We start from the raw sequence: 144,179 nt of genomic DNA on the forward strand, positions 1-144,179 counted from the left end.
TGGCTGTCACCAATCACCTCCTTGTTTTCTATGTGCCTTAGCATAGTCACCAGGAGGATCTGCTCCATGATCTTGCCAGGCACAGAGGTGAGACTGACTGGCCTGTAGTTCCCTGGGTCTTCTTTTTTCCCCTTTTTAAAGATGGGGGCTATGTTTCCCCTTTTTCTTTTTTTTTGGGGGGGAAGAAAATACCAAATTTGCCTGGTTCCTGCTGTTTCAAGCCTTGCTGACAGCAGGAAAGTTCTGTCCATAAACCTATATATGTATAATTGTACTAGCAAGAGCTATTACTGTGACAACAGACACAGCAGTGTGATAGCACAGCCAGTGGAAATCCCCTGCGACATGATAAACCATCACGGAAAAATTGTGCTGGGGTAGCTCCCGTGCACTGCTGGGTCCTACTGCCATGGTCTTGTTGGGTTGAAAAATTATAAAGATCATCGCATCCCTTCCATCGCTGTGCTGGGGAAACTTCAAAAGGAAGAGCACAACTTAAGCAAGGACTATGGTTTTCTCTGTGTTGTTGTGGTGGTGGGGATTTTGGGTGTGAGGAGGTGCGGTCGCTGATTGACAGGACGTGGCTGGTAAAAGCCTCAAGCATAGATACAGTTATACCAGCCAAACCTGTGGATTTTGGTTGTGGGGCAAGGTGGGGCTGAAACAGACTCCACTGGTGAAATCTCAGTTTTAGCAATACCCTCTGCATCCCTATTAGAAATGCTTCTGCAGTGCAGCTGTCTCAGCCAAACGCTTACGAGACAGAGATGGCTTTGCTCAGGTAGCAGCAGAAGGGAGTTTTTTGGTACACTGAATGTTTTGTTAGAGTAATGTCTCTCTTCTTTCTTTTTAATTTCCCCAGGCTGTTGCTGAAAGGTTGTTGTAAGTCACAGCTGGGCAGGTAACCATCTGTTAATGAGTAATTCTTATGCCTGATATCGGCATTGATCTGGTCCATATTTTGCAATGTAATGTCATCTCCTGAGTGGGCTTGCTTGAGGCTCCCCGTTATTGCTATACCATGCTTTTAATTAGGTCCTGAAAGGAAAGAGATAGGAAATGTCTGGATGGTAAATTGTCTCTGATTACAAGCAGTATCGTATTATCTCCTCTGGAGGTGCTCTTAAACCCTTACTGAGTACATGGGCGATCATCTCCGAGGGTCAGGCACTTTGTAAACTCTTCACTCCCTGTGGTTTAGAGAGAGTATCTCGCTACATGGCATTCCCATCTACCCACAAAGACATTAATGATTAACAACGATAACAGCTCTGCTTACATAGAAAACTAAAATACCCTAAAGTCAAGTAAATCGTAGTCCCTTGTGAAAGCTCATTGCTGATTCACCCTCCTGCTTCAGCCCAGCCCTGGAAGTTTCCTTCTGCCAGGCAAATCCTTGGTGAAAGGAGAGCAAAGATGAAAGTCTGTGCTCCTTTCACTGTTGTCTTGGCTCTGACTCTGAGCAGTGACTGTGCGAGGATGGTAAGTCAGATTCTTCTGTTTTGGAGTGGTGGATCACCTACGTGCTGGCTGGCAGGACAATGTTGCCTTGGGGTTGAACGAGTGGACCAGACTGAAAGGAAGAGCACTTCAAATGAAAAAGAAAAGGAATTTGCTAGATGAAGGATCACAGCAATGCTGACTAGGCAGGGGGCCTGTAGGATAGCTAGTCCCATACGTATCTGTATTTAAAGAAATTGCTTACATCCATGCCCTGCTAGGCAGGAAGAATGAGAGGGGAGGAAGGACCACAAAAATCAAAATACTTAGAAAATGCATCTTAGAAATGTGTTGACACAAGCAGGTACCTGCAGTAGCATGGAAGGAGAGTGCTATCGCACCAGCCTTTGCTGCTACTTGGTAACTGAACACACCAGCTTAGGTAACCATCTCCTCCTTTTCAAACCTCTCCCTGTTTTCATGCCATGCCTTTCAGTGTTTTCCTCATGTGCTTTGTGTCTTTTTTTTTGGGCATGCCTGCAAGGCAGCTACAGCACTGCTGGGCATGGCCATGACGGTTTGACTTGCAGTTTGTGTAAACCCCACCATGGCCTGGCATCCACCATGGACTAGCAGTGCAGCTGATAGCCTGGCCCCAAAGTTGTATGGCTTTATGATCAGTCTTATTTCACTAGCTAATTTAAAACTAGCTCAGGTATACTTCAACGATGCTATAATACTAACTGTCGCAGTGAAGTACAGAAGTATCGCCTTAGACGTTGCAGGTGGGAGCAGAGAGGAATATTCATGGTGCCTAGGAAAAGATCAGCCCCGGCTGAAGCTGTTGGAGCCTCCTCAGTACTGACAGAGTCAGCGTAGAGCACGAAACCTGTTTTTTCCTCAGAACTGTTCAAGCTGTCCCTATATATCTTAGCAACAGCTTTGTCTTATCTCTTACTTGTTATGTCCTATATCCAGGTCTGTGATCGTGATGTGCTACTCCCTTGACTGCTTTTGTGATATTTTTATTTTGCTGTAGTTGAGCTCTCAGCACCTTTGGTGGCCGCAGCACTTTCTGTGTATCACCATTTTTTATTTCCTGTGGCTCAAAATCAGCTCAGCCTAGTGCTCTTCACTTGCTGATCGGCGAACCCCAATAAAGCAGAGGTTGCTTTTTTAACTAACACCCCAGGGGATACAGCTAAATGGCAGGAAAAGTCAAATGCTGGGATATTATTTGTAAGTGTGAACTGGCCACAGAGTGCATAAATGCTCCCTGCTGAGAGAAATAGACGTGTCCCTTGGCAATCGAATGATATAATAGAGCAGAGCTTTGGCCATTTGTGCTGGGTTTTTCTAGTTTAAGAGAGACTTCACGAGCCAGTATTTGTCTACTATCTTTCACCAGCCTGTGCCCCAGCAAAAAATCACACACAAATAATGAGATCTTCGCAGAAACACTGAGAGAAACACAATTTCAGGACACCCTGGAAAGCACGTTTGTCTCTAAAGGATGGTTCCCAGAGTGAATTTGTGTCTCCAATCCACATTCTTTTTTTCTCTTTGTAGCACTACAAATCTGGGGCAGGAAGAGGCTCAAAACATGAGTTCACTCACCCACAAGGTACAAAGTCAAATCCAATAGGTTTCATGACAGTAAGAATGATCTGCCTGTCTGTATCCATGCTGTGCAAGTCAGTAGTAAGCCTGTCTTTGTTTCAACATGAATAAGGATTATGGAATGGTTATGCTGATGTTAATTTCTGTGTAGAGGGGAATTTGGGATTAGCTCAGGAATCTCAGGTAATTTTCCTTCAAGTGCAGATTAATGGGAAGGTGCTGATGGGATTTAAGCTTGTCTGAGCTGGCGTGGCTTATATTCACTCATAACATGTTGTGGCTGTAGATGTGCGACTCCCTTTATTTTAATCAGAGCTGTGTCTGCCCTGTGCCTTTAAAGTATGTAAGCTCTTTGTACATGTAGGTCCAATTTCTGCCACAGCCCTTGATCTCTCTGTGGGAGAAGGTTTTGAGTCCCATGCAATTTGCTGGGTTGCATTTGTTTGGATGGCACCTGAACAATCAGACACCCTGGCTGTTTGTGGGTATCGTGGACTTCCATTTTTAAAACTTTTGTTGTCCTGTGCTTTTGCTGTTAAGGATTACATGAATTGGGCCATCAGTGATGCCTTTACAGCTTAGAACAGTCTTTAATGGCCTTTGGGATGCAATACATCTTCTGAATGAGGATGTATTTTCACAACTCTCCTAACTGCTTATAGCGGGAGGTATCAGACAGAGAAGGAAAATACCTGAACATTTGCTTATTTGTTTCAGACAATGAAAACCCGGCTTGAAAAGGGGATAGCAGAGGGGCTGGCAGCAGCTATTTCACATTGACAGATAAGGGGTAGTTAGGGCAGATGGAGCGACCATAATTTCAACTGGTTAGGAAGAGTTTGGACCACAGGGATGTGTTATTTTTTCCGTAATGCTAAAAGCTGGCCTCAGCAGCCCTTTGAGATGATGATTCTGGGCTTATGAGGGTTAACAGACATTGCAAGCGTGTGCAGGAGCCCCAGCCGTGACGGAAGGGGTAAACTTAGGACAAGGAGCAGTCGTACATCATCACTGAGAAATGGAAATGCGCTGTGCTGCCAACTCGATTGTATGCCCCATTTCTCTCCTACGGCAGTGGTTGGCTTCCCATTCACACTCCCGTCTCTCAAAAGTGATTGCTTTTAGTTTAATGGTTAAATGAGCTCTGACAGTTTTTCATTGTCTTTTTTTATCTTCAGTCTTCTTCATTCTCAAGACTCACTAGACTCCCACTAGTCTTCCTTAGACTCCCACCACCCTTCTTCAGACTCCCATCACTGATGTTGTAAACATAAAACTTGCCCTTTTGAGACACCAGGCCCATTCATTTCTCCCCATTTGTAAGGTATCTACTTTTCCCAAACCGAAGGTGGTATGATCAAAATTATCTGTCGTCTCCCCCAACCTTTAAAACCTTTTTTCTCCTGACTGTTTCTGTTTCAGTTTGTACCGTCTGGTGCCTTAATTGTTTTAAACAGATGTTAAAAAGTGATATGGAGCCTGAGAGGATTCTACTTCAGAAATCAATTTAATATGCCATTACAATACTACATAATTAGAAATTATAATTGCAATTAATGAATATAATTGGCATTTGCTGTACCAGAAATTGCAATATATTTTGAGCTGAAATGATCTGAGATCTTTATTCTACTGCAGAGACCATTAATCTTTGTTGATTCGGTCATTACGTAGGATTTTAAGTCTCTTGTTACGCATTAGAAGTTGCAGAGGCACAGAGTCCAAAGTATAGCTGAAAAATTTGAAGATATCTATCTTCATAATTTCATATAATAACATATATATATACCTGTGGGTTGGATTTCAGCTGCATGATGAGGTTTTTATTCTTGTATTTCAGTGTTTACGGAGGATGGAAATTTATGCAAATTTCCTTTCCGGTTCGGTGGAAGGCTTTATCACTCGTGTTTATCAAATCTATTTTCCCCAAAGAAATGGTAAGTTAACATTGCTTATAAATGAAACCAGCATTCAAATGGAAATGTCATCCTTTTAGTGATTTAATCTTGTTTTTAGAATAATTATCTTGAGTTTGCCCAAGGAGAGCCATGCAATTCTCCTGCTTATAGTCATGGCCCTCAGGTTGAGACTCGTGTTCAGAGGGGAGGGAGCCCAGGTGCAGGGTCTCCAGGGCCAAGGAAAGCTCAAGAGCTGCAGAAATGTTTCCTCCTTGGCCTTCATAGTGGTATTTCAACTTATATGAGTAGCAAGAGCTTATACAGAAAGGGCAGGACTGATGAAATTACCTGTTAGAAACCGTCTGTTGAGGGAGAAAGGAGAGATACAGACATCTGTAAGAGACAACACTCGGTTAAGGAATTGTTTGGTTTGTGTGGGCCATACTTGTCCTGCAGCAGAGACCATCTGATTTTTGAGGAAAGTTGCTTTTTTTCTCCCCATATCACTAATTTCTATCTACGCCCCTTTTGGTCAGTGCAGTGCTAAGAGATGAGGTATTAATTCAGCTTGTTGAGTAATCATTTATTCTACTAGTGTGTTTAAGGCCAAGTCTCCTTATTTTGGGCTAAAATTATTCTTTTTACACTTGCAGAAGTTGTTAAAAGTATTCATTATTCATTTTGGGGTAAGGGCAGTCAGGTGGGATCCCTAGTGCATGCAGCAAGCGCTGAATAAGCAAGACTAACTTTGCAGACGAACCAATGTAATGGGCATATATTAACAGAAATCAAAGGCAACAAAGCGGGGAATACGTGGGCACCAGTAATGTGAAGACACACGTGCAGATGAGCTGTTTGAAAGGCACATATTTGCATTTTTTCATGGTGGAGATAATATTTTATGGAGTTTATTTTACTTGCCCATACAGGGCAGAACTCTCATTTTTTGTACTAGACTAATTTTTTTCATGATCTGTGTCATCTTTCTGATGGCACATCTGTTTTAAGTGTAAACGCTGGTGTAATGTAAACAACACAACACATACCTTCTTACACAAATAAACATAGACCTTCAAGCTAAGAGATCACTTCTGAATTTCCCCAACATCCATAGATACAATCCAGATATGAAAACCCTCAAGGAAACAAGAATTTGAGAATATCTTAACTAAAGGAAGGGAACTGGAATAATATTGCAGTTTCAACCCTGTCTTTGATGACCTGTAGCCACAAAGAGTGTGACCTTTGGACCCACTTAATTTCCTGCAATGATTAGGATGGATCTTGTTAATACATGACACTCTGTGTGTTTGTTTTTAGCCAGTTAGGCCACAGAAATGGAAAAAAAATGGAAAAACTCATGAATGGATGGGATCCAAGGTTAGAGCACGCTTTAGAGATGACCTTGGACAACTTCCTCTAATTCTTCTGACTTTTAATAAGTCATTTACAAGTGGAGAGACAAGGAGGAGGACAGCTGGAGCTGTTTGATTTTGACAGACCATTTCAGCCCATGGCTCACCTTCTGGCCAGTGTTTACTCTTCTCTCATAAGCTAAAAGCATCCTAATGTGAGACTTCAGGTACAGAGAAGCCAGGCAAAAAAGCCCTGAATAGCCGTTGGGAAACCTGCTCAGTGCATTTTTGTGTGACTTGGCCAGACTGATGCTGAATAACAGATTCCAGGGGACCTGGCAGGCAGCAGGTAAGGGCAAGGCTTGTGTCCTTCCTGCTCCTGCCTGCCTGTGAGCTGCTAGTAAGGATAGAGATGATGGGAGGCTGGATGCAACCTGCCACTTTGTGGGCAAATGCAAGGAGGCCAGATCAGGAGAGTGATGGATTATGCACCTGATGAGTCCATGTCCTTAGTCCTCAGATCATACTTTAAGTCAGGACTACAGGCAGGACTCCATAGCGTGAGCCAAAACCTGCTCAAATTGGCTTTAATCTTATTGTATGTATTCTCACACAACATATGACACAGATACTGCATGCTAGCCCATCATATTAAGTTCAATAAAAAGATAGTCCTCCTGCAAAAGGCATTTAAAAATAGCATCTATCTTAATACAAATCTGGATACCTCATTTATGAAAGCTACTGTGTTGATTCGAAGGGCTAAATGAGGAAAGCAATCAGACATGGCCTTGTCCGTTTGTAACATTAAATGTTTCAACATAAATCAGAGTCCTGACCACAGAAACCTCTCCCTGTTTACTCTGAGAGCAACAAACAAGTTGTATCTTTTAAATATTTATCAAAAATACAGGAAAACAGACAAAATAATTGCCGTATTCAAATAACAAACTTCCTTTAACAGCATCCTGTATTGCATTTCCCTTTAATTATAATCTGTTTTCACAGATAAATTCATATTTAGAGGCCTCTTAGCAGGTACTAAAGATGTCATGTAAATTTGCCTTTTGTGTTGAAGAGAAAAAATTAGCTGGAACTGTTACTAAAGTTCATTGGTACCTCCAGAGAGACAAAACAGCATAGGGACAGACAAAATGGGAGTACAACAAACACCCATGAGAGCAAATGGGGAAGGTGGTCTGAATTGCAGCTAAGCAGTGGCTGCAGGGATGCTGCCAGCACCCTGACCCGGTGTCCCATGGTGGGATGGGTTGCCTCAAGATCCTGCTCAAGAGGAACGGTGGGAGCAGATTTGGGCTCAGATTTTGGCTGTGACTTGGGAGGTGTTGACTCATACCCTGGAGAATCCTTATCATCCTGTGCTGGATATGTGGGTCTCTCTTGCGCCAGGTTGCAAGAGTGGGCTTAGGTCTGTATAGGAAGGGCATGATCTTACCATCTTCTCTGGAAACAGGAAGATTTGATGCTTTGGTCACAGACTGAAAACAGTGCAAAGGAGGGCTTTTTGGCCAGCTGGATTAGAAGCTGGAGAGTTTATGCTAGTCCTGGAAAGAAGGACATGTACAGTGAGCCAGGAGACACCCAGCAGCAGGCTCTGGATTTTGCTGGTGCTGGTGGTGATTGCTCTGGTGCTGTCAGGCCAAGTCTGGCCATCTCTCTTGGTCAGGACAACACCTGACAAGGTCTGAAGGAACCTCGAACATGGTGACAGCACCAGGCATGATGGCACAGATCTTTCCTTCCACTAGTCTGGCTCTGGTCCAAGGCTGTGCTTGCTTTCCAAAACGTCCTGTTGTTAAGGCTCCCAATGCTCCTGATGGGTAAAGTAGCCCGCTTTCCATTTATCCTGCCCACCAGTTAGGCCTCCTCTGTGATACACCATTTTGTCTGTCCATTCCCATGTTGTTTACCATGCATAGATTTAAAATGTTGTTTAAATCAGTCCCTAGTAGTTGGATTTTCTGGTGTAGTTAATTCAGTATCCATGTCTTTAAGTTTTCACTTTTTTTATTAACAACTTTATGTGACAGGCTGACGTAAAGACATTTGTTATCTCATAAATTTAGAGAGCCGGTCCATTTAGAACCAACACACAGAAATAATAAGCTTGTTTGGTTGGTGTGGCTGCTGGAGGTGACATCCCATGAGACCAAAATGTCATGATGTTTTTGGTAAGCCTCCCAGCACAAAAAGGATTTTAAAAAGAAAAGGAGAGAGACTAGTGAAGGAGCTTTAAGGATGTCTTGAGCTTCTCCCAGACAGTGAGAGATACGTGGCGGAAAATACAAAAGGATTATGTGAATGTGCAGGAAGCCAGGCAGTGAGGAGCAGCCTGGCGCCACGGAGGAGCACCAACCTCTTCGTAGCCTCTGCGAGGCCACAGGGAAGGAGGGGACTGGTTGGGAAGAGCACTGGGGGGGAGGAACAGTGGGTTGTGGAAAGCTGGTGGAAGAAGCCTCTGTCAGGGACTCTGATGAAAACAAAAACATTTAAGAGTAGAAAAATTGAATTCTCTGTTTGCTTAGAACTTGGCTGCTACTGGACAGACTCCAGAGAATATTAATTTGCATATAAGTTGATTTTTTTCCCCCTAATGATCACAGTTTGCTTGAATTCTTTAGATGTATATGGGGCCTTTTCCATTTGCCTCTCCCATGCTGCTCAGTATCACGTCACTCTGCTAAATCAATAATTAGTCAGAAGAGTTTGGATTCTCCCTCCCGTCACAGCTGGCACAGACGAAGTGTTCAGTCAGAGATGGTTTTACCGACAATGACACAAGCAGTGCATGGCTGAGAACCACTTTTAACTTACTCCTCACCTTAATCCTCACGCGTTAACAGCTCATCCTCTAAAAAAGCATGATCCTCTTCCCACCGAAGAAGCACAGAGAAATTTCCATTAACTCCCAGCAGAGTCGCGCGGGCCTTAATGCCTGTGAGAAAACAGCCTCTTTAAGACCGTGTCAAGTTAATCTGCACTAGACTACCAAGCACCTTTCTTTTTGTTCACCTTATGTAATTGAGGTCACCAAACTTAATATGTGTGGCCTATTCAGATGCTCCATAGGAATGAAAGCATTTTAAATACCACATAGCATCTAATTAAGAATCAAAGTAGGGCAGTTAAAATGGTAGACATGCTCTACAATAAAATTTCAGTCTAGTTTGTGAAAAAATATTTGATAACGTAACTGTTCAATGCATGATAAAACCACACATAAAAAAAACCCAGATTATCAGGCATGTTCAATAAAGCAAATTCTTATTTCTTCCAATGCCGTGTAGCTACTCATTTTCCTGTGTAGTGGCAGCTGATATTTATTATGCTGCATTAGAACTGGTTAGGGAGTATGTTTTGGTGGACAGTACATTGGGACGGAATAGCAGCTTAATGGTCCTTGGAGTGCCTTGGAGACAACAGGCTGATGAGGGCAAGGAAAGTGTGTGGAAAAAAGAGTTGCTAAAGTTTGCCTGGGTAGGATTCCTACGGGCGGCATGGCATGCAGGATTCAGCCCACTGCTCCGCAAAAGGGAGAATTTTGATCGGTGCATTTGGAAACCACCTCTGTGTCAGTTATTTCCTCATTTGGTCTAGCAAGTTAAAAAATAGAAATACTTTAAAGGAACTGAGTGCAAAACATGCTTGCTGCTGAAAGCCAGAAAAAAGTCCCTCTGTGGACAGTCTCCTGCCTCCACAGATTATTGAAGTAACTGACAGGCATAGAAAATGGGTTGGGTCCTGTTTTGCTTGTTTTGTAATGAATAAAGGAGACATAATTTATTTGCTTTGGTTTTAGTTTTTATTTCTGTCTTTCATTTTCTAATATTAGAAGTAGAAAGAAGGTTAGGTTTTTCTGGAGGATTCACTGGAGATCTCAGATCCTGCTTCCACATCTCATTCTTGATCTGTATTTAATTTGAAAGAAATGAGGGAGAGCATCTTTAACAAAAGAAAGCATATTATTCCTCTGGTGTTAAGAGAGTTGGAATGGAACGTGTGCTAATTAGAAAAAAAAGTATGAATTTCTAAGTTGTCAAAGCATGAAGGCCATGTAGTTTCAGTGCAAACATCCAGGTTGTTTAACGTGGCACTAAACTGCACCTTTAATTCTTTTCAGGTGTTCAACAACACATAACTATGACCGGGACAGGAGATGGGGACACTGCGTGCTGTTGCCCAGAGATCACACAGGTAAGGCGAGCCATTCTTGAGTTGCTCTAGATACCTGGCTCCCACTTTGCCACCTGCAGTAAGGAGGGATGGTGCATTCAGTGCTACTCGTATTTGTTGTACAGAGAATGAGTCTTCACATCAGCTGTCTCTGAGATCTCTCTGTGACTCTGCACAACCATAGCATTAGACTGTGAATATCACACAGTCTTTAATTCACTCTCTGTTGACTAACTTGAAGTCATGGAGAGAAATTATGGTAACACCAACACTGAAATCTGAACTCCTGCTGGACCTGAGCACAGAGGCGATCATTTCTCCTTCCTCGTGGCTTGGAAGTGCCTTTTAGTTTTCCCTTCATGTAATGAGCTACATTTTCTGTCTCTTCAACTAGTTAATTTTTTAGAATGTACAAAAACATTTCACACTCTGTGAAACACACAACCATTGCTTCCAGCTGTCCTTCCTCAAGATCTCAAGGTAAAGGGCAGGCCTTCAAAACCAGACTTCCCAGGTCTTCGGGCTGCCTCAGGGAAGACAAGAGGACAGACACATTCATTGCAGGAGTACTGAGGGACAATGAAAGGGTTACTTAGTTGAGTAATGCTAGGGCTTCACGTGGATCACCACACTCCAGTGCTGCAACTACCTCATTGTGAAAGTCTGTCTAAAATGGGAAGCCAAGGTCTGCGGCAAGCTCTCCTTTCTATATAAATCACTTTTAATCGACACATTGGGAGGAAGCACCGTGTCCCATGCAGTTCAGTGGGGAGCATGCATCCCTCTCCCCAGCATTACCTCCATGGCTGGCCCTCGCTTGTCTCTGTCTCCCCAGCTCCATGTTTCATGAGCTGGATGCTGGAGGATCTCATTTTATAAGGAATGTCTCTAATTTTCCATTTGTACAGCAACAGACCAGCATTGAAGAATCAGGTGTTGCACTCATCAGACTTGATGCCCGTGAGATTTTTTTGGATCTGTATCTAAATGCTGATCATGTTCCTCTTTTCTTCTTTGCACTACTTTCAAACACAACCTGTCCTGTTTAGTCTGCGGGATATGACCAGATGCTCTTAGATGTCCGCTTCTCACTTTCAGATGAAGGGGAAATGCATTTTGCACCATCTCCTGGCAGGGAATTCTCCACCTTGTCAGGAGCCTTATTGCCAAGCTGATTACAATCTACCAGAGCACTTGAAAAGCCAACGTTAGCTGAATCATGCCAAGAGTCTAGAATTAAGCAGTGAGCAGCAGCATCATTTTAAACTTAACAACTTTAAATTATTTTCCAGTCTGGCTTTAAAACAGATTAACAGTAGATCAGAGACAAATGCCCTAACCCCAAACCAAGCAGCAACGCATGTGTCTTTGTAATGTAAGTATGTCAAACGCAAACGTAGACTTTATATGACAGTTCACGCTAACAAGAGTCAGGTTATGAGGGCTGCACGTGCTTATTCATGAGTGCCCTCCCAGAGCTTAAAATGTTGGAAGTGGTAACTCATGACTTCTTTAATCCTCCACTGAAATGCTGACCGTCGCGACAGTGGCTGGCTGAGTCAAGGAGACTCGTCGGTAGCTGAAGAAGGAGCTCTCCAAACCTAGCATTGCATTTCTTGGGGTGCCTTTTGCCACCTCTATCCTTCCCTCAGCCCATCACCATGGCCCTGTCAGCCCCCCATGCAGTCGGTAGCTGAAGAAGGAGCTCTCCAAACCTAGCATTGCATTTCTTGGGGTGCCTTTTGCCACCTCTATCCTTCCTTCAGCCCATCACCATGGCCCTGTCAGCCCCCCATGCAGCCACCTCCGTGGTGAGCTGGCTGCCCACAAGCCTTTTTGGGCTTTCTGGCTCTGTTTTGCCTGTTATCCACCACAGCATTGGATAGGGTGGTTTGCAACAGGGAAGCCACCCCATCTGCCTGCCCCTCACTGAGGGGTATCACTGCCAATATACCCTAGTGCCAGTGAGAGCTTGCCCTGTGTACTGTTTTATCTCCAGAACAAAAAGAATTATATATGTGAGAGAGGGAAGGAAACAGAAGAATAGATGGGGTAGCTGGAAGAGATCACTGCTGGCAGTTACAAAGAAAAGACTATTTCTGAAAGCATTAAGAACTTTCTAAAAGTAAATGAAGAAGTCTTTAGCTGTTTGTTTATTTATTTATAAACATAAGCCTAATTATTTTTTTAAGCAGCAAGCAGAGTGTGTGGACTTGGAAAAAGTTTAACAGACCACCAGCCATAATTTAAAGAGAAAAGGTTTATGGTGAGGTTGAAAGGAAGGAGTGGAGTAATGGCCGAAGGGAATTTCAAGCAAACGAGAGGAAAGTTTGCCTGTTGGGAAAGATAGCTAGGAAGAAAGAAGCAGCCAAAATGAATAATGCTCATCTTTAAACTCTGAAAAATATATGACTTTGTTGTGAAAAGAATCACTAAAATATTAAATCTTTGGAGGAATCTCAACCACTTTGTAGGCACTTGAAAACCAAGAAAAAAATGACATTTTGGGGAGAGAGGGTATCCTTTGGCCATGAGAGACTAGTGAGGAGTGTGTGAACTGGGATGGGGAAGGAGCTGCTTGAAAGCAGAGGCTGAAGCATGAACCCTCCAGGCCAAGAATACCATGTGTACCTGGGGAGTTGACTTGAAATCATTGGAGCTGCTTGCAAATTAGCATCAAGAAAGTGTTGGAGGCATTGATCTAGAAAAATACATCTGCCATCTTCAAGAGAAAGTTTAACCAGAAAGTGTTTAGCTTCAGGATGAAGAGAAGCTCAGGTATGAAGGGTCTGCTGGAGAGAGACATTAGTACTGCACTGTACAGAGCCAGAGCTCACCATAACAGCACCCAAGGTGCTTGTTCAACCCCCCCTGAAATCAATGTGAGCTTTATTGCTGCCTTCAGGTTTCCAGAGGATCTGCCACTCCTGCCCAGGAGATGTCTGCAGAGACCGTGTGTAGTATTTGACCAGCGTGACCCATTCATACACATGGGCCAACTGGGCTGTGAATGTGAAGTTTTGTATATATATATATGTACATATATTATGAATAAAAGTGCAAGACCCCTTAGTGTGAGGCTTCCAGATCTTGGGCAGTCTGTCAGGACTACTCTTCTGAATATTTGGAAATCTTGGGCAAATGGCCAAAACCCCAGAGAGGCCCAGACTTGGGAGAAAAGTGTCAGACAGTGAGGTTTTTCAAGAGATGTCTGGACTGATATGGAAAGAAGAAGTAGAGCGGTGTGGGCTGCACGGGCAGGAGGAAGAGGCATCATCCCTGTGAGGGGCTCTGAGGAAGTGGAGTCCCAGTTCTGGGAAAGGTGGGTGGGAGAAACAGGAGGTTTTTTTGGGAAGATATGATTAGAAAGGCAAGGCAAGGCTACTGCTCGCTCAGCAGAAGTGAAGCTAAAGTCAAGGTGATTGCTAGCAAGCACAGCAGTGTTTTTCCTGTGAGGATGAGGAGGTGCTGTTGGGTGGCTTTAGACATCGTCTGAGCTTTCAGGGACTTGACACTCGCTAGTTAATGGTGACCAGGATTCCCTGCAGGGAACTGTGATGTGTCCATGTACTTCTGAGTATAAGTTGTTCCTGGACTCCATGGAAGGTGAGGAGAGATGCAGAATACCCAGGGGAAGTCAGGCTGGAGAGGTGGGTGGGATGCAGGGAGGGACTCCGACTGGAAAAGAAATGGAGGACTGAAAGTTATGTTTGCAGATTTAATGAGGGCTCAAAAAATGATTTGAGCACCACTGTACCAGAAGATGGGCTGGAGATCAAGTCATGGTTTGGATGTGACGGGAATAGGAAATATAGGATTTTTCTCTGAGGAAAGATTACACCACTAAAAGTTTCATAACTATCAAATGGCAGGAATGTCACTGCCTTTACTTGCTTTCCCTCGATGTTATCCTGGAGTGAAACTGCCAGTGAATACACCCAGGCCTGCTATCTGGTATCAGTTACACCACTCCATTCTGAAGTAAATACTTTGATCTGTTCAGGGGAACCTTCACATTTACACCACTCCAGCAAAGCTCGGGATGTGCCTTTCGTGCTTCGTTTCAGCCCTAGATGTGTGTGCCTGTGTTTCTATATGTTGCATCCTATGCTTAGGCCCACATGCTCCAGGCGAAGGAGCACCGGGGTTCAATAACACTACAGTTGCCGTCGCAGAATTTGGGTAGTAAAAAAGAGGATTTGAAGGCAGACATCTGTTGGGACAACTCTGCAGCAGATGTAAAATACAACGTTGATTGACTTCAGGGCAGATATGCCCCTCGACACAGCCTGAAATGAGGAACAATGGCTGGCCAGCAAGACTCTTACAACTTTTGCGTTGCATGTTGCCAAGTAAAGCTTCCAACGCAGGGATGAGGGATGGGGCATGTCCTTACACATCCCCTCCTCTCCCACCTTATTCTCCCATGATTTAGAAAATTTCTTAAAAAGCAGAGATACGTTAGACTGGTCCAGTTTAGTCTTGCTTGACCTGATTTACTTGGATGTGCCCTTGTTTTGCTTCAAAATTTTTTCCTTCATTCCATGCTTCAGATTTTTTTCCTCTGTTCCAGCTGTCCATTCGTTTTAGACAGAATTCAAAAATCCATAGCAAATTCTTCTGCCGAGGGTTGTCCTTTGTGTGATTTGAAGGAGAGCTGCCTAACCCCGACCGTTGACGCTGGAATGTGGAGCGGGCGGGCAGCGTCCGGGCAGAGGCAGAGCGTAAAGGCACAGCTCCATCTGGTGGGCAATTGTCCCATCTTCTTCCTCACCACAGTGGCAGCTCTGGCAACTTCGTGCATCCCTAGACCTACCACATTCGGATAAGTTACTCTGACGAACAAGGTTCAGCTCAGTGACTTACTATACGGTTTTTAAAAGCTGGATAAATATAGGTGCTGTACAGCTGGAAACAAAACCAGTATAAATTGGTTGGGTAAACACTGCTTTAGATTAATAGGTGTTACTGAAACCACCATGTATGGAACTGAGATGGTTCATGCAACCAAGTGACGCGTAACACAACAAAGCATGGCTTATCTGGCACCTATGAACAGCAACTTCTTATGTGGCCTGTCTAGATCACTGTGCAAACAACCCTTGCCAAAACGGAGGGACCTGTTTTTTCGCTCATGGCCCTAGGATGTACCACTGTACCTGTCCTGAGGAATTCACGGGCAAGGACTGTCAGATGAGTAAGTATCTTCTTCCATGAGTGTTACAACATGAAACACGAGCAGTAAGTAGAGCTCATCAATGTTTGCTTAATGAAAAGGTAATGCTGTTGTGATGGGGGAGACCATTGCAGCATGAATGTTTGCGTAGGCGGATTTCCAAATGGTTATGACAGACAATCCATTACTGACAGGACAGCTGAAAATAGCTTGATTATACAGTTATAAATCCAAGCATACTCTGAGCCAGTGAGGTATTAAGCTATAGGAAACACAAAGAGCCTCTTCTCCTCCCTTTGCAGTTTTTAAGATTTAAATATCACTTACGTGGTTGGAAATGACTAATAACATCACCCAGCAAGTAGGACAGGGAGACATGAAAAAACAACAGAACTTCAGATGACGCCTGATCTTTATGTATATGCACACATGGATTCATTACAGCTTTTCCTGTGATGTCAGCTTTACACCTGGGCAGCTACTCCACCTTCAGGCGAATCATTTCCAAAGGAAGAGAGGCCAAAACGCTTTGCTTGGGTTATTTTCCAGTTGTATGGTGGTGTCACTCCCAATTTACTGCACGTCAAGTGAGGAATTAAGCTTTTACACTGAGAGTGTTCTGTTGGGCTTGCTTTTCCCTGCAGCTCTAGACTTCTCTCCCAACATAAGCAAAGAAGCCTTTTTCAGTCCTAGTGCTTCACTGCCTCTAACACAGCCCATCATCTGTGCATGGTACAGCAAAGTGGGACAGACACAAGTATATACCACTGATTTTTAATGTTTGCGTTTGCTGAATGAACTTTTGGAAGGGCTTAAGCAATGGTGATGCTGTCACTCTCACAGGGCTTTAGGAGAAAGCCACCTCTGCCTCCAGGTCCTTGGAGCCATTGTTATAGTGGCTTAAGGACCTCCACACTGTGGAGGCTGGCTTGCATGAGAAGCACCAACTGTCAACAAACATATATCTGCTCAACAGGAAAAAAGAGATGAGCTGGGAATGATGGAGACTATGGTCCCATGCATCACAAGAAATAACCTCCGAAAGCTTGTGTTGTTTTTTAAACTGTCTTTTAGAGAAATGTTTTGACGACAGTCTCTACGAGTTCTTTGATATGGACATGAGCTGGTCAAGAGTCCGAGAAGGAGCTGTGGAGCAGTGCGTGTGTGTGAATGGCGAGATCGAGTGCGAGAGCGTCGAACATAAAAGTAAGGCGCTATTTGCGATTACAGATATCGGCTTCCATGGAGCAGGGATAAAGGACAGTAAGGATATCAAAGCCCAAGCGATGTTATACATGGTAATGCTGCTCTCGCAGCTCATGTGCCCTCTCCTTAACTTCCCATGTGTGAGCAGTAATGCTGACCCAGGAAATCACTTCAACTTGTCCACCCTTATTTGAGGAAGCAATTATAAGCATTAAGCTGAATTTTAAGGACACGTCTCAGGGCTTTCTTCACCGGGGATGCAATCCTGAACTGCAGCATGCAAGACTATGCAACAGATTATATAGTAGTGGTAAAAGTTTTGACCTTATGAGCTCTCTTCCAAAACTGTAACCTGCCTGAGAGGCACACCCTCCTCTACTCGTCCCCTGCACACCTACAATCGCTTCATATTCCTATTTGACATCAGGGATTTCTTCCCAAGCCTATCCCACTCTTGAGTTGCCAGCATGTAAACTCTACTTGCCTTCAGGATCCCATTTGCCCTGTGCCGACCCCAGAGTCCCTAAGATTTTTGGCCTGACTTACCCATTCCTGGCTGGGGTAATGTTTATGTTTTGAAGCCTCTTCCTTGTTTTGGTGGTCCCTGCTAGCTGCAGGGCTTGTGCTTCGCGTTGTCACTTATCTGATGAAGCCAGCACAGTGCCTCCTTTTTGGAAGGAGAGATGGTGGGAAGCAAACCATGTGCCTCACCTATACATGTGCTCTGGTATGTATGTTCTGTTATTCAGGCTGACTGACTTTTACCCTGCCCGCTCCCAAATAACTTACAGTACAGAGTTAAGAGCCCTTTGAAATTTGTAGGTGCTTTTATTCTCACCTTATAGAACTGGCAACTAAAGTATGGAGAGAGTCAGTGGCTTTCTAGGACATTGGGAGTCCATGAGAGAGTTGGGAAATGTGGTAGGACTTAATATTTCCCTGTCACAAATCCGAAATATTTAGCTGAGCTCCCTGCTAGATATGCTGTTATAAATTTTAATGCAGCCCAGTGGCAAATTTGGAATTGGCAGAACGCTCTGTACAGAAAGAAATGCGAATGTCACCACCATCCCCACTCATAATAATAATCACCACTCCCGTTTTACCTGTCGTTCATCGGTAATATTTTTCAATAGCTAGGCTGACATTATCCAATACGAGTAAAAACAATGAGACAAACCTCACCAGGCACAAATCAGCACACTTTCCTTTTCTTCCGTTTATATCGTGTAGATCTGAAAACAGTGAAAAAGGAAAAGTTTCCCCAAACTGTATATATGCACGGAGAAGGCGTACTAAAGTAAATTAAAATGGACTGATTCTCTTGAATAATTTGTACCTTTGATTTGATCTTTGGTTTTTGCTTGTAGGTTGTTTTCATGATCCTTGCATGAATGGTGGAGAATGTAAAATGGTTACCTTCAGTGGGAAAACAGTATGTGATTGCAAAGGAAATTATGCAGGAAAGTATTGCAATATTGGTAAGTGTAACAACCTCCTGGTGGGCAGAGCATTTGGAGTTTTTATCTGAGTGCGAAACTGGTGGGTTTTGCCCCTGTGCTGTATTCTGCCTTTGCAGATATTTCTTCTAATAACTGAAGAGTCACACAGAACAAGTGTTTAATGTATTCCTCCAGTGTCAAACATAACACACTTTTCACCACCAAGACCCTGATTCTAAAAATATTTGTTCGTGTCCTTAACTCCATGGAAAATCAAGCACAGAGATTTTAATCCAATTACTCATGCCCATAAAAAGAGAGCACGCTTCCACTTTGCAGGATCAGTCGCAGAGTTGTACTCTAGCGCGGAGGCTCCCCCACAGGTCCACGCATCTTATGCTGTCCCCTTGTAAAGTAGGGATTTATGCTCTGACAAAATCTAGCAGCTGACTGTATTTGGTAACACTAGAGTACTGTGGGAAGAAGGCAAAGATAAAATGCACACTCTTTGTTTGAGTTACCTCATGCTTTAAATTAATAGCACGTTTATCCCAGTTCAGCTTACCTAAAAATCCTTACTTGCACCGGTGGATCAGGGCAGAGGAATCTGCTTTTTGGTGCCTATGTATTAGTTCTACGTTGCTTCCTATTAGATGCTGCATGGTTTTTGATATAATTTTCCTCCAGAAGATTTAACATTTCTCACTGCAGGTGTTTAATCTACTTGTAAAGCTTACCTGCATGCTAAATCCTCAAGTTATATCAGTGGCTACTTTTAAAATACAGCAGGTTTTAGGCGTGAACTGTAACAGACCTTCAGTCATACCAGCCTGTGATCCCATCAACTCGCTGGCTATGCCTTTCTGAGCACATAAATCCCAGGGCTCACCAAAATTGAAGACAAGGCTTCCGGTAGCTATGATGAGCACCTAGTTGGTCCGAATGGGTGGTGGGGTAAAAAACCATGGTAGTGAACGCTAGAATTGGTGTCCGGTGTTCTTTTTTGTTATTCTGATGGTTAACAAATGGTGTAGCCATCTATTCATGCTGGGAAAAAAAAAAAAAATCCATTTGGGAGACCAGCAGTGAAGCTAGAATAACAAATAGCAGGAGTGAATTGGCAAATTGAATGGTGTATGAATGGGTTCCTGAACCTTCATTCACCAGGAACCCAATGAATTGTGCAAACCGGGCTTGTGACTCTTTTAAGTCCCTCCTAAGGTACAATATTGTAGCTCTGTTTTTTTTGTCCTTTAGCTGCCCTAGCAAGGTTTGTCCCAGGCTTTGTGAATGCAGCTGCAATGATTTGGGCGACAGGCTGCATGTGCACGGTGCACATGCGACCTGGCATCCTGGGGAGGAATGCGCGCTGCTCGTCTCCAAATAAAACTGCTTTTCAGATTCCTATTTCCTTATCAGCTTCCCCTGCCCACAGCAGCAACGCTGTGCTCAAACATCCATCCACCCAGCACAGCCTGGGTTATAAATATCAAGATGACAGTGTTATAGCTGTAATACTGGTTTCTGTCTCACTAGTTTAGAACAAGAAATAAGCAGGTGCTCTTTGATTACTTGAAAATAATAAAGCAAACATTTGGTTTGCTAAACAAATGGCCTTAGATTCTTATACTCCATCTGCATTTGGTTGCATAACACCTCCACACAAAATGGGAACTGAAGGATTATGTTTACGCATCAGGGCCTTGTAAACAAGTTTAAAAATGTAAAAAACCTCTCTTCCAGGGTTTAGTCATTCTAAATTAATGCAAATAAGTCAGTGCTGGGGTCTATAGATCTGGTAGTATCATCACACGAGTGCAACGACATTCTGGTGAAAGCACTACGAGCTTTTTCTCTCGGAGCACATAGAACTGTTTTTTAAATATACGTTGGATTCATTTTTTTTTTCAAACCTTCAATTTTATGCTGTGAGCACAGCTGGATTTTTTTCTTTGTTTTCCTTTTTGCTGTCTTGTACAGTCTCCCTTGTCTGACAGGACTGAATAGTGAGGTTACCCTTTAGTCTGATTAGCTTATGGTTATAATGCTTGATTCAGAGAAAGTCACAGTGGCTCCAAAATGTACTTTATTATAAATTATTCATTTATAGAGACAACCTTAAACTCAAGTTGTGATGTAAAAATGTGTTCTTTTTTTTTTTTTTTAAAAAAGAAAAAAATCAATTTAATAAACAGTAAGTACCCCAAAACATTATTGGACTATGATGTGTTTGAGGTCTCTGATGATGTCTTCTGTCCTTGACTTCTACAAAGAATAACCAATTGCCATATATTTCTAATGGAAAACCAGCTAGTATATCTTGATGTCACAAATAATTGATAAACCAAGTGCCATCCTGGGTCAGACCACAAGTCTAAGTACTATTGTGAGTCCGAGCATCAGCAAAGTTGAGGCTGAGTGAGGAGTAATGTAAGCAGCAGGAAGTTACTGAGAAATACTTCTAGTTGAGGATTTTCTCTGCAGGTGGCTGGAACATCATATTCAATAGACCTTTACCTGTTTTCTGTGAATTTGTCTAAACTCTTTAGAACTCCTTTATGCTTTTGCCTTTCACAGCATGCTGTGTCAAGAAGTTCTGGAATTTAAATAGATGTGATGAGAAACAGTATTTTCTATTGTTAGCTTAAAACCTTCTGCCTGATAATTTCATTTCCCCCCCCTTTGAACAGTGAGCAACAGAGAAAAATCATAACTTTTGTCATTTTAAAGATGTTCATTTCTGTGTCCATTAATTGTTTCTTTTTTCAGACTATGAGGTCCCTGTCAGTACTCAGAAATCACCTTTTCACTCTTCTTCAAATTCTCTTGCAAACAATCATTATATATATGTATATATATATTGTCAAGCTATTATCATCACGGTCATGCAGTTACTGGCAAATTAGGAGCTGACTTAAAATAATGTGGGAGGTGATAAACGTAACATAGGAGATATCTGCAACAAAGGAGATCAATATACAAAAGACATTTTCTAATATAGATTTCTATGCTTTGTGGCAATACATTATTTTCTAGGCCTTAAAGAAGAAACCTTCAGTAATAAAGAAGGAACTGCCACTACAAAAAAATGTTTTAACACAGTTATACGCATAAGATTTCGGTGGTTTAGTTTCGAGGGAAATTAGATACATCACCAACAAATCCCTCCCCAAACAGATGCTGTTTAATATTATTCGAGGATCCATTTTTAATTAAATTTAATTCATAATAATTACACTTCAATATGCACTTATTTTCAGAAATAAGAATTTTATGGTAAGACAATAGCTGCATTCACTTTGGAGACAGAGTTCTTGCTGAGAGAGTTCTGCATCTGGGCTTTAGGTGAAAATTCAGAATTAATTATCCAACCATGAATAGAAATAGTTGTCTTATTGTACAGAGAAAGTTACCAAAAAGGCCCAGACTCAGCCATTTTGGCAGTGATAAATGTGAGGAAGAAGTGGAAACTAAGTAGGATGTGAGGGTGATATTTTATCTCTGGCCCAAGTTAGTAAAGAGAGTGGGGAGCAAACTGTGAAGATTTTTTGGTACATGTTTAACTTCAGAAACATTTAACCTCATTGGAGGTGATCACTTATGACTAACAGTAAATAAACATGTAATTGTAAAATTACTTTGACATTTTATGCTTCTTTGAACGGATAGGAGCCATTTTAGAGATGTTGGACGAATACAGAGGGACACACAGCTAAAGAAAGAGAATGAGATACTTGGCCAGAGGACAGATACTCCATTATAATAAGCATTTATGCAGATGTTAAAGGGAATTAGAAGGAGACGTGGAATTTTTTTTTAAGTGATCAGTGCCTTTAGGTTTCTGTAGTTGAAAACCCACCATTGCATTCACGCTATCGGTCTTAGTTGACATACAAGTGGAAACAAATATATTTTTCCCCATTTCCTGATTAAAAGCACTTCCTTCTCCTTACCATTGATTTGTAACTGGTTTTAGGTGTGGGTTGTTAGCAAATTTGGGGGTTTATTCTTGATTTATTGGAAGGTGTGTTATTGGGATATCTTTATTCTCTTTAGTTAGCTGCCAAACCTTTTCATGAAACATTCAGTCTATATAGGTGGCGTTGTTGTGTTACTGTTGATCAGAGGAACAGCTGGTAGTCATAATGTGGGTCACTGAGGAGGGATTTAACACTATGTATTTGAATGGTTTGTCAGCTTTCAAGTGGATTTTTAAGGTGTAGAATTACCTTCATCACTGGGTGCTGCAATGTTCTCGATGGCTAGCTGGGGTTTATTTCTGGTCCGTTTGTTGTATTAGGACTCAGCAACAGCTCAGGGTCTGTCAACTATTAGGTTGCCCAGAGAAGTTGTAGATGCCCCATCCCTGGAAGTGTTCAAGGCCAGGTTGGATGAGGCTTTGGGCAACCTGATGTAGTGGAGGGTTTCCCTGCCCATGGCAGGGGGGTTGGAACTAGACGATCTTTGAGGTCCCTTCCAACCCAAACCATTCTATGATTCTATTCTATGATTCCATTTGTAAATTATATGTATTTGTAAAAATAAGGTAGCCATGTAATAAAGTAAATCAGTGAGATGGATGAGTTGTGGCAGGTTTTGGTGCTTTTCGTGATTAAACTAACAAAGAGGTAGGAAGTGGAAAGTATATTTGGATTTGTGTTACTGTGGTTATGGATTACAGTAGATGATGGTATGTTTAAGACTATTGGGAGGACTGCACAGAGGATTATGTATTTTGAGTTTTCTTTGATTTAAGGTTTAAATAGCAATAATGTTTTTGCCAGTATTTTGGTCATGATGCATTATGAAGTTGTTGAAGTTATTTTTGAAAACTCTTTATGTTTTCTAGTGTGGGGTTTTTTTTTTTTTTTTTCCTAGTTAGGCTATGGGTAATGGATTAGAGGGGTGCCATAGCTTTAAAGAAAGTATGAGTTGGAATGCTAATTGTGGAAGGTTTATGGTTATATAAGGAGATGTGTTGTTGTATGTCAGAAGTAGGCTGAAGATTTTTAGAAAAGAAAGATGACAGAACAGCTGAATATATAATTACATACAGGAAAAAAACTTCTTGGCCACATCTTTGGGGGTTAAACTGGGGGAGTTTGTGGTAATAAAAGAAGTAAAAAAGGCAGCAAACCCACATTTTTAGTGGTTCTTTTACTGAAATAAGGTATTTGCAGTTTCCTACCAAAAAAGGTTCTTTAGTAAAGGAAATTCAGCTCTAGAGGCTGGAGGGAAAGTTTTAAATCTTTTCTTCTGAAGAAGACAGTGAGAAGAAGATAAGAAGTCTTAACTTTTTGGTTTATGCTTACCAATGTTATTTTATAATCTGTGAGAATGCTTTTGAATTAGTGTTTAATTTTTTATTTTCTGGGATTCCAGGGGGAGAAAAAAAGAAATAAGGTGAAGTATGCTAACAAGGTCAGTTGGCTAACAATGATAAGAGAGTATTCAACGAGTCAGTCCCCCACCGAGCTTAGACAAGTAGGTATGCTAATAAGAGTTGAAGAGGATTTGTAAGTGAGATTGAGATGCTGCTTGTTGTTTGCATGTACAGAGTTACAAAACTAGGATGGAAAAGAATAAGGTTAGTATTCCTCCACGGCTGTGTAAGAACAGATGGAATAGCAGATAAAAAAAGCATCATTATGGTTTGATATGGCTTGGAGATGTGATCACATGGCTTGCAGGGCTAAAGTTTTATAGGTCCCCTGCGAGGTTACATGAGGGCAAGGGAAGTGCTAATGAGGCAAGGTTAATAGAGAGGAAGCCTAGGGCACTGTTGCAGAAATAGTGAGGGGAGGTTGGGTTTTTATCAGATTTTGAATTGTTTTAAAATAATTGAAATAATACTGAAGTTCCATTGAGAGAAACTAGGTCTAGTAGACTATCACCTGCAATGATAAGTGGTAGGAGGAATTGGAAAATGGAGTGAGCGAGCATGGCATTATCAACTGAGAATCCACCTGTGATTCATTCTGCTAAGATAGGGTCAATTTAGGGGATGTTGGACAGGAGGCTAGTGATAGCTATGACTTCACAAAATGATAATTATAAGGTATCATTTATGGAGGTGATAGATGTGAGCAATAATAGAGATGCTACTCTGATCTCCCAGGTTTCTTTATAGAGTTAGGAAGTATAATAAAAAATTTGGCTCTTAGAGAGAAAAATGCAAATGAAGAAGGAGCACTATATGCATGGAGGTTATGGACTAGTCCTTTACACTTTACATCTTGGCAAATGTGGGCTAGAGAGGAGAAAGTTAATGAGCTATACTGTCAGCAGTATAGCATATAGCAAGGATCAACTCTATAAGGACTGAGTGATGAGGCAAATACCAAGGAACAGGCAAAAACTTCTCCAGTCAGAGATAGGAGTAGGTCAGAGATCGACAAAGGACTTAATTTTTACGAAAAAGGTGCTTTTTCTTTTTTTCAGATATTGGTGAGCACTAAGGTTTCTGTGATCCCTTTTGTGTTCCTACAGTGGTGCCTTTTGAGATGACGAGTCTTTGTTGTAATCCTAGTATAAAATAATACAATTAATATTAGCAGCTGCTAATATGGAGCAGCTGCTTAGTCCTTAGTCTTACAATAGGATGCCTGACTTGGCAGCAGTGTTAGTTATTGGATCCTGGTTAATTCAAGGTCATAAAGGTGTTTTTAATCCTATTTTTGATTTATTTGAGACATGACAGTGATATCAGTTAATTATGTTTTATAGAGGGCACATCTCTTGAAATGTGAAGGGACTGACATCTTTTAGTCCATGCAAACTGTTTTGCTGTATAACTGCCAGTTAGGAAGGCGGCTGAAAGGAAGATGTGGTAGACATGGTACAGCAGCTCACGGGCTTTCAGCTCACCCCTTGGATTACTGCAGAAATCTCCATTGCATCATTTGTCTCTCCCATCACCTGCTTCCTGTCACCAGCCCGTGCTGGGGACTTCGAGTGCTCCAGAGACCCTTCTCTCATTACCAGCTCTCTACAGAGCAGCTGCTCATCCACTGACCATCATTAATTGCTATATAGTCTGTTTCTTTTCCTGTCCAGAGGCTTATCTTCGGTCATACTCTTAACACATGAGGACCTACAGGTATATTCAGATGCATGAAAGCCTTCACTATGAATTAGGCACTCGGATACTCTTGAAAATCTCAGAAGTTAGTCCATGCAACAGGTTATTTCCCAGTCAAAGTATACATAACAGTAAGATTTGCTTGTTGCTGGTGGAACTTCTTTCCCTTATCGATCAACAACCCATTTCCTATATGCATTGCTCCTTTTAGCTCTATATACTTACTTATTTGATTGCATTTGTGTCTCTGTAAATCACAACTATTGTGCTAGAATTGAAGATAACAGAAAAATTAAATCGAAAAAGAGCCAGTCCTTCCTCTTATCTAGGATATTACTTTTCTAAGCTATAATATTGGCAAAGTTTAGAGATTTCTATATTTGGACCTTTATAAGAAAGAATTCAACTTACAAGATTTGTACATTAGCTTTTATAACAAACATAAATCTCTTGAGTTTTAGCTCAGTTGATCTAAGCATTTGCAAGCACGAAGGTACAAACATACTTTGAAGAAGAAATATGTTAAAAAATAAGTCTAGTTTCAGTGAAAGGAGTGTGCCATCCTTATGTTAGGGTGCAACTTAAAGAGATCTTTTGTGTTATATAAGTCACTTTGTTTTCCCAGACTTAAATCTATCCTTGTTTTACATGGTAAGTCTCTGTTAGGTTTAATTCATTACAAAAAGATGCCAATTTTTCTACATTTCTGCCCAGTTTGTGGCTCAGACAGATTGTATGTTTCATAATCAGGCTACAGTTTCAGCAGAGATTTATTTCAGTATTAGGTGCTGTCATTCCAGAGGTTTTATTGCTATTCAACAAATAGAAAACAGCACAACTATTAGAATCAACTATTTGTTACAAATTAGTGACATACATTATCTACTTTTGCATTAAATCATAAGACAAAAGAGAACTATTGACATTCACATAAATATTATAAGTGTATGGTTGAATTGCATAGAAATATAGCTATATAGATATATAACTTCCCTTATACTTCAGTTGTGGTTTACGTTCGTTAATTTAAGCAAACTCTGAAAGCTACAGTGGGCGCTGTTATTTTCACTTTCACAGAACAGGTATAGCACGTGAAAAAGTGAAGCAATTTGCTTCAAGCAAGGAACAGTCCAGGCCTGGGGCTGCTGCCATGCAGTCTCCTTCCCCTATGCATTAGACTTCACATTCTCATCATTAAAGAGCGAAAGAGATGGCAACTGCTCTCTCCAGTGCAGTCCATGCCCACCTGGTCGCTTTCCTGGATATTTACAGAGATTTTCAGCAGCACAGAGAGCCACTGAAAGATGAACCAAATCTTCTCTGGGAGCAGTGTTAGGTTAACATGGATGTCCTTCAAAGCTCTCTGCATGGTGTGTGTTTCGTTTTGCCCAGGAATATTTGCCTTATTGCTTTCAGAATATCCGGGGTTTTTTTTCAGGGCTTTATGTGATGAAGTGAGATGCCTGTAAGAGCGATCTCTGTGAATACTGGAGGCTTCTTTCTGTCACTAGTTCCTTGCCCGCTCAGAGTAGTGGTTATCTGTACTTGCAGCGGGGGAAGCACAGCTCCCTGAAATCAAAGACTTTCACTCCTTTCATCTCCGAGGGGATCTCACGGCTATTCATGAAAGATCAGGGAACTTCTAGGTGAATCAAAGAGATGGACTCTCCTGCAAGCATCTGATGAATCTGAATTCATGTAGGAAGGAAACTTGATTATACTCTTCTAAAGGTTGCCTTGGAGAGCAACCAATCCCGCAGCGCTAAGGCAGTGTAATGCCAAGGCACAAAATATCGTTGATCATTGCTATTCACCTTCATCATTAACAGATGAAGCAGAATCAAGTGGAAATATACATCGACAGATGTATTAGAAAAGCTTCAGAGAGATATGAATGCCCGGTCTAACAAACCAGCTGCTATCTGGTGAGCGTTGATGTGCTCTCTCTGACCAGCGTGGAGGACGTAGGGCAGGTGCTCAAGCCTTTGGCTCTGGAGCTTTCCGAGGCACTGCAACAAGAGTGTTCAGGGAAGCTCTGAATGGAGATGTTCTCCTAATTCCACCAAGGTTTTGCTTTAGTTTATGATTTTCTAAAGAACTCTTCCATCTGGATAGCTGACAATTAAGACAATGGAGAAGACATCTTGTAAAGGCAATTGTAAGCAGAGAGGGGACTTTTGTCCTTCTCTTCCCTCCTGTCCCTTCCTGCAATCAGCCGATATAGAAATTCATCTAACATTGTATTTAATAGAAGCATTACAGGTTGGTCAGTGATAAAACAAACCATTACTAAATGAAAGGATGACTTAAAAGTGTCCTGTTCCAGTATTAGGACCATCAGGGGAAAAAGGTATTTTTATTAACAGAATGAAACAGCTTATACATATCTGGGAGGAAAATACAACCAAAGCTCAAAAACATTAGGAAAATTGCTGATGAGATGTTTGGAAAGAAAGAAAATCTAAAAGATACATTGTTTTCTACAGAAAGACATCCAAAAAAACCTTATAAAACCTTTCAGGTATGTAACTACGGAACCTGAAACAAGATCTAGTTACAAAAAGTCTTGTGAAATGTTTTCAGGAAGTCAGCAATTAGTATTGGTTGGATAACAGCTATTTCAGGTTGCTTTTTGTTTTAAGACCTGAAACTACTTTTTACTGAAAAATTAAGAGACAAAGAATTGGTGTGACATGCTGATAAAATATGCCATCCTAACACAACTATACTGTTTAATGTGAGCTATTTAAACCTCTTGGATTTAAAAACTAAATCGTAACAAGAAATTATTTCTAGTTTTAAATTTTAATGTTGTGGATTTGTTTGGTGGGGTTTTTTTCTGAAAAGAAACAAATAGTGATGATAGTGGCATAGGTCTGCAGAGTAACTAGAATCTGCATTTGCGTCAAAACTTTCATCATCTGAAAGTTTAGGCTATTTCTATTCTTAACACAGTGATTGGCAGTACCTCAGGGAAGTGAATGAACAAGAAAAAAACACATATTTTGTCCTCCATTGCTTTCTTCCACATAAGAAAATAAATATATTTCAGAGTTATGAGAAGTTGCAGACACTATAAAGAATTGAGAATGAACAATTCCCAGTCAGAGCAATCCATTAAGAACTGCTGTAAGCAGACCACCTACACATCGTTTCTGACAAAGTGGGAAAAAGATTTTTCAGTGCTGTAATAGCTCAAAAAAGAGAATTAGAAGCGAAAGATCTATATGACTGCAATAGTTTCAGAGATTTTTTTTGAAAATTTTTTGTCTTGAATGTCATAAAATGTATTATACTTTGCGTATATTTCTTAATGGCCTTAGATATACATAATGAAGTGCCCTTTATATACATATATAAAGGGTATAGATTATACCATAGATATACATAATGAAGAGCTGTGATGTGGGTAGTGTGGCGCTACTGCACGGTAGTCAAATAGGGGTGGAGAACAGACCGATGGAAAGCTATTAATGAAACGACTGTATTAACCTAGATGCTTTTCCACAAGATATGAGATTGAGTCACTTTAGTCCTGTGCTCAAAACACTCCTTATAAAACCAAAAAGAAACAAAAAACTGTCTGAGAGATATTATCATTCCTCTGAACAAGTGCGATATGTAATTCAAACTTCTTAGTTACAGGAGGACACCATGAGGGACGGTTTAGGAAAGGGCTAAATTCTTCTAGTTATAATCTTCTGGTAGCTTTAGCAATGACAGGCAGACCTGATGAAACAGAGATGCATTAGATTTTAAGCCTGACAAGAATGAGCACAACTTGTAAACACCATCTGCAAGATGTCAAAATCATTGGTATTGCAGAATATGTCCCTGGTTCTGCACTGTAGCAGAATCTCTTGTTTCACTGTCGTAAAAGTACTTTAAATCATTCTGACTGTAATAAATACAGTACAAATAAAAACAGCACCTGGCACTTCCCTGGATAAATCAAAGAATTCAGCATACAGCATGATGGTGGTATTTTCATGACTGTTTCAGGCAAACAAAGCAGTGTAACTTCCATCTTGCCCAGAAAATAAACGGCAAGGTTGCCAAGAAATGGTTACTATTGCTGGCAACACAAATGACAGACAAATTATTTTCTGTGAGCTCCTAGATTATGGTTGTTACAATATGAGTTTGATTTAATGTTATATTCATAGTTATTGAAATAAAGGGAATTGGATTCAGGAGGTGGGTGGGAGAAAATGTTGTCTCAGAAGAGTCTGCCAGGCCAGGCTAGAAAACGAATTTTGCTGACTATTTGTATGCTAACTCACACTGATGTTCTTGCACCAAACTTCTTGACCTCCAGCTCCCAAATTTATACCATATGCTTGTTTGTGGTTTTGAGGTCTGTTGCTACACTGATGACTTGGAAGGATAATTGACATCAGCAGTTTATTGCTGTGATTCACTATTTCAGTGCTGGTTATATTCTCCGGTTCATGTGTCACCTCGCTCTGTCAAAATAAACAGATCTTCGGCAATAGCTGTTCACACTGTGTGGTGTGATAGATCATCTACACAGTGTGTTTTTCAACAGTAAAGGAATATCACAATGTTATATATTTAAGTACGCTTATAAGTTTAGAAGACGATTCCACTAGTCTTGCAGATGTCCAGGACAAGTCACGGTGACACGGCTGGGATAAGAAACCTCCGAGGCTTGGTCACAATTAATCCTCTTTGTACATTAGATGGTTTTGTGTTTCCTTTGGGATGCTCTGAGCCCTGTTTTGAGGTGTAGACTTTCTGCTCAGTGTAGCTATTTGTATACAAATGCATTCCCATATGCTTTTCAGCCATAATGCTGATATGTGCTGTTGACAGATCTTGGCAGCTGAGTGTATAGGTCATAGAATATGTATGTGTCAGACCTAGCTGAAGAAACAGCCCATGTGCAGGTGAGAAAGAAATGGGTTTTGAATAAGAAAATTCAACAAACTACTTAAATTTTTGCAAAATTGATATATTTGCAACATGTAGCTATCCATATATAATATATATGGGCATAGTGTGTATATGTATGGGCATGTGTGAGGCCATAAAAAGAAGTATTTTCCAAAATTAGGACTTTTAAGCACTTTTTGGCAGGGCAGGATTGTTTTTACTACTACAACATAAATACCTCTCTCTGAGATGGTTGACTTAAGCTCTCTTTATTGTCAATGGAGATTCGGTCAATGCAGTCAAGAGTGTATGGCAAGATTAATCTCTGCTTAAAAAAGTCACCTCAAACAGTCTGGATCAGCTTGGCACTAGAAATGCCTGTTTCTTTTAATTGACTAAAAAGGGCGTCTCCAGTGATGAGCTCAGTTGTGTTTAAAATTAGACAGGAGGAATCCCAGCCATATTGCTGACTTTGCTGCAGATTGCTGACTAAAATCTTCCATACGCAGTACAAATTTTAGGTCTAATTTTCTGCCATACTACCTGTTGAATAGTTATTTGTGCATGTGTAAAACGAGGCTAACACAACTCTAAACAGATTTTTTAAATGCTTGGGTTCTTTTATTAAAAAATAAATCCTTATTTGATGCATTCAATTCCTGTGAAAGGTAAAAAGCTCTATACAGAATTGGACCCACAGGCTCTCATTTGGGACCTCAGCTGTGAAGTAAGTATTTAACACATAATTAGCATTTTTTCCTGACCAGTGTCTTGTGCTTTGCCAGTTCCCAGCCATCATTGCTATGTTGGCAATGGCACGGCGTACAGAGGTACGGCAAAGACGACCGTTTCTGGACACAGCTGCTTGCCTTGGAACTCAGACCTGCTTTACAAAGAGCTTCATGTCAACAGCATGGAGAAAGCAGTACAGCTTGGCTTGGGGCCATTCTCTTACTGCAGGTGAGAAAAGGTCTCGTGTGCCTTGTATCTGTAAACCAAGAGATGGATGTATTGTGGAAGGGAGAAGGGCCAGGAATTTCAAAGCAGGTGTTATCCCTCTCTTGGAAAAGCTAGACTGACTTTAAAAGCCTGACATGAGGGATGTAAGTGTACATAAGACAGGATCTGGTAGACAGACTAGAACAACAGCTCCGTATGCCAAGTGAAGCTTAGACACAAAATAATGTCGGATGTTGGAAATTCCAGGTCTTTTTTTTTTTTTTTTTCCCCTGGGATTTTTTTTTTTTTTTCCGATGAGACCATAGTGACTCCATAAATGACTATCCAAAAGAAAAAGAAATGCACTAACTAAATTGAAATGTTAGTTTTTGATTTCTGCTTCTTAAATTGTGAAATATGTAACATAAAGGAAAACATTTTCAAAAGAGAAAAGTTATTCAAAAATGAAAAATCAAAGCAATAGGCTTCAATAATGTTGACATGGAATGTCAAATTTATTTCCTGGATTTCTTTCAAAGCAAAATTATTGCAAATAATATCTCACAGTGTTTCAACTTTGATTAAACCACACATACGATAAACTGTATTTCTGCTGAAGACTTCTGTTCAGCTATAATGAATATAGCTTGTGGTATACAGGTCTGTGCTTTCTTCTCAGTCACTTTATGTTCTCCCTGTCTCTGAGGTTTTTGTGAGATCAATGGATACCCATAAACAAAGGAAATGTTTCCATTTAGGAATCCTGGAGATGATCAAATGCTAAAACCAGGAAACTTCAGATGCTTCTCCATAAATTACTGGTTGATATCTAGGTTTTAGCTTTTTTTTTTTTTTTTTCCTTTTTTTTTTTTTTTTCTTCCCTGATGGAAATTCGGCCAGTATCTCAGGAAGTTCAGAATGTACTGCACTTCTTAACTCATCTGATTATAAAAAGCATGCATGCATGCTGAAAGCAGCTCTTCTCTGTCAAACACACAGTAACAAATAGTTCCTACACCCTCCCTTAACCCAGATGGAATTGCTTTCCAAGGCTTGGTCCTGATTCAAGCACTGAAGTATGAGATTTATGGTGTCCCAGCATGGCAATTTATTGGGCACATATTTTATGCTTTGATAAAACTTGATCCCTGCGGTTTGCATCATTTAAGCACAATATTCACTTGCAGATTTGAAATGCGAAGAATAAAATGGTGTAGGAGCTGATGTGTTCATGTTCTGTAGAGCTGAGAAAAAAGCTTTTCACTTTTTTGTCAGCTTGTAACAATTTCTGGGGCTATCTCTGCTACACTATATAATCCTGCAGATACCTTCTTCTTCAAATAGTCTAATTTAGAAACATTGTTGGCGGAAGATGACTCAACCTCTGTTACTTCTTCAGTTCTGAGAATTTGAAAGTACTCAAATCTTTTTAAGAGCAGTCAGACTACAAAGAAAAAAATATTGAAGAACCTTACAATAATAGATAGTGCTTCTGATAAATCCAACCGAAATTAGAATTACTGTTTATCTGAAGCCCTGAATTACCTTGTCTATTTTTCTTGGCCTACTGAAGATCTTTCTGGAAAGAAATCCTAATGGAATCAAACCAAAACCTGTTTAACACCAAGGTAAAACAAGGCTAAATTGTTTCTGATATTCCTTACCCCTGCCCTTTTGACAAATACAATATTTTCTTGAGGTAGTCTTTAATTTCCTCAGGCTCTCCAGGGAATATGAACTTGAGCTTCTCAAGTTCATTTTTGCTAGCTATTCTTGTTATGGATTTTCTTTGAATCTAGATGTGTTGGAATTTCCTTGCTTAAAAAAATAATCTAAAAAAGGAATCTCTCCCATGGGATCTAGTCCTGAAAATAGCTGAGCTGATATCTGTTAAAGCACTTCAGTGTGGGCTGTATTTAAACCATGTGAACATGCTCATGCATCCAAATACTTGTAGGCAAATTTTACAGGTGTTTAGTCATGTGTCTGTATTTCAGGTCCTAGAGAACCTTAGATTTGTTTAGCTTTAAGCATGAAGAACGCTACTGAAAGGCTGCTCACCCATTTAGCAGGTGCTTCAGCACTTTGTCAGATGGCTTGAAGACTGAGGGTCCTGTCAGTCCTCTGCATGGTGCAGAGGAAAAAGTAGAAGACCTCTGGGAAGGTTGGAACAACAATGTGATTAATGCTTGTAATTCACTCTCCCCCTGAATTAATTAGAAATCCAGATGATGATGAGAAGCCGTGGTGTTACATCATGAAGGACAACAGTTTGTCTTGGGAGTATTGTGACATTCCATCTTGTGGTATGTAAAGGCTTTCTTAAAATCCGTATTAAGAATGAATGAAGAAAGATTTATGGATGCTAAAACAAGCTTTCGCTGTATAATTTTGAACATTGTGCTGTTCCCAGGAGTATTGACTATTTCAGTGTTTGCAGTAAATCAAATAACAAGCTGCTTTTGCATTTTTTTGGAGTTGTGATACAATCTGTGATTTTGTCCTGAAATACTGTATAACAGCAGTGTCGTATTACTACTTTCACTCAAAATCATTCAAAATCACCAAATTTTCTACTAGAACATGCAAGATGTCGGAAATGATTGATGCTTTGGTGCAAATTGTCATTACTCAGGGAATTATGGTCCCAGAGAAGTGAATGGGCCTCTGTGAGCAAATATAGAACTGGATCCTGAAGATGCATGAGACATAATATTTAATTCCAAAACCTAATGATTCTGCTCTTCCCCTAAATTAATATTTAGCTGTTAATGTTGACTCATAGAATCATAGAATTATTTAGGTTTGAAGAGACTTTGAAGATCATCAAGTTCAACCGTTAACCTAGCACTGCCAGGTCCACCGCTAAACTGTGTCCCTAAGTGCCACATCTACATGTCTTTTAAATACCTCCAGGGATGGTGACCCAATCACTTCCCTGGGCATCCTGTTCCAATGTTTGACAACTCTTTTGGTGAAGATGTTTTTTCTAATATCCAGTCTAATACTCTGCCGGCGCAACTTCAGGCCATTTCCTCCTGTCCTAAGACATGGGACCAGATGAGGTGCATCCACGGGTCCTGAAGGAACTGGCAGATGAAGTCGCTAAGCCACTATCCATCATATTTCAGAAGTCGTGGCAATCTGGTGAAGTTCCCAATGACTGGAAAAGGGGAAACATAGCCCCCATCTTTAAAAAGGGGAAAAAAGAAGACCCAGGGAACTACAGGCCAGTCAGTCTCACCTCTGTGCCCGGCAAGATCATGGAGCAGATCCTCCTGGTGACTGTGCTAAGGCACATAGAAAACAAGGAGGTGATTGGTGACAGCCAACATGGCTTCACTAAGGGCAAATTCTGCCTGACTAATTTGGTGGCCTTCTATGATGAGGTTACAGCATTGATGGATAGGGGAAGACCAACTGACATTGTCTGCCTGGACTTATCCAAAGCATTTGATACTGTCCCACACCACATCCTTGTCTCTAAACTGGAAAGACATGGTTTTGATGGATGGACCACTCGGTGGATAAGGAATTGGCTGGATGGTCACACTCAAAGAGTTATGGTCAACGGTTCAATGTCCACGTGGAGGCCAGTGATGCGTGGTGTTCCTCAGGGGTTGGTACTGGGACCAGTGCTATTTAACATCTTTATAGGAGACATGGACAGTGGAATTGAGTGCACCCTCAGCAAGTTTGCAGATGACACCAAGTTGTGTGGTGTTGTGGACATGGTGGAGGGAAGGGATGTCATCCAGTGGGACCTTGACAGGCTGGAGAGGTGGGCCTGTGAGAACCTCATGAAGTTGAACAAGGCCAAGTGCAAGGTCCTGCATGTGGGTCGGGGCAACGCCAAGCACAAGTACAGGCTGGGCGGAGAATGGATTGAGAGCAGCCCTGAGGAAAAGGACTTGGGAGTGCTGGTGGATGAGAAGCTCAACATGAACCGGCAATGTGCGCTGGCAGCCCAGAAAGCCAACTGTATCCTGGGCTGTATCAAAAGGAGCGTTCCCAGCAGGTCGAGGGAGGTGATTCTGCCCCTCTACTCTGCTCTCGTGAGACCCCACCTGGAATACTGTGTTCAGCTCTGGCGTCTCCAACACAAGAAGGACATGGAGCTACTGGAACGAGTCCAGAGGAGGGCCACGAAGATGATGCGAGGGCTGGAGCACCTCTGCTACGAAGACAGGCTGAGAGAGTTGGGGCTGTTCAGTCTGGAAAAGACAAGGCTCTGGGGTGATCTTATAGCAGCTTTCCAGTACCTAAAGGGGGCCTACAGGAAAGCTGGAGAGGGACTTTTTACAAGGGTGTGTAGTGATAGGACAAGGGGCAATGGATTTAAACTGAAAGAGGGCAGATTTAGATTAGATCTAAGGAAGAAATTTTTTACATTGAGGGTGGTGAGGTACTGGAACAGGTTGCCCAGAGAAGTTGTGGCTGCCCCATCCCTGGAAGTGTTCAAGGCCAGGTTGGATGCAGCTTTGGGCAACCTGGTGTAGTGGAGGGTTTCCCTGCCCATGGCAGGGGGGTTGGAACTAGATGATCTTTGAGGTCCCTTCCAACCCTAACCATTCTATGATTCTATGATTCTATGACGTTTTGAACGGAGCGGAGCTGTATTCTGAAAAGTCAGTGGTCCTTTTTTCCCCTTTTATGGTATTAATAAAAGTGACCTAGCCCTTGCTATTACAATGCTCAGTCCAGAATCTGAAAATGAAGATGTGATGTATCGTGCATTCTGTTGTGTCTCCTCTGGTAGTGAAGGTTGTATTTGTACTAGTAAATGAAACAGTGTCTGGGAACGTTCACAGATACATTTAATTTGCACTAGTATACGTGTAGCCAGAGTGTTGGAAATAAGCATAACTTTCAGTCTTGCAAGTCTCCTGAGGAACTGAACTAGATTCAGTTGTATGTGAATGTTCAATGACAATTTAACAAACCTTTCTTTTAAATACTCCTATAAAAGTTCCAGTCCTTAGAAATCAGAACGATTTATAGTCTGATGCCATACCCCTTTATATCTCAGCAAGTAGGGAAAGGAGTCCACCAGTTCCAGACAATGCAGATAGTTCTGCAGTTACCAGAAGACCGTGTGGGAGAAGACACCAAAAAAGAAGTTTTGCGAGACCTAGGATTGTTGGGGGCTCTTCATCTCTGCCTGGATCTCATCCCTGGACAGCTGCCATATATATTGGAGAGAGTTTCTGCGGTGGAAGCCTTATTCAGACTTGCTGGGTTGTGTCAGCAGCACACTGCTTTCTTAACAGGTAAACTCACCCATTAGTTTGACAGTAGATCCCTTCCTCCACGTAGTCACCATCCACTTGTGACTCACAACAAACCTAAACTGAACCAAGTGAGAAAGAAGATGAGACTATAAAAGGCCAATGTTTCAAAAGGAGTTTCCAGTAATTTGAGTGCAGTTCATGCGCTAACAAATAGCTCAGAGTCCTATTACCTCACAAGTCCTTACCTCGTTTCTTAAGGAGTCTCAAAGAAGATAAATGACCAAATTGAAGGAATAAGGTAGTGCTGAGCAGGACATAGAAAGGGAAGTTGCATGTGCAGGGATCTGCAGGGGAATATAAGTATTTATCTTCTTCTCAGTTACCTTTTTGAACATTTATGCCTGCTTTGAGTTGTAACACAGATGACCATGCTCATTGCTGAGTTTTGTTCAAAAAGGCTGAGATAGCCAAGCGATGATTTATTAGAGACAGTAAATTACCGTTGATTGACACAAATAGAGTGGGCTGAGCTTTACGAAAGACAAAGGGAAGAACCGAACTGCGGTTACATTTTTGACGCTGATTTACTTGAGAGGTGTATTGGGTTTTTCTGAAGTTTTTTTTGTCCTTCAGCTGTGGGACACTGGATAAAATATTGACAATAGGATGCTTTTACTTTATTCAAAATATTTCATTTTCCACAAGTGATGAACCCTTTTCCTGATTTCAGTTTGATCACATTGATGGGAAAAATATTACATCATTTCATACCCATTGCTCCTTTGCATGGTAAAGAAGCCAAGAGAAACAGAAAACCTTGTGCCAGAACACATACACTGATAGCTTGTAGAGCTAATAATACCATTGTGAATGCTGTACTGAAGCATTTGGAGCTCGAGCCACAACGCATTTGTTTTTCAAATGTTGTGAAATAGCTACTAACTTTGGCAGCTATTCAGGACATTTCCACCCACTTCCAGCTGGTGGTTTGCTACATACAGATTTTCCGTAATTGCTGCATTGTAATTTGCACTCTTCTATGTGTTTAGTACCTCTGTTAGCCACAATTTCTACTGTTTTCCGCTAGGCGACAATAGATACCTGTGCAGCTAACTTGTTGGGTTTTTTTTTTTCCTTTTTCTGTAACCCCTCCTGTTTTATTTCTTTTCCTGAATGAACCACCTGAAAGTCATAGTAGAACCATTCAGTGCCTTTAAAATCTATTCTAGAAACCGTTCAGAGAAGTGAATTTCCACTCTGTTTTACAGGCCCAAAATCTCATTTTCAAGGAGGCTGGTTTAAAGAACTTTGAGAAAGTGCTGGCCTTACATATTAATCAAAGAATATTTTATTGTCTTTTTGTTTTCCAGTCACAAAAAACCCACCCACTTTGCTTTTTCCTTTGTTAATTATAAGCATAGTTATTGTTGTAGGGTAGCTGCCCGCTCTCTGCGCTGCAATACGCCGGAATCTCTGTCCCCTAAGTACTCTGCTGTTGGTCATTGCTTTGTGCTCAGTACTGGAGGAGACCCCACGGTGCTTTTGTATCTGACAGGCTCTGCTGATGCACAGAAATACGTCTACGGGAACTGCAACGGTGTTAACCACTCTGCATCTGTGCCTGATGTGTGACAGCAGATATTTTCTACTCCTGCACTGGATACCAAAATATACGAGTCCTCCAATGTTGAAGACACTTGCTAACTAAATTAATTGTAGACTTATGCACACATAGATCAAATTGGTTTTAAAACAAGCGTGATATTTTAATTCTATTCCTTTCAAAACTGGAGAATTTACTGTCTTTCCAAATAATTCTGGATTATTCCCAAATGTCCCTTTCTTCCCAGCTGTTGTACTGGTTCTTATTAGTTGTCTGTCCTAGGACACTGGATATGAGAGGACTGTGGTTTTTTTAAAGTAAACAATTAATGGTTGAAAAAGATGGTGTGAATTACAAAAGCTGTATTCTCCTCTGAGTGTACTTTTTCCCATTAGATCCGTGTGCTGCTGGGACCTTCCTCCACTAGGTTGCTCTTGACTCTAGACAACAGATTTAACATAGATCAATCTAATATCAGAGCAGAAATGGTGATAGCCCTTAGGTGGAAGCTGCCCAGATGTTTCTGAGTTGTCAATCTGCCAGTACCTTTAACATCTTGACCCATGCCTGTAGCCTGTAATATTTTAAGAACCTGGTTTCCCAGAGAAATGAGATATCCACCACCGACTCATCTTTTGGTCCCTCATTTCTTCCTCAGTAATTTTTTTACTCATTGGCAAAGTCTGATTGAGATTGAGTCAGTTAAGTTTTTAGAATAAGAAGCGCTTGCAGACCCTGAAGGTGCTTGTTAGTCAGGCAGCAGCTGGGCACCAGTGCACGCACTTGTCTTTTCCTTCTGTCAAGGAGCAGCAGCCTTTAATGAGGCTAATCAGGACCCACAGAGCCTGGGACTGGCTGCAACATTAGTCATCTTTTTCCTGGCCCACAGCGGGTAGGAAGCCTGGCAAACAGGTCAAGGCATTATGAGAGGGTAAATAACGGCCGTGGTGGGGGGCTGAGGTTGTCACAGTTCAAGGGACACACAGCCATTGGAAATTCGATTCCAGTTGACCTGCTAATCACAGAATTGCTTATTCTCTCTTTTGCATTACAGTCCACCAAAATCAACTATTACAGTAGTTCTGGGTCAGCATATATTTAATAAAACAACTGATGTAACACAAACATTTGGAATAGAGAAATATATCTTGCATCCTCAGTATTCAGTGTTCAACCCTGTTGAAAATGATATTGGTGAGTATTTTCGCTCTTACAGATTTATTTTCTGTTTATTTCCGTTAGTTTCAAGTCGAGCTGTTCTATCAAAAGCTACCTTCACTGTGGAAAAATCGTGAGCATTAGGAGAAGCTTTTGAGTGGAGGGGTTCTTAGTTCTACCAGAGTTATAACAGTATCTGAAAGCTAGACAAATTAAGATGAAAAATAAATTGCAAATTTTAAATAATTATGATAATTAGCCTTTGGAGCAATTTACCTAGATGTACGGCAGATTCATCATCACTTCAGGTCTTTGTGCATTTAGGCATTTTTTTCAACTGAACCAGAAACTGTGAGCTTGATGCAGGAATTACTTGGTAAAATTCTATTGTCTGTGTTGTATGTATAAGGGATCTGACTAGATGAGTATAATAGCCCCATCTCTCCTGAAAATCTATGTTACTAAGAATCATTTTTTACACAGAGTTAGATTTAAAAAACAGCTGTCTTATCAGTCAAAAGTTAAATGCCCTTCTGATTGACCTTACAATATTAGCCAGAATGACAATGGAACAGCAACTTGCTGCATATTTTCTTATCTGCTCTTGTGGAAGGTGGCACATCACCCTGGGGTATCAAGCTGTGTAGTCTTGAAGACTATTTAATAGCCTGGCATTGGGGATATTTTAGGTCAGGCATATACTGTTTGTTTTTTTTTTTCTCCAAGATGGTGAATATTTTCCACTATGTAGCAAAAAGCATTCAGATACTGTGTTGGTGGGAGCTCTGTCACAGCATACCAGGAGACGAACCGGATTTGGGGGATTACTCTGCTCTGAAATATCCTGGTGTAAACTGCGGTTGGGACTTTGAGATTTCCTAACCTTTTGAATTACTCTGAAATTTGGCATGCCTCACCAACGTGCAATGTCCACATCAGAGTCAGCTGAACATGGAGTTCGTAAGACGTGCCCCACTGCAAACAAACAAGCAGGCAGAAGCTGGGGGGAAAGATATGGGGGCACATTCTGCCCTATCAGTGACTTCTACTGATGCAGCAGAAGAATTATTTCCTGCTGATAATGGTTTTTAAAGGAAACACACTACCACATGAGTGTTTGTTCGGAAATTCAGAGGATTCAGAAGCAGGCTGAGTTGGTGGGAAGAGGAGGAAGGTGAGGAAGAGCAAGATGCTGAGCGTTGGAGCATGGTTTTTGTGGACTTCTCAGCCTGTGAGATACCCTTTACATATTCCACAAAGGCCAAAAAAATATAGCCAGAAGAGAAACAAGACTATTCAATAGGACCTCTTACTTTCCACACAGCTGTGCTCAGAAAACCTAGAGCTTTCAAAAGGCATCATGTGAAGTAATAGATGTGTCCACATTACCTCAGCTTTGTCCTCTTTGTGTAGTGCGCTCAAGTGCTTGTTACACCAAGTAGAAGGTCCCCTCTCTTGCTCTACAGCCAAATGCAGGGAGTTTGCTACAGGGGAACCAACATTTCTTCTACTTTTGACATCTTCTTTCAGTATCAAGCTCATAATGCTGCACAACTCCATATTTACACTGCTTTCAGCTGCATGAGGGGATAGTAAAGGTTGTGTAATTCTTTGTAGCTTTCAGAAGCCTGGTTTTGAAATATCTTCATTTTCTATCCCTTAATTTTCAATATCTTAAATTTTGCTGAACTCAGTGATAACAGAGCACGAAATACACCAGCTCTTTCAGTAATTAATTTTTCAAATCAAATTGGAATTAGGCAGGTGGCCAGAATTTCAGAAGCAGTAAGCACTTGCACATCCCACTTATTGCAGTTGAAAGTTGTGGATATGTCACTGTTATTTAACTTCAAAGTGGGAGGAAACATATGTATTTTTTATCTTCCCCCTTCTCTACAAAGGCAGTGAAGCAAAATCTGCTCAGTGAGTGCAGCATAAAATAAATATTCCCACAAGGGGAGTAGCTGAATGTTTCAGCCTTCAATTTGCTGTGAAATCAGGTGCTGTTGAGATGAGTCTGTCTCTCTTTGATTGAAATATCTTAATTAAGAGAGGCTTAGGGGATAATTAAAGTTGTATCTGAGACCCATTGCTGCCAATCCCATCAAAGAAAGGGAACAGTCACTTTATTCCTGCTATGTTTTCTACTCTGCAGCTTTGATTAAGTTGAAGAAGAACGGCCCGCGTTGTGCTGTCAAGTCTCAGTTTGTTCAGCCCATCTGCTTGCCAGAAAGTAACACCGTTTTCCCTGATGAGTTCAAATGTCAGGTTTCTGGATGGGGACACAAGCATGAGAGTGAGTAAAATGAGAGTTGGTATCTGTAGAAAAAACTGATGATCATTAAAACAATGCTCAAGTATAAGCTATAAAACTGATACTTCGACAAAATATTGTCCAAGGGACTTTTGGTGGGATTCTTTTTACCTCCTTTTAAATGTTTACAACATTTACACCTGAAATAGTCCTCCTGGACTTCCTTCACAGTCCTTGGAATTTGGATTGTGGTTCCCTTGACCAAATGTTTGCATCTATTTTAGGGTGAGATGAGCTGTGAGCCAGCTAGATCTCTGTGGACTGGTAGGGGAGCAAGTAACTTAGTTGTAGGTGCCAACAACTTGACACCTTAGTTGAGTGAATCCTACTCCTGATTTCTCAAGGTAGTTATCAAAGACTGCAAACCAAGCACAATCAACTTACTGGTCTGTGATGGAGGAAATCTTTACCTTCACAAGCAAAAAACTTTGGAAACATCTACAGAAGAGGGCCAGATAAGGGCTAAGAAGCACTTACATCCAGGTTGAGAAAGGTGGAAAAATCCATCCCGTCCTTCCAGATGAGGAATTCCAGGATTATGAGGCTTGACCATCCTGCTTTGATGTGGAGATAGCACAGACCTATGTAGATAGATGAGAAGGATGGAGGAGTTGTCTGCCTCATTTTGGTAAGAGATTTAGTGTGAGCGAATGCTGTCCTGCTTTAAATGCGCAATCTAAAAGGCAAAAAGAATTAATGGAGCCTTTGATAAGTTGATCATTTAATATCACATCTGGAAAGAGGAGAGAACAAGAGTGCTGAGGGAGTGTTCCTGAGTCTCTAGGGTATGAAAGAACCCAAAGTGGATTCATGTCTAGACATTGCATACTGTTATTTTAAAGGGGATGGAGTCTGACTGGAGAAGCAGAAAGTGTTCTGATCACTCGAAAAATTGTTATCTTTTAAAGAGTTCTACAACATAAATATGACTGAGATGTGTTAAGTGTGTTTATATGTTGTATTGTGCACTGTATTTCCATGTTACGCTCATCACATTCTATAGAAATGACTTTCTTTTCCTCTCTGGGAATTTTTTGAAGATATATCTGGTTATTCAAATGTCCTGCAAGAAACACTGGTTCCAATTATTACTGAGGAGAAGTGCAGAAGACCTGAAATTTATGGAACAGAAATCACTGAAAATATGTTGTGTGCTGGCTACTTTGATAGCAAATCTGATGCTTGTCAGGTAATGTTGTAAGTCATCTCTAGGCAGAGAACATAAATGTGTATTATTGACAGAAATGTTGCAGTGTTACTGTGCTTATAATTGACATTACATGGTCCTAAAGAAAAGAAACATTCCTAAAGACAAGAAACTTATGTGACCGCACTGTTTACTTCAATTAAGTTCTACAGAAAGGCAAAAAAACTCCAAGATCTTATATTCGTCCTACCTTCATAAAAGGCAGTGGCTGTGCACTGCAGGGTGTGTTGCTTTAGGTCCTGGCTGAACTTGCAGTGTGATGGCAATGGTTTGCTGGCCCGTTGACAGTGATGGGCTAGCAAGCCCAACCAGCTCATTCCCATGTGGAGCCAAATGCCCGAGCTGCTGCCTCTTGCCTGAATGGAAGTAAAGATACCTGGGTAGGAGGTGAGGAGCAATGGATAGGACTTAATGGTATAGGGTATCAGTCAATAGGAAATTGTGTTTCATGACTTCAGTCCTTCATGGAATGACTTCATGCTCTTACTACTTTGCATCTCTTTTTGAGTTATGCCACACCCTGGTTATTAATCTTCTTAGTTGCAGAATTGTTGTGGTAATGATGATGAGACTATTTTTCAAATGAAGGATCAGATTATTCCTTACATAAACATTCAGATTTTATCTACAGTTTATTTTGAAGGAGGGTTATCCTCTACTAGCATAAATTTGGGATCAGGCAGCACATAGCTAACAGTCAGCAGTGAGATTAAGTAAAGCAAAGAATATCATGTATACTTTGTGCTGGAACCCCTACAGTGACCGTAAAAGTGCCGAAAGAAAGGCATCAAGAGTGAAATGGCAGCAGCCAGCAGAGGCTCAGGGTTCCCAGGCCAAGGCTGAGAACTGATCGTATTAAGTGTTCGTACTAGCCAGAGAACTAGAAACTACCTTGCTTGCTCAGTTTTCCTTGCCTTACCCAGGAAGCACAAATATAAGACGCAGCATTATAGCTCGTTTTCACTCCCTGCCATGGAAAAACAGAGTTGATCAGGAATGAGAGGGAGAAAGAAGAAAGCGGAGACAAGGAGAGTGGAGCTGCATAAAGACAAGTGGTGTGGAGAGAGTTGCAAAGTCTGAGAAACGGTGATTTAGAGTCACAAATGTTGCAGAAGAACAGTGCTCATGACATTAAATCATTATTAGTGAATCAATAATTCATATTTTTTCCCTGTTGCCAGACTTGTAGTTTGGTCTAAGGTGGAACAGGGTCGATCTCGTAATGTCACAACAAATGAAGCTGACCTCTGAGTTTTCTAGATGTATGCTTAGGAAATTAAACTATTAATCACTTGTTATATATAAAAATATTTCAAAATCAAGAAATGTCAAGTAGATAATGTGTTCTGCTTGATTATTTTGTAAAGATTTTCTTGGGAACTCTTTTTTCTTTTTTCTTTTTTCTTTTTTCTTTTTTCTTTTTTCTTTTTTCTTTTTTCTTTTTTCTTTTTTCTTTTTTCTTTTTTCTTTTTTCTTTTTTCTTTTTTTTTTGTTTTAAATCCGTGCACTTATGCCAAAGTATCAGTGAGAAGTAAATTGATCTGACACTTCATTTGATGTCTCTCCTTTATCTCAGTAATCTCCAAATATAAAGGCAACACAATTTTCCTATCTACTTGGCTTTCAAGGGATTTTCTTTTTAAATAATAAAAAATATATTTCTCCTTTGTCTCTAAAAACTAGAGTGGTGGCTCCTTTCACCAGTACTGTTTAAGTCACATTTTTCTTTTCATTTCTAACGTTTTCATTTCTGTAGAAAATCAGTCTAAGAGTAATGATAATAAAACCCCCTTTCCTGAATGCTTGCAAGCTTTTAAATAAGTAGAAGTGTTCCAAATTAATCCTTGTTGTAATGTGTCATCAAACATTAGTTTGGTCTCATTTTTGGTTTATGGTTTTAATGACAAGATAAATGCTCAGTAGCATCAAATTCAACAGATGAAAAAAAAAACATATGCCACATAAAATTACAGCATCCCACATTCACGTGGAAAAATGTATATGTATGCAACGCTTTTCTTTGTAAATTTTTTGGTCTCTGATGGTTGCGATAAACTGCATTGAGAAACTCCAAATATTCTCTGCCTTATGTAAACCATCCACGCAGGGCCTGTATTACAACGTAGTGTAAGACCCAAAGACTTGCTTACTCCTCTTGGAAATGACCCACATCAACTGTGCTCTTCAGTAGGTGTCTGAATCTAAAAGAACTTCATTTTTTTAAAGAAAATCTGATATTTTATACTTCCGTTCGATGTGGAATTAAAAAAACTCACCATCATATTAGAGGTGAGTATGACTAAAAAAAAGGTTTCTACGATGAAACTTCAGTAGACCACTGCTTCCATATTATTTTTTTTTAGTTTAAATCTCATATGCAAACATTCTTAATTTAGGACTTTCCCAAACTGATATTTTTGTGACTGCTTTCTATCAAATTAGATAATCTTTCCTTACTTTTAACACAGGGAGATTCCGGTGGACCTCTGGCCTGTGAGGAAAATGAAGTCTCTTACCTCTATGGAATTGTCAGCTGGGGAGATGGCTGTGGCAGAGTCAACAAACCTGGAGTATATACACGATTGACAAACTATGTAAATTGGATTAATGAGAAAATAGCCCCCCGAAAAAATAGTTGAACCCTTAAACATGCAAACATTTGAAGCAGGGTTCCGAAGTCTTTCTGTTTCATTAAAGTGGCATACTTTGTTCTAAGCTAGTATGGAAAATGTCATGGTAATTCGTAGCAATTCCAAACCAGATCACCAAAAGTTGGCCTAACGCATCTGATGTCAGCATCCTTGATCTAGAATTTTAGGGCTGTGGATAGCTCAATGTATGAGACTGTCTTTATTTCGCTCAATAAAGCAAATATGTCAAGAGAGTGTACCAAAATCTATAACTGTTTGTCTGCTTGGTGGATTGCCTAAAAAGTTATTTAAATGTTTTTGTACAGTTTCTGGTGGAGCTGTGGACCCTCAAACCAACCCGTAACAAGATTGTCCTTGTATTCTCAGATGAGACAAAAAATACACAGGAGAAGCACCAAAAATGAAATTCCCTCTCCACCAGAAGTGGTCTCTTGATGTTCAGGTCAGGAGACACCAACAGAGCAACACAGGTGAAGCTGCTCCTCACCTAACTACAGCAAACCAGTTCTGGGGAAAAAATAGAGGGGTTAGGTTTTGATTCAACCAAACATGTAAGCACATTTTTATGTTCCCCTGACGTAAAACTAGGAACATGCTTCAGAGCTCTGCTGAATCTGGTGTGCAATTTTCCAGCAAGGTTCATGAGAAACCTGTTGAGAGCATGAAGTTTCTTGCTGCAAAATGTCGGAAGTCAGTGCCTCCGACTTCGGGCCGATGCAGTTAGGACCTTTTGTAGACCGTGAGCTGCTCTTCAACCTCAGGATAGCAGTGGAGATACTTCACCTTGAGGATAAATAGCTAAACGTTTCTTAAATTTGACAGTGTTTCGAGGAAGTCTGAGATTTCGTACTAACAAGTTATTCAACTGTTTAGATAATTCAGATAGGAGGTTAACAAATTTTTAAACTGGATGGCTTGGGGAGCAACTTGACATTTTCCTTGGGAGTTTGGTGATATCATAAACCACGGGCTTTGCTGTCATGGCCTATGGAATTGTTACAGGAACAATCAAAGATATTATTACAATGTAAAGCTGCTTAGAGGCTGTGGACTCAGCCATGTAAGCAAAAAAGGCAGAAAATGATTCAACAAAAAATATCTAGTCTGATAAAGAAGAATGGAAAATTACGTATATATATTTTTTTTTTAACACAGGGAACCTTTAGCTATGTCAGATACGTACATTTGGAAGCGTTGATGTGAAATGTATTTCTTCTCTGTTAGTGAACGTTTTTGAATTCTCTTAAGTGTTTCAAGCAAAGCTATGCTTTAAGATACAGAATTTTAAAGTGATGCTTGGATACTCGGATATGTGTTTTGTTTTATAGTACTGGCAGTGTCTTCATGGGTTTCTTAGTTATGGCGAGTGATTTCAGCGGTTAAAAGAAACTTTGTAAGGAAAAATCACCACACCCTGGATTCATATATGGACAAATATGTAACAACGCTAATCTAGATAAATGATGTAAACTGTTTAATAAAAATGTTTACCCTCTGTTTCTTGGACTTAGTCTGTTATGTATGAAGTTACGGTTAAATTTTTGAATCCATCTGTAGGTTGCTAGCCAGGTTGAGAGCTGGTAGAAAAATGAAATAACACTTCTCTGTGCTGGAAGGCATCTGAAAAGCTCTGCATAAGGATCAATTTCAGCTGGTTGTTCTCCCAGTTTTATGCAAGTGCCACACAAAATTTCCAGTAGACAGATGTAAAAGCTTAAATATGATTTTCAGCTGTAAATACTGTGAATACTAAGATCAAAGTCTTTAGACTTTTGTTTTTCTGAAGCACCAAACACTAGCTCGAAAAATTGAGATCCACTTGTGGGGTCTGATTCCAAAACAAGCTGAAGACTCTTGCTGTCTGGTTTGGCCTTCCTGCCCATTTGCAGTACAAGTCTGGCTTGCTTAACTCATGAAATGAATGTGACTGTGTAACAGGACTAACTGTACCTGCTGCTGACATCAAGTATTAAACCAGCGGGAAGGATCTCTTCACTCTTCTTTGGAAGTGATTCATCTGGAACAGGTTTCCACACAAAATTTAATGCCACTCTGAACACCCATATCTGTTCTGTGACTTCAGTTTCACTTTGAAATTAATATCTATTTACACTGTGCATGCTTTTAATCTGATAGTTTTGTGTTATATGTGTTTTCTCAGTCCTGTTGCTGTAAAGAAGGTGGCTGTTTGATAGAAAAGGTGTTAGACTGGTGTTTCTGGCAATTTCTATGGAGCTTTTTAGCTATCCTGTTTTCAAAATGTGTGCTGTTTATATCAGCATATAGCAACACCAATACAATCAGTATTTTTTTTTAAATATATTGAATATTCACAAGTGAAACAGTCTATTTTCTACACTCAAAGGTTTAAATGAAAAAACTCCAGTCAATACTGTCATACTTTGAATGCACTAAAATAAATTTGTGGCTTTCAAAGCAGCCTATTTATCCACTACTTACTGCATTGATTTGGTGGAACTAAATTTCATCACTTGAACATCTGAGGTACGGTGACTAGCACTGTATTAAATCCACAAATCCAGTCTAGGGGTGGTAAGGAAACATCCAGGTTAAGTGAGAGGTCCTTGCCTGACCCGCCATGCTCCTGACATTGGTTAAATTCCTACGGGGCACTCCAGCACCTTCTGCCTCCTGGCTTTCTGTTGAGCAATACCTCATGGAAACTCATCCTTCCTATTTTTCCTCTCTCTTTAAGTGCTTATCACTTTGGTTAAAACGAAAATCCAACTTAAATTTCCTAGTGAAATTTTATCTGATATTTTTCCTAGCATTTATCTTGCAGTTGGATTAGAATGCAAAGCCAGTTGAACAAACATACTCCTAATTCATTATGAAACACATTTAAAGATGGTTTTATTAAATTATATGTTATTCCATGCAAACCGACCGATTCAAAGGGAAGAAATAAATGCAAACATCTAAAAAACCCTTCTATTATGCTATTGAAAGAAAAATGTGCTGTGGTGGTTTAAAAAAAGCTGAAGGACTAATTACCATCAAATAAGATGCAGTAGGAGTATTTTTAGAATAATGGACTCTAATTAGTCCATTGCTCGTTGAAATAAATCTGAGGACGTCATTAACACATCTTATTCTATTAATTGTAGCTGGTCTGGGTTTGGTGTAAGTGGGTTGTTATCTCGTGACAGTTGCATTACAAAGGAAAAAATAATAAAAAAAAAAGTATTTTTATCCGAGGTAGTTGGTTGTACGTCTTCTGGGAGCCAAAGGGAGCGGTAATTACAGCTTTTGAACGAGAAATCTGGGCGCTCTAAGGGAGCGGCTGGTTCGGGGTCCCGAAGAAGCGGTGTTTGAGCCCGCCGGCGCCAGGCCCCGCTCCGCGGAGGCAGAGGGCGAAGGGAGTCCGGTCCGGGCTTTCCTGCCGCCCCCGGGCACCGGGCTGTCTCTGCGGTCAGCTGCAAAGCCCGGAACGGGATCGTGATGGGGAGCGGCACTCGGCGCCTCCCCGGGGTCGCGGCCGGAGAGGAGGAGGTCCGCTGAGGCGGCCCCGCTGCCGCCCTCCGGGTGCGCCCACTCGCGCCTCCCGCCATGGTAGTCCTGGAGAGAAAATAACAATAATAGTGATAATAATAATAGTGATAATGATAATAACAATAATCCCAACACAATGAAATACATGAATAAAGAGCCAGGGGGAAACTTTCCGGGACCCCCTGTTCCGTCAGCCGGAGCCGTCTCGACCCCTGCCCGTCCCCCTGCCCGGTGGGGCGGGGGGCGCCGGGGAGGGCCGGGCCGCGCTGCGCTGCCCTGCGCTGGCCGCCCGCCCGCGCCGCTCGCTGTGCCTGTGCGGGGCCCTAATAAAGCTATTTTGAAAGTGACCCCTCGGCCAGAGCGCGGGGAGGGAGCAGCGAGCCGGGCGCAGCTGTCCGGAATCATGACTGAAGATGACGGATTCCGTGGTGGTGGAGGGTCACGTCAAGTTGAGAGATGGGAAAAAGGTCCCTGCTCCCGGCGCCCCTTCGGCCCGGCCTCGCGGCGGGCCGGGGGTCCCCGATCGACGACCCCCTCCCCAAAAGGGGAGAGAGCTCGCTCTTCTCCCCCAGCCCCGGCTAACCATCTCCTTTTGCCTCTCGTTGCAGTGGAAGAGTAGGTGGCTGGTGCTGCGCAAGCCCTCCCCGGTGGCAGGTAAGAGGGCGTAGGGGACCCTGTCCCGTGGCGGGCGGCAGGCGCCGGGGCGTCCCTCACTGCTCCGCCTGGCCGTGGGGGGACGCGGTTCGGGGCCCCGGGGACAGGGAGGTTACCGGGCTCCCTCCCCTCGGCGTTAGTTGCTGCTGGAGATTACCCTCGGCGGGGCTCTCCTCGACCTGTCACTGCTCTTTTCTCTTCGTTTTTTGTTTTTTTTTTTTTTTGCTTTTTGGTTTTTGTGTTTTGTTGTGTTATTTTTTTGTTTGTTTTGTTTTAGTCGAGGGACTGGGCAATAAACTACCTGGCAAAGGACCAGGCGGCCAAAAGTAGAAGGCAGATATCGCCGGAGTCCGCCCGCCCCCCCACCTCCGGAGCGTGAAGAAGGCGGAGGCGAGGGGAGAAGCGCGGAGAGGAGCCGCAGGGCCCCGCGTCTCCTCCCGGCACCGCGACCGCGTTTTCCTCGGCCCGTCGCAGCCCCCGCTGCCGGCAGCCCGGGGCCGGTGCGCGGGTGTAACGCGTGTCCGCCGGGCGGCCGGCCGAGCCCGGGTGCGGCGCCGGTGTCGGAGCGAAGGCTTGAAGTAGCTTAATACCAGGCGCTGAATAAAACCAACGGGAAAGTTGACTTATTCAAGGCACAGTTTTTTGGTTTTGGTTCCCGTTTAAAATGCAATTTCTTTTTTTTTTTTTTTTTTTGAAACTATTATTATTTCTTCAGAGTGATTGGTGGCTGTAAAAATAAAAAAAAAAGCTGGCGTTGTAAGCTCGGTAGTTATTTTTGATCTGTGTTTTGACATGACATATCACTTCGATTTAAAAATAAAATGACATTTTGAATTAAAAAAATAATTTCCGTGCTTTCAAAGGGGAAACTGCAAATGTTATTCAAAGTCGATGTTTTACTGCTGGAGAGGGAAAAGTAGGTTTCAGGTTTCCCCATCGCTTGCTAACAGGGAAAAACATTTGGGCCCAAAAGTATGTCTTTCCAGGGCTAAATGCTGTCTATGCTTAGACAACGTGAATCTGCATTGCTGTGGAATGGATTATGGCATCTTCCCTGGGTTGTTGCTGGTAGACTGCAGGTTTCTTGGTAATTGAAGCTTCTCAGACCTAACTCCTTGTTACTTGAGTTGTTACAGTTACGTTAGAGGAGTCTTAAATGCCGATATCTTGGCTGAATCTGTTAAACTTCTCTGTGTGACTGGGCATCCGTTGATACTACAGCTAGTAACTAGACGTGTGAAGATAGGCCTAGATTTCTAACATGAGTAAGGCAGGTTTGAAGGAGGAAGATGAGGGAGCTTGCTCTGGAAACTTACTGACTGATAGTGTAGCTTATTCCTCAAACTCAGTATTTTATTCTAGCAAAATTAGCCAGATTTACCAGAAAAAGCCCCCAGTGATTTGCTTTTCTTGGTCTGTAAACTGTAGTTGTTCTTTCTTCAGACACACAACTGTGTTGCAGAATGCTTAAATACCATAGTTGCAGCTGTTTTCGCTAACAGGTGCGTGAAAACAATTGGGAGTCCATGCGGAGGTCCGCTTTAGTTAGCAGGCGGTTCAGTCTTTCAGTCGTTTTTCACCTCTTTGGAGACTTGCCAGGCCTTTGCCCAGCTGAGAGCTGCAGGGCATCTCGCCAGGGCTTGGAGCACCACACCCCAACATTCATAAAATGGTGCATGGGGGCTTCCTCCTTTGTGGTATGTAGGTCAGCTTAAGCTGTGGATGTTGCAGCTTTGATATTGACCATTAATTTCATTTACAGCTGAGTGCCATGTGATAGGAAGGTAACCTGGAGAAAGAGGAGTGCTCTTGTTACAAATGCAAAAGGTGGGAGAGGTCTCTCCCCTTTTCCTTGTCCTTTGGGTTTGCTTGTGAAGTGTGCTTTCCCCATGGGACCATGGCGCTTGAATTACTTTATTCTGTTGCATGGTTACTGTGTAATAAGCACCTCTAGGAAAGGGTTAAAAAAGAGTGGTGATATAAGCAAATATTAAAAAAAAAAAAAAAAAAAGTGTGGCACATAATGATTATTTAGCAATGGCTACTGTGTAACATTTAACTAGGAAACTTGAGCTGACACCAACAATCTGGCAGTGCAGTCTGCTCATCATTTAGTAGTTGAGTAATCTGTGAACTACTGTAAGAATTTCATTTGTGGTTCAGTATGTTCTAATGGAAATATAGATGACAATAGCCTCTTTAGTGTCTGTAGTATAGACAGCTATCATAGTGTAACTCCTAATGTTCAGACGTAATGATTCAGTCCCTTCCAGAGTCAGGGGAGTATTTGGAAAAATATTGAATTTTTGAAAAGTGAAACAGAGAAGACATTTTACTTGCCTCCTTATTTCTGAACCTGCAGGTTACCCTTGAAACATACCTTCAGTGTTTGCTTCCTGAAAACAATGACTGCAAACTACCTGGGAGTGGGAAAAAGAAACAGTTCTTACATTGACTTGATCAGACTGACCCTGCAGTTGTCTAAAGCATCTTTATGTTGAAGCAGAGTACTGAGAAATGTATTATATTCTATGTTCTGCCTCATCATCTCTGACAGTTTTGCTTCTTTTAGACTGTTTGCTCATGCTGGTGTACAAGGATAAATCTGAACGAGCAAAAGGACACAAGGAGAGGAGCAGCATGACCTTAGAAGACATCTGTGGCTTGGATCCTGGGCTCTCCTATGAGGGCTTGAATCACACACTTGCAATCATCTGTCTCTCTCAAGTTGTGATGCTGGGATTTGAGAACAAGGAAACAATGTATGCGTGGGATGTACGAATCCGCTACAGTTTGGGGGAAGGTAACCTTTGTCTTCTCACACTTTTGTTGCTGTCGTTGTTGTTTTTTTTTTTTCACCCAGTAGGGAAAAAAGCAAAGAAAAGCATAGCTAAAACGCAAATAACAAAGTACAGTTAAGGAAAAGACTGTCACTGTGAGGAGACTGGTCTTCCCCTTACATCTTACAGCAGATGTCCCTTATGACAGATTTTGATTACAGTACTGATGGCCAACTAGGAGAGCTCTTAACTTGGATTTTGATTTTGACACTGAAACTGTGTAGCTTTGAAGCAAAATGATCAAATTTCTACTTCTGGTCCTGCAATTTACTTGGAGATTTTGACAACAGGGTTCAGAAGGAGCCTGAATTCAGAGAAGCAGAGTCCTGAGTAGAACTTGGCTAGTTCAACCCCAGTTTTCTGAGCTGCTTACTAGCTGTTGCATTGATAATTCTTATTGCTGCTAGTGTCCCCTTTGAGGAAGGAATATCTTGCAATAAGGAGTGTCATTAGGCACGGTCTTTCTAGCTAACTTCACTCTTATACATCCTTTTATTTTATTTTGTTGGTTAGCAGCTCTAACATGTACAGTGCTGAACTGGGAGTGATAATATTGGTAATCCATAGTATCTGTCTTATATTTGTTTAGTCATAACTAGGGAAGGAGGGTAGGTGTGTGGGAGACACACATTAGCCATCTTAATCATTTGTTACATATGCTTTGCCATCTGTTGCATTTGTGGACTTGTTCCTTTGCAGTACATACATAGAAAGACAGCCTGGGATTTTTACAGTAATAAAATGTAGAAGTATCAGAAGAGATGTATGGATGTACCAGTTGGAGCTATCAAATACGAAGCCTTCCGTAAGAGGAAAGGCAAGAGACGGTTTCTGAACAACACGAGTGATTGGAGTAGTTGGTATGCTTTGATGATGTAGCTGTATTGTGTTCCAGTTCTATTTCTTTGCTAGATTTGGGATCTATGTACAGCATAGACTTGACCTAAAACCTGAAGGAGAATTTGAATTTGACAGGGTGGGTCTGGTTTTCACAATCTTGCACTGGTGCGGTGCTGGGATGGAGAGTGTATTTAATCTCAATCTGAGTGTGAGGGTTATGGTTGTGATAGGAGGATATGCAGAAGCAGCAGAGTTTTTTTTTAAAGGAAAGCTGTGAGAAAGACAGCTTCTACAAAGAAGTAAGAGAACAAGTGTGATTAGTTGAACTGGCAACAATTTGTAGAACGTTAATTGCAAAAAAGCTCAGGGGAAGGAGGATAAACCAGAGTATAGAAAACTTGTTCAGGTTTTTATTATCTTTCGGTGAAGGTTCAGCTGGGAGAAAGAAGCCAAATTAAAGTGAATCTCTAGTTTCACTAGACAGAAATAGAGAAGAGTGGAGATATATGAAGAGAGGATGGAGACATGTTTTATCTTAAAGAATAGGAAGGATGCCTTTGTGTGGTTTGGAAGTAAGGTGGCTGGATGATAAAAATAGACTAAGGACAGATGACTTCAGAGTCTGGGAAGCAAAAAAAAAAAAAAAAAAGAGGAGGGGAAGGAGTTGATGCTGTTTTTGAATGAAGACCACAGAATGGAAGTGTTTGCACTGGAGTTTCCAGTGTTTTCTCTCTGTTTGTAGCAGAGAGCAGAAGAGGTGGATGTGATTCCTGGAATAAAAGAAGCAGGATTAGAGAAAACAGTGGAATTAAATGACTTGAGGTATCTAAGTCTGGTGTGAGAACAGTGCTTGAGTCCACAGCTCTTTCTAAGGAAGTTAGTGTACTGCAGGTCAGTGACTAGCTGTGAAGATAAAAATATTAGCTAAAGGAAATTAGGAACTTCAATAGTACTTTTTGTTCATGGATGTGTTCAGCTATGTATCTTATTAATTTTTTTTTTTTTTCAGAGTAGGAGAAGTAAGTGTCTTGGGAGGCATTTGGGAAAAAAAAATAAAAATCACAATTCACCAAGAAAGCAGCACATGACAAAAATATTCATGTCCAGATCTATTTATTCCTCTACTTTGGCTTTGTTTGGATTTGAATATGCTGCGTTTTTTAATAGTGGTTTAGAATCTGAGCCTACAGCTCTTTGTTTTAAACAGCTGTTGTAACTTGCAACTGATTGTGTGAAGAGTGTGCTCCATTCCTCATTTATGAGGCTGAAAGAACCCTGATGCTTCTGCTCCCGTGGTTTAATTGCCAGCAAAATACTGAACAGAGTTAAGCGGACAGAGGGGGCCAAGTGGTGTTAAAGATTCTGTACTGAATATTATTCATCAAGGTGGTTTTGGTATCTTTTTCACAGTTGGTGTTTAAGCAGGCTGTGTAACAACTGTGTGCCCAAAAGGGGACATCGTGTGACTATTGATTCGCTCCCTAGCAGTACTACTGGCAAAGCTGTAAGTAGAGCTGTGGTTAGTTAGATCTCCTTGCACATTTCACTCGAATGACTTTGTGGCTAATTCTGCTGGAGCCTTAGGGAACTTACCAAATGCACGTCACAGACGAGGAGTTGACTTACAGCTAAAATGGTAACTAAGAATACAGCAAGTATTTAGATGAGAAGCAAGACTCTGACCTAGCTGAAATTTGTGATGCTTGAAGAAGCATAGGCAAGAGAAAGAGGAGAGTGGTTGTAACAAGTGAGACTTCCTGGAAGTTGCCTTGTAGATTTCATAGGCAGGTAGCTGTTTGTATGATCTTTGAATAACCAAAAGCTAAATCTATGTATTTCTTGATAAATGCTCCACTAAAAACCTCTGACTGGAAATGTAATGGCCTGATGCCTCTCTGTGCCAAGACAGATTTTTTTTTTTTTCATTTGTCTAATCACGAGATGAAAAAAATAGAGGAGTAGTGAAGGTCAAACCAGGTATTTGAGAGTTAGGTGCTTGCTCACTTAAATTGCTCCCTTTGAAACACGGTGAGATTTGAGCCCAATACCTTACTATTCAGAAAGCAACAGCTCTGGAGGAGAAGACGAGAGACCAGCCTAGAACAGCTGCTACTTTAGGTAAGGACCCTTGCAAGACAGGGGACACTGGAGCTGGGAGTTGAAGCTGAATTTTGTAAACTCGAGTGAGACAGCTGTTTCCTTATTTTTCCCCATTCTTTTGAAATTTCGGCTGTGAAATATGAATAATTAACTGACAACTAAGAGTGTTCATTACTTATGAATCACTTAATTTCCTAGTCATTTTAAATGTCTGGGCATCTACCATCACCAGCTCCCAAAAGATTCACAAAGTGGGAAAACATGATTTTTCCCATTTTACTGCTAGGGAAGGAGCAAAGCAGTTCATTAAAGGTTGCAAATGAATCAGTGTCAGAGGTCTGGTTAGAACATGCCTGCTTCCTTGAGCCTTGGCTTTTGGGCTCCTTGGGCACTGTTATACACCTGCGCATGCATGTAGGAAAGGAGAGGCACAGGATGCGTAGAGGAGGAGGCAGAAATAAACCCATGTAGTGATGCAAGGATGGAAGACGTATGACTGAAGTGTGGGCTGGATAACTGACTAAGTTGAGATAGGGAGTAGCCTGGAAGACTTAAGATAAATTAATGTAGCATTACAGTTTACTAATTTGTAGCATTAAACCAAGATATGTGTTGGGTTTTTTTTTTTCCAATCTTAAACTGGCATAATAGAGTAAAGATCTTATAGCTACTCACATGGGGCTGTCTGGGCTCTACTTGGATTCTTTATACTAGAGCCTCTTGGTGTGGGCAGTGTTTGGTCCACGTACCACAGCTGAACAGAATGACTTATGTAACATAAGTCATGCTACCTTACTTATATTTTCTATAGTAATTTTTTTTTCTTCCTTATCTGATAGTTCATAGATTTCAAGTTTTTGTAGCACCTGGCACTAAACTAGAGAGTGGGCCTGCTACCCTGCATTTCTGCAATGACATTCTCGTCCTTGTAAAAGACCTTCCTCCTAGTGTCATGGGTCAATGGAAGCTCTCAGATCTGCGTCGATATGGAGCTGTCCCAAATGGATTCATCTTTGAAGGGGGTACCAGGTGCGGCTTCTGTAAGTACAAATGGAACCTGTCTTCTAACAGTTGTTTGAAACCTTTTGTAGAAATGTAAATGCTAGTCTCATTCAAAGTGGATTTTGCAGAACCAGCTGTGCTGCTTTGTCACACAGGCAGCCTCACATCAGAGGGTCTGTCCTACTGAGTAGATTTCTGCAGGCTTCAACCCTTGTTTTCAGTAAAAATATGACTATGTGGAGTCCTGACTGAATATTGCCCCGTAGCTCTCCAGAAGACGTTTAGTCCACTGTTGCTATTGGTAAGCAAAATAAGGTAATGAAATTTTATGGCTTGTGTCAAGCAAGAGGTAAGGTAAAATGACATAATGTTCAGATTATTTAATTATGGTTAATTATTTTGTTGTTTGCAGAGGGCAAATGATACAGAGCTTTGAAGTTAAGGTGGCATCAAGGTTCTCATTGTGTAAATGCTAATGTCTAAATCCCATAGAGGACTTCTAGATCCTAAAAGTTGGGAACTTCTGTCTGTTCCCTTCCCTGTTACTAACTTTGTCACTTTATGGGACCATGAGATTCGTGAGGTCAAAATGAAAGCAAACAAGCTGAAGATAGTTTGTGTAGCCTGATAGCTAAGATACCCCTTTAGATGGGGAGAAATCTCTTGTTCTAATATCCAGTTCAGGACTTCTCACGTTCTTACTTCAGATAAAATGCAAAGCTCCTATTCAAGAGCTGAAAAGGAAAGATAATTAATGCACCAGTATAATGTAATATACATCATTAGAAAACATAAGGTTTTAACTTCAAAAACAGAGTTTGAAGCCTTGCTGAATCGATGATCTGTGAGTGCAAGCGGGTATGCAGATTGCCAGTTGTGAAGTTTGTCTTGCATACTGAAATGTGAAAACAATGGATTTCTTCAATTGCCACACTGAAAAAACAGAAGGTTTCAGAGTTGATCCAAATCTGAAGATATTCTTCCTTGGGACTTTTCACAAAATTTGGTGAGGAAGGAGAAAAATTTTTTTTTGATACTCTAGTGAGGGATTTTCTTTTTGTCTGTTGAAAAGTACAGAGCTGAGTTACAAAGATGGTAAATATGGCCTTAACTGTTGAATCCTGATTTAAGACACTTGTTTTCAAAGTGGAAGATTCTGGTGCAAATCTCTCCCTGCCTAATTCAGAGGCTGGGGTTAAAGAAGGGTGTCCAGCATCTGAAGGAACGGATTATAGGTATAGCTTGTGAGGAAACCAATCCGCTTTCTTTTAAGGTTATTCTGTTTCAGTTGAAAAGTGGCATGGGAACTACAACACAAATGTCTTGTTACCTAGTGGTGTGGTTTGGACTGCGAGATAGGTAACTGGTTATAGAGCATAAGAGAGAGTCAGCATAGCCACCTTTTCCCCCTCTCGTAGGTAATGCAATTGACGTGGGCTAAAGTCGAATCTGCAGCTCAGTGCAGGTCTGCCAACGCCTGCAGTTTTGGTGTGAACAGTTTATTTTTCCATGCAGAATAAAGCAGTTGTTCATTCCTGTCTCTGTGTGGAAGTACCACTTTAAATGCAAGCTGGACTTCTGATAAATGTGCGCACTGCTATGCTGACATAATTTGGGTCTGCTTTTTGAATTATTAACTGAAAATAGAAAACTTAATTTTGAACTAAACACTTCAGAATGCTTACAGGGAGAAAATTCCCCAAAGTTGAAACACAGTGTGTTTTTTCTCTTTTAAAAAGCTACTGCTGTTTCTGGAAAGCCTGTGTAGAGTACTAGTTTTTGAACTAATGAAATCTGAAATAATTTAACTATGGAAAACTTACATTAAAAAAAAAAAAACAGGGAGCTGAAGTAGAAATGCTAAGCAATCTTTAAGTAAGATTAGCAGTGATTAGGTATGTAGATTATATAAATTATCAACATAATTCCTCAAATGAGGGAATATAAGACTTAAAATATTTGAGTAATTGGTAGCCCTGAGGCTCTCTACGGAAGCAGAGCCTCTGTAATTTTTATTGAGTAAGCGGTGCAGCAGCACTGTGATATGTTGGATTTGGATTTTCCTTTGAATCTTAATGCAGTTGCCCCAAAGGAAGAAGACAGTAATCTCTTACTAATAAGGGCTTCATATATTTTTGGCTTGATTTTTGGAGTATATAGCTGATTGCAAATGGAGTACCTGTGAAGTCCAAGCATGTGCTTTATGCGGACTTTCATTAAAATATGGAATGAGATGAAATAATGTTCTGAAGGCTATCCAAAAGTGGAAATGACTAGCGCAAAATGATGGACTTATGTTCTTTTTTTTTTTAAAAAAAAAAAAAGAACAAAAAAAATCCAATTGTTTTTTTCTTTCATGCTTTTTCCACAAGGACTGGCTAGTACTCACTGACAAAGCATTTGCAACACACATTGTCTGAAGAGTCCATTTCTTAGATATACTGCAGTTTTGAGAGGGATGTTGTGATAGGGTATGAAGAACAGATACACAGGACTCCTTAGTATATGTGATTTTCATAATGATGTTAATGAATGAATACGACTTCAGCTCTGATTTTCATTCCTGAAAGCATAAGAGCAAGGAGACATTTGCAGATCAAGATGAAATGTGCTGATTTATTTAACACCCATTCTGTATGAGAGGATCTTTCTTTTGTGGCTGCTTGAACCAAAACATTTAGAAAATGCCTGGATCGCTACTAGAACTGAGTACTTCATCTGCTTATTTGTGCTGATTATATTCATAGAATCATTTAGGTTGGAAAAGACCTTTAAGATGACGGAGTTCAACTGTAAACCAAACACTATCAGGTCCACCACTAAACCATGTCCTTAAATACCACATCTACATGTCTTTTAAATACGTTCTGGAATGGTGACTCAACCACTTCCCTGGGCAGCCTGTTCTGATGCTCGACAACCCTTTTGGTGAAAAAGTTTTTCCTATTATCCAATCTAAACCTCTTCTGGTGTGTGTTAGCCAACACCCACCTGGTTACAACCTTCTTTCAGGCAGTTGTAGACAACTTGCAACTAGCCAGTAAATTTCTGCTGTGGTGCTTACTGTTAATAGTCAAACCACCTCAATGTGTGACATGGCTGCAAGGAGGTGCACAGGATGAGGCTGGATTTCTAAACACAGTGCTGTCAGGAATAATGGATGAATAAAGAAGCCTCTCTAGTGTTTAGTATAAGACCTTACTCCCTGGAAAGATTCCTCAAGGGTGTAAGGACAGCTGATATTACTCTAGTAATTTTCATGACATTATGAGCTCTGCAGATGAGGAAAGAAGACGATCTGCAGGAGATAAGTAGCAAGAAATTTGATAGCTGAGCCAGTCTCTTTCCTGCAAGGTTCTTATCTGCTTGAAGGCATCTCCACCACAGCTTCCTGGGAGGCCTGATAGAGCCTCAGTTGTATGGCTTCTATAAATCTTGTGTTCATCCATTTAATATTTGATGTTAGAGGATTGCCTGTGTCCAGATATCTGAATATAGCATCTCTACAGGCACTCTTTTGAAATCACCTAACTTCCAAGCATTCAGCAACAAAGCATTGAAGATATAAGCATGAAGAATAGAAGGTATGTTTCAGTAGGATCTAGCTAACATACTCAGTCCTAAATTATTGTGTTTAATAAAACCTGTCTGTTCTCTTCATCTGTTTTTGTAATGAAATGGATCTATATTATTATGTACTGTTATGATCAGTATTTATGATTGGAATGGAATATATTAGATTATTAGTATATCACCCTACAGTTCTGTCTTGCACATCTTATGTTGTTAAAGATGTATATTTCCCAGACCAGTAAGTAATATGAACTGTTTTTATGTGATATAAAAAATGTTCAGTAGCCTGTATGGTGAATATAGGCCACCTCAGTTTGTTCATTTCACTGTCATTGCAGTATTTAGGGAATAACAGTTTTGGTCTTTTTATTCTTAATTGGGTTTTGTAGTAAATGTTAACATACTTTATAACATTACTAAATACTAGGAACTTTCATTTACTGTTAACTGGTTTAAAAGAAAATTTATGCTTTAAAACGTAGAATATCACCAGTTTACACTAATACTTGAATTTTGAAAGCTGACAAATAAATGAACAAAAATACTCACCTGAAATAACTTTGTCAGTTATCGCTTAGTTATTTGATACTACAAATGGATGCTGTAACTTATTTTGAAAGATTAGTGGTGTTTCAGGACAGAGAATTTGCTGTAGCAGTTATGTTATTAAAGTGTTGATGAGACACTGCTGGATGTCACAAATGCCTGAATATCACAGAATGCTTGAGGGTGGGAAGGATTTCTGGAGCTTTCCTTGTCCAACTTCCCTGCTTAAAGCAGGGTCAGCTAGAGCAGTTTGCCCAGGACCATATCCAGTTAGCTTTTGCATATGTCCACGGATGGGCACTCCATGACCTCTGTAAGCAACTACTTCCCATGTTCTGGTGTATCAGCTGCTCCTCCCAGTTTTGTATCTTCTGCAAACTTGCGTCATCCAGGTCATTAATTAAGATGTTAAGTAGCATTAACCCCAAGATTGATCTCTTGCATATGCCAGTAGAGACTGGCCTCCAGCTGGACTTTGTGCTGCTGACCATACCCCTTTCAGCCTGGCAGTTAGCCAGTTTTCAGCCCACCTCACCGTTCACTTACCTAGTTTGCCCTTGATCAGTTTGTCAAGGAATATATTATAGGAGATGGTGCTGAAATCTTTGCTAAAGTCAAAGCAAATAATATCTTCTGCTTCATCCATCAAGCTAGTCGTTTTATCAAAGACTATGAGATTGGTTGAGCATTGTTTCCCTTCTGTAAATCCATACTGACTACTTCCAGTCAGCATCTTGGAAATAGCTTATAGGATTATTTGCACTATCACCTTCCCAGAGAAGTTGTGGATGCCCCATCCCTGGAAGTGTTCAAGGCCAGGTTAGATGAGGCTTTGGGCAACCTGGTGTAGTGGAGGATTTCTCTGCCCATGGCAGGGTGGTTGGAACTAAATGATCTTTAAGGTCCCTTCCAACCCTAACCATTCTATGATTCTATGATTCCTTGGTCTGTGGTTCCCTGAATTCTCCTTCTTGAAGGCAGAAATGACGTCTGCTTCCCCCTGCTCCCCAGCCCTCAGGCACACCAGTCCGTTCCTCAATCTCCGTGACCTTTCAAAGATAATAAAGAATGTCACTGCAATGACAGTAGCCAGCTCCTTGGCACCTGTGAATTCATCCCATAAGGCCCCATGGACTTGAGTATGTTCAGTTTGTTTAAATGTTCCTTAACCTGGTCCTCTTCCACTAAGGGAAATGACATTTTTCTAGATTTTCCCAGAAGTCTTAAAGGCCTGGGATTCCTGATGCAGGCATTGAATCTGTCAGCAAAGACCAAGGTGAAGATGACCTATAGTACCTCAGCCTTTTGCATGGCCTTTGTCACCAGGTCCACCATCCTGTTCAGCAGCAGGCTGATGTTTTCCCTAGTTTTTCTTTTGCTGATGATATACTTGCAGAAGGCCTCCTTGTTGCCTTTCACATTCCTCCTGAGATTCAATTCCAGTTAGTTAGGTTTCCTAACCCAGTTCCTATGTGTTTGTACGGTGTGTCTGTATTCCTCCTGCATCATCTTGGTCACCCTACTTCTACTGTATGTATGCTTTCTTTTTATGTTTGAGTTTTGTATGGAGTTCCATGTTCATCCATTCAGGCTTTCTTGCCACGTTTGCTTGGCTTGAACTTGCAGGAGGTGATCCTTGAAAATCAGCCAGCTCTCCTGGATCCTACTTCTCACCAAGCCTGTATCACGTGGGATTCTTCCAAGTAAACTCCTGAACAGGTCAAACTCTACTCTTGCAGACTGATTCTAGGAAGTGGGAGTGAAGCTGTTTTGGGTCCCTAGGTAAGCAGTTAAGAAAACAAAACTGGACTCTTCTTCCATGTGTGTTGCTTAACTGGAGAGAACACTCTAAAACATCACCAGAAAAGATGAAGCGGTGGTAGTGTTGCTCTGCATGTCTTTTCTGGCTGCCATATGGAGTGGGAAACCCAGGTTCCTGGCCTTCTTCAGCCTGCAGGGCTTCAAATCTTTGTTTTCCTCCTGAGGAGCGGTTGGCACTCACTGAAAGAACAGCCCGCTATAAGGCCTGGAAGTTGCCTCGCTGTGTAACATGAGGCATGTGAATCACTGGGATCAGAAGGGAAAAATGGAGTCTTATCTGTAGCCTTGAGACTCGGAGCACAACTGCAGGGACAAACCCTAGATTCTGGACAATGCTCCTAGATTCTGTTCACTGGTTCTAAGCTTAAATGCTTTGTTCCCAAACTTAAATCTTAGTTATATAAGAAAGCCCAGAAATAATGGAGTAAATAGCCCTTCATTTATCTTCTTTAGTTAAATTGTGGCATTTCTTCTGTAACTTGCTCTAGAGTAGATGCAATTGCCGTGCTCCAAGAACTTAAACTGATTTAGTTTAAATCTAGGGCTTATTGAGTGTTACTGTATCTTATCTCCACATTACAGAAAACCTAAATGGTTCAACGCATAGGTCAGGGTGCCAGATGCATAAGGAACATGTAGTATGAAATGTGGATGAATGATATAAGTGCGAAACTGTAGGTGATGGAGCTTGAAGCACCTGAATTACTATTGTTATGCTTTTTTCCTCTCCCCCATTAAGATTACACTAATTTCTGGTGCAAAATGATACAGATGTAAAAAGGAGCAAATATGATCCTTTACCTTTCAAGGGGAACTTTTCTGATTCTGGGGAGATATTCTGCATTTCTTGATATACCATTAATTAAAATGATATTCGAAGTTGTGATGAGGCATATACAAATAAAGAAGCTGGCTTCTGAATGACTGTCAGCTGTTTCTGAAGGTCCAACATTGTTTTGAACACTGGTGTTGTCATGACTCTGTCCTTTAAAAAGAATCAAAGTGTGAACTAGACTTAAAATGTGGCCTTGAGTTTTGTAGAGCCTTTTAAATCTATGATGTTTTTAATATTTTAAAAATTTTCAACCTAGCTTGTTGTACCAACATTGTCCTTTAGTGTAATGTTCGCTCTCCCTCTCTCTCTCCCCTCTCTTTGTCCCCCTCCCATGCTTACCTCTCTAAATATTTGTAGAGTATTTATTTATGCTTTCTGTCACTTTTGCTTTGTTAAACAAACTCAGCTATTTATATTCCCTGTAGGATACATGAGCTCATCAGTAACTCTCCAGTGTACCTGTTTTTAAGTATGAATTAACCTTTTTTTTGATTACAGGAGACCATAATTACAGACAAATACTTTGGAAAGGGTCTCACTACATTGTTGAGCATTATATTGTTGTTTCTTTTTTCTTAAGAAATGTCTATCTTGATAGCTGAGACCCTTCAGTTGCCATGGAAGGGTGTTTTTTCCTCTTCCCCTTCACGTGTGTGTTCAAAGGGAAGACCATCATATTCGTTTTGGTACAAAACAGCCTGCCAAGATTGGAAACTCTTTACATATTAAGTTCAAGCTTATCTTGTTAAAACAGCTGATGCTTTTAACTGAGCACTTAGGCACATCTGCAAGCATAACAACATTTAAATATGTGTTTAGTTTGAGTATTTGGTTTAATACTGCCACTAGAAGAAAATGCTTTTTGTAAACAGGACCTAAATAAAAACATAACTGGTTATTTGTGACAGAAAAACGTTGGTAAAGGGAAAGACCATCTTTCTCCAGGTATCTGACTCTTTTACCTCATTTCTCCGAAATTTTTGAGGAACAGGATAAACAAATAGTGCCCAGGAAAAAAAACCCAAAACTGGTATGTTAATACAGAAGTTGTTTTAATTCCTAAATGAAAGCACTCTTTATTACCCTGTTATAGAAACATCATATGCTATTATGCAGACTCTATTATTAGTGTTACTCTCCTGTAGGTTAAACCATATCTTTGCTCCCACCAACCTCGCTTACTTTGGATATCTCTGAGGTAGAACTGAGGCCTAAAAGGATCTGATTCTGTTTTAGCTTTCTGTTCCTTGCTTCCTCACAAAATGTTTCATAACTATAAAATACTTAGTTACTCAGTATGGATTTTGTTCAACACCGAATACTTTAGTGCTCAATCCAGGTAGAGGGAAACTATCTGAGATAATGCTGAGATTTCGAACATTCAATCTAGGTGCATTTTCAAGATGAATAACACCAGGTTATTCTTAAATGGGAAAAAAAGCATTTACATTTTGGACCTCTCTTGCTCTTAACATCATAATTGTATGTCTAGAGATTAGAAAATCCTATCTTCTGCTTCTGACAACTGCAAATAAGTTCATCTCTGGGGCAAAATTTGGCTCCCCCTGCCCCCAGCCTCTCTGTAGCTGAAGCTCAGTCATTGGAAAGAGGGAGCATCTCACTTTCCTAATTCGCTAGCTCAATTAGTGTGCACTGATTAAAATGACCGGTAGCTGGGATAATCTTACTTTGGAGGTCAGTGTGAAAAAGTTCAAGTAAGGTAACAGAAGGGCATGTTAATGCTGTGGGAATTCAGGCTCACCAATGTTCAAGTACTTCAGGATTAGCTTCCAGAGCCTAGTTTGACCCTGCCTCATATTTTCTAACAGCGTCTCCTAGAAAACAGGAACCTGTAGAACTCTTGGTGCCCTTTAATGATACTGCTGCTGCTAGCTGCAGAATAAGCAGGAGTATTTCTGTGATCTTTTTGATGTTTTGATGAAATTAGGTGTTTCTTTCTTTCTTTCTAAGCAAGTGGTTCTTAAAGTCATTCTGAAATACTGGAAATGGCTACTAGTATATCTAGAAGGGCCAAACGAGAAGAGGAGTCCTATCACAAATGGGAATTGATTTGAAAATTAGAAGCAGTAGAAGTGGTTGAACTGGGGCAACATCTGGTATTTTTTGAGAGATTCTGGGTTGTACAGATTAAAACATCTGTTTATGTGCAGGTATCATTCTGTTGCTGTCTCCTACTTAGGCTTACTGCAGACAACAAACATCTTGTTTTTAATAGTCGTGCCCAAGTCCGAGTTCGCAATAATAGGAACACCCATTGTCATCTTCACCAGAGAGAAGAGCAGCCTGAGCCATGCAGCCTGAGATCCCTTCTAAAGGGGGTTTCTTAAGGCTGGTTAGACAGCACGATGAGTGCCGTAGACTGAACTGCTGTAGTTTGTATGTGTCCTGTAGCTAAAAGACTTCAGGCTCTAGCATTGGCTGGCACCTGTTAGGAGGAATAGTTCATGAAGAGACTGACTCTTCTTCCCTACTTTCACACACAGTACAGAGGTTTAAGTAATTTTTGGTTATTGTGCATTTTCAGGATGCATTTGCCCATGGGCTTGTTTTTTTAATATGATAAGTTAAAATCAAACATTAGCAAGATTTAATAATACTTGGAAGTTTTATAAAATTGGCAACTTCTCTTGATCATTTGGGAGACTGTACAATGCTTTACTGCTAACTGCCACAGAGAACCGGCTTAGTGTTTCAGCCTTGTGCAAGTGGTTGCAGGCTGCTTTTCACCAGGTCTCTTATCCCATGGAGAGAATGAGTGAGGGAGCTCTTCAGTCTGCTAAACAGCTGCACGGTATTACAGTGATGCATACCACGTATTCCTCGGCTTCCAAATGCTTGTGCACCAAATCTCTTCCAACACATGACTGAGATGTGTAATTTCTAGTAGGGAATTTCTCTGCTTTCTCAAGAAAGCAGAAAAGAAATGAAATTACTGACTTTTATGTATGCTTTTAAAACATAACTTAGTTAAGCCTTACCTATTCATTCATCTTATCTAATGTCTTTTGCAAGGACACCCAGACTTCTTCCTTCCCTTGCAATCTAGTTCTACCTAGGAAAACAAGAAAGGAGACATTTCCTATGAGAGTTGTTCAGTGATTGCAGTGATCATGTGAATAAGAGAATCTGCAAAAAATATTTTACGCATATGTGTATATTGGATTTGTATCTACGTGCATGTGTGTACACTGTTTGTACTAGCTATATAAAGGCTGTTACATTTGTTTTTGAGATTTCCAAATGTGTGATAGTTCTTTGCAGAAATCATCCTTTGAGTAAAGCAGACAGCTCACATGCACACATTTACTTTCTCTTTTCCATTAAAGTCAAAAGTTTGTAGAGCCTCTTAGGAAATTATGACTCGACAATAGTGATAAAAGAACAAAATGGTCCAGATATACTCTTTATGTACAGAAATATTTGAGGAATCTTATTTTCCTGTGTGGCAACATGAATGTATAGGATTCTGCTGACTTTTCAAGTCATGTAGTTCATCACTGGGCTTGAGGTACGAATATCCTCTGTCATGTCATCTCTGTCCTGCTTGCTTATTGTGCATGAGATGGGAAGGTCATTTGTTCAGAGCCCAGCAAAGCCTTGTGCTGCCCTGCACCCTCAAGGAAGGCATGTCTTCTGGCATCAGTGTGGTTCATCGGGGAAGAGTCATACCATCTAAGATTAGACAAACTGATTTCCCTATACTTCATCTACTCTGTGGGAGGAGGAGAAGGCAGCTCAAAAAAAGAGTTGAATTTTAAATAAATCCTGAATACCTACTTTGCACCCAGCTTTTTCTAATACAGTGTTCTCTTGACTCTTTGGCATCTCTTGGGAAGGGGGAATGGGACAGGACTGTGAATGAGTCACCACCAGAAACTTTCATACCTGTCAGACTGTGTGGTTAGTTTTGTAATCGCCTAGATGGTCTTTATATTGAAGCCAGAGTGTGTATATGTGCCATAAGAAAACATGAGACAAACTTGTTTTTAAAAACAATAACAGAAAACAATGCCACCAGAGTTAAGTAGGCTTTCTGCTGGTTTATGTTTCATGAGCTAGCGTGTGTTCATCTTTTCAGTTGCTTAAACATAGCTTTTAACATTTGTCTATCCCGAGTCTCGAGTAATATGTTTGAAACCTTTTACTCTGGAAATGATTGGCAAGCCAGCCTTTAAGTACCAATTTGACTTCTGCCCCTGAGTGCATTCTAATTCCTGTTGGATTTATAGCAATTCACCAAATGAAATAAACTTGACCAGGAACAGGATTTCTGGGTTTTGGCTGGAGAAATTTTGATCGGTTAGATCTGAAGTGGAGTAAATGTGGTGGAGTGACAAATCAGGTTATAAAGATGCTGCTAACGGTGTTGTCTTGAACAGATTTAAGCAGAGCAGACAGAGACTTAGACGTGACATAAATTCAGAATGATTAAAGAGAACGGACCAGAATCTGCTTTTCTTAGAGTGGTCAATTTACTGCTTGCTGGCAATATCTAATTTACTAAAATAGTTACTTTGTTTGTGGTTCACTCTTTATTATCCCCTTTGCTTGAATCTCATAGCCCTTTGTAAAGCAGTTAAAAGTGTATCCATTGCTTAAGTGAAATGTGAATATCCTGTTGGATATGACAGGGCGTATGTGTGGAAAGTGATGGGGATGCAGACATTCTGGTCAAGACCAGCTCTGCTGCTTTAAATAAAATTGGCAAAAATATATATGCAACTCAGAACTGGCTGTAGACATGCAGAAGTCAAACTTATAGCCAGATTAGGGGCCTGAGTCCCTCGGAAATACGCAAATCCCTGCTGCAGGTCTCAGATTTAGTATTGTGGTTTTCAAGTATGCATGACTCTGCTGAACTGGCAACTCTTCTTAAAGGCCTATATAATAATTTAATTTCATTTTGTATCTGGTTATTGTATTTTTTTCCTGAAGTCACTGTTTACTAGGGTGGTCTTTTGCCTGGTGTTTTAAGATAATCAAAAAGGTCAACTAGTCTTGCCTTCCACCTCCTGATGTGAGTAATATTTGGACTGACAATTCTCAAATTAAATGCCCTGTAGAGCACTTCTAGTCATGTGTGTTGTCCGTGTAGCCATATATCATGCAGCTCAGAACTTGTTTGTTTATTTAGTGATTCTCATTCTAATTTTGCTTGGGGCTATTCTTAATGAATGGAAAGCAAAGTATCAGAATAGAGCAAAGGGTAAAGATCTGATGACAACCTATGGAGTCATGTTGCGTTCTGTTAATAATAGATACATAAGACTCAGTCTAAGAAATTTTATAATACAATCCAGCAATATAGCCAAATCCTGATTCCTTGGGATATAAAAAGCTGCTCTTGGTTACAATTGGGTAAAAGCACAATTAACTTGGTTCAATTTTGATAAAGTCAAGTATCCCTGACACTTGCATAGCTAAGATTTAATCTACAAAATTTTAGGGGTAAACACGAACAAAAGACCCAGACAGCTGTTGAGCATATGGCTTGTATTTTGGAATTGCTCTAATTGCCTGAATCTCAGAAAATTAGCATAAATTATTAGGTAGCTATTTAATTTATGTGTATGTTTGTGATATAGTGTGTGTGTGTGCTGATCTGAATTTTTTCTTTTTATTTCTTTTTTTCTGGGGAGCATGTCTTGTTGATTTCTTTTCATGGCTTACGCTTAATACTCTTTTGCTGTATTATAAATAGCTTCAGCTGAGTATATTTCTAATGCATCCAGGTGAAAAACACATCTCTATGTTGTGCTTTCTTGCAGGGGCTGGTGTTTTTTTCCTTTCTTGTGCTGAAGGAGAGCAGATCAGCTTTCTGTTCGACTGTATCGTCCATGGCATCTCCCCGACGAAAGGCCCTTTTGGTTTGCGTCCAGTCCTACCAGGTTAATATAGGAAGTATAGAGTAACCGAGCAAAGTAGGAACATGCCATGTCTAGCACTTACTGCTGTGATTGTAAGAACATCTTGCAGATGCTAAAGATGTAGAAAGTGCAAAGTGGTTTTAATTCCGAAATGTCACAGTACGGATCTATCAGTTGAATGTACCCAGTTTCCCCCTGCTGCTCTGGCTCATTCATATTTCCGGTAATATTGCTAACTTTAGCCTTCTCTTATTTAACAGTACTAAAATATGGCAATTTGAATTGAAAGGAACCCCAATCTTTAGTTTTAAGCTTACACAGTTCAACTTGGATCCATGTCTGCGTTACTATTTTGATAGTTTAATGGAAAACTAACTTCTGGGGCATTTTGAGTTCATCCAAAATGCTTGGAACTATGTCTTGCCAGCCTTAGAAAACTTTGTCAGGCCGCCACATCACATTTCAGTTTTTCAGCTTGAGCTTCTTTTCTGATGTGTAAGGATTAAGTTCCTTTTTCTAGTTCATGGTAGATGCTGCATGCACTGTAGTATTCACAGAGGAAATTAGATGGCATCATAGTAAGCCGTGTTGCCTTTTGACTTCAGCAGGTGAAGAAATTTCCTCTGTGAATACTATAGTCAGAATGACTGTGTCAAGCAAGGTAAGAGTGTGGAAATGAGATGGCAGAAAAATATCTGTGAATTGGCAGCGGAATATCGTGGGAATAGGCTATGAGAATGGTGAAGGATGAGGCAGGATTTGTGGGAAATACTTAGAGTTTCTGTTTAAGTGTTAGGCAGTTAATAGGTATTTGACAGGGTTTTATTGCTGTTGTAAGATTAAGATAATAGCAGGAAGGAAATGTGATGGAAAAGATTAGATCTGAATGTGAAACTTGTGAAAATAAATTATGAAAAGTGAGTTAAGATAAATGAAGTAGACAAAAGGCTCAGTGCATCTCTTCTTTCCCATAGTTGTAATACTGAAGTAAATAAAATAATCAAGCAGAATAGTGGACCATAAAGCTTCAGTTGTATTATATGATGATCTGTGTTTGTGTTCAACTAAGTGGAGTATTAAAAAAAAAAATCAAACAAAAAAACACCAACAGAAACCCAAAACCCAGTGCTGATACTTAAAGTTTTGCTATTGAACATGTATTTTTCTGCATATCTAAAGCTGTATTACACACACACAACTCCTAAATTTCTCATTTAACAAGAATTTATGTCCAGAAAAATTAAACCTACCAGCAACTATTCTGTTGTCTTTTTTTTTGAGTTATTATTTTTAAAATTTGATTTTTAGATGTCACATTCTTTGAAAAATCTTTTTTTAGAGGCATTTAGAAGTAAATTGGCTTTCACGTTGTAGTTATCAACTCTGGCATTTGTGTGTTGTTGTATGTAGGCACGTAACACCTTCCCTTCCCTCCTTCAAGAGCTCTGACCACACTGAAGTGTGTAAAGTGGATATGTAATGTCCTGAGGATTATTTGGTGATTTTTGTAAGGGAAGACCTCTTTTCTGAGGTCTTTTTCATTTATCTTCTGTGCTTGATGGACTCGCTGCTGAAATGAGGTGAAGATGTACTCAGCCATTTGATTTCAGCTTGTTTCTCTGAACAAGAGCAGTGCTCTGTAGGGAACTGTGCTCATGTCCTTGCAGACTCCTCTGCAGCCCTTTCCCAAGCTCCTTTGACCCCTCTAACTTATATTTTCCTGTATTTTTACCCTTATCTCTTCCAGTTTATTGTCACAACCTATGTACACGCCTCTTCTCAGAAAATTTGTATTTTTTTATTTTCTCCTTTATTTATTATCCCATGCAGAAGCTTGCACAGACCTGTTTAAGGCACATGCTTGTGTACAATACTAGTGATTCATCCATAAACTAATTTTCCTTATCAAGTATGCTGTTACACAGAATGTACTGTACTGCTTGAAAAGGTCAAGTCCCTACCAGCTGCATACTCTGTCTGTCAAGAGTATTGAAATTCACCCAACCTTTTGAAAGGGTTAGTTATTAAACAGTTTAATCAGATAACTAGATCAAAACTTCCAAATTGGGGATTCTACCAAAAAACATCTAGTCAATGTTATTTGTGTTTACTGCAGTGCAGAACGCTACACAGCCTCAACTGTGCTTTATATACGCAATGTTCTGCTTTTGTGTAATTTTAAAGTTTTTTTTTGGAAGCAGCCTTCTTTCCACAGTTTGCTATCTGAATTTGGCTTCTTGCTGTTGCCTGTACCTTTCTAACTTAAACGTGAAATATGCTTGAATAACTCTTAGTTTTTTTCGAGAAAGGAAAACATACAAAGGGCAGCTGTACAGAGAAAAGAATGTAATGCAGTGAAAAAAATGTCACATTGACAGTGTTCTTGGACGCCAATGCCCACAGAACAATTATTATCAGGAGACATTATGCAGTCAACATCTGCTTAGTCTGTCTTTGGAAACAGGGTGAGGAATGAAGCCAGTGGCTTCATGTGCAAACAGCTCAACCATATGGTTAAGTGAAGTACTGAAATATTTAAGTTTTAGCATGAAATTAATAGGAACTAATAGAGATTGGTTTGAAGAAGGCTGGAAAATGACCGGTTTTCTTACTTTTACTTGTTATAGTGATTCTTTAAACAAATGTAAAATGCCAAGTATCCAAAAGGAGTTTGTAAACTGCATGTGCAAGGGATATTTGCTCAATATTCACATCTTTTCAGGACTGTAGTTTTAAAAATATACCTTACTTCTTTAAAACCTTGATGGTCTTACAACATAGATATATGATTACTGTATGTATTTTATATCATCTATAAAATATGTTACGAAAAAGCTGTGCATTGAAAATCATAAACTTGACTGACCATTGCAAGATATCAAAATCTGGTCTGATCTCTCACAGCTGACCTGCTTTGAGCAGCAGGTTAGACTAGAGAACTTCTGAGATTTGTTCCAACCTGAATTATTCTGTGACTTTTTGGCAATAGGTATCAAATGAATGTGAATATTCTCATAATAAAAATAATTCTGTGTACATGCAAAATAAAGTGGAAAAGGAAAAGGACGAAAATGTTTTACAGTTTACTACTGCGTGGTACTTATTTTGGGAGTCCATTAATTCTGCAAAATTGTACCAAAATACTCCTATTGGTAGCTCCGTTAGCACGTTGGAGGTTTTTATTTGTTAAAGGCTGCATGGTCAGGTCTCAAATATAAGACAGAGGGCATTGATTGGGAACGCAAAGGTAGTATAGGTATCTGTAGATGGTTTTAGGCCATGTAGTGTTTTAAATAAAGGACTCAAATGAGTGATAGGATGTCTTTGGATAGCTTATTTTCCCCAGCTACTAGTTGGAAGATAATTGCTGTACTTGGCTACTTGCGTAGTCTTGTCTCTCTCTCTTTTTTTTTTTTTTCTTCCTTCCCTTGAGAAGATATTTAGAAAACAGACCAGAGAATTTTATGTTCTTGTCTTGACATAAGTCTGGGTATTGACAGGGTAATGAATCACTGATTGCATGGTTTGTAATCTATATTGAATTTGCATGCATGTTATTTGAGAAATGTTTGTTTATCAGGTGTGCGCTGAGTTCCTTCTTTTCACTAGCAAGATTCATCCTGAATGCCAAACATGAGCAAAGCAAAAGTCCCAGAGATGTATTTGATCAGTGGGCAGATCAGTACTCCCTTAATCTGGCTAAGGCTACGGGACAGTCTAGTCCTGCAGGCTGGAAAGGTCCCATGTGTGATGTTGATAGTCTTGATGCTTTCTCTTAGTTTTGGAAGCTTTTTCAGGCTGCTTTGTGACTGACTGGAGAGTGTTCGGTGCTGCTTGCTGAGGATCTATCTGATGCTCTTTCTTTTTGTTGAAGCTTGATACGCCTTTGGCCATTGCAAGACAGCTCTGTGGCTGCCTTCTGCAGTATCTGTACCAAGCGGATCCTCCTCAAACTTTTAGGACACCTTTTCATTCCTCCAGACATCTTACAAGGTGTGGAGATGTTAGCATGAAGGTGAGGGTCCAGGCCTGATTTGCAAATGTGCCTACAGTTAAAAAGGAAGAAAGAAAGGGCAGATGTTCAGCCTAACTTATCTAACTTTGTTTACTGAAGTAATTAACCAATGTTGCATTTTAAGGATGCATCTAATCAAGCATATCTTAGGTAGCTGCTGACTTAACTTGATGTAATATGTTTTTTTCCTGGCAGGTGCTTACCGAACAACCCCGGAGCTTTGAATTACTGTGACACTTTATTCGTATGTTACCAAAGTGTTCAAAATCTCCCACGATGAGCAGCTGATGTGGCTTTAATGAATATCCACCAACGTAATATAAAAATAAGATCTCCATCAGAGGCATTTTTAGTTCAGCCAAATTTGATGTAATCCTTCCCCTTTGCCCCAGAGCAGCATTTAAGAAGATTTCAATGATTGCCTCACACAAAAGATTTTTCTTATAGCAAAGGATCCATTTTTGTTTGGAAAATGACAAAACACGCTCTTAATTGAAGGACCTGAGTGAATCTAACTGCCTAGATTCCATGGGAGCAAATTATGTTATAGGATACATTTGTTTAGAGTTTGAGAAATGAAGGTATGAATTGCTCTTAGAGGTTGTTGGAGCTACAGTAGGATGTTGTGTGGGCAGAAGCTGTCTGAACTTCCTTGGACAGCTGTCTCACTACCGGTCATGCTGCTTCTGTCCTCCTGAGTTGGTAATATGGCAAATTACGACATAGTTATATAAAGGCTTTGTGTTGTGTATGCACAAGGTGTAGGATGATGCCAACAAATCCAATTTTACTGTTGAAAAAACCTCTGTTTTTACCATTTTTTTAGGCCATATTTCTACACTCATATGACAGTTCATTGGTTCCAGTAAGGACTGGCCTCTAAAAGGTGGCTGCCAGTGACTTCAGTCCTTTGTCTGATCTTGTAGCAAAACCTCCTGATTAGTGCTTGGTAATCTGTAACCAAAAATACTGGTATGAGAACCTGCTGCTTCTGGAGAACAGTGTTGTGTGTGTTTTCCTCAGAAGTCTTGCTTATTAGCAGAATAGATTAAAGGCAAACCAAAGACTTCAGTAAGACTGATGGACAATTATTTTCAGTATCTGCCTAAGACTTTAAGTCTACATATGTTTGACAGGTTTCAAAGTTGTTTCTCTAGATATTTCCTAGTAATTGCTGAAAAAGGATTTTTCTCGTCAATCTTCCACCAAACTAGGCAATGAGAGGTCACAGCACATAACTATGAACTCAATAACTCAATTTTATATACAGGCAACCTTAAGGGGATGTTTAACAAAAAAATTATCAGCCCTGTTGAACAGACAGCACGCCTAGAGATTTCATGTTGTTGGGTGGAACCTGTTGTGTTCTGTAGCTGTGTAGCTGATAGGGAGTTTGGCTTCTAAAATCAATTGAACATGTGAAATGCAAACTTACTGATTTGCTTCAACTTCCTTCCTACCTTCCTGTCTTGTATTTTATTACAGGCCATTTTTGCAAGATCAGTTGCTTGGCTGGTTTTTTTTTTTTTAGTTATATCTTTTGCTGTCTGTGAGAGGGGTATCAGTTACTAAAAAACTAATAGTTGTGTACATGCCCTAGTAACATTCTGAAACATATTTATCAAGTGATCATATTCTGAGGAAAGTGGAAAGATCCTTCCTACTGATGTTCTTTGCTGTGGGAAGAATTAGTGTCTGTTGCATCTTGGTTTGACTAATTTGCTGATCTGTAACACCAACTTTGTACACAGAGTGTTTGTAGAACATCTTTGTTGAATGTTTTTGGACATAAGGGCACTTAACTAGATACAGCAGAGTAACTGGAGCAGAGGACATTCAAAAATAGATTCAAATAGCAGCCTGTAACACTACATGCCACTGAGCAGATCCTTGCATAGACCTGTCCAGGTTGCACCATAGGTGCTGGTGGCCAAATCTTGTCTTTTCCTTTGGCAGAGCTCCATATGGAAGCATTGGGGGTTTTGTCTGAGCAAGCAGTTACACAAGTTTGAACTAGTCAATGCTTAATAGGAGTTGTGTTGCAGGGGAGATGGGAATGGAGACCTAACAAAATAATCCATATCAAACAGTCCTCTTGTCTGTTCTTAAAGTTAAGTTTGGAAGGTGTCAGGCACTGACATAAAGCACTGTTTGAGCTGGGAGGCACAGAGGTCACAGACCCCGTTTGTCACAGGCATTGTGGCCTTGTCCGTGTTAGAACATCTTTAATTTCCAACGTGCTGTTATAGAAGGACTGTGTGTGTGTCTGGCTTGTTCTGCTAATCTCATCCAGGTTGCAGACTGCTAAAGATGGAAAACCCCTTCTATACAGGGAAGAAAGTTCAGCACTGTCACTTCTGCTCCTGTGATGCACTCGGATCTATCTAGGACAGATTAGAAAGTGAAAATGGATAGAGAGGAGAGATGTGGCAGCTTGTTTCTCAGGTAGTTAATAATGTAGGGACTCCCATAGAGCTTCAGCTCACCTGGCAATGCTCCTTCCCTTGATTGTGACTTTGCTTTGACTCCTGTGTTGACAATACCAAACCCAAGTCCTTTAAAACTGCAAGACCTGGGATGAAAATGAAACTTTTCTTTCATCATTTCAACTGTTTTTTTTCTTACTAACTCAACCACAGCAATGATTAAATATTTTTGTGGTGTGCTACTTCTACCCAGTTGATCAGATATACAAGAGCAGCAATTGTGAGGAAGCTAATCTGTTTTATCTGTCATTAATTCCTTTCCCTATGTAATTAATAAGAGCTACTGAAACTTCTGATGATGAACAAGATAGCAGACCATATCCTTTGCAACTGCTGATCATGACACACTTGACAGTGTGACCTTCTGAACATCAAACTTGAAAGCAATGTCTTTGTAAATAGGTGATCTGGATTGGAAGGTGACAGATAGTTCAATCACTATGACTCTGAGTTTATGATGTAGATTTGTAAATTTGTAGGATGAAAAATTTGGCCTTTCTCCGTGTTAAAATTCCCAATGAGTTCAGTGAACTCAAGACACATTTTACAGGTCACACATCAGTTTTCAACTTCTCTAGACCGACGGGATGCTAATAATCTCTGTAGCTATTGCCTTCGGTGCTACGCTCTTCAGCATTCTGTCCCTGGTGGCAACTCTTAAAGACATTGGATACAACCTCTAAAAATCTTTGACACTTGAAATTATAAGTTATTATGTGGCAATTCTCTAGGATGTGCTTGAAGACAAGTTGTCCCATACATTTTCTGATCAGCATTTTTCCTCTCCTGCAGAAGAAGATGCAACATAAGAACAGAGTATCTAAGACAAGAATGTGCCTTCTTTTTTTCTTATATATTTTCCATGTTATACTTATTTATTTTCTGTTTCTTTTTAAAGATCCAAGTACAAATCCAGCCTATTCAGAAGAAAGATTGGCTCATGAAGCTTTGCAATTAGAAAAGCGCTTGAGCTTGCTGTCCCATACAAGTCGCCAGGGCAGTGGAGGTAAGAAATATCTTTAATTAAATAAAAATAAATGGAGTTCCTTCCGTCCCAGGTTTTAGAAATGAGCGTATGTATATAATTCTAAGATGCTGAGAAAAATAATAGAGAAATGGTTAAGATATTTGATTTGGCTGCTGTTGCTTGTGGGGCAGTTCTTTAACAGCATTGTTTAAAGTCTGTTGACATAGATCGGAGTTTTTCAGCTGAGCGGAGTGAGTTTTGGATCAAATACCTGTAACACAGGAAAAATCTTTAGTGTGATGAATCCTACTGAATTTATGCATGAACAACTTCAAAAGAATTGTCTGCATCAAGTTTGATATCTGCTTAAGTATTTGACTCACCCCAGCCTGTGAGATGAACTGACTTGTGTAGTTCACACAACCAGGCTTACAGCAAGTTTTTGTACTTAAAACCTAGGGCTCCTGTGCTTTGGTTCTATGTGTTATTATTGTTGCCCTTAGTGATGGTTGTCTGTGCACGTCCCTTCTGGAGCTGCTTATGTATTAAAGTAGAATTGGTGTCTAGCTCTGGATTTTTAAAAGGGCCTGTGCCCTGAGCTGCCATTTGAATTGTTCAATAACAGAAGTTAGATCTTCAAAACATCTACTTTTCTCTTGACTCTGAAGCCTACAAGGCTAAAAATGGCCCTGTGAGAATCGTCAAGATTACTTGCTTCTATACATGTCCATGGCTACTTTAGTCTTGACGCTGTTGAGTAACGTAGTTTATGACTGTGTTCCACTGGGAATTCCTGATGTCTTTTCTTAGTTAGCATATAACTACTAGACTTGACTAGTTTGATGGAAAATAAAGGAGACTTGATAGAGGAGTATGCCTGTTTTTTTTATCCAGTCACTCTGGTTAGAAAACATGTGGCACAACTTTGTATACGTTCTTTGCTTAAGATTACTTGAATCTATGACCGGATTCTCCGAATAATGTTATAATCCTCAGAGAATGAGGAATCCTAGAGTAAGATTTTCATATTCTGTTATTTGAGTTTTGCATAGGAAAACTAAATATTTGTGTTGATGGGAAATATTATAACAACAAGACTGTCCCCGTAGGTTTGCTGAGATGACTTTTGCCTGAATCTGGAGATCTAGGTTCTGCCACTGCCTTGGAGAACACGTAACTCTACATAGTTAGAGCATTTGCTTCAAGACTGTGGGGGGGCTTCCCTTACAGAGTTTTAAAGTACCTAAAATATTTGTCTAAGAGAAGTAATTTCAAAATAAATTCAACAGTCTTTTTTTTTTTTCTCCAATAAAAATTGATGTTTTTGTAAGCAGAATAACTTTTATTTGACAAGTGTATTTCTTTTTTAGGGCATGTTGCTGAGAACTACACTAATATTTTTGTAATTTGTGCCTTCCATCTAGACAGCTGTATAATTGAATCTCAGGAGTTACCCTTGCACAGGGGTCACAAGCTAGCGTCATGCGATGGGCACTGGGGGAAAAGAAAGGATTATATTTTATGGGATAAATATTGCTATTTTGTCATAGTATATGTCAAGAATTGCTCCATGGAGAGCAACAGACTGGTCTAAACTTTTCCCTCAACATCTGAGAAGAGAAATAGTCTAATAACACCAGAAGCTCAGGTCACAACTTGCAGTGGACGCTTCCTCCTTCTACCCCATCTGGCAATTTATTGCCCAGGGTTTAAAATTAACAAAATTAATTAAAATTAATACCTACAAAATGATTCTGCAGTCAGCCTTTCATAGATTCATAGATTCATAGATTTCTAGGTTGGAAAAGACCTTAGAGATCATCGAGTCCAACCATCCCTAATCCCCATTAAACCATATCCTCAAGTAGCTCATCCACCCTATTCTTAAACACATCCAGGGATGGGGACTCAACCACCTCCCTGGGCAGCTTATTCCAGTGGCTGACAACCCTTTCAGAGAAGAAATACTTCCTAACATCCAACCTGAATCTCCCCTGACTAAGCTTATGCCCATTTCCTCTTGTTCTATCACCCATCACTAATGTAAAGAGCCCTTCCCCTACCTCCCCACCATCTTTTCTCAAGTATTTATAGGCCGTAATCAGGTCTCCCCTCAGCCTCCTCTTCTCCAGGCTAAACAGCCCCAACTCCCTCAGCCGCTCCTCATAAGTTTTATTTTCCAGCCCCTTGACCAGTTTAGTCGCCCTTCTTTGGACTCGCTCCAGGAGCTCAATATCTCTCTTAAAGCGAGGGGCCCAAAACTGGACACAATATTCCAGGTGCGGCCTCACCAGTGCCGAGTACAGGGGCAGGATCACATCTTTGTTTTCACATCGGTTTTATTAAGAAGGAAGGAAATAACATTGTGAACTGTGTGTGCTCCTACAAGAAAGTGGCGTTGGTTTATTTGTTTGGTTTTGAGTATGTATTTGTGTGATGTTTGTGTTTTCTCCTTATGCCCTTTCATGCCAGAGTTTAATTTTTTTCTTCCATCTTCTGTCTTGGATAGCTGTAGTTACCTGTAAAAGTGTCCTCCTTCCAAGTATCAGGAAGAAAAAAAATTCTTGCAATATGTGCATAAATGAGTCATGGAAGACCTGTTTGTATCTAGTTTAAACATTTTTGTAATAGCAGTATTCTCATTTTTGTTTGTTACGGGGATGTATGGTTGCATTTTGGTATGGGTGTTATGTAGAAGTACAGTGTAGGAGAGCTCAGAAGAGAGAACAGGACAGTCTGAAGTTTGATTTTATTTTTGCAGTCTCTAACATTCTCTTTGATGTCATCCAGATAAGATTTAAATAGAGAAAAAAAGTACAAATAAGATAATAATTTTGTTGATTCAGCTCAAATAGAAACATGGAAATGTCTTAAATGACTTTAGGTTACAGCAACAAGGTTTTCTTCAGAGCATCCTCAGCTACTCTGAGCACGGGACTTTTTGACTATTCCCTGTGATATATGATAGGAGTATCTAAAATAAAACCAATTAAGTGTATGGAAGTAAAATTGGAGAGAGGGGAACTTGGTGCATAAACTCTAAAAATTTAGCCCTGAATGTGTTATGTTCCACATGTGGTAGGATTAGGGCAAGGTAACATAGTGTTTTAACTTTATTTTTCCCATGGGGATAGGAATTATTGCAGGAATTCTGGCTTTCTGACAGAAGTTCCCCTTACAAAAAGCAGATGGAATCGCAGGGTCCTTTCTGTTCTTGCTGCGCTCCAGCCTGTTGATTATGTTTTAGATGTAGGTTGATGTGTTTTCTTCTTTTCTAGGAGACGATAGAAGTCTTTCAAGCTCATCTTCAGATACCAGCCACTCGGATGTTAGTGTCGGGAGCAGATTGACAATTTGGCCTGAACAGTCTTCAGCCAGCACTTCTCAAGAGAGTCACGGACTGGCAGCTGCAAAGGGCATCCATCTTGGAGAAGAAAAGACCCTTCCAGAGGGGGCACGTGGCACCACTAAACCGCCTCCAAAGCCCCTCCGATCCAGACAGCTACAGGAAATAGGTCGTCAGAGCTCTTCTGACAGTGGAATAGCTACTGGTAGTCACTCCTCTTACTCTGGAAGCTTCTCTTCCTATGCTGGGAGCTTGGATATTTGCCACAGCGATGAATTTGGATCATTGCTAAGCTTGCCATTGAACTTTCCTTCGGATCAGAATTTATGTACTTGCCCTCACAGTGAGCCCCAGAGAGGTGTGGGATCAGAGTATCAGGTTCCCAGTTCTCTCAGACATATTTATGATATACCCAGGAGTTTGTTTCAGGCAGCTTCTAAAGATGTGCAACCGAAGAGCGCAGATTCCACGCTACCCAAGGACCAGGCTCTGTCACCTCAAGGTGCTAGTGACCCAAAACTGCTGCTACCACACTTGGAAGCACGGAGGGTGCCTGAGCACAGCCGGGACAGAGGGAGGCCTTCGTCCTTACTCGCAGAAAGCACCAAGGAGTCAAGCGATGAGACATATGTGGATTTTGTTTCCAGGTGGTCAGACACAAAACCACAAAGACAGGTGTCAGACTCCAAAAGTAGTGAGTTATCACCACCTAGTGGGGCCTCAGCTGACCCCTATGACACATGTAGCCCCCACCTTGGGATGACAAGAGCTCTTTTTTCAGCTTGTCCAATCTGTGGTGGACTAAAGGTAAATACCTAACAGTGAGAAGATGCTAACAAGCATGATTAATTTAAAATGACTTAAGTTGCAAGTCATAAATGCTGTTGTTTCCTTTATAATTTGAACCGGTAATAACTTTTGGGTTGTTTATGGTCGAGAGGCTTTGCACATGGTTTCCTCAAAATCTGTGCCTGATCAAGAAAACACTGAACCATATAGGCCATTAAACATTACTTTTAAATTAGCCAGTTTTGGTTTTGGGTGTATGTGAGTATCTTACAGAGACAAAAGCTTTATGTGCGCAGAGGGCTGAACTGGTCATGTAATAGTAATTTAGCATTAAGGACATTGATCTGTCTTACTGCTGATATTGCAAAAGAAGAAAGAAGGGAGGCCAAATAGTATGTGCTGCTCTTTAGGTGACCACAGTACGTATTTTTTATTTTATTGATGTTTTTCTTTTCTTTATCATTGTAGTTTGAGCATGTCTTGCACAAGAAGCCGGATTAGCGAAGCTTCTCACTGGGGAAAGAGAAGATAGTCAAGTTAGCATGGCAATCCATAGCAGATCGACTACTCCAGTATTATAACTGGCCAAACTTTAGAGGAGGTGTAAAAAACCTCATTAGTGGTGTATACCAGGACAGTGTATTTACAGGAAAAAAAATTTTTTGATTGTCATAGAGACTTAAAACCTGAAGCATGGAGATTCATACACCTTTCTAAACATATTTGCTGGTATCTGCTACTATGACTGCTATTCCCTTAATTTCTTTTTGAACACTGCAGAATTGTTGGCTTTTTGTGGCAATAAGCTTTATACATTAATTCTACATTGCGTGGAGGAAATATTTCTGGGTTTAACTATTCCGGAGAAGACTTTTTTTGGTGAATGTGTTTGCCAAACTAGAAGAAGGTAAAGCTGTTTGTGTTGGTGAGCTGTTGAAAGGCTGTGAAAGTTAAAAAGAGTGCTCAAATTAAGGACTGTGTGTAGTAGGGATTCTCAGCAAGAGAGACTTTTGTTGGAGGAATTTTGTTGGAGGAATTAAGTATTGCATTGAAATGTGTACATTTAATTGAGCTTGTGGGATGACATAAATCACTGCTATGAAAAGGGCTTGAGTGTATAGTAAGTTATGAAAGAAAAAATAAAATATTCTAAACTTGGGGGTTATTTTCTTCTCGTAACGTATTTCTTGTGTTTGCATTGTTGACTGCCTTCCACGTGTCTGAAAACTAGAAAACGCTGGCTGCCTGAGGCACTTGTATAGCCTCTGTTATTTTGTCATGTACTTGGCAATGTTTGGGGGATAGGGAGGCAGTAACAGGCTAAGGTTGTGTCTATACTGATCATTGATTCGTGTTCTTCCAAGACCATCCTGGCCAGCTATCTGCACCAAAGGCCCTCGCTGACCTTCTAGCCTGATTCTGAAAGCTTGGCTGAATGCAAGGGCTTGAGATTCAGCCTCCTGCTTCTGTTCTTTCTGCAGTGCAGGCAGCAGGGTGCACAGCAGTGTATCTGCTGCTGGCTTGCTGAGTCTGCTGCCTGTAGTTAGAGAGAAGTTGGGAAAAATGCACAAGACTGATTCCTAGAAGAGCTCTGCTCTGGGACCAGAAAGCTCCAAGATGGCTTCGCTATAGGAAGTGAGGAAAGAATTAGTTAAGGTACAGTTAGATCACATGGTCTAAATGTTTCTGGGTGATCTGAATTGTCAGTTTAGACACAAATTTTTCAAAATTTACCCTAGACATTTGTGGCAGACAGGAAGGTGGAAGTGAGTATTCCATTGCATATCTTGTAATTTAGCCAGTAAAGGCTAAATTACGTCACTTCTCTTTAACTGCCTGTTGACCCCAACAATATACACACCCACATCTTTTATTGCAAAATGCTGTCAAGTTTCATGGTATTTCTAGTTGCCCTAATAATATCAGTTGGCAAGAATTTCAGGAATTGTCAATATTTAAGCAAATTTAGTGAAACACTGAGGCAACACTCTTACTAACTCTTATTTTAGCATGAGGTACACACATCTGCTTCTCCTCTTTTTTTTTTTCCTACCCATTTGTAAGCATTTGGGAAAGAATTCTTATTAAATGGAGTGATTCATGGGTTCGTTTTTACTTTTGAAAGAAAAAAATAACCTTTCGATACCTTGTCCTGAACTTTCAAGGTGAGTTATTTTAGCAGTATTTAATGGACACAGTCTTCAGCTTTTCTTGTGATGGATACAGTGAAAGCACAAATCCATATGCTGTAACTAAAAAATAATTCTTATTCCTTGTACTCCAAACAAAGTATGTTTAAGATGCAGTTAGGGCTAAGAGGAGTTGATTTATGGGTTAATGAAGACACCAGGTTTTCATGTTTATTCACATTCATGTTCAAAAGGCTTTAGTGTGCCAGTGTTCGGAATTCCTTTGCAAGTTCAAGTTAAGCTGTTAATTAAATTGTGTTAATGGTTTTTATATGCTTACTATTTAGAGTGAGTGAGTGACCTGAATAGAGGAAAGATACAGCAGTGATAAAGGATATAAACATTGATTTGTTTTCTGCCTTGGATGTAAGCTTTGGCAAATTGAGACTAGATTGGGTCATGTTGTCTGTGTGTGTTGGAGTTCAGCATGGGAGGAGTTGGGAACAGGTTGCAGGATGAAGACATGCATACGTGGAAGGTGTGGTGGCGTTTGTGATTGGGATTGAATTGGTTAAGAACCACCTGCTTCACTAATGCCAAGGACGATGATGAACATAGGGAGAACATAACCCTGGGAAAGTGCCAAGGTTCAATCAGAAAATAGGGCAAGGAAGCCTTTCTGTTGCACTCTGGATGAAGAATAGAACCAGCATGAAGAAAGTAACTAATTATTGCTTCTATTATTTCTATATTGTATTTCATATTAGACATTGGGGATTAATAAGCAAGCATGCAGGGTGTTTTGCTTTCTGTTGTATGTTCTTGTAGTGTGCTCAAGATGTCCTTCTTTACAAACTTCACAAGTTGTGCCTTTGCTATGTAATTTTTGCCTAGGTGATTTCAGTGCTATAGATGATTGCAGAGATGAATTCTTTGTGTATCGTAAGTGTAATTTGAGCTCAGAATCTTGGATTGTTATGGCATTTCTGAGTAAGCTGTAGAGATTTATTGCTAGACTTTACTTATTACATTTTCTACCACTTAACTAGTACTAATTTGACAAATAGACCTTCACTGTATGCTTGTTGCTCTGTAACTTCATTTGATGCTATAGTTTGAGAAATGATGTCAACCTTTTTATAGGGTGTCTTTTTTTTTACACCACCATTGTTTGTAAATTTTCTTAGAAGTCTGAAAAATAAAATTATTTTCCAACTGGTTTTGTCCTTTTCCATCTGACAACTCCTGTTTTTAGTTTTGCTGTGCTTTTTGTCCCCTGACCTTCATCTTCTTGCAAGTTGAATTAACATGGAATGATTATGGCTGTCTCTTCACACTCCTTAGTGTTATACTCAAATCATTGTTGACAGCTTGATATGTGCCTATTAGTAGAAATGACTTTTATGTATTTTAGCTCACCCTAAACTCATATTTATGTCAGTGGGAGATCTTATGTATGTAGAAATATGGGCTTGGTTACTGCTTTGGTAGTTAACTTGCCATGATAGAGGAGAAAAGAAAGTGTCAGTTTGTGTGTGGCTGTTATCATCAGTCCTGTATTGGTATTCAGCCGCCTACTTTAGCTGGTCATTTAAAAAGGCCAAAACCTCCTTGGAAACAATGGTCCCAAATTAGGAGCTGGTCTATGCGAATCCTCTGTGAGGTATTTATATAGTTCCTGCTACCACAGTAACTGTATGGCTCAAACTTTGAATCCCCCAGCATATCTGTAGTAAGAGGTAATATGTGAATGCTATGGTCATGATGCACAGAAGAGTTTAGGGTTTTGTCGGGTAGCAGGATCCACAGCTCTGAGCAGCTAAGAACCCTTCCCTACACAATACAGGGAGATTTGGTGCCTGCCTTGGGGGATGTGGATCTTGGTTAAGGTGGGGAGTTGCTGTGATTAACTGATAAGAAATTTACCTCTTTTCATCTGTTCTGTAGAAACTGCTTTATTTTGCATTACATCTTTAAGAGAAGGCATGCACGTGTCCGTACCGTGGTCCTTGAGCAGGCACTTTCCTTGGTGTATTTAATCATGCAGCACCATGTCCCTGCAGGACTTGTTAACCACATGCAACCTTTCCTGAGTTGGTAGATCTAGAGCTGCTATCAATGTCTGTGCTTCCATTGTACATTGTAGACCAGGGAGAAACAAGCCTAGAGAGATGCAAGGCTGGTGTGTCCTCAGGCAGAGAAAGGGCTTGAACTCTAAAGACCATCTTGCACTGAGGTCTGTTTTGTGATCTTGCCTGGACTGATTTAACCAAGGTCATGAACAGTCTGTAACTGGGTTGCGAGTACAGCCTTGATCTCCCAAATCCTGTACAAAACCTGTAACCCTGGCTTTAGCTGGTGTATCTCTGTTTGTTGTAGACACTGCTTTTGAAAGCAAAAAAAGACAAGGCCTATAAGGTGTAAAATTATGCAGTGAGACTCAAGAAATAGTGCCTGTAGACTACATTGCCTAGTCCATGTAACTGAGAATGTTTCAATTTTTTTTTGGCTTTTAATCAGGTACTTTTCTAATGTAGTATTAAAATAGATACTAAAACAATCACAATGTATTGTTAGATACAACTTCAATGTAGCTTTTTTTTCTATTGAAGCCATTACCTCTTTCCCTGTGAGACTGAACACCTTATGTGTTTATCATGCAGCGTGTTTATTTCCCTGCTTTCCCTGAAAAGTATAGGAACACAATTGTTAGTAATTACACATCTTTTACATGTCTTTTCAAAGATTTCTTTTTTTTACATTATCGATGTGTGATGCTGTAACATTTTATGCTTCCTCCCACCTTCAGAAAAGCTACAGGCTGTCTAAATTCTCAGTTGAGCAGGACACATTTGTCATCTTCTAAAACATCATTTCTACTTGTGTTTCTGCTCTAGTCTTCCAGCTCTGGGCAGTTAGTTAGGCAACCCAAACGCTGTCAAAACTATAACTGGAACAGTTTGCACCTCAGAAGAATCTTGAAGTCGGTTGTCAGTATAGTGTGTTTGGAAGGCTCTCGTATGCTTTGATGACTGCGGATTCTGGATATATTGGCTTTTGACATGAATTAGAAAACGTATGTTGATGGTCTCTTGCTTGAAGATTTAATTCCAATTGGTTTTTTTTAAGTCCTGGCTGTGATACCTTAACCTGCAGTGAGCTGCATGTTCCATAACATCTATCACCACTACATGAGATGACCGCACTGGACAATGATTTGGCAATCTGCCATTTTACTTATATTACAATTATTCTAAAAGGCCCTGAAATTTTTATGATAAAGTTGTGTTATTTTTTGGGCTTTTCACAGATTCAAAGGCATCTCTAAAAACACCAATTTCCCCACAACATCTTTCTGAAATAGAAGAAATCCGTGAACATTGCTGTCCTTGATGCTGAAACACAGTCATTTCTGGAGCTGATTGTGCTGACAAAAGCACACAGCACTGTGCAAATCAGAGATTGGAGCAAAAGTATGTTCTCCAGTTGAAACTGGCAGAGGAAAGGGGCATAAAAGAGGTGGGTGTAGTGTCAGGCTTAGAACTCGATTTGTTTTGTTTTGCTTTCCTCGTAGTTTTGGCCAGGACACCGAGTCTTTTATAGAGTTAACTCCTGTCCTCTTACTAAGGTGCCCTTGGGTTTGCTTGTGCACTGTGTTGAGATGTTGTTGCTCATCAGCAGTTCGCAGGGGAAGGAAGATTTTTTTTCTTTCTTCTTGGTTTACCACTGCTATTTTGTGCAATATTATAATGCTTCTCGGCAATAGACTTCACTCCTAAATAACCAAGAAGAGACCCAGCTTCCTTTTACTTTGCTGGTGCTGGTAAGGGCTCATATAAGTCACGCAGCTCTTCCAAATCTTTGCTTGGAGGACGTCACTTAGTGGGTATGACTTTGGATTTGAGACATCACAGTAAAATACAAGACATGCCAACCCTGCCAGAACTGCGCAGATCTGACTTTTGGCGCTGTAGGAGACTGCCTTACCTCTTGTCTAAGAAATAGTACTGAAGATGCTCTCAATCTACCGTGAAAGAATTCCCACAGCATTTGTGCTAAGAATAAACACTCTAATCTGAATTCAGAATAATAAGAATTAAGTTCTCAGCATTTCTTGGATCAGGCACTAGGTGGAAGAGAGCCTATGATCTGTAATGGAAAAAGAAGGGCCTGCCACAGAAGCACTGGTAAGTGAAATTATATTAATAACGTCAAGAGAAGAGAGCGCTTTCCTGCATGGGGGAATGTAGACAACGTAGGTCAGCAGATTTCTTCTGTACTAAATAGAAATATTGCTGGATTGCTTTTCTGTCAGAGAGCCAGTGAAGATGTTGATAAACCATGATATTGACCTTTGTACCCATCGGAACGAAGAAATGGGAAAATCCACTTCCTCCTCTAGATGCAATCAAGCTGGGTAACAGCTTTTATTATTATTACAACTGACGGCTACTTTTTCCTCTGTTGGGAGCAATAGCTTTTCTGAAGAGAAAGGAAGGAATGTTTTGAAAGAGGAGGAGTCTAATAATAAAAGCTGGAAAAAAACTACTCCCTTTGGAATGTAGGGTTTGTGGGGTTTTTGGTTTTGATCGAGTTGCAAAGAGACCTATCAGATCACTTGAAACATGCTCAATAGAAAATATAAGGGATTTTATTCTCTTTGTCTTTCTTTTTTTTTTTCTAAATAGAAATCTATTTATTTTTGGAAAAATTCTACAGAATCCTATGAGGTGTTAGCAGACACTTCTATATTCATTTTCTAAAAGGGAGAAAGTAGAATTTACCTGCAGAGGAAGAAACCACAAAAAGACATTAGGAGATCATGGATTACATTGAGCTGAACTCAGAGAGAAGCAAATAACTCCAGTGGCAGCCCTGGCTTAAGATTCCTAGATTGATTCCCATGTGGTTCATCTCCTTCTGCAAGATCATAAACAAAGTTACTTTAAAAACCTCTCAATTTCTTGACTTGCCTTTCTGCAAAATGTTTTTAATGTCTACCATCATTATATTTTTAAGGTTGTGGATTAAATAAGGCTATGCAGACAATATTCTGTTTTGATTAACAGTCACTTATATCAAAGTAATTGCATGGCTCAGAAGGAATTGGCGAGTGTCAGTAGGATAGCGATCATTTGGGTGGGATGTCTGGAGGGTTGACAGCAGCTCACTGAATAGATGAGAGGATTGAAAATAGATGCTCAGTAGGGGTGCGACCTTTCCTACCAACCCTTTTTGACAGAGCCACTTAAAATTGGAAGTATGCAAATTACAAGCATTAAATGTGTTCCAACAAAATTACACAAACTATGCTTTAATTTGTCTAGAACTATGACAAGACATATGAGTGGAATTAGTTTTGGGAATTCAAGGTGTCCAATATACTTATTACTTCAAGATATCTATGGAAATACTTTTAATCTGGCTGATATTATCCCATAGAGACTTGTAGTAAGATTAGATCCTTAAAGTATCAGTCATGTAGGGATTGTGATGAAGGCAAAATCTTACCGTTTCTAATACAACTGTGCAACCTTGTTGCGTTGTTTCTTTCATAAAGAGCAAATATTTTTTCCTAATGTTGACTTTATGATGCGTAGGTATGAATGCTTCTGCTGAAATGCTAGGGAACGTGTCTAGAGAAGAAAAGCAATTCTGCAGAAGTCCATGTAGCAGAAAGTCTCTGGACCTCAGGAAATGCAGAAGAAATCTGTACTAAACTTGAGTGTTCTTGCCCTGCCTGGCTTCGTGTTGATGCATTTTACAAACTTGTATGCTGTGCTATAAAGGTAGTTGTCTAATGCAGACTCTGGGCAGGAATTTGTGATGGCAAAGTGCAGTTGATGGTGTTTTGGGCACTGTCTCACTTTAAATAGGAGGGGAATCCCAGGGTGTGCAAGAGAGGTAAGAAGCTTGATATTTGGACTGATCTAGGAATTTTGTGTTATGGTTTTATTATTGTGGCTCTGACCAGCTTACCTCAGTCTGTCTATTTGTGTAGTATCTGTATCTGGATAATGTTTACTTCCCAAGGCTGTTGTCTGGACTGAGAGGATGGTGTTTCTACTGTACCTTGGCTGTGGATAACTCTGTCAAAGTGCTAAAGATGATATTAAATGTGATGTTTTCCACGCTGCAGTGAGAGAGCCAGAAAGTTGTTTGCCTTTCAAGTGAAGTGTGGACAGAAAAGGAACTCATTAATAAGAGTTACTAAAGAAGAAAATCAACCTGCCAGAATGGAGCAGCTGCTCTACAATTATTTTTTTTTAAATGCTGGGAAGTCTATCACTAATTTTTATAACTTCAACAAATAGTTCAAAGCCGTCTTCTATTAAATGAAAGATCACAGAGCAGTGACACTGAGTACCTTATTTCAACAGTTTTTTTTTTGTGTGAGATTGAGCTTGAAGAATGGGGTCTTTTAAGAACTGCAGAGTTACTGGAAAGAAGTTATTAATGCAGCAACCTTTACACTCAGTGGATTTAGAAAGTCTACAGCTGGGGACATGGCAGTTGAAAATGAGTTCTTTCTAAGCATGAGAGTAGCCTGAGGGTTGAGCAAATTTTTTAACATTTAGAAATGACCAAGATATAAAGAACATGGTTGAGGATACGACTGAAACCAAGCCAAGCTGTAATGACAGAGGGAGAAAAGAAAAACATTATTGTATTATGTTTTCTTCACGTATTCTTTTCTTAAATTCTTTTGGAGAAACATATGGCATAAGATCTAATTTTGCATTTTTTTTTTTTTTTTATGTAATGATTATTTTTTTTTTTGAGGTCAAAAGCTGTTTTGCCTGAATAGGGATTAAGTAAAAAACTCTGAGCTCTTCCCCAGTAAGAGGTGTGACAGTAGGTGACCACAGGGAACTTCTGGAGCAGTTCAAGCTGTCTAAGGATCTGCAGCTAAGTATTTCAGCTAGTCACTTGTCCCATCTCAAGTAAGTAGATGCTCACTTTTGAGTGTCTTTGGTGCTGGCTAAGCTTAGCTCGAAGTGTAGGAACCAAGGTGACACAATGAAGCCTTGAAGTTACTATGCCTGATTAACTGAGCAAATCTTTTTTACGGTGTAAAAAATGCTTTTTACCCCACTTTTTACCAGTGGCACACAACCTTTTTTTTCCATTCCTAAATGACATTGTGGAAGGAAGGACCTTCCTGTGTTCTGTCCATCCTTGCTAGTGTAATATTTTGAATCTTGAAGGGTTGCTTGAAGAACTCTAACTTGCTTCAGGGAGTAATTCAACCCATGGGTGTAAGACAGAAGTGCGGGGAAAAATGTTGTTTTTGTTTTGTTGTTGTACTATTGTTTTTCCACTTCCTCTAACTCAGCTCCAGTGAAGTTTGAGGCATCAATATGTCTGTAACTACACGTAATTTTTGTGTGTGTGTAAAAGACTGAGATTCCTCAGGTGGGATGGGGATGTTAAGATCGAAACAAGTGGCTGTTAATGTGATCCATGTGATAAATGACAGCCAGGATGGGGTGAGCGAATACCAGAGTCCCACATACAGATTCTAGACTGCATTAAAATGCCTTTACTGTGTGCAAGCTCTGCTTTTATGTCTTCTTTGGTGTTACCTTTTACGTATTTCCATGTTTCTTTTTCTAAAGCAGGGTAGATGAAAGAAAGCAGTCCTCGAGACTTTCTCTGAAGCATTTCACTCCCACACAAGTCCAAAGGCTGGATGGAAAGGGGCTTTAAAGTTGACTTTGTGCTTCTAAGTCTTGTCACATGAGGATATTGGGCTATTCACAGTATAAACTGCAGCAGCCAGCTGTCAATCAACTGAAATGACTGTTTCAACAGCTGGGAATCAGTGGGACATGAACTCTGGCTGTGTTCCCTCTCTCCGAGCCACATCCTCTGCAGTAGTCTGGATTCTGTGGAATCCTCTGCTAATTCAATGCTGATTGGAAGCAATTTTGAATGTACAAGAAATTTGAGCCCGGAAAATATTAAGGAAATAGAAACCTTTTCCAGATCTGGTTTATCACAAGGACAGAGAAGTACCAAGTGGGCTATATCAGGCCTAGTAACCGTATACTTGAATCCTCTGTAGCACTAGGAAAACATTTCCAGATGAAGTTTGCCAATTCATCTCATTCCTTGAGACACAAAGTCAAGCAGAACACACGTGCTATGGAGATAACTGCTATAGAAAGCTCTGGAAAACTACAGAAATAATTATACCCAATAATTTATAGCAGCGCTTTCCAATACAGGAGAAGCCTATGAGCAGCACCCATGCATAGTTAAGTATCTGTATCCTTTGAAGCTGTGCAGCTTAATTATAGTTTCATTACCTTTGACAAACCATAATTTCAGTGATGGGCTGGGTATAAAGGAAAACGCTTGTCTTAATTTTACTATTTTGAGCTTTCTCTCCCCTATTTGTCCTTCTAGTTCCATCCATTTCTTTCTAATGGTGATCACTGATTATCTTGTTAATCATTTTTTTCTGGGAGAAGTTGACTAACCCCAGCTGTAAATGTGAGTTTGAAAGCAAAGGAAAATGAATGCAAAGATGATATTGCAAGGCTTTCATTTATATTCTTCATAGGCTCATAATTAAGCCCACTCTAGTTCTTTCTTTGTGTGGAGCAGGGTGCATGGGTTATAACAAGGATTCTTTTCTTCATGTCTTTGTGTGGAATGGGCTGGAAGGAAGGAATCAAATAACTAGTCTAATGTAAACTGGCATAGCTCCATCAGCTACAAAACAGGCCTGAGTGTATTTTTAGTGCAAGCACAAGCTAAGCTCTTGCTGAGGAACAACGCTCTTTGGGGGAAGTAGAAGAAGGAACAGACTTTTCTTAGGGTAGTCTCTACATGAGCGTTTCAAAATGGTAATTGCATCTTAACATAAACTTTCTCAATTTCTAAGAGTCTGTAGAGGTAGGTTAAATTTGTCTCTAACATCCAAGATTTCACTTCGCCAGCTTTTGAAATATTTCTACCTTTGAGCCCTTCTGTATTATACTGTTTGTCACTGTAGTAGTAACCTTGTAGTTAAATTTTTTATTTGTAAAAAAAAAGTTCCCTTTTCGTCGTGAAAAAGGTGACTTAAATTTAAAGTCTTTTTGCAAGCAGAAAACTTGAGTAAAAGGGTTACTTTATGTAATTTTGTACAACTGGTGGAATTACTTTTCTGTTAATGAGAAACTTTTTGAAAAGAATAGTTGTAATAAGTTAGGAAACTTCTCAGTACAGTGACATAAGAGCTATTTTTCACTGAAGTGTATAGTGTCTGTTGTGCATGTTAGTTGAAGCTTATTCCCTTTCCTCCTCAGAGAAGGAATGTCTGTGTCAATAAATGAATGTATTATTGGACCTTTTGTCTTATATGTCTCTTCTGGTGTAAATTTGCCACAAATCACTCCTTTGCTAATCAAGAGAGCAAGGATATTTGAATCCCTTTGTGAGTATGTGTGTGCATATGTGTATATCTTAATAATTGTCCTTTTTGTTTATTTTCAGTCTCTCCAAGCTTCCTGCTAAACTGTACTTTCATGTTGACTTTTAAAATCTTGAAATGGGCTCCTACTGTTTCTGTTTCTACCAGGATGTGCTATTCTAACAAAATGTAGAACACCACTCCTTGTTTGTCAAGCCCTCCTGATTTCACAGGTGTTTCTGCAGTACTGAGATGCTCAGTGGTGCCACAGTTAGTCTTGTGAACTCTAAAACAGGAAAGAAGTGGTTCATGCGAAGTGTTACATCCAGTCTATGTGTACCTTGCCTCTTCTGTCTCTTTCACATGCCGAGCAAGAAGAATGAGATGAGAGCACCATGCTGCTTATTATCTGCACAGTAGAGCCAAGTCTGCTGTTATCCATATGTCTTTGGGCCCCATCTGAGCCTTGTTTTTGGTGGTACAGTAGTTTTGCTGGAGTCCCTGCCTTGAGTGGTTTTCACTTGTTGTAGGATGAGTGGAAATTAACAGATCTATCGTGCAAGAGAACCGAGACTAGCGAATGTGGGGAAACTGAGTGTGCTTTAAATATCAAATGTTCTTGTAGTAGTGTAATGCTACCCCCTGTTGGAAACTGGAATATATGGAATACGAATTGTAATAGATGGAATTGAAGTCTCTTTGTGTACATGACTGTTTCTGTTGCACTTGATAGGACTTTAGAAATGCCAGTCTTTATTTAAAAAAAAAAAAAAAGATATTTTGGCATAAATAGGAAAGACGTTTTCCCCCCAGTTATCAGAACTGAATTCAGTTTAAAATAGTCATCTTTTCATGTTAAAATACAGTTATAGGCACAGATGCCTGCAATTTTACTGTCTTTCTATAAGAATACAAATATATAACTTATTTTAGTTAAGATTGATTTTTATTGTTCATAAACATCTGTCTATTCATAAAGGCCTTACCACTTCTAAGAGAAACACATCCTGTCTTTTTGCATGGCTAAAGCTACTGTATACACTGTTCCTCAGCTGCATTATGAATAACAGCACTTGTGTTTGCCTGTGAAAATGGGAATGGTTAAAGCAGTGCTGTGAGTGCACTGCTGAACCTTCAACAGTCAGGACAAATGTCTGTTTGAATTCTTTCGCTTAAGCATTGCAGCTGGAGCTTTTGTATGTACCTTTGGAGACGTGGTTTAACTAACAAGAGCCTAGCTGAACAATGCTCTGAAAAGGGGAAAAGGGAACGTAACGTTGCTATTAAAATATCTTTAAAAAGTTGGCAACACTATCTTGAATTAGAAAATCTGCTGTGTGTCTATGGTTAAATTAAAACCTGTTCATTTTCATAACATTCCGGAACAGAACTTCTGCTCCCCTAAATCATGACAGCTCAACTGAGGGGTTAGGGGGAAGGCAATGCACCTGATTTTTATTAGCTGGAGGAATTGGCCATCTGTATTGTGACCCCCAGAATATTCGATATGCTGAATTTAAGGTAATATCAGAGGTATCTGCCCTGGATCTTAGACCCAAATATTTCTGAAAAGGGATCTCATAGTTAGAGAAAAAGAAGCTATCATTGCTGAGCTCAGTGTATTTGATGGTTTATTTTAATGGCAATTGTGTAAGGAGTCTTTCCTGTCCTGAATCATAGAATGATTGTTATGAGTTAGATCTACTGAAAGATGAGGCAATGAAGGCTTATGTTAATGTGCTTTATTATGTATCTAGCATCAATTCACAGTGTATTTGTTCAGGGTTCTGTGCTCTGAAATCAGGAGATGCTATGCCCCAGTTGTCGTGTTTGATGAATATACCCTATGACATTTGCATATGGTGTTTTTATTTTTTGTGAAGAATTGTTTTTAGTTCCTGCCTTCTAACTCCTGCACCAATTCTGGCCATGTTTATCATATACGTTGAATTAAAACTGATCTCAGAGGCAATTTGCTATGTCTGGCTTGGCCATTTCTTCTTGCTGGCCAAATTCCTCAGCCTAGTCCTGTTTCTGCTATGAAAGTCCTCCTGCATCACGAACTGGGAGTGAAATGTGTTCTGATCACGCTCCAGCATCTTTGTACCGAGAAGTCAGTCAGGAAGTATAGATGAGATCATCTGTTCAGCAATATTCATAATCACTAGTGTCCACCTTTTCGTTTGAGTTGCTTCTACAGATCTACCTGGAGGGTTTGCTATTGCAGTATCTCGGCAGCTTGTCACTGTGTCTGTCCTTACAAAACCTCCGTGAAATAACGAAGTGCTTCTACCTGTATAGAAACCAGTGCTCCTGATCTCTACCCATGCTTAAGTAGGACAGACTCTCAGATTCACAAAGTATTTGGTACTCTTATTTGATTTGGAACTATTGTACCAATTTTTTTTTAAGAACCCTAAGAAACTCAAACCTTATGAAATTAGTTCAAAAAAATTTTAAGACAAAACCAAAATCTGTGTTTAAGAGAGGTGGCAGAATGTCTTTATTTATATTTCTGAAGTCGTTGTGGTTTTGGGTGTTTCTCTGTAACCACAAGCTGTCCAGCTGATATTGGTGTTAGGACAGTTTATGGTGGTTTGCTGTTGTGTGCCTTCAGATTTTGCTGTCTGCTTGGTGTGAGTGTTATTGCTTTGGGCCAGCTGTACGTGGTCTTGAGTTTGTTTTTTGTCTAGCAAATGTGCAAGGTTGACTTGCAGTAGTGCCTGGAAACAGGCACAAACTTCACTGATGTGTTTACACCAGATATTTTATATGCATTGGATGGTATTGCATAGCTGTTGCCTCTAGAATTCTGTCTGAATACTTTTGTACATAATGAGATATGTGATGTTAAAAGGATGATATTTAGGTTGGAAAGTTAACCCCTCACTGTTAAGGAATTGACAGATTTACAGTTGCTCATGCAATCTTGATTTTACCTACAGGTGTGTCCCTCTTGTGCAGTGAACAGGACAGATGTCCCATGGAAAAAACCGATATGTGATAATGTAATTGCGTACCAGTCTGGTTGTTGAGCACACTCCTAGTGTGACTCCTTGGTATTTAGTAATTCTAGGTCCGGTTTTGAGAAGCAAAAAAAAAGAGCAAATCGTACTTCTTGTTGCTCTGTCAGCTTCCCCATGCCCATATATAATCAGTAGCAGAGCTTGAAATTCAACCCTTCAGCATTGCAACTGAGGCTCCCACCGTCTGAATTCCAGGGCTGTTGCTGCCAGCCGGCAGCTGGAAATGGCTTTTATCTCAGGGTCAGGCTGGGCAGCTGGATCCAGGTACTGGCCTTTGTGGTAGCTGTGGCCGGGGACTCAGCCCAGCTTCTCTTTCTCTCCCTTGAGTGGACAGTTTCAGAGCACGCTGAGGGGAAAGTGTGTCATTTTCGGAGCTAATGATCGTATTCTGGATCGGGTGACAAATCCTTTGTGGCTGTGGGTGGCTGGGAAGCCCACAGCCAGAAGCAGAAGGCCCCTCTCAGCAGAAGCATATCAAAATCACAACCAAAGAGATCCTCTGTGAGACATGAGAGAAGATGGGCACACGAATCTGGACTAGGACTAAACAATACTTTTCATTCTTTCTCATCTCTTGTTTAAACATCTGTAACTTGTAGATTATTTGAGCTGTGATTATCCCACAGGTTTTAGGAGGCATATATTAATGTGACACAGATCACGGCTTGCCAGTGCCGCTGAAATTGCCAGCTTCATGCTTCAGAAAATAGCTGATGTTTGGGCTTGGCTGAGCAAACTGAGATGTTTCTGAACTGACTTCAGCAATCCTTCTGTAAGCTGACAGTTGGCTTGTGACAGATGAAGCTGAGTAATCAGAAGTTTGTGGCTGAAATTGGAGCCCTCACCTGAAGCGTGCCATGGACAGGAGTTTCTGTTTCATTTGAAGTTGTAATGAAGGATTGTAGAGTTTAATAATTTTGTATCTTTTGTTCAGAACCTGAACAACTCTTGGGCATCATGAAACAGCCTGTTAAAGCAGATGACCTTTAAATGTTGCTCCATGTGCCTGTATTTATTGACCTTTCCTGGGAACATTTTTTTTCCTGTAGCAGCCTAGGCATTCTAGCTTTAAAGTTTTCTGGTGATCTGCTCCAAGAATGAGTCATAGTCTTTTAATCCTCATGAGGAAAGTACCTTAACTATCAGTTTTGTTAGGTTTCTTTTTGCTGAAATACGTGAGCTTTGCAGAACTTCGGATCTGCTCCAGACTTTTCCATTTTCTAAAAACAATTGGCACTTTTCTATTTTGCAATACTAATTTCTAAATCTTCATCTGGAATTTCTCATTGTGTCCTTTCCTCTTCTGTGAAGTTGCTGAAAGTTTGAGACACTATTGTCATAATCAACATAATGTAACTGTAATCTGCTGCTTTCCTCTACCTGCAAATTACGTGAGGCAGTCAGAGGGATTGTGATGAAGGGCCACCACCTACATACAGCAGGCATGAAAGTGTTTGTTCGTTGTTAGAGAAGTCTAATCCACAGTTTCCACTTTTCAGGGACCATCCACTTGATTTCAAGTCACGATTTTGATGGTTTTCTCTTGAAAAACTGGATGCTTTGCATGGTCTTGATACTGCATGATAGCTTTAAAATAAAGGAAGGGAGAGGAAAAAAAATTTAGATCGTATTCTCTGTGAAAATTAAGCAGCTGGCCAATGTTACAATCCCTCCTCTCTGTTTATGAGTGCATTACTGATGTGTGCCAAATAAAAATCTCGTAGTGCAAATAGTTGCTTCTATCGCTGTTGAGTATGAATTCCTCTTTCATAACTAGAAGAATCTTGGAGCCTCTCATTTATGCTGAGCATTTCTTCTTTCAGTTTGAGGACCCACATTGAGGCAAAACTTCATACATGTGCTTAGACTAAAGCAAGTGACACCTAAAAATCATAGACTTATAGACTAGTTTGGGTTGGAAGGGACCTTTAGAGATCATCTAGTCCAACCTCCTGGCAATGAGCAGGGTCATCTTCAACTACATCAGGTTACTCAGAGCCCCATCCAACCTGACCTTGAATACTTCAAGGGATGGGGCATCCACCACCTCTCTGGGCAAGTGCCTCACCACATTCATTGTAAAAAAATCTATTTCTTAGATCTAATCTAAATCTCCCCTCTTTTAGTTTAAAACCATTACCCCTTGTCCTATCACTATAGGTCTTCATAAAATGTCTGTCCCTATCTTTCTTATAAGCCCCCTTTAAGTACAGGAAGGCTGCTATAAGATCTCCCCAGAGCCTTCTCTTCTCCAGACTGAACAACCCCAACTCTCTCAGCCTGTCTTCAGAGGAGAGGTGCTCCAGCCCTTGGATCATCTTCGTCGCCTTCCTCTGGACCCACTCCAACAGGTCCATGTCTTTCCTATTCTTAGAGCTCTAACTCTTACTAGGTTCAGAAAAATGGAGCTATAAAAAGCTGCCAAACTCAGATGAGCTGAAAGAAAAGCTTTATTTCTAAAGATACACAAAGGGAATGACATAAGCTGTGACTGATGAGGTGTGTCTGAAATGTTGACAGTTATCAGGCAAATGGCATTTCATTCCTCTTGCCAGTGATGATGGAGCCCAGCTCAGCATTACAATCTACAGAAGCTGATCTACTTTTTCTTGGAAGTGTGGTTTCCTCCTTTTTAGGAGGAAAAATATGAAACAAAAATTTTTTGGTTCTTTGAAAATACATGTTTTATATGGAACAGCTGTCTATGAGTTCCCAACCTTAGAGCCAGCAATGGGAGGGATTATTCTTAAAACAATATTTTCCTTCATTTTTTTCTGTCCATCTGACTTGTAAGCTCATGACTCCTTTTTTTACAGCACGGAGATGAACTTACAAGGCAGTTGTGATGCCTCTTGTCACTATGAATCTGGCAAACTGCTGTTTATATGGGACAGTATTTGTGTCTGGTAATTTTTTTAAAATGAGAATTGATCTCATAAATCATATATTTCATGAAATTTAAAATGAATGAAAATTTGAATGAAATAACATGAAATCTTAAAAGAAGAAAAAAGGAAAAAAAAAAAGGAAAGGAGGAGGAGAAAGACAAAGATATACCAAATACACAGGGGGGAAAAAAGAATTATCCTGTTTTGACTGCAAAAAGGATTATATACTATGATGGTTATTTGCACACACAGAAATAAATGCCAAGGCTTGAGTTCTGTTTAGCTGTTTAGGGCAACAGAGCTAATCTAGGAATAATGATCCAGCATATCAAACTAGTGGGTTCTCCTAACATCTCTCATTGAACCCTACCCAAGATATTTGGAAGCAGAACATCAAAAATGAATGTCATCTGGCAGCAGTCAGATCTCTACCAGCGTTAAAATAGCCCTGGACATGTAGTTCATGATGTGTGATATACAAGTGGTACATATCCGTTTACTGGGGGTGTTTTGCAGTGGTGAAGTTGTTTGAACTAACCACCATGCATCACATACTTCAGCACTCAGCTCTTGGGTCACAGATAAAGAAATCTACATTAGAAAGGTATTTAACTAATATTTATGAGTAATATTATGAGATATGCAGGATTTAGATACTCGCTTTGTTAGATATTGTCTGAATATCGTAGCAGGCACAGCAGAAGCATATTATTTGAGTGAGGTCACTTACCCCTTTTCTTCTTTGCTGTGATGATATGGTAGGTTGAGGTATGTATTATACTTTTTGCGTTTGAAAACTGTGCGTTTGTACATTATGTCTTAATAATTTAAAAAGTTTCTCCTACAGACAAAAGTATATTTTCTTTGAGTTTTGTAGAATTATAAAAGAGAACTTTTAAGTCTCTGATACCTTTCTTTCTACTGAGTTGCCTTAAGTTAGTGAAGTTAGTGTAAGTTAGTGAAGTCTCTGCCTTACAGAGAATCGCAGCGGGAGGCCTTGGAGTTGCAGAAATAATAGAATATGATATATTGAAATGGGAATGAAGGCAACAATCTCACAGACTGGAAAATTCACTGGATAGCAAAAGACTGGTTTTATTTTTGTTATTATCTCAGACTTATTTTTTTATCTAATCACATCTGATTCTTTTAGTTATTTGTTGCATTTAATCTATTCCCTATAATTTCAGTTATATTCTATCAGTGTCCCTCATCTGATGTCATTTCACACATCTAACCTCTGTTTGCCTTTTGCATCTTTCTTTGTCAAGTATAATCTAATCTTCTAATAATGACTTTGAAAGTATGTTTATTTGATATTATCTGTCTAGCCTTTATCAATTTTCTCATCTTATCTAATTCGTACATTTTTATGAAAAACTTTTTAGAATGTGTTTTATAAAAATGACTAGGAGTTCCAGGCATGACATAAGACTACATTGTTGAACAAACTGTACATATGTTAACAAACTGATCCCTCTTTAGGTTTCAGTTATTTCCGTGTCTCATATGATGTGCAGGATAAAAGGCAAGTGATGACTTGAACTCTTACTCACATTCAGAGGTCAGAAAGCCTCACTGATTGATTTTAACTTGCATTAAGCAGCACGTCACCAAAAAAAGTTTCTTCAACTCGAATGTTTCTAACAGTTCAGCATTGCTGATATTTTAATCCTCATTCTTGCAGAAGTGCTATATTTGTGCAACACTGAGAGGAGGGAAAACCAGCAAAACTTAATTTGCAAGTAAATCAAGTAGTTATAACTTCAGTTTACAGGAGGAGCAGAGCTGTTTAGCAAGTAGGAGCATATGGTATTTTGCAAATAACAACTTTGCTCTAAGGTGAGAAGAAAACCAATCATTATAAAAATATTCATTTTTTAATTTGTTTCTTTGCATTACTGTTGCTTGTAACATCTGTAATGATGAAAGAAGACTCCTCTCTGGGAGACTATGTATAAACAAAGAGCCAAAATGCCATTTTTTCTTCAAAGAGCTTTCAATCTGCTTTCAGGTTTTCTGCTGTCCATCCTTTATTTCTATCCATGTTTTTGCCATAATTTAGGATATTCTGATGTGTAATACATTTATGGAAAGAGAGTTAAAAATATTTTTCTGACTTGCTATGTAGTTTCATGCATCAAGCCCATGCCCCAAATGACAGCAAGGCTGTGCAGATTCATGAATCTAGTAGCACAGGTGAGGAAGATAAAGGTGTTTTTTTCCCCCTTCTAAAACAATTTTTAATTGACTTGGTGCACTAAGTAACACACAGTTCCGCCCCCATAGCCCACAAAATACCAAAAACGCCCCGTTTGTTTTTAAAAGCAAAAAAAGTTGCCAGAAAGTTGTGAAATACTTTATTAGCAAGATTTGATTTTTATGCATTTCAACACTGCAGTCTGCCACTTTCTATTCCATTAAGTACACTAGCAGATGCTACCTTCAGAGGCAGCATAATCTGCTTTACATCCACAGACATAACAAAAGTCAGGGAAATTATATTTTATTTTTATATTTGGTATTAGTAAACCCCTAATAAGCTACTGGGGGCAGGAAAAAAGCATTTTTCAAGTCCGCTACAAATAATAGCGATGAAATTTCATAGAAATTCTATTATAATGGAAAACTATTGTTACCTAAATATACAGAATGTTGCTCATAAAGGACTCAGTCTTCTGTCCTTCATCTGTGCAGATATTTCTCCATGTTCCCTGACTGAAAGCAGCAACTTCTGTGGTGGCACACAGTAACCATAGAAAAAATAACACCCATTTTGGTTAAATTATTAAAATGCTCTTTTTCTGAAATGCTGTGGGATGCTTTTTCTGTTTCAGAAATGAAGTCTTGGCCCTGTTTCTGATTTCCTCCCCCTCCGTTCTACTTCTACTCTAAATAGTTGCTCAAATTCAGTGTCTCATATATTAAAATATACAGCTAGCATAAAAGCTCAAGTAAATACTGAAGCTGTAGATTCCATGTTTGCAACAGGATCAGGCAGGAACATCCTGTATGTTGTGTGTTATTCCACTGTTGAAAGTTGTTCTGTGTTGCAGATTTCAAAACGGTATTTTTAAAAAAAAAACTTACACCACAGTTCTACCCCAATTGTTCCAATTAAGCTCTTTTAATGTATATTTTGTTGGGTGAAACAGAATCAGTATACTCTTTTCTAATATTTTTCTGGTTTATTGCAAGGTCCATCAAAACAACAACAAAAAAATCTCAAACCTTTCCACCTACTTCAACTGAGTTTGGATCTAGTTGATAGCTCTGGCAGTTTTTAATGATGGTCACATGTAATGAGCTTTACATCTTAATATGTTTGTCTTAAGAAAATGTTGTGCAGGAATTAGTACAACTTGAACTTCTACATGGCTAATAAATAAATAATCTATTTCATTTTCTCTTGAGAAATTTTAGGAAGTCAACACAGTGTCTGTATAGGGGGAAGATATATGTAAAGTATATGTAAAGTCCTGAGCACGTCTGAAAAGCCACCACTTTGTAAGAAAGCATTGGAAACAGAAAGTTATCTGAGGTCACAAGTTTGTGTATTTAGGTGAAGAAAATTACCATAAGATCTTGTATAAATTGGAATTTTATTGCTTTGGAATTGAGCACTCTTACTGCTCAGCTTTAACAAGTATATAGTGTTTTCCACTTCAAAGACCAGAAGACACATTTATTTATTGAAAAAAATGAATCGTGATGATGAATTCTTTTTTCTGCCAGTCAAACAAATAAAAGAGATCTCTTTGACAGAGTGGTGGTCAGTAGCACAGACCAGACTGTCTTCACAGACTACCTTGACGTTGCCATGCAAGAGCAACCTTGATACCATCTGGAGATGGAAATGCCAGAGCGTCCTCTGGCTCAGCTTTGAAGGACCTAGATAGTATAGCTGGAGAGAAGCCTGGCCTGCATGCATGTTTTGGAACACGCTTACTCTTAGGTGTGCAATGGGCACTGGTACTCTGTGCCTGGCTGCTCTGATGCGCGCCAGCTGCCATTGTACCACTGCGGTGTGAACAATGTGAAGCATCTGAAATGGCACAAAGCTTTCCTAGAAAGACCCTGATGTCACAGGTGGGATTTGTAGGCAGTCTGAAGTCCATGTGAGCTCTAGGATAAAATATGTCGGTTTTATGGAGCTAGGTCAGAAGCACACCAGGCTTCAGTCTGTTTGCAGCACCTACCATTTTAAACAATTATAGGTGTAGCCTTGATTTACATATATTAATTCTGTTACTCCAACTTGGTATCATCTGCCTCCGCATATAAAATTTTCTTATTTTTTGCTGTTTAATTCAGGACTGATTCAATAATGCTAAGCTTCACCATGCCTGCTACACTTGTTGCAAAGCACTCAAAGGCAAGTTAGTTCACCTTTACTAAGGTGCACAAAGGTTTTGCAAGTTACTTATGTGAGTTCTGAATGCCTTCAGGTCTGAACACCTTTGTGTCGTTCTGGATTTTAAAACCACGTGTTTTATGATGGTGAAGTAATTTATCTGCCATTCTTCCTATATTTTGTGAAGTTTCTGTTTCTTTTAAGGATATTTTCATTCTAAAATTTTCTGTTTTCTTCAGGGAACAGCAGTGTTACAGTCTGGAGTCTTACCAGCTATACCAGGTAGGAGCCATTAAGTTATTTGCTTTGTTAAAGAAGAATGTTAAGTCCAAAATTGTGATGAGATAAACAGAGGATTTATGGAAGCAGAACTAAACGCTTATTGAGAGGTATCCTGTTTGTGGTTGGGTTTGCTGCTGCGGTTCATGACTGACAGTTATGAAATACATTGTAATCTGTAGCATCTTTGGTTGCAGATCGATAGATTTGTTTTTCCCTTCTGTAATCTAAGGAAGTTCAAAGTTGTCAGTTTCCATATAAGGTTGTTTAGTGCTTTTTCTATTTACATAGACGAAGAAGGTGAAGAAAGTGTTCTTTTTAGGCTATATTAACAAGGGGGAACTTGATTTGTATGTTCAGTGTGTATACCCAGTTTTCTAAATAACACAAAAACACAGGAATGGATCCTTACCAGAGGTACTGACAAACTCAGTAAAGGGAAGAAGCTGAGTATCTGGCAAAAGTAATTCACTGACTATCTCTGCATTGTAAATCTGCCTATCAGTAGAACATGTTGATCATCTGGAGTTCTATGTCTAATGTAGCCCAACCGATCTGGAAGCTTTTGTATCATCGTTTTGCCTCAAAGATAGTATTTTGTAAGCATTTGGTTTTGTGTACTGTCTCCATCTTAGGCCTTGGAGAGATCTGTCCAAAGAAGTTGTTTAGTATCTTAAATGTTTTTATATTCCTTAAACTGTTTATCTGATAATTCAGAAGATCCATTAAATTTCTCAGGTTGGCTGTGTCAAAGACATAGAACAGCTCTTGGTGCTTAGGTTTCTCTATTACTTTTAAAAACCTTGGCAAGTATGTAAAGAAGTATAGCTGATTGGTACTTGTGTGAACAAATCCAGTAAGATACCTTGGATCAGGAGGTGTCTCTGGAGAAGGTCGTAAGTAACTCTATTCCTTTGTCTGTCTTAGCAGGAGAAAATCCAGAAGCATTTAGCAGGTCTTGTTCCTAGTTATTCCACTCAAGTCAGTGGAATTACTCTTGATTTATAGAGGTGTAAGTAGAAGAACAAATTAGATCATTAACTCTAATTTTATCTTTCCTTCTGGTACCCAAGTTTCTAGTCCTTTAATCAACCCAAGGAAACCAGAGTACTTATGATTAAAGTGTGTATAAATACAGGGGAACTTGGGTCTATAGCTGTGTGTGGTGGGCACAATATCATTTTCACATTAATTTCAGTGGCAAATTAATTGCGATTGCAAACAATATCTGACAAAAACTTAACCTCAGACTATTCATGCAGAGGACGTAATTAGCTGTTTTGATAAAACCTATCATTAAGCAAATTGGAAATGTAGAAATACAGGATAGATTTTTAGATCAACAGAAAGGGAAGATACAAGACAAGAAATTTGAGTGGGTGGGTTTTCATGTCTGGTACACTGGGAAAATATTGTTAAAGAAAAGAAAGGAATAGTTGTTGGAATATGTATAAATACTTTAGGCAAACACAGCATCTAAACCCAGTGACTGAAGTTTCTGGATATCTTACTGGGGTTTCATCTCTTAAGTATGCTCATTATATATCGATAGGACTTTACTTTTCAATACTACACTATTTTTCAGAATATAAAAGAAACCAATGTTTTCTCTGTCTTGTCGCATTTTTCTTATCCTCAGATATTTGATTTTAAAGCATTGTCTTTTATATGTGAACATTTCAAGTATAATTGAACTTGGCATTGCTAAGCTTTCAAAATAATACTGTAGCCTTTGAATGTTTTGCTTCCACCATCTTTAATCCAAGCCATTAGCTGAAGGTCGCTGGGTGCTGAGCAGTCATTCAAACAATTCTGTTGGACTAAAGGAGCAGCATTAGAACATTTTCTATGTTTCTCTATTATGATTTTTTTAATCCATTGTTGAGGATAACAGAAGGGCAATCTAATTTGAGGTAACTACTTTCAAAATCTGTCTTGCGCTGGTACGTGGCATGATACATCTACTAGCCTGAATGACTGTACAGTGACCCAATACACAGTTATAAAGTTTGCCAGTGTAGCAGTTTACTTAATCATAAACACATTTCTTTTTTATCACATCAAAGATTGTATTATATGTTCATTCAAACACACTATAGGAATACAAACCCACTTCTTCCAGTGCTACAGATGCCCATATGTTCTGTACAATATTTTTGCTCTTGAATGCCTCAGTTCTGGAGGAAGAAATGAAGTTAAAGAGATGGGATCAATTGTTTAAATATTTTTCAGTTTATTGGTAGTGAATGTGGGTGATGATATGTTCCTTTTACTGTTAGTTATATATGTTGAGCAATAGACTCAGCAACTTCAGAAGAATGTGTCTAATTCTAATGGCAAGCTGAAAAGTGCTCATAAATGTGGCAATTCTGAATTGTATTACTAGATGGAAAAAAAAACAAGTTGGGGTGAATCATTTAATTCTAGTTTAAATAATTTGGTTGCCTTTGCTATAAACAACTTTATAAAGATTGATTAGAAAGAGAGACTGAATTAGATTGCTTGCATTTGTAGGAGGAAAATGTTCCCATTGTTATCATAGCTTTATACTACAGAGGAAGGTAAAGGATTCTTTGGAGTTGTATAATATGGAAATGCCTGCTCTTAAGTATAATAGACTGCATTTATGGTTATTATGGACCTTAATACCATGACAGGATTCAAAAATACAATTTAGATTTCCTTATTTCTGAGACTGCTGGATTCTGACGGGACCTAGGGTTTAGCACGTTTGGTCTAAGAATTTCTCATGGGACCTACACAGAGCTTCTCATGAATGCTTGAAAAATTCTATAGCGTGATCCAGTGGATGCCATTTCAAAGGTGTGTATGTAAGTTGTTTTCTCAGGAGCTGCTTATGTGATTTGAATGAAGGGCTCATGAATGAGATGCATATTCAGTGTTGAGAGGTGTAACCAAAAGACAGCACATTCCTTCACAGAATGGTGAGCTGAAGAGTTCATCATTAACTTTATTATCTTTTTGGTAGTATAAATCAAAGTACTGTAGGAAAAACAGGGCTGAAGGGGTTTTCTAGCTTGAGCCTCTGCCCTGTGGTTAGGATGTACCTCTGTGTGTATGTCTGACAGGTGTTTGTTTAGCATGTTCTAAAACAAGAATCCTTAATCTACCTTAAATCATCTGAAGTTCTTTGCTATTCTTACATTTAGAATGTATTTCCTAACAGTTGTGGTGTTTCTTGGTGTGATTTAGGCCTGTTATTTAAATCTGGTGCTCTTTTCTAGTTCATTGCAACAGCTTAGATAGGAACCTCTAGCTCTTACTTATAATGTCTTCATGCTCTCCTTCAAAGTACTTGGATTTTCTCGGTTAAGTAAAATTCCATCTCAGCTCTTCTGTTTTATGAATGATGGTTAAACCATGAGATTGTTTTGTGGGGAGGAAAAATGCCACTATTTCTGTCCTTAGTTGACAGCCCTTCCAAGTGAACTGAGCAGTCTGAATCCTAAGACTTCTATTTAGAGAAGCTAAGTTGAGAGCTCGAATGGGTTTGCAGAAGTTCTTAGGGACCCTCTGCAGTCCCTGGAGAAGGCATTTCATTCAGGCTCTATGCACTGTATTTCAGAAACTTTTGTCCCTTCCCATTAGCTACAGGGAAGTTGATTGCCCAGGCATTCCCAGGAGCCAGACCCAACCTCAGGCATTTCAGCACTTAAATTAAACTTCTGAAGCAGGAGATTGGATCTCCCCGTACTTCTGTGCCACAGGCTCTGGCATTGCGGAAATCAACAGCTGAATGTGAAAACAAATTAATAAATATCCTTCCATGGAAACAGCGTACTTTAACATTATTAAGTTTTGTGGCTCTTAAATTCTCCTTTCTTTTTTTTTTTTTTTTGTGTGTGTCTGTGCATTTCCATTTTTTCCGTATTCCACAGGAGCAAATTCATCAGCATTGCAACAGACACTCACTCGTGCTATCTGACAGCTTCTGTGCTTGTAATACCAAACCTACAAAATGCTTGATAGGAAATGTTCTGAGAGGACGAACTAAGGAATAAACATAAAACAATGCTGTGGATTGGAATTCAGCTGAAATGTCAGCCGAGTGCTGATTAGGAGCAGTGTATTTCTATTAAATTGTTCTTGGGTAGATAGGGAGTCAAGGTAGGGAGATCAAAAGAGAGAAAAAAGTTAAGTGTATAACAGGTGATGGGTGCTGAAAACAAATCCAGCTGTCTGACAGCTTAGCTTTTACGATGGAAAAATAGGCTTTCTTTCATGAATTTTTAAAATTTTTATTGCAAACCTATGCAGCCTGATAATTCTAGCCCAAGCTTAGGAGTAAGCTTTCAAGGAATTAATTGAGAGCAGTGAGAAAGAAGAATCTAGGCCATACTGAATAAGGTTGTTGTTGCTTAGGTTGAAAATAATATATAATTCACGATTGTTTTTTCAGGAAATGTGTTATCAGCTCTTCAGATGTAGGAAGACAAAGTACACTATGACACTTCTATTGAGCCAATAACACACTGTGTCCTGAACAGTGTCCACCACATGTCATACCTCAAAGGGCTAAACACCGTAATAGAAAAGTGTTATTATAATGAGAAACTGATTAATAAACCCCTGCAATATGACATGCTGTTTCTTGATTGTGCTTTATTTTATGAGTGCACTCAAAATAATTCCATAGAAGAAAAAACATAAGAGCTCTGAAAAAGTGGTTTAAGTAAGCTGATTAAAATATGGATTGCATTTACCAGCTAAACCTTGGCCTTGGTGACTCTCTGAATTACTAGGGGCCTGACAGGAGGGGAGAAAAAAGTCACTGTGGTGAAACCATACGCTAGTGACTGATACAAATGCTGCTGCTTTATGGGCAATCTCAAGTACGAGTAAACACTGGGTGGAGAATGGATCGAGAGCAGCCCTGAGGAAAAGGACTTGGGAGTGCTGGTGGATGAGAAGCTCAACATGAGCCGGCAATGTGCGCTGGCAGCCCAGAAAGCCAACCGTGTCCTGGGCTGCATCAAAAGAAGCGTGGCCAGCAGGTCAAGGGAGGTGGTCCTGCCCCTCTACTCTGCTCTCGTGAGACCCCACCTGGAATACTGTGTTCAGCTCTGGAGTCCCCAACACAAGAAGGACATGGAGCTGTTGGAGCAAGTCCAGAGTAGGGCCACGAAGATGATCTGAGGGCTGGAGCACCTCTCCTCTGAAGACAGGCTGAGAGAGTTGGGGCTGTTCAGCCTGGAGAAGAGAAAGCTCCAGAGGAGATCTTCTAGCATCCTTCCAGTATCTAAAGAGGTCTACAAGAAAGCTGGAGAGGGACTTTTTACAAGGGCGTGTAACGATAGGATAAGGGGCAATGGCTTTAAACTGAAACAGAGCAGATTTCAATTAGATCTAAGGAAGTAATTCTTCACTCTGAGGGTGGTGAGGCACTGGAACAGGTTATCCCAGAGAAGTTGTGGCTGCCCCATCCCTGGAAGTGTTCAAGGCCAGGTTGGATGCAGCTTTGAGCAACCTGGTCTAGTGTCAGGTGTCCCTGCCCATGGCAGGGCGGGGCTCGAAATAGATGATCTTGAAGGTCTCTTCCAACCCAAATCATTCAGTGATTCTATCCTGTGGGCTAAGTAGATCCAGCAGATTCCTGTTCCCTGTTTTGGAGGTGACAGAATGTGATGAGTCCATGCCACAGTGACCCTCTAGTCCTGCCTTTTCTGTATTCCTGATGCCTTCCTCATGCCTTCTCTGACACAGAATTCTGAGGAAATTGCATACCCCAGCCTTCTAGAACACAAAGGTGAGGAACCTTATTTGCAAACATAGTGATGGTTTCAGCTTTTTTTTTTTTTAATTAAGGAAGCACCTTACGTGACCTTCATCCTTGGCCAGTGTAGATCCTGAGCTTCAGATGTATGAAGATTTTTGTAGCAAATGTATGTAAAGCATCTTTGAAGTTATATTTTTCAAAAAACAGACACTGAGTTTCTTAGTACAGGAAAATGGTAATGATTCTAGCTTAACACTTTTGCATTTTTAAGGATGAGAGGCTGGGCTGGAGCAGCCCTACAGCATGGGAAGATGAATAATAGCTAGAGGTAGTTAGACTCTCTGTGATTCTTTTGGACACACTAAGCATCTTTGTGGAGCAATATTTGAACAGTCACTGTGCTTGAATACATTTCTAATTTTGAGTGATTTTACCACTTCTAGAATTGACTGTTAGAAGAGAGAGGAAGCATTTCCGAATATGGTGAAATCGCATCCCCTTCAGCTTTTGTGTATTGCAGATAATGCTGTTTGTACAGCAAAAAATATATGACATCACTATGAAAATTGAAGAGTAACAAACTTAGGGAAGTTTTATAGGGCAATTATACAGTATCAAGAAGTCTTTTACTACATTAACATGAAAAAAACTGCTGGTGTACTAGTATCTCCTGTCAATCAGAAGCTCTAGCCTTTGGATACTCCTTTAAGCAAGGTATCTGTTTTCAAAGGAAGAGATGGAAACATTGCTTGACAGCGTGGATCAAAGTCCTTCATAATAAAGGTGGTTTTAATTCAATAAGAAGCAAGAATTTATCGTAGAGCATAGTGTTTTATTCTGTACTGATTCCATGTCAGCAAATTTAATAGCCCAGACCTTCAGAGTTTGTGACCTACCCTGGTAAAGCAAAGTAGAGGCTGGGCAGTAAGAAGTGATCAGCTTGGTAAATGCAGTGTGGTGTTGCCTGTGTCTGGTCTCTGGCCATGTAATGACAGATGACAGATTTGAAAATGTAAACTGTCTGGGCTCAATTTATAGTGTGTATTCTAGCTTCCCTCTCGTTTGTTAATTTTTTTTTCATGGTTATTTCTTGTGGCACATGTGCTGTAAACTGTGCTTATTTTTGAAGAGTGGGCATAAAGAAATGGCTACAATTTTAGAAAAATGTTTCAGTGGTTGTCTTCATTGAGCTACATCAGATGTTTGAGTCTAATCATATGTAGGAATGCAAAATATTCTGCAGCATATTTTCATTTTGTCACATTATTAATATCTTCTTCCTCTTACACATTGAGGAAAGTAGAATAGAAGTAACTCTCTTGATGAGCTACTCTAACAAAGACATGAGCAAGTCAGCCACACAGAACTGGATGGCAGGAGAAATAGAAAAAACCATTATTGTTAACAATCCCTTGTAAGACGAAAAGAGTGATGGAAGGGAGCGTCTGTCTCCTGCTGGATGTTTATATGTTCAGAAATTTGTCTTGTGAACTTGTTTTTACCATTCCTGCAAGTGTTATCCTACTGTTCATAACTGAGAAACAAACCAGTTTACGTGGGAGATGTAAAGAAGGAGGAAGAAAATACCTAGGTCGATCTCTGTTGACATGTGTTTATACAAAGCAGTTCAAAGCTTCAAAAAAAATTCCATGAGAGGTTTTGACTATGTAAATATTTGTTAGTTGGCAGATTTGAAAATGAGGAAAATGCAACAGGTCAAATCCTGAAGCATTAACATAGCTCTTTTAAACTAGCTTCAGATGGGAAAACTTCAACTTGACCATAAATGGATTGGAACATCTTATTGTATTAAATCTTTCCTGTCCTGTGTGCTTTTCACAAACCCTAAAAATGTTGCTTAAAAATCCATGTTTCCCGTGGAATGATTTCTACTGAATTACACTAAGTTTTTGAGGGAGAAAAATACCCCACACCAGTTTTCATAGATTTCATAGATTTCTAGGTTGGAAAAGACCTTAGAGATCATCGAGTCCAACCGTCCCTAATCCCCATTAAACCATATCCCTAAGTAGATCATCCACCCTATTCTTAAACACATCCAGGGATGGGGACTCAACCACCTCCCTGGGCAGCCTATTCCAGTGGCTGACAACCCTTTCAGAGAAGAAATACTTCCTAACATCCAACCTGAATCTCCCCTGACTAAGCTTATACCCATTTCCTCTTGTTCTATCACCCATCACTTTTGTGATGAAGCTGCAATTAGCATAAAGCTATAATCTTCAAAGTAATGTAAAGCTTTCACCTGCATAAAACATATACTGATAATAATGCGGAGATAGGATACTCTGAGATGAGAAGAAGAAAAATAAGTAAACCAGCTAGTCCAGGGCATCATACTTTGTTTTACTTTTGCATTTATTTATATTGGCACTCTTGTTAAAAACAAAATGTCAAACAACTTTTTTAGTTGTTAAGTCCTCACCAGAGTATGTAAAGGTTCTACAATCTGATCTCATTTGTTCAAATACAAAATCAGTTTCTCAGTACGATGTGCTCAAAAATTGTTATTGTACCCTTGGATTACCCTGTGTGTGCTTTTGTGTACGCAAAGACTGCAAAACCAAAGGTTTTAGTTCCATTGAGCACTTCTAAAATAAGTGTGGGGTTTTTTTTTTAATCCATTTTCCTAATTAAATGAAATAATCTGTGGATTTTGCTTAGTTTTATTTAGAAAAGAATAGCAATAATTTTATAAGCATGGAAATTATTAGAATTAGAAAAATAAATGCATAAATATATAGTTTGTACAGGGGAAAAATTAAGAAATTGCTATTTTCTTTAGGTTCCTAGGTCTTGCAGATTTCTAAGGTTTTCGAGACTGCTATTTATCTTACAGAATTTCTCCAGTTTACGTAAAAATTACTGTAGTTTTTGGATGCTATTTTAAAAACAATTTGCAGAGAAGCATCTCACCTGCTCAGAGACTATTCATCAGTTTAGAAGAGAGGGTTAATTTTAATACTTGATCCCCAACACCCAGCAGCACCTGGCACAGCTGCCCTGCCACCAGGGGCAGGGTTACTTGCAAGCTCAGCCTCCCACCCGATTTCTGTTGAAGTACGGTTTACTCGCACAAGACGTTCCCTCAAAATTATTCACGCGAGGAAGTAAAAGCCGCTCATCTTGATTAAGGTGCCCACAGTGACAGCAGTAGAGACAAGACATTCGTGGCTGGATAGGGATAATGCAAACTGAACAGGTAGGTATAATGCTGATTAGTTTGTCGGTTAAATAAAGAAGGGATACGTGTGTGTGGACAAACCACACCACGTATGTACCACTCAGTAGGTTTCCGAGTTTCTCACTCTTGTTTCCTCAAACTTCCATATCTAACACTGTACCTGGACAGCTTCCTGCTGATCTGAATAGGGCCGGGGAAAGGAGACTGACTGTGCCATCTGACATGCCCTCGGTAAAGCTTTCCTGGCTGTAACACTTGGAATGGGATTTCACAAGAACCAGCTATGACCTGGATTCAAACCCCATGGAAGCCAGATCCTTCACCTACCCTTCACCCTACCCTGGTTTATGCGTGTCTAAAACCAGACAGTGGAGTACTGAGGTGTGATACAGTTCTTCCCGTTAACTTCAATAGGTTTTGGATCCAGTCTGATGAGATTTTAATAACGGTTTTAAATGTTGTGGTTGCCAAAGCTATGTTATGGATTGCACTGGCAGTTCCTCACTCGGTTTTCATTGCCTTTTTACTTCTCTGTTCAAGACAACTATCTCTGTGAATAAGGTAGTACTCACCAAAACCTGGGAGGCCAGTGTCCTGAAGTTCTATAGAAGGCATTCTTCCTTTCTAAAGAAAGAAAACAACAAAATTGGATTGTAATGCCGCAATCTCAGGATAAAGAATTTAGCTGAAAAAAAAATTGCTTAAATGAAGACTTATAATTCTTACTGAAATTTTTCTTGATGTTTCAGAAGCATCTACTAAAAATGCTGATGCACAGTAGATATCTAATAATAACAAGGGGTATTTAGATTGAATGGAAATATCTCTCTCTGAAAACAGGTGGTGCTTCTGTCATGGCAGCTTCTGGGTCTTTGAAAGTACATAGAGGGCACAGTCTCCAAGCAGGTAAGTGTAAGTGGTTATGAGGTATGTGTGTGCATGTAAACTTAAACTAACTTAAATTATTTTGAACTTCAGAAAATGTTAAAGGTAATGTATGACTTGATTCTCTATTGTAAGATTTACTTATTTCTTTGCGTTTTTTGCTTTGAAGGGTTTTTGTTAGAAAGGCATTGACAGATGGGATAAGTTTAGAAGAGGCAGTCAGTGACAGATGAGATAAGTGTCAGAGCATAGGCAGTAATCTTATTCACAGCAGCAAAATGCTGCCAGCACTTTTAACAAAAGATATCCACCAAAAAACCACCACCTTGGGCCATGAGAAATCCTGTACTTTAGCAGTGTTGTGGTGGAAAAAAAAACCCACTACATTTAAAGATACTCCTTCACGATGATGGAGAAACATCAGCAGATACAATTACAAGTGTTTGTCATTCAAAATTAATCCCACTGTGTTCATTCTATGGGCATAGATTTTAGCTTGCATTGTTTGAACTGGGATGGAGTCCAAGATCATGAGAATTGGGACATCTTTTTTCAGCTTACTGCTCTGGAAGCACCGGTGGTGCTGTGCAACCTGGCTTCTTGCAAAGATGGTCTTTTGCACTTGGAAAGCAAAGTTATCTTTGGAAGGGCTAGTTTCAGCTTTTTCTACAGAGCTTTGTCAGAAATCAAGAAGTGATCCATCATGCTGGAGGTGGAATTTTAACAAGTCTTCCAGATGCTCCCAAGATCACCCACGCACTTCTCTCTGATTCATGCATTCAAGACAGCTTTGCTCCCCCATCCATGTACAGCAAAACACACTGTTGACTTCAGTGGCCTTCAGTGTGAATGCTTGTAAAAATGTCCTAACGTTTATTTCCTTGCTGTTGCACTTGTTAGAAACTGCTGACATACCACCACAGAAAAGTCAACACCAGCCACTGTTTATACTTTCTGAGATTTTTCAGTGTGATTAGTCAGATTAGAAGGTTACAAGTCAAAGCCAGAAAATTATATGCTTTGTTTTCATTGTACACATTCTTAAATCCAAAGCCATTGATGGCATTCCTGTATTCTAGGTCCTAAAGGTGGTTATGAGATGCTGACACTTCCTGCAGAACCTGGAACTCCTGAGGAACTTGGTGAGTAAAGACCAATGCAGCCAGTTGCATTAGAGGACACTAACGTCTCCTGTTTCTGTTTCAATTTCCTTTTTTGTTGTGATCTCTTCTAAGTTTTTATTTTTGAGGTGATGCCCTTTGAACATGTCAGCTTTATATGCGTGCTTATACACATACACACACGCTTATCTCAGGGCTGTGTTTATGGTGTTGGCTTTCTTTCTGCATCATTTATCACACATTTCTGAGAACAGTGCCTACATAAGGTAGAAAATATGAATAAATAACATTTGATGAAAGAAAGGTAAAACATCAGTTTCAAATATAATTTTCTTCTTCCCTCCTCAATTATACTATTTTTTCCTTTCTTTCCCCCCTCATTTCCACACCACTGTATTTTCTCTTTTATTCTTCTCCTGTTACTTGCTTAACCATCTTTTTTTCTTCCTCCCTTTTCCCTCTTTCTCTTTAAGCAATCGTGATTCTCTCAGAATGTTGCAATGATGCATTTTGGTCTGTTTTTCTCTCAAATTCTTCTGCTGTAATTATCTCAAATACTAGTTCTGACCGATCGTGTAAGCATCTTCTATCTCTGTCCACCCAGAACGGGCTGCTGAAAGAACTGTCTTTGTTCATGGCTCTCTGTGCGTGTGCCCTGTTTTCTTAGGATGAGCTTATGACTGTCTTGGGCTTTTCAAACAAACCTTTCTCTTCAAACAAATATAAGCCATTTTTTCATGTATAATGAATTGTGGGTTTTTTTTTTATTTGAAGGAAACGTGAAAAGCCAAGTATTTTGATGTTTTCAAAGAAATGAAAGATTCTATTAAGACAGCACAGACTAAACAACAGAAGACTCTTCCTTTCCTTCCATTCCAGTTTGTCCAACTTTGTTCTTGGTTTATTTTTTTTCCTTTGAGAAGTATATTTGATTGTTGCCAAGGGTTTCTTTGTTCTGTGTGTTTCTTTTGCTTTTCTTGCACAAAGCCCCACCAATTAATGTATTTTTCTCCATGTGTGTATTTTTAGTTCTCAGGAAAATCACTTGGCTTGTCTGCATCAGGTATGACATTCAGCTTCTGCAAACCTTTCAACTGTTTAGCTCTATAGAGAAGCTTACTAGTTTTCATGCTAACTAGCTTTGAAGAAACTTTAAACTCCTGCTACATCATTTTAAAAGACTGATAGAAAGACTTCAAAAATTATCTTTTCCTTCATGATTATTCGTGACTTTATCAGTCTTTGAGATTGTCATTTGCTTACAACTTTTACTATTTGGGATACAGGTTTTCAATGCTATTATGCTGAATCCCTTTTGGCACAGTCAGGCCAAACTCCTTTAAATACTTTAGACAGAAGAATTGAGAATAATTTATGAGAATTATGTTTGATGAAGATATAGAAATTTCCTCTGTTTGTTTCTTTTTTTTTTTTTTTTCTCCTTTTTATTTTATTCGTTACACCTGGCTTTGGAACAACAGCTTGAAGCCTGATGTTCAGAAAAATGTTCAGTTACTTCATGGATATTCCTATGGATTCTTTATGAAAATCTGTTAGAAAATTGGCCAACTTTCCAGGCTTTTATATTTTTGGACTGCACAGTAGACTCCTTTGATTTAAATAGCTTAAGCCTGGAGAGATTCCATTATCCTGGAACCTGCCTCTGACGACTCTTGCTGTTGCCCGACTTTGCATGAGCTATCTGCTAGTCATAATACAGTCCAAGAAGAAGAAAAAGTTCTCCTTAATGGTTATTCACAGTTGCTGTTGTTTGGATATAGGAAATCATTCATTTCTATGCTAGAAAATCCTTGATCACCCACTGCCTCTCCATTCACACCCCGATAGTGTCTGAATGGACAGAAATGCAAAGCAGTGATTTGGACAAATAAAGTTTTGATACAAGTTTTATGTGGAGACAAGGAAGGGCTTACTGGGAGAACTTCAGGGAACAAGAGAACCTGAATGTGATACCATTTTTCCTCTGCACTCCTCTGTCCTAAATAGACTGACCAGCAGAAAGCATTTAAGGGTAAGAACTTCAACTGGGCTGGACAGGCAGGTGATTACTGGCCTGCTGAGCAGGACACTGAGAATGTGACTCAAAGCCTTGCCAAAGCACAGAGGGAATAGAGGTTTGTATTTGGGTGTCCTGTAGCCCAGGTAATTCTAGGAAGTCTCTTGGTATTCATGGATTGTGAAACTAGATGTAGGTGCCACGTGTCAGTTAAGGAGTTGAAGGCTGAAATCCTGGTTGGCCAGTGAACAGAACCTTCTACCTTCTCCCTTAGTTTCAATTCTGACAAGATTTGAATAATTGAAAGTAGGACTAGAAGAGGTCTTGAGAATTCATCCAGTAGACACAGAAGTTGTCTTTAAGTCGGAATCACTTTACAGAAAACTTTCCTAGGAGGTGTTAGTCTATCTCTGTTGTAGAAATTTCTAGATGCAGAAATTCTTCAGCCTCTGTGGGATTTCCTCTAGTGTTCTTGTGATCTTTGCTGTAATCAGAAAGGTTTTCTCATTGTCTAATCTTCTACTTTTTTTCCTACAATTGAAGTCTTTTGTTACTTGATCTGTCCCCACTTGGCATCACAGAATCACAGAATGTTAGGGATTGGAAGGGACTCCAAAGGATCATCTAGTCCAATCCCCCTGCCTGAGCAGGACCTCTCCCTGCCTGAGCAGGACCATCATTCCTGTCTTTTTCAACTCAGCTGTTGATGCTGTCTCCTCCAGCTTGCCTTCCCCTTGCTTTAAACTGTTCTTCAGTCCCTGCTTTCGGGATGTGCATTCTCAAATTGTAGGGATTTTGGTTGCTCTCTTGCAGATTATATAATATCCCACACCTTCCTAGAACTAACTGCCTCATGTAAGGCTTTACTAACCTGAGTTCGAGCTGAAGGCCTTGTGAGGCACTGTTGCATACGGTGTTTCTGTTTGAAAATTTCTGCATGGTGTTTGCTTTCTGTTGCAACACAGTGAGGTCAGTGGCTGCTGTCTGTGGTCTTTTGCACAGATCCTGACTTGACCAGTCTCTGAGGATCTTTTCTGCAGAAATCTCTTCTCATGTTCCATTTGTGACTGAGGAACATGTCTTTTGGCAAGCTGAGTTGTTGCTGCTGAATGTTTGCTTTCTGAACATTTGACGGAACATTGCATTTTTATGAGATGCATCATTGGTCATTGCAAACAGTGTCTATCATAACATGTTACTTATTTTAGAAGGGGCAGTAGGCTATTCAGCTGACGTCCCTGCATCAGATCGACCTCACAGTGAGACAGCCACCTATGTTAATATTCCTGTCAGCCCTACTTCCAAAAAACAACTTCATTACATGGAACTGGAACGTCAAGAACCAAGCACAAGCATAAGAGGTAAGGAAGTCTGCAACACTATTTAAACAGCAAAGGAAGCAGTAATGCAGGCTGTATTTAGAATTTTAGTTTCTCATCTCCCCATAGACTCCTGCTAACAGAGGAGTTAAACTCTGGTACGTTTGTGAGGCAGTTCTTGTAACTGCCAACTCTTTTGGAAAAGATTTTTAAATTTTAAGGTTCTATAAGATGTCGCATCCCTCTGACAGGTGCATTGTATATGCACTCCCTCTAAAATGAGCATTTCTGTGTCTGTGGTTTGACAGACAATAATTTGCTTCGTGTTCTCAAGATTTTCATCGCATATATTAGGACTACACTTAATTTTTCTTGCTTGGTTTCAGAAACAGGGCTGTGGATGTAGGTGCACAGGGCTTGCTCCTAAGGATGCTGACTCTGGAGTCATGTAGCAAATGCTTCAGAACAGAACACAGTGGTGTTCTATCTTCTCTGTATGAGGATATGTGAAAGTGCTACAGAGGGGAAGCCAGCCCAAGTATTTGAATTTTTTTTTTTTTAATTAGTTTGTCTGGATCTGGGTATCGAAACAGAGTACAAAAACATGCATTATAGCTGCCATGTATTGTCATTTAGAGATGCATTCCTCCTTACTGAAAGCACCTAATCAGGATCTTGCATTTAATTTCTCACATTTGGTATTGATGGGATTTCCATGTATAGTTTTCAGTTACTGAGATTTTAATTTTTATACTTTTAATTTCTGCAAGTTTGTTAACTTTGAAATGCTAGTGCTTTCCCATTGGCTTTTTGTTTTGGTTGTTTATATAGCTCTAGTTAAGTAATTCTAAACTTCTCCCGGATTTTAATGTAGTTCTCTGTACAAAACCCTGTTGATATGTAAAAGTGGTGTTTTATCTTCATTTTAAAGACAGTGAACCAAGGCATTAAGAACGAAAGGCTGAATTCCATAAACTGACATAAACTTTCCTAAATGTCAGTCACCAACCCATGCTCAACTTGTATAACTTTGAAGGTGCCTCTAATGACCATAAATATTTATTTTTTCATACTATAGTTTTCCCAGCCTCCAGGGTTGTATGTCTGCACCTGTATAGAACAGTTCTGCTTCTGAACAGACTGAGCAGCTTTTATCTCTCTTATTGTGAATTATCAGACTAAACTGTCATTCTGTCTAAAGCTGAAGATGGTTGATCTCATAAATGTTCACAGTGCCTAGTCCAGACAAAGAAGAATCCTTTCTGCCTTACCAATGGTGTTTTGCTTTCAAATACCAGATGTTTTCATTACTGACTAGTAGCCTGCTGATGAAGCCCCCTAGAAATGGAAGAGCTGAGGTCAATTTTGTCTTCTGGGAGGAATGGGAGTGGAGATTCAAACCTGAGGCAGAAATACAAGTGGTTCATTTGCTTATTTGAATAAAAAGATAGCTAAAATATGTAGAAGACAAACCTTTTGAGGTTTTTTTTTTTTTTTTAGTTGTGATTATCATCTTACTCCCTTTATAGAACTTGCTTTAAGACCAAACCAATATCATCTAGGAAATCTGTGGAAGAAGTGTCTCGATAGCTTAACCCTGGGTCAATTTTACCCAGGCATATACGAGGGGTATAGTCTTTTACATGGTTTTGTTTGGTATTTCAGGGAGTGGATCATCCCGATATGCACAGATTGACATTGCAGCCACCGAGACAGCCCACAAAGTGGGAACGCAGCACGCTCAGTGCCGAGAGGAACGCTTGCAGGAGCTAGAGCAGAAGAAGAAAGGGGGTCAGCAGTGACCTGCCTAGGAAAGAACTTTTTGCTCACCATAAATTGGTACTAATTTGTCTTCCAAAGATTTGCATTTATTGTAAAAAATACTCATACAAAAAGCTGCCATTGCGTACTGCATTTATACCAGATTCATTCCAATATCTTGATTCCTGATTGGAAAACTGGTAGCATGAGGAGTATGTGTGGTTTTACTTTTTCTTCTAACTTGGTTGCAAAGTCCAGATTTTTTTTTTCATATGCAATGATGGATGTAAGTTACCTTTTTCTATAATTCTAAAATCCTGGAGAATCTGGAGCCAATTCCAGTGTTTATTAAATGGTGGCATTTCCTTTAAAAATAAAAAACTTGAATGTGTGCAGATAAGGGAATGTGAGTGTGTGCGTGGTAAGTGTACACATATGTTTGCATGTGTGCGTATGTATGTATGTAAGCACACATTACTGGTAAAATATATGTATATATCTGAGTGTATAAAATATGTAAAACCTCTATTAATATATTAATGGACTGTTACAAAAGCAAGAAAATTCAGTGCCTGATTTTTTGCAGGCACAGTTTTGTTCAATTTATGTGCTTATTTATGAACCTGCTTAAATTTACCTGTGGGTAATTCAGTTTTATACCTCACCAAGAGTTCTGTAGCTTTGGCTAAAGTTGCTCAGATTTAAAAGCTGCAGTGTCAGGGATGCATGTGTGTATGCATACAGACAAGAGCACACACAAACAAGTTGTTTAATTTAATTATGCCTATAAAGCAAAGTAATGTGAAGGGACATTTTGGGTGCTTCTGTTCTTAGAAATCCTGTTTTAGGCACCATAGGCTTTGATTTCATAGCTGATGAGTACCTGTAATTCTTAGCAATTTTTTCTGGAGTTGAACGTACGTAACACTTAGAAAATTGGGTCTCAGGTTTCTCATACAGAATATCTCAAAATCAAGGTGATCAAAAGAAATACTCACTTTTGAAAACTGTGTCCTTCATTTCTATCTCTAAAACTATCTCTAATGTAAACCAGCATCAAAAGCAGATCATCCACCTTGAACCTCAAACTTTCATTGAATAATTCTCTGCTGTCCCTAAATAGCATAAAACCAGTTCTGTGTGAGAGCATGATGTCTTCAGAGAGGCTACAGAACTGAGGCACAACAGAATGTTCTGTTGTAATATAGGTTTATCCACAAGTCTTCGACATCTTGCTTTTATACAGTGAGATTGTGACTCAAAACTCGACTCAGTTTCTTGCGTTGCATTGTCTATGCAATTGTTGTGTTCTGTGTATTTCTCCTGAAACAAAATGTTATTTAAATGAAATGTTATGTTAGTGAAATTAGACTAACAAGGCAGTGTACTTATGAAAAAACCGAAATTTTGGCCTGCCATAACGTATCAGCTTTGGCTTCCAGAAGTTATCATGAGTGATATCTTGGGTATCATGAGTTTTTGACTGTGTCCTCTTAAGATACAATAGCAGAGCTCGGTTCTGTTTTTCAGATATGCATTACAATTTATATTGGTGAGTGGAAGTTTGGTGCCAGTGAGGGTTTCACTAAGTGACTTAGAAGGAGAGATGGGTGTTTGATTTTGAGGCAGAATTTAACCTATAAATTTATTTGAATGTAGCCTCAATAATATAATAATGTAAAATATCAGAAATCTCTCAAATAAATAAAATTATGTTTGAGAGTTGATGACTGCCATTGTCATCTGTCCTGTGTTAATATGTACTTTTCTGTTTATCAGCCTAGCATATTTCTGAAGGGAAAAGAAATATTTCTTATGAGATTCCCAATTCAAAAGATTTTTCTTGTTTGACAAATGGACAGTGGTGATCTGCTAAGTAGACACATATTCAGTACAACTGAAATGGCCTGAACTTAAAGCTCCTTGGGACCAGGTTTATCTAAATGAACTGCTATTCAATTAAGGATCCTCCACTGGAGGACTTGCAGGATTAAACCTCTTGCTATGTGTGTATTTGTATTTAATGTTTAAAATGAGCATATCTTGCCTGATGCACTGAAACGCAGTATTTTCCATCATAATATATAATGAAGTTGCAATATTTCTATCATAAAAATCTATTTACCAGGAAAATGTGTTACCCAGGTTCTCTACAAAGGCTGCCTTTCTGTACGTTGCTCAAAATTGTTTGCATTGAATCCTTGGATTGCAGCATGGGTAAAGATTTGACACAATAGTAAAGGTCGTCAGATTGCTGTTGGCCTTGCAAGAGGAGTCACAATTTTAAAAATATGTTTTCAGGTTGAACAGGGCTGTGAATCTGTGCACGCACATGGTTCTCTGCGCGCAAGTATTTGTCCATGTCATAGTAACTTCAGCTAGGGATAGCTGGATGGCTGGATAGAAATTTGTAATTATAACCTCTGTTAATGTCAGCATAATTATCCTATAAGGCTTTCCACAAACGAAGTATTTTACTTTCTAAGCTTCTGTTTCTCTTTATTACTTCACTTGAGTAGGACAAATAGAACAGATGACTTTCAGGTATTTTTTAAAGTCACTTCATTTCTCTTGTGCTAAATTACATTTAGAACGCTGAAGCAGGAGGCCAAACCTTACTGTTGCATGTTAAAAACTGGTTGGTGGTTGTTCTTGCAGTACCTTGCAGGCCTCCCTGTCAAGTTACAGGCTTGACATTTCTGTTGAAGAAACTAAAGTTTTCTCATTTGAACACCAAGAGCTCACAGAAATGGAAAACCTGTTTTCCATTCCTTCAACTTCCAGTAGCAAACCGGTGAAAATGGAAGTCAAGCCATAATGCTATGTGCTCACCATGTAGCTTCTATGGCTTAAATCTAGTACTGCTTGTTAATGTACAAATAGTTAGGGGTATATTCACATACCAAAAAACTTGTGCATAAGCGATCTAAAATACAGTTTGTGATTGCTATAGGACGATTCCAGATTCAGAGCTCTTTATAAAAAAAAAAAAACAAAAACACCACACCACAAAATATCTCCCACACTTTTGGAGATAAATGTGACTTGTAACTTCTGCTGGTAAAAACGAAGGATTTGCTCGTTTTTAATTCAGCATGCTACCAGAGTCAGATCTCCTCCTGCCCTTGCCAGGAGTATGAGGAATTAATCACCAGAAGAACAAAACAAAGTGATGCGGCTGAAGTAAACTTCTGTAAAATGTTCTTGAAGGACTTTAACCTGCCAGAAGCGCTCTCAGCGATGAGCAAAAGTACTGTCAGCAGGCGAAGTATTTGGGCATAACCGTTAGTGTGTTATGTACGTACCTCTGTCTTTCTGATAGTCCTACTCCGTAGGTTACTGCCAAACGTAACTACTACTTCAGTGGGTTTTACGGCGTTGTTCATACGCTGTTATGGAACATTTTTATATGCAAGTATTTGGGTGATGGAATTTCTCCAAGTTAACATGTGCTGCAGGATGGAGGGCTGAAGTTTGGAGGCATTTAATTGCCCAACAATGCAAATAGTTGTCTGGGTTTTAATAGCACTCTGGCACCTAATCGTGGAAAATGCCAGTAGGTGTCTTTAGGCATCTAAATATGTATGAAAATCTGCCCCAAGAGTTGATTTTAGCAAAGAGCTTGGAAAAATTCCTCATTTTCCTCTCTGCTGTAAACAAAACAGTTTTAATTAGCGTAGCTTGGAAAAACTATACTCAAATTTGAATTATGAGTGGTTACATTTTTATTTTTTATGAGGTGCTGAAAAATGCACCCTTCAGTAAGTACCTTCTCTAGTTTGTCTGGGCTAACACACATATTCTTTGCTAAAGTGACCAACAGAAGAAGATAGAATTTTATGGGTTATTAGGCATTAATTTCTGTTGATGCATTTTTTCAGATGACAGTTTTGTGTTACAGTTTTATGGCATCTTTTATCTGGGAAGATGCTCAGCTCTCATCTGGCCACTCATACATTATTTTGCAATCTAGATTGAAAGGAAACATTAATTTAACATCATACAGCAATAAGAACAAACAAAGTGGAGTAAGGATGGAAGTTTTAGACATTATTAAATGGATACTTGTAAGGAGTAGCTCTGTATACATGTCTTTCCAGTGTAGGTGAGTAGGATGAAGGAAGAGAGCCATTTTTAAAAAATTTGCATGGGTTCTGATGAGTTCAGTTTTATGCTTTATATGACAGGCTTCAGGGTAGCTTCACTCTGAGGCTTAGGACAGTGATGATCAGGTGGTTACAGATTAAAACCAACTCTCCTGTGGACTTTTCTTTGAAAGGCTGGAACATAAGTGACAGGAAAATACATGCAATCCACATCCTGGATTCTGATACAATAAATAGTTTGATAAGGCAGTGGGCAGGTTTAGGAAAGTGCAGCTGCCAAAGTAAACTTTGAGTTTAGTCAAAACTTTAGGGTGAGGGAAAGTTAACTTTAAAACTTACTTGCTTTCAAACATTTGTCTGCATCAGAGCATTTAGAAATAATTCAGATTTATTATCCCACTGTGTACACAGAGGCGTATGTAACACCACCGTTTTACTGAAATAATAAGCATCAACGTGGAATGTGCAGTGGGGAGGCGGGATCAGAAAGCAGATTTAGCATGACAGTAATTTGTCTCTACATTTACATTATACTGTTGTGAACTCCCATTAAAAAAAAAAAAAAAAGCCCTAGCATCTGCTATTGTGTAAGTTAAATTTTACTCGTCTGTGGGCTGAGCTGGCAATTTATGGATAGTTCACGTACAGAAAATAGAGCAGATTGCATGCTCGGAAGGGAATCTGGTCTTTGGATACCAAAGTTTTATTATGTAATGAATTGCTCAGATTCATCGCACGTCGGTGCCTCTGCTCCAGTGGGAAGATGTGCCCCGTGGCCTGCCTTTGGCTGTGGGAACACTCTCTGTCCTTTTACTGCCAACAGTCAGCGGTACTGGCCACAAATTGGGAAGCAGGAGAAAAATTCATATTGGGAGTTTGATGGAGTAGTAGGTAGGTGTCGGAAGAGGGCTGGAAAGCAACAGCTGTCCTTTGCCAGCTACTGTACTGACAGAAGCAGGGCGGTGACAGGGTGACAGAAGAGTTTTTGGGTCTGTAAAATGTAGTGTTTGGGTCAGTGCTGGAGACTGCAGGCTGGATTGTTGCTTCTCGTACAAAGTGTGGTTGTAGCAAGGAAATGGAGTTTCCTGGAAGAGGCTGAGCTTGCTGTGGTGTCCTCAGTCAGACAGAAGGTTTGCTGGCACCATCTCTACCAGGAACGGAGCGGAAACCGTGGGATGGTTAATGCCAATGTCCACTCTAAAGAGCCAGGCTGTCACGCTGCTCGTGTGACAGTGTGTCATCTTGTCATTGCACCAAGTCATGCAAATGGTCCAAGGTTGTACTGTAGATGCAGTCTAGACCTTGGAGGGAATTATCCTTCGTGTCTGGTTTTTCTCCTCTGTGGAAAGTATATGAAAGCTTAATATGTACATTGGGTGAGGGATGGTGGGAGCTGAGCCCTGCTATGACACACAGAGCACCCGGACTTGACATGAAGGTGCACCTGATTCTGTGTGCGGCTGTACCAGTGTTACTCACAATAGCTGGGAGATTTGCTAGAGATGGATCGGGTCTGTTGAAAGCCCAGGAGCTGGTCTTAGCTTATTTTTTGCTGTCTTTGTGCTTTTTACGGTGACTGCATGAAACTAGTGACCATAAGTGACAGCTTGTGAGAATGCATTTGCTGTGGTGACTGGACTCGAAGCCCCAGGTGGGCTGCTGTTTGGGTTTGCTGACACTAGATACTCCTTCCAGCGTGCGTACCTCTGGCCAAGCACTCCTTTACACTGACAACATTTAATGTGTTTAGACCCTCTCATTTTGCTGTCTATCTGGTTGAGGAACTGTCAAGGTGAAAATTAGAGCCTGCAGCTGGCCACAGCTTCAGTTTGGACTGTGAGGGGAACCTTGTCTCTCTGTACGTCAGCATGGTGCCTGCCCCGAGCAGTGCAGGAAGAGCCAGAAACAACTGCACAAAACTGGCCAAGCAGCAAGGTTGGCAACGAGAAAATGCTGAACTACCAGCCCCTGCTCTCAGGCTCCGCTGAGTCACTGGAAAGCTGTAAGTGGTCAAAGCTGAAGAGGATGAGTCGCTCTGTTCCTTGGTTTGAAGGAGGTGAAGAGAATTTATGTTTATTCTCGCTGTGTGCCTGTAGCTAAATAAGCTCACTCCTGTTTCTTCTGTAATGCTAGATATGCACTGCAGCAGTTCTTTGATTTGAACTTCTGATTGCCCAATCTGGGTACACTGGCCGTTCTGTTCTTTCAAAAATTCTGGCATAGCTGTTTGTACAGATGGCAATAAAAATGAGAAGAAAAAAAATCCTAAGAATCTCTCTGGAAAATCATGTTCTTATCCTGAATTAATAACTGCTCATGAATGAAACCTTTGTTTTGCAGTTCTGCGAAGCTCGTTTCTCTGCAGGGGAACGAGGGTCAGTTTGCACAAGACCTGAAACAATCCATCAATGGTAAGGGTTTAGCGACACCAGCAAACTGAGGCTAATGCAAACATTCTCTAAGACATACGTATCCCGTATAGATTATCGTTATTAGCTGCTTGAAGAAGAGTTTGGAGCAGGTTAACTCAAGTGTTCCAGGCCACAGTTTACCTGTGTGAAAGGTGTTCAGACTGCTGGAATGTGTTTTTTTTTTAAGAATCTCTGTCGGTTCAGTACAGATAAGGAAGGAGGTATAACCTGGAAACTTCCTTACAAAAGTTGGGAGAAAATGACTGCATTTCCCACAGCCAGCAGTCTGCTGTTCAACTGAAATGAGCAGTAACCTGATGCCTGAGCTCTTGCCCTGGGAGTCGGAGAATGGACTCTTTCCCCATTGAAGGACTATTCAGTTAATGGTCCTGGTTCAGATGTCTTCTTGAATTAGAAACTGAGATTTGAATTTTGAGGCTGGACTCCCAGATCTGATGCCAAGCAGTGCAAATTATTGGGTTTCATGTGCAGGTTTCAAGTTCTCAGTGTGCTGCTTCTTAAAATAATGTAGATCCCTTCCTTCTTTAAAGTTTCCTGGAAAACGATAACTGCAGAATATTAAATAACATTTTATTTTAGTAAGAGGTTTATTTAAAAGTGTTTCAATACTCACCTTCCCCTATAGAAATCATCAGGTTTAAGTCACAGTAGACCAATTCTTGACAGGCAACCTTTGAGACTGAAACTGATTAGTTTTATTAGAATGTGTGCAGCTTTCTGATAAGTTAACGCATCTGTGAAGGAACAAAATATCTACATGCGACGTTAACGTATCCATTGTTTTTACATTCATATGTGAAGCATAAATGTCTGCGTGCTGTTTTCTTTTTGATTCAAGAGAGCGCTCTTTTGAGTGGTGGGATAACACACATGAAGATTTGGATATGTAAGCGCCTTAAGGGCTACTGGTAAAAGCAGCTGGGTTGCAATTGTTGCTGTACCAAATATGGCCCGACTTTGGCCCAAGTGTGATACGGGGATAGGTATAGGAGTAGGCATAAGACTACATAAGACTATATTAGCTATTATTTCTATGGATAGGTATAAGAATAGGCATAAGACTCTGGGAAATACAGAGCTCTGTGAAATAGCTCTGTGAATTGCTAGAAGTTATCAAATACTAATCCCTGCTGTGAAACACTAACTACCCGAAAAGAAGGCCGGTAAGAGAGACAAAATAAATGATGGCAAGGTTGTAACTCGTGACCCATAGGGAGAAAAACAGACAAAGAGGAGAGATAAGGACTAATGAGAACTAACATATTTCAAGCAATAACAAGTAGGAGACAACCAGGTGTCCACTCAAGGCCAGGGAAACGGTTTGGCTCTACAGGCCCAGCCAAAACAAGTGTTTTAGAGTTTTAGGGAAGAAGTGAAAACACACAGCGAGGAAGACCTAGGGCCTTCATCCCAAAGACCCCTGCCCACGACCACCAGGAGGCGTGTCAAGGAGGAGCCTGAGGCGGATCCTGAGGCGGGGGCTATGGAAATGATCTCCAGGGAGAGACTGCCCTTTTGGGGGAGGGGGTGATGAGTATGTCTGTATAAATACAAGAAAAACTGCTACGGCGGGTGTGCACGTTTGTGGTGGAGCGATTCCCCGTGCACCCAGCGCTGCAATAAAGATACCTACTTTACAACTTTCCAAGTTGTGGAGTCTGTTTCCGCACATCAAGTGGACAGCTCTTACGAATGCTTCCATTTTATGGCTGTGGATACTAGTAAAAGAAATCCATACAGCCTCTTTTTTCCTGTAGATCAACAACCTGCTTCCCAACAGGTGCTATGTGAACGGCCTGAAATACATGTTAACTGGATGTTGTGCTTGGAAACGTTGATTCTGGTATTCAGAAGCTGTTTGTTAGGTAACAGTGTATATGGAAAATGCAGTCTTGGTCTTTCACAGCTCCCTGTTCTCTGTTACAAGGGTAGGTCTGTTTGTGCTGACACCAACAGTCTATTCTATTTATTGACTTATATTTCATTACTTTTTTCTTTCTTTCTTCTATTATAATTAAATGCTATGGAAAGAAAAATGACACTTTAAAATGTTTTAGAAGTGTCTGTGTACTACTTACTGCTAGATTTTTGCATGCGGAACGGCCCCTTTTTTAAACAAACCAACCAAACCTAAACTCAAGTACGTCCCCGAAGGCAGTGCCCAGTGGTGACAGGGAAGGTCTCTGGATGATGAACATGTTGTGAACCAAGGGTGTGAACCGTGTGTTACCTCTGTCTGGGTTAGTCCTTAGCTGAACACTGTACGTGGGCTTCTGATGTGCTCCCGGGTTTAAATTTAAATATTCCAGTGACTGCCTGATCTATTAGGCATCAGAATCCCTTGGGAGAGGGGAAATCATGACAGCAATACATCTGCCATAGTGGCTGTTCCCGATTTGCCTTGGTAGAATGCTGCGATCTGAGCTACACCACCAGCATGTAGGACATAAGTGTTTACTTTAAGAAAGACTTGGTTATTTTTTTGAATTTAATGCCTTGTGTATTTATTTCCCTCTCATTTCCACCCTCAACCTGTTTAATAAATAAAATCTGTCTTACGTGAAATCACACATTTATTTAAATCAAAGTTCTTTTTCACAGCAAAATTTGACAGATGGTATACAACATAAAATGTTCTGATCTTTTTTTTTTCCTCTAAGAAATGCAGTTCTTTCCTCCTTCTGCTCCCACTTTTGTATTTCAAATTGTTTCTCAGAGCAGTTTGAAAACCTTGGTGATTTGAATAATTACAAAAGGATCAGATAAAATATTAGTTAAGGAAGAGAAGGTTCTGTCCTATTTAGATGTCTCTTCCATGCACCCTCATCTATAAACTCCATTATTCACCTCTCACTAGGCACAGCACTGTAGGCATATTTCATTTATACTTTTTTCCTTGGCTTTCAATTTTTGTTGCTATTTACAGAAATACACGAGTGGTGACTCAAGCTATTTTTTTAATCTTTAATGGCTCCAAGACTACCCACGCTTGTTATTTTGGACATATGAATTGTCTTTGGAGGCTTAAAACTGGCAATAATTAACTTGTACATGCATCAGTGCGTGTGAGGTGCAGACTACAGAACCAAGAGTAAAATCAGGCTTTACAACTCAGTAGCCTATGCACTGTCCCAGAGCTCAAAAAGTAGGGAAAGCCCCAAAGAGCCTTGACAGGAATGGGGACTATTCCTAATGTCTTCTCTATGCTGTTGCAGATTCTAACTAACTCAGATACAATTTCAGGAGGAAGCTGGATTCAGAGGCAGCAACTGCTTCTGTTTAATATTTTTTTTCTCCTCTAGGTTTGTGTGAACACTCTTTGGGCCCGATGACATATTAACAGCTACGTTAAACAACTAAAGTGAGGTGACTGTGCTGACTCCAGTCTCCAACCTTTGCCACCGATGTTCTGACTCGTTCCTAATTTGAAATTATTGCGACACGTAAAGATTTTGTCAGCCTCTTGCACTTCGAAGCACTTGCCAAGTGTTTTCTCTGCTGGAGCCTACCCGGCCTTTGGGCCCGGTTGCTGTCATGGCACGGTGGGTGAAGAACACGGTACAGCCACCACCGCAGGGTGCAGCCATCACCTCTGTTTATGCCCTGTGCAGAGGCAGCTCTGCACTTGGGAGACAACCATTACTACTGCTGATCTGATGACCCTGGTTACGTGTTCTGTGAATCCAGCCCCCTGTGCTATTCCAAAATTCTTCAGACATTCTTCAAGAAGCATATTCTATTTCAGGTACACTTGAAACCCAGCTTTCTGCTCTGCCCTCTTGTGCGGAGCACAGAGCTACTCTGCCAGCCTTTATGTAGGCTGAGACACGCTGCTTTCCCTTGTGCAACAGATTTCCCCCAGCTACAGTGCCTGAACATGCTCAGTAAAAGCTTTTCTGTTCTTGCACAACCCAGCTCGGATTGCTGAGCAGCAACTGCTCAGAGTTCAGCACTTTGCTTAGTTCCTTTCCTCTGCTGATGTACTTAGTGCACAAGTTCAAATTCTTCACCCAGGAGCCAGTGGTGTGGCCGCTCCACATTCAAGCTACAGCCAAACTGACCTGTGGTGCGTCAGTTTATTTCTTACTCTACCAAAGGGAAAAAGGAAGGACTTAGTGACGTCTGCGCCTTCCACACACAGTACAGAAGACATTTCTATTGTGCATTCACCTCAAAAAAATTGAAAAAAATAATGATGAAGATAAACCTGTAAGACAATACAGCTACTGCTGTGTTAAAGAAGGCTGAACAGCCCTTAAAGTGACAGTCTGGGGAATAAATGGTATGTAGTGTCTAGGAAAAAGCAAACCAGTTTTCTCATAAATGGGTTTTACCTATTTTGGGGTTTACTTTTTTTAGCCTACCCACCAAAGGGGACATACCCCGTAAACTACATGAACTGAACCATCTCTAAGGGGACTGCTAAAACTAATGGTAGCCTGTGCTTCTCAAGATGATGGACAGTGATTCTCTAGAATATAAATAACTGTTAGCTTACATTAAAATAAAAAAGTTGTTGGTTTTTTTTTTTTAAAAAAGCTTACTACTTCAAAGTAAGAGATCCAGAATCTGAAAGTACAACCGCTACCACAGTTTTGGTTCTGATCACACGCACGTTACAAAATAGTCTTTATGTACAGAATCATAGTACTTTTAATCCACCACGGACCCAGGACGTGGATAAGTAATACACAGAGTGGCTAATTCTGACTAAATGGATCTCTTCACTGTTTCTCACAGAATAGGTATGGCATGTGAGGCTTGAGGGCATCCTCCTCATGCAGCACACTACAGCCCCGCCACCTGAGAGTGACAGAGCTGCTTAACCAAGCAGCTGTAATGATTTACCTACACTGGACCTTTGCCTTAACCTTGTTCCTGGAGCAGTTTCATATGAAACGCTCCTTGGAATTAAAGGGTCAGCATTATTCTTGTAGGAAATTTCAATCCAGATGGCTAATGTTTGCCAAAGTTTTGACGCACAACAGAAAAACCTGTTCTCAAAAGGGAAAGGGCTAATAATCTTTACTAAAGACTGTACTGGAATATGTGCTCAGAGAGAAGCTGCTTTAGGGAGCCTTCTGCCTATTCAGACTATAGAGACACATTCTTGCTGTGCAAAACTACCCCTCCTGTCTTAGAAACTAATGTGTGAATGAACTTGAGGTTAAAGGAATATGCAATATGCTTAAAAAAACAGGTCTGGATACTTCTCATTAAATGAGAGGGAAGGAAAAAAAGCCTCACCAGTATCTTGGTTTGATTTTTTTTTTAATGACTAAGTGTAACAAAACCAAGCAACCATGAACAAGATTAATTGTACACATACTATAACTAAATTGTACACATACAATTGTGAATTGACCTCAATACTTGTTCCCTCCTGACTCTTCCTCCCCCTCTCACATGAAAGATTCATGTACAATACAGCTCTGAGCCACTGCTCAAAGTCAGCAGAAATATTTTCATTACCTTCAGTGGAAAATGTATTAGGCCAGGCATTGAAATAAAACTTTTCTACCTTCTCTTTTAACTTCCTGTACCTCAGTGTTTGTTTTCATAGATCACAGTACCTTTCCTGACTACCAGATTAGTATTTCCATACTGGCAGGAATCCTCTTAGAGTCACATATTTCTTCCTTTTGACTCGACTGCTTATTTCAAAGGCTGTTATTTGATTCAGATGTAAGATTTATATGATCCAAGATGTGCAACTTAAATTTATAATCTAATCATTTAATTTGATAGTGCAAATACAAAACTAGCAATTAAGTGGACCAAAAAAAATTTCTTACAGGACAACTCTGTTCAATCCTTACTCTTTCAGAAGGACTCCTTGGTAAATCCTGTTAAAAAAACACATTATCTGTTTTGTGTTAACAGATTGATCCCATGAAGGAGAACAAATTCCTATAATTCATTGTGTTGAAGACCTTGAGAGATTCTGCTGGATAAGTCTTGCAAGTGCTTCTTTACCTAGCAGGAAAACAGAACACATCAAACAAATTTTAGTAAGACGATGAATTATCAATGTCATACATTCAGATTTTGCTATCAGTAAATGTGACAACAGATTGAGATCAGGGAGATGTCAGGCATTTTACAATTATGTCTATAAAAATCAATTATGTGTATTCTGTACTAAAAATGGTGCACAGGTGTGCCTTAAACTCCCTCTCTGGAAATCATCCAACTTGCCTGAAAAATCAGCACTGAATAATCTACATACCCTCTACTTTCAACATGTATGCACACTGGATTTATACAGACCTTATATCCTAGTTCTTTTGTCTTTTCTTCCAGCATGGCATACTTCTCTTTGTTTCTGTTCAGATGATCCTTATCTCCAGTTCCCTCTACATGCTTCAGTTTCTGGTGTGAAATCTCTAATTGTTTCTGATAATGATGGTGTTTTTCAATTTTTGCTTCAAAGTGTTTCAGCTCCTCCTAAGACAACAAATACACACAGCTTCACAGCATTTTCTTTCAAGGCTTCACCTCTCTTTTCTTGCCAAGATATCCCTAATGCTATTTTAAAGCACAGAAATCTTTTTTGGTTCCCGTCTTCTTAAGAATGTCGGGACAATATATTATCATCACCACCCAGACACCCAATTTTGAAGGCAGGTTCTGAAAACCTTCCACTGCAGAGCCCTCAAAAGGAGACTGCTGATGGCTGCGAGGTGCTAGGAGATGACCACAGTGAATACCAAATAAAAGCCTGTACATAAGAATAGTGGACTGGAAGGAAGGAAACAGAATTTTTAAGAGAAGTCTCTTTTCAAAATCAGGTCCTGGATTTGTTATATTCTGCTCAGACTTAAATGTTTTTTGGGTTTGCAGTCTGCTATGATGAATTTGAAATAGGATGAATTGATTAACAAAAAGCCCTCTTAGTTCGCCTCAAAGACAGTGGTCAGACGAACTATGGTGTTCAGGGACATATCAGAGACGGACCTCAGATAACTTGGTACACTGCAAGGGGGACCAAAGAATGAGTAATGGCTCTAGCCACCAAAGCATGCTCTTGTTTTGCTACTTCAGGGCAGCATATTCAGCTTCTCTGTGTCTTAGGACACGTCCTCTGTGAAGAGGATATGAACAGTTCAAACTGTTATGCCACTTACGGCAGCAGCTCCATGCATTACATTCAGAAAAACTCAGACAAACCCTACAGTGAAATCCCCTCATTTGACAGAGCCCATTTAATTTTGGTCACTGGTGTGTTTCAGTCCTGGTAGCTGACAAAATTCCTCTCAAGATAATTAAAAAAGAAAATATATAAATCCATCATCCTAATAGATCTTCAGTTTTTGAAGCAAAAGGTTTTGTTTTCAACATTTCTGACAAGAAAATAGTTTCCTTTTGAACATTCCAGTCTGTTTTACATACTCTGTTCAGGACCTCAGTTTGGAGTTTTGCTGCTCTAATAAATCATTTCAGCTGCTCTCCTCAGATGATGTACCAGCAGAGCAGCACTTGCATCTTTCATTATGAAACCCTTATGAAAGTTGGTACTGTGGCCAGTCAGAAGAGGACACAATTTCAGCTGCTCAGACAAGACTGAATGGAACCAGCACATGATGCCTTTAATTCTGCTTTCATAGACTTTTTAAATAGGCAGACATTTCACTGTGACTCTTACTGTCTTACTTTTGTTAGGATGTCCCAACATTCACACAAGACAGGTTTCATCTGGTGAAGAGGGTTTGCATGAATGAAGATTTCTACTAAACAGTAAAATTAATAAGCAGATACGTGTTCTTGCTTATGGAATTGTTTTTTTCTTTTTTCACTGCAGCAGATATAAAGGCCAAATTCACCTCTCGTGCAATTGTACAGTCCTAACCAACATGTCCCACTGAGGTCAGCAGAAGCCTTGTTGCAGACTTCAGCAGGCTTTCCTCTGACGCTCTTAAAAGCAGGGCCACTGAAATCAGCGTAATTAAAACGTTCGCTTTGTAAGAGAATCCAGCTGCATGTAAGTTTAAAGAAATACGATAGATCTTTGATATCTATTAGAGACAGGTTTCAATGCCTGTCCCAGGCAGTCAAAACTCTCTCATTACCTTATCCAGAAAAGAAGATCAAGGTGTCCCTAGCCATGTCTTGCAGGGTAAAACAACACTGTAAGTACATGCAACTCCACGAAGAAGCCCTGAAGAGTTACTTCTCCAGGCTATCAATCAAAATACATTCTGATAAATAGGTAGAGTCAGATGAAAAAACCAATGTTTTCTCAATGCAATTTGAATTAAATAAAACCAGTATGAACCCCACGGTAACTAATTTCTACAATATTTCCTTGAAAAGTGGTCTTTATCATGGTACTTTTGGGTCCCAAAGAAGTAATTACATTAAGACATTGGGTAAGAGAGGGAAATCTGGTGCACTGGAAACAAACAAGCAGGGCCCGATCTTTCAAAGATCCAAAATATGCAATGCTTGCTTTCACAGGATTTAGAATCTTCATTTTGCTGATTATAGCAGAACCATGCATATGACTAGTTACATACATGCTCATATATTTGAAATATTAAGAAAGAAGCATGACTCTCTTTTATGGTGTCTGAAGAGCAATTCAGAAACAGCTGCACTCACAGTAACATTCAGTGTTTCTCCATGTGGGAAAATATCTTTCCATAAGAGATCTAACCGGAATTCTACTTACCCGAAAAGATTCAAGTTCTTTCGCAGTGAAATTGGCCGATTTGGCCATGTCCCACAAATCAATCACTCTTGGTTCTTCAAATTCTAAACAAAGACGTATCACTAAATGAAAATCTGGACACAAATGCTTTTATGCCCAGCTTCTTGAAAGATGAGCATGCTTTCTCACATATACACACACAGATATATTAAGCACTGCACTACTAATAGGACTACTTAGATGAAAAGGGAGAAAAATCCTAGTACTTAACTTAAAACTATAGTATTGCCGTAGCAAGTATTTTTTAAAAAGCAAAAAAAAAAGCCCCTAGGAACTGAATAATGGCACTGTTTGCCCTGCATGTTGTCTCACTTACCTGCCATCTTGCGGCTGAGGGTGTAATATCTCTTCTCCTGTGGGCATGGAAGACAGAACTATCTTCTTTACAGATTGTCCCTATCCTTTCATTAGTTGTCTAATGTTGGCTTCTAAATAGAACAGGCTGGCTGTATCTCTTCAGCCCATCATGGTCACACCAAGTACTGTGATACTGTGATTACATCTTAGCACTTGTCCACTAATTTTTACTTTTTTAAAAATGAAATTAATCTCAAATAAGCATAAAAAACACTGTATCATACCACTGGTTGAGTCATATCCCTGGTGACTGACTTTACGCAAACGTTCAAACCCCTGATTGATGCTTCTTAGCTTGTCTTTGAGTTCTCTGTGCTTGTTGTGCAAGATTTCCTCTTTCACCAGGTTCTCTTCAGATGGGTTGATAACATTTTTGTGGATATCTGTTGAAGAAGAAAAGCGTTATTGATTGTGGGCCAAATCCTGATAGGTCCAAAGCTCCAGAAATCCCCCAAATCTGAGGTGAATAAAAGATGGTAAGCTCTCAGCATTTGAGCTGAGTGTAAATAAAGCATCAGCACCACACTTCAAGCAGCAGTAATTCCTTTTGCAGGTCAGTATCAAGATCAATGGCCCTCAGTGCTCTGGAGGGTGATTTACAGAGATGTCTTATAACTCCTACTGGCCACCAGCCAAGATTTTATTAAGGAAATGTCCTTGTTTTCCCAGGTGAGCAATATCCCAAGGAAATGGAATAGGGATGGAGTCCTGTACCCTCTTCCCTGGGCATTCCACAAACCAATCAGGACCTCTGATGTTGAAATGACTTCCAGCAGCTTCCAGCTTGGACTCTACAATGCAAACACCAAACTGCCTATAAGCTTTAGAATACTTTGGCTCTAACAATTTTAGCTAGGATTAGTACAGCAAGCTGGATTCAGATCCTTGTTGCTTTAACACACTTCAGGCTCAGTGCCTAAGGTATTCAAGCATATCCTTTTGGGCTCCCAGCTGGTGAGATAAAACATGCATGTTCTGCAGAGTGTAGGATGGCATTTTGCAGCAGTGGATCTACGCTTGTTGCATAATTTCTAGTAAACTACTGTGGCCATCACTGCTAATCTGATGGTATCTTCCCTGCTTGAAACGCAGGCAGAATCAGAAAACTGAAACGGCAACGTTTTCATTAGCTGACAAGATTTTTGGCAGCTAACGCAGAACTAAACCCAGCAAGTATCTGGAAATGTCAGCATCTGCAAGCAGGTCTGACAGAAATGTCAAGACTTCAGGAGTTTTGAAGAAACTTGAAAACAATGGAGGCAATGGGCAGAGGAGAGTTGTACTGATCTCAAAAATCAGAGAAAAGTTCAGGCACCTTCTGTTCTGCTCACGGTCTCCAGCAGAATATTGTATTCGTGAACCTTTTCTTTGTGATGCTTAAATTCTCGCCAAAGCTTATCCAACTCCTCATCGGAGAACTTCCCAGAGCTCTTGGCCTGAAAGAAACATAAGCTTATTATGCTTCCCAGGCCAAATGCTTTTAAGTGCACTAAACTGCCAAAACTTCTTCCCACTTCCCACTACATTTAGAAAATTATTAAGCCCAGCTTTTCCTTAAGATATTTTGGTTTAAATCCCTTTTATTAGTATCAGGTCAGGATTTAGACATCAACGGATGTGACAGCTTTAATCATGTCAAAAGGAAGTTTGCTTCAGACTTTCAAAGCCAGACTGGCTATGGACTACCCACTGAAAAGTGTCTGTCATTTCTGTTCCATGGGAAACGATTCAATACAGAAATAAGGGCCACGGAGCTCCATATGCAACTGTGAGGGGACTGTTTGCGTGAGGGATGCAGCCCGATATTAAACATAGTCTTTACTTAATCTGACTCTATTGGCAAGTGAAGATTTTATCACTGCCGTGCACTTGCTCTGCAGTGATTTTTTCCTTACTGGACTACTTTTTAGCAATTAGGGAAGCACTGGTCAGACAGTGGGAACACTACTCACAAACCTGGTGACATTTCTGTAATGCATGATCAAAAGTGAATGTTTTTGATACATACTCAGCCCCAACCCTTTTTTTGCTTAGGGAATATTTCTACCGGATGCACTTCATTGTTCCCCAAAACACATGACATCAGGTCTCTTGTCAGAGCTGTATCTAGTTACAGCAACATTTTAAAACCTAGCAAATCTTCTTCTCTGCTTTACTACCACTAGACTAGACTGGTGTAAGAATTCTTTACTTTACCTGACTACTTGTTTCTTAAAACCTGAATTATTTGGTTCTTGAAGATCCAACTTCATCAGTTTTAATGACGCAGACTGACAGTACATTTTCTATTTTTTCACGCATTAATGCAAATCCTGGAAATTTTCACTTGAATACCAGGTTGGGAAAGTGTTATTTAACATCCTCCACTATACATTTCACTTTTAAACATTCCATGAAATGGTTCTGTTTTAAATGCATCTTTTTAAAAAAATCCCAGAAATAACAGGAAAAACACCACAGGTGTACTACCACACAGTGTAATAGTCACACAAAGGGGAACCATGAGTTCAGTGAAATTTGAGGAAACACTGTCCTCAGAAGACCCAGGATCTTATCCTCCATGCAGACTGATGCAGGTGTTTTCTTTGGCAAAGAGAACTTGCCACACCTGGTGACCTGAATGCGGGTGGGATGCCCTCAGGGCACGAAGATGTGAGAAACAGAGCACAGCAGCTTGGCCAGTACTTAAAAGCAGAGTACTAAAGCTATTAAATTCCCAGACTAGGGGCTCTCAGAAGACACAGACAATAGTTCAACGAAGAAACACTGATTTCCCACACTCCAGTTCCTGGAAACTTTACTCACCTTGCTCCATAATTTTTCCAGTCTAGGATCATCGAGTGTATCACTTTCTGTACCATCTTTAATGTAGTTGGTATCCACTAGTTGAGAGTCCTTCTTTCCATTCATTCCGTATTTAGTCATAATGACTGTGAGGGAATATAAGATGTAGAAACATTAGGACCAACTATGGATGTACAGGATAGATTGGCTACATCCTTGACTTGCAGAGCTGGATTTTGCAGCTCATAGTGGAAAAGCTAACCATTTAAGATATAGAGGTCCCAGGTTTAATGACCTCTTCTGAAAACATCAGGAGCAAAGGAGTCTGTTAGCTTCCTGCAGCTCCCTACTAACCTCCAAAGAACTTGTGCCTGCTCAGTGTCTGGAAAGACAACCTGTTATGTCATGGTTCAAACACGAACACAGGTGTCTAACCATGCATGTGGACGCAAAATTGAAACTCCTTCTGCAAAGATATACCTTACCATTTAAGTTGCGTCTGAGTTTGGCTTCTTTCTCTCCATCTTCATCTAGCCCTTCAGCCTTCAGTTTTTTCCAGCTTAGCTCATCCTTTTCTTGTATTTTTAGATCGCTGTGCAACTCTGCCAGTTTCACAGCAGAGAGATGAAGCTAACAAGAACAGAGAAAGGTTTGTATTCAGTTATGTGGAATTGCTTCTGGCTGCAGTGTTACCTCAGAAGCCAGTACAGAGCACAGACAGTACAGCACAGCATTTTTTTTTCTTTTAGTCTAATGCTATGTATCGATCTGGATTTAAGGGCCTTAAGGTATGAGCCACTGCATACGTAACATCTGTTGACTACGAACATGGCTATGCCCCCAGCACACTAGTGTTAACAGAGAGTGATCAGCCTTCTCTCTCAGCTCTTCAGATACATGGACAACAGTGAAATTACTTAAGGGTTAAAAAATTTGGTCTTTGGTGTTCCTTCAAATATTATTTAAATGGGATTCCTCCCCCATTTTTAATGGGACTGCCTTCCAAAAATGATTCTACCTTAAAAATGTCCAGTACCAATAACAAAGAATGTAAAAAAAAAAAAAAAAAAAAAAAAGAATTCAGTTTCACTAATTTACAAAAGGCAGTAATGACCAAATTTCTCAAACATGCCACTGCCACCACATGTGCTTTCTTTAGACCACCCTCTAAACATATAGTTACAGCGAGTCAGCAAATTTTGTCAGTATGGTTTTGCAGACTACCAGGACACTGAGGATGGCCTTGCAGGTCAAAGAGCCACTTCATCAACAACTTTTACTATGGTCAAAGTGCAAAATTTTCTAAGTTAACTTCTTAACACGGTTTCCGTGGATTAAAACCATACAAAACCTAGAGGTATTCCTGTCCCACATAACAGAACAAAAGAGTAAGATATTGAGGCTAAAGCTATGAAAAAAAAAATATTAGGATTTAAACAGCTTGAAATTTTGTGAAATACAGAGAAAACAGGAACAGAGACAATGACTAATATGCAGTTGGCTAAGCAGAACTGCTGTAAGTTGAGTCCTAACTTCTGAACTTCCAGATTTTAGACACTTCAGTTATTCAATTTAAAACAAAGAAATTTAACAAATTATATTAGTGCTGTTTCAGTCCTTCTATCTCTGACCACTGAGCAGCCAGCTCCTGGGAGCTCAGATCCAGCTCTGAACCACCTGGGCTCACTGGTTTTAGGACAAACTTATTTATTGGAGGGAGCTTTTTCGTCATTAAAATCAAATTACAGAATATAAAAATTCTCATTTTCAGTGAGGAAGCAGTGTGTTTAATAAACACAGACTCAGAACTCAGTATTATTTTTAAACATCAGAATGGTACTGAAAAGATTCAGCCATTCATTTGAGAGTCAGCAGGTTATTTGAAAGTAACTAGGAAACATATTATTTTGAGCCAAAGCACTAAATTCCTATTAGCAGGAATTCAGGAACCTATGCACATTATTGTTTCTGCTTTCTTCTTAGGCTGTCCTATTAATTAGTCTTGCGCTACTGAATGTGAGGAATTCCTTACCTCCACCACTACCAAAATGAAGGACAGAGAATTCATCATTGGTGCATGCAAATATTTCAAAGCAGGTCTAACACACAGGCATAGTTTTCCTCTTATTTCAGACCTTGCTCAGACATACTGAAAAATCACCTTCTAGAACACAGGCTGGGTGTCAATTGTACTCAAAAGTGAAATTTAGATTGTGGTAAATTTAGTTTAAGTAGGTTTTGCCTCTCTAAAATCTGGCTCACATACAGAATGTAGTAAAACTTAGTTCTTTACTCTGACAGAGTTAACTTCATTTTACATTCTAGCATCTTAAAGTATATGATGTAAAGCATCTCAAATTTGATTCCAGAAGATCCAGGTATGAAAATGAAAAAAGATTGGAAAAATAAGAACAGACTGACTATACTATAGTTTATTTCTAGTCTCCATGTTCTTTCTTCTTCAACTGTCAGTTCACAGTTGGAGTTTCATGATCACACACTGTCCTATTCCCCATCCCATCCTTCTCCCTTTGAAGGAAGGAGTATTTTTGATATCTTCTTTCGGCATGTTGGGAGGCAGCATTATGGCAGAGAGTCTATTTTTTGACCAAACTCAGGGATGTCCTGCCTCTAATTCAATAACTCAGGCTAGATAATGTCTATCCAGGTGTCATGGTTTGATGTGGAGTGGGGGGTGGTTCTGGTGGCAGGAGAGGGATTTTGCTCCCTGCGACCTCCCTGGTTTTGGATCCGGGTTAGGCTTAGTTCTGGCCACCGGATCAGACTGCCATCCCCCTCGGGGTTGAGCCAATAGGGCGCCTCTGCGAATTGCCCTATTTAAGTCAGGACAAGGGAACCGGAAAAGGTGCTTCGCCCAGGATCGACCAGAGAAGGGAGGAGGGCACTGCCCCCGCTCCCTGGCTCCCAGCCGGGCAGCTGCCTGCGTCGGGCCGGCGCCGCCCACGGAGAATGGCGGCGGCGGAGCCAGCTGGGGAACTCGGGGGCACCCCACTCCCAGGGTGCCCACTGGGCTGAGTTCACCTGGAGAGGACTGAGATCTGAGAGAAACAGCTGCATCGACAGCAGGTCAGTGAGGATGGAGCGGGAGGAGGTGTGCCGGAGCCGAGTTTCCCCTGCGGCTGATGGTGAGATAGCAGGCTGCCCCCCTGCAACCAGGACGGCCTCGGTGGAGCAGCGACCCACTCGCAGCCCGTGAGGAGAAGATGCCTGAGCCCGAGGATGGTCGTGTTGGGGGCACGGCAAGGCAGAGAGGCATCTGGAGTCTTCGTGACGACCCACGCCGGAGCGAGTGGCTACAGCTCCCTAAGTACCCGAGACTGTGGTATAGCCCACACCGGAGCAATCTGTGGGGAAGGATTGTTTCCAGTGGGCTGGACTCACGTTGGAGAAATTTGTGGATTTTTCCTCGTGGGTAGGGGATCCATTGGAGCAGGGGAAAAGGGTGTAAGGACTCCTTCTCCTTTAAGAAAGAAGCAGCAGTAACAGCACGGAATGAACTGACCTGCACTCCCCCAGTCCCTGCCCCCTGTGCTGCTGGGGGGAGGAGGTAGAGCCGGGAGGAAAAGGAAGGTGGGGGGGGGAGAAGGTGTCGGTTTTAAGATCTGGTTTTGTTTCTTTCTGTCCTCTCAAGTAATCGGTTTTTATTTCCCTTTGTCCTTCTAAGTAATCATTAATAAACTGTTTTGCTTTGAGAAAAGCGCTGCCTGTTTTGCCCAGGACCATGGTTGGTGGGTGCTCCCTCTGTTCTTGCCTCAACCCTCAGTCCTTTTGTGTTTTTTTTTTCCCTCTCCTCTCTACTTTATTGGAGAAGGAGAGACTGTGTGAGTTTTAGTTGCTGGATCAGCCTAAAACCACGACACCAGGATACACAAAATCCAGAATTAATAATTACTACATTCCTCTGCCTGAAAGAACTCAATCTTTACCAGCCATGATCTTAACTTCCATGCTCCATAATATTCAGGGGATCAATATGGGTGTGCAATGGACTCCTCCCCTCCTGTTGGAGCTGTTCTGCTTAGCTGTAATTAAATATTTCCACTATAATTAAATGTTTTTACTGTATTTTCACTTTAATTAAATATTTTTTTTAGCTCAGAGTGAGAGAAATTCAAGTATCACAGTCAAAATTAAAGCTCTCATCTGGGAATGGTGATGATACCCATTCGCTAGTCCTCTTGCATGTAATGACATCACTTGGTATAAATGAAGGTGACATAACCACCAAGGTGGACAGTTTCTTACTCTCCTGTGCAGTGAGCTCCTGCCCTGTGCAAAGTGGGAACTAAGGCCACCGCCTTCAGATAGATGAGAGCATCACGCCTTTTAACAAAAGGGCTAAAGCATTCAACCAGTGAGTGCAAAAGCCAGCCTCAGATCCTCCACGGTACTAGAGAGACTACACTCTCTCTTCCACTTCCTGAGCATGTGGTTTAACTGCTGGATTTAAACATGAGAAGATCAACACTTCCCATGACACAGATAGATATGGCCGCAGAGGCGATGGAGACACCTCCTGAAAGACCTTACACAGCACCGCTGTTTCCAGCCGCCTGGGGCAGCCCCCAGGGAGCGGGGCTGTGCGGGTCCTGCTCTGAGCTGCCCGTCAGGGACAGCCAGACCTGAAAACCAAACCGAAGCCACGGCAGCCCCGCAGGCCCAACCGTAAGCCGGGGCCTGCCGAGGCGACGCCGAGCCGGGGAGCCTCGGTTTCTCCTCGAGCACAAGGCCCCCGCTCCAGCCGCCGCCCGCACCGCTTCTCCCGCCGCACCCCGTCTCCTGAGGAGGCTGACAGGGAACGAGGGCCCGAAGCAGCCAAGTCCGGCCCTGGGTCCCCCTCAGAGCTCTGCCCGAGCACCCCCTCGGGGAGCAGCCATCGTCCCCGCTCCTCCCCCGCCGCCTCACTCACCCGCTGCGCCTTCTCCCATATCTGGTTCAGCCTCACCACCCGGAACTCCCCGGCCTCCCGCCGCTTAGCGCCGGCGGCCGCCAAGCCCTCGTTGGCCTCCCGGGAGTACTTGCTGGCCTGGGCACCAGCGGCGAGGAGGAGCGCGGCACTGAGCACCGCCAGAGCCCGCGGCGCCGCCATGTCGCACCGGCCGGCGAACTACGAGTCCCGAGATGCCGTGCGGCTTCCAGCCCCCGGGCGGGGGCGGCTGAAGCGGGGGTTCTGCGCCCTCTTCAGCGAGGCGAGGGGAAGTTTGTGTAGGAAAACGGAACGAAAATCCAGATTAGATTGGAAATCTAGTGTCTAGTTTGCAGTCTCGGTAGCGTGACAAGAATTAGACTTGGGCTGTTTCTTTTCAACCGGCTTTGTGTCATGCTGAGTGTTTGCTTCACAAATGTGGAAATAAGCTGAATGTGGCAGTTTTTGTGAGTGGGTTTTTGTTGGTTTTTGTGTTTTTTTTTTTTTTTCTGCAGCCTGTAGTAACTACAGCGAATGCTCTCCTGCACCCCGTGTGCCCCTCAGCGAGGTGTTGCTGTCAACTGTGCGAAGAAAGGGCGACACATCGGGTTTTAACACCCCCCCTTTGATCGGACAAAGCTTTCAGATGTCAGCACAACGCTCAAGAGTGACCTGAAAAAGGCAGCTCAGGAAGGGTGGAAGGCAAGAACGGGATCCAGCTCTCCAGTCCTCCCTGTGACGGGAGGAAGGACTCTCCTCCCTTCGAGGTGGCAGCGGACACCTCTGCCCAGGGCAGCTCGTAGGGTTTGATGGTGTGGGGAGGAGGAGGACGGGAGAAGGAGGACCATGAAAAATGTAGCAACGAGTGGATTGAGTTGTTATTCAGGGGTGAGCTATGGGAGTGGCCCTGAGGTCGGTGGTGTATGCTAAGAATGCAGCTCTTGGGCAGGAGTGCCCCGTCCTGCATGGCACCAACCTCCCTTCACAGTGCTGCTTCCTCAAGGAGGCAGCCAAGAAGTGCAGTAGGCAACAGGAAGTCTTTGGAGGGGATTAAGTCAAGCTGCATTAAGAAAAAAACCCCATGATGCTATGAAAATGCCCAATATTTAATCCAGGGTTCGTATATATCCACCCCAGTTTTTAAAAAAAAGCGTTAAAATTGAATGCTGCTGTGAAAGAAGTGCAGGAGATGCACAGCGCACTCCATGTGGGTGTTTCTGAGGGGAAGGCAGTGAAGAAAGCTGTTCCTTCTCTTCTTGATGAATTGTCTTCTGCACACTGCAAAGCTTGTGTAGTACGGGGGTCTTCAGCATAGTTGGGCATTTCTGTGTTGAGTTTATTTAGCAAGGTAGCGGTGGGATTACTTTGCTGAGCCTAGCTGGTGGTGGAGGCAAAAGTTCACTTCATAAATTTACCTTGGATCTCATGTGTGACCTTGAACAAACTAAAGCATAGCTCTGTAGTACGGTCAACACCAAGCCTTCACGCATTATAAATCAGTCCTATAAAAACAAATAGATTGGCTGAACTATAATGAGATTTCTGAAAACAATGCCCTGGGGAGAGTTTTTACTGGACTCTCATTTTTGCCTTGTAAGCAATGTAAATGTCTTTTCACTTTCACGTTTTCCTAAGTCAGTGCAGTCATATGAACCCAGAAGCTGTTGCTATAAGACTAAATTTCAGAAGCAGGCAAAAGTATTGCAGTATACATTGCATTGAAGGGCAATTGAAGTGAGCATTGAAGTCTACGTTGAACTATAGTGAAATGATGATGGGAAAAGAAGCCTGTCAGCCTTACCCAAATCTTGCAGAGCTCTTCTCATTGATTTTAGGATTTAGAGCTTGTTTTAGTCTCATTATTACAGCATATATATGTATTAGCGAATCATTTTGGAACAGATGTTTTCTTCTTGTCTGTCATTTGAAGTATTGATTGAGTTTTCAGGCTCTCTGCAAATAAACTCAACCTTCATGCTATAGAAACTCTTACAGATTCCCACTCTTTTCCTTGTACTGAGCGTAGTTGTGCAGAGCTTTATGCATTTGTTTGCTTGAGTTTTTGAGCTACACTGGGAAAATTTTTAGAAATAGGTAAGGAATGCAGCACCAT

The 144,179-nt window shown here is 40.2% G+C and overlaps 3 protein-coding genes across 7 annotated transcripts; 2 read left to right on the forward strand and 1 right to left on the reverse strand.

The window, feature by feature from the left end:
* The first annotated feature begins 1,413 nt into the window (after positions 1 to 1,413).
* On the forward strand, positions 1,414 to 45,399 carry HGFAC (HGF activator). 2 transcript variants are annotated; one of them, XM_009988281.2, is made up of 14 exons: positions 1,414 to 1,482; positions 3,010 to 3,064; positions 4,901 to 4,997; positions 10,455 to 10,528; positions 15,591 to 15,704; positions 16,758 to 16,889; positions 18,260 to 18,370; positions 31,094 to 31,268; positions 33,468 to 33,553; positions 36,277 to 36,517; positions 39,136 to 39,275; positions 41,395 to 41,535; positions 42,594 to 42,742; positions 45,229 to 45,399. In XM_009988281.2, exons 1-14 carry the CDS (start codon positions 1,417 to 1,419, stop codon positions 45,397 to 45,399), a joined length of 1,752 nt encoding a protein of 583 aa, XP_009986583.2. In that variant the 5' UTR covers positions 1,414 to 1,416. The 2 variants fall into 2 exon arrangements, with proteins under 2 accessions (XP_009986583.2, XP_086468214.1); XM_086612088.1 differs by having other exon boundaries at positions 1,417 to 1,482; positions 15,567 to 15,704.
* Positions 45,400 to 49,337: 3,938 nt separating this feature from the next.
* DOK7 (docking protein 7) lies at positions 49,338 to 118,791 on the forward strand. 4 transcript variants are annotated; one of them, XM_086612182.1, is made up of 13 exons: positions 49,338 to 49,391; positions 49,533 to 49,578; positions 52,136 to 52,381; positions 56,198 to 56,398; positions 68,925 to 69,044; positions 76,423 to 76,530; positions 79,770 to 80,644; positions 102,666 to 102,708; positions 103,658 to 103,660; positions 112,488 to 112,553; positions 113,612 to 113,674; positions 116,879 to 117,031; positions 118,655 to 118,791. In XM_086612182.1, the coding sequence occupies exons 1-13, from the start codon at positions 49,338 to 49,340 to the stop codon at positions 118,789 to 118,791; spliced, it is 2,115 nt and encodes a 704-aa protein (XP_086468308.1). The 4 variants fall into 4 exon arrangements, with proteins under 4 accessions (XP_086468308.1, XP_086468310.1, XP_086468311.1 ...); XM_086612184.1 differs by lacking the exon at positions 103,658 to 103,660; XM_086612185.1 differs by lacking the exon at positions 103,658 to 103,660 and having other exon boundaries at positions 52,151 to 52,381.
* An 11,768-nt stretch (positions 118,792 to 130,559) lies between these two features.
* Positions 130,560 to 142,249, reverse strand: LRPAP1 (LDL receptor related protein associated protein 1). The gene is made up of 8 exons (XM_086611735.1): positions 142,070 to 142,249; positions 137,625 to 137,769; positions 137,161 to 137,285; positions 135,671 to 135,791; positions 134,580 to 134,738; positions 133,960 to 134,042; positions 131,559 to 131,735; positions 130,560 to 131,264 (listed from the first exon to the last, which is right to left on the reverse strand). The coding sequence occupies exons 1-8, from the start codon at positions 142,247 to 142,249 to the stop codon at positions 131,199 to 131,201; spliced, it is 1,056 nt and encodes a 351-aa protein (XP_086467861.1). The 3' UTR covers positions 130,560 to 131,198.
* Positions 142,250 to 144,179: the final 1,930 nt, after the last annotated feature.

This window comes from Tauraco erythrolophus, chromosome 5 (genome assembly GCF_009769465.1).
Source record: "Tauraco erythrolophus isolate bTauEry1 chromosome 5, bTauEry1.pri, whole genome shotgun sequence".
Taxonomy (NCBI): domain Eukaryota; kingdom Metazoa; phylum Chordata; class Aves; order Musophagiformes; family Musophagidae; genus Tauraco; species Tauraco erythrolophus.

Bases quoted from the DNA above. Each gene is read 5' to 3' on its own strand.
- HGFAC (XM_086612088.1), top strand. From the start codon at position 1,417: ATGAAAGTCTGTGCTCCTTTCACTGTTGTCTTGGCTCTGACTCTGAGC. The intron at 10,529-15,566 runs GTAAGGCGAGCC...ACCTATGAACAG, and splicing joins GTTGCCCAGAGATCACACAG to CAACTTCTTATGTGGCCTGT. The intron at 15,705-16,757 runs GTAAGTATCTTC...ACTGTCTTTTAG, and splicing joins GGGCAAGGACTGTCAGATGA to AGAAATGTTTTGACGACAGT.
- DOK7 (XM_086612181.1), top strand. From the start codon at position 49,338: ATGACGGATTCCGTGGTGGTGGAGGGTCACGTCAAGTTGAGAGATGGG. The intron at 69,045-76,422 runs GTTAATATAGGA...TTCTTTTTAAAG, and splicing joins TTTGCGTCCAGTCCTACCAG to ATCCAAGTACAAATCCAGCC. The intron at 102,709-112,487 runs GTAGGAGCCATT...CTCTGAAAACAG, and splicing joins AGTCTTACCAGCTATACCAG to GTGGTGCTTCTGTCATGGCA.
- LRPAP1 (XM_086611735.1), bottom strand. From the start codon at position 142,249: ATGGCGGCGCCGCGGGCTCTGGCGGTGCTCAGTGCCGCGCTCCTCCTC. The intron at 134,739-135,670 runs GTGCCTGAACTT...CTTCTTCAACAG, and splicing joins GACCGTGAGCAGAACAGAAG to ATATCCACAAAAATGTTATC. The intron at 131,736-133,959 runs GTAAGTAGAATT...TTGTTGTCTTAG, and splicing joins AAGAACTTGAATCTTTTCGG to GAGGAGCTGAAACACTTTGA.